At 34.7% G+C, this 127,883-nt stretch overlaps 4 protein-coding genes across 6 annotated transcripts in view; 2 read left to right on the top strand and 2 right to left on the bottom strand.

Annotated features, from left to right (window-relative positions):
- Window positions 1–6,549: 6,549 nt before the first annotated feature.
- On the bottom strand, window positions 6,550–38,131 carry LOC118200009 (uncharacterized). Of its 2 annotated transcripts, none has more exons than XM_085810947.1 (3): window positions 37,976–38,131; window positions 26,902–27,718; window positions 6,550–7,697 (listed from the first exon to the last, which is right to left on the bottom strand). In XM_085810947.1, exons 2-3 carry the CDS (start codon window positions 27,712–27,714, stop codon window positions 6,666–6,668), a joined length of 1,845 nt encoding a protein of 614 aa, XP_085667073.1. In that variant the 5' UTR covers window positions 27,715–27,718; window positions 37,976–38,131; the 3' UTR covers window positions 6,550–6,665. The 2 variants fall into 2 exon arrangements, with proteins under 2 accessions (XP_085667073.1, XP_085667074.1); XM_085810948.1 differs by having other exon boundaries at window positions 37,972–38,099.
- A 13,290-nt stretch (window positions 38,132–51,421) lies between these two features.
- Window positions 51,422–66,683, bottom strand: LOC118200007 (uncharacterized). Of its 2 annotated transcripts, XM_035371917.2 has the most exons (4): window positions 66,547–66,683; window positions 64,162–64,236; window positions 56,932–57,837; window positions 51,422–52,790 (listed from the first exon to the last, which is right to left on the bottom strand). In XM_035371917.2, exons 3-4 carry the CDS (start codon window positions 57,823–57,825, stop codon window positions 52,311–52,313), a joined length of 1,374 nt encoding a protein of 457 aa, XP_035227808.1. In that variant the 5' UTR covers window positions 57,826–57,837; window positions 64,162–64,236; window positions 66,547–66,683; the 3' UTR covers window positions 51,422–52,310. The 2 variants fall into 2 exon arrangements, with proteins under 2 accessions (XP_035227808.1, XP_035227807.1); XM_035371916.2 differs by lacking the exon at window positions 64,162–64,236 and having other exon boundaries at window positions 66,547–66,669.
- A 518-nt stretch (window positions 66,684–67,201) lies between these two features.
- On the top strand, window positions 67,202–96,255 carry LOC118200006 (uncharacterized). Its single transcript, XM_035371915.2, has 2 exons — window positions 67,202–67,309; window positions 94,766–96,255. Exon 2 carries the CDS (start codon window positions 94,789–94,791, stop codon window positions 95,908–95,910), a length of 1,122 nt encoding a protein of 373 aa, XP_035227806.1. The 5' UTR covers window positions 67,202–67,309; window positions 94,766–94,788; the 3' UTR covers window positions 95,911–96,255.
- A 17,536-nt stretch (window positions 96,256–113,791) lies between these two features.
- Window positions 113,792–127,883, top strand: part of LOC146998525 (uncharacterized) — a 14,469-nt gene continuing 377 nt past the window's right edge. The window contains exons 1-2 of the mRNA XM_085810946.1: window positions 113,792–114,244; window positions 123,207–127,883. The exon at window positions 123,207–127,883 is cut by the window's right edge and continues 377 nt beyond it. Coding sequence (XP_085667072.1) covers window positions 123,226–127,071 — 3,846 coding nt within the window. The 5' untranslated portion in view covers window positions 113,792–114,244; window positions 123,207–123,225 and the 3' untranslated portion in view covers window positions 127,072–127,883. The remainder of the gene's footprint in view (window positions 114,245–123,206) is intronic.

Genomic DNA, 127,883 nt, shown 5'->3' with positions numbered 1-127,883 from the left:
TAAGTTATCAGTACTTAGTAGGGTACCCTTTATTTTTGATTACAACTTCACATCGACGTTTCATTGAGCTGACAAGAGTTTTAAGCTCTTCTTTCGTTATTACATGATGCCAGGAAACAATTATAGCCTCAATTAGTTCACTTTTATTTAATGGGCGCCTCATTCGGACAAGAGTTTTCAAACGGTGCCCCAAATTTTCGATAGGATTGAGGTCAGGACTGTTTCCTGGCCATGACAACAATTTAATGTTCTTTGTACGAAACCATTCTTTCGATATTTTGGCCGTGTGGCAAGGAGCAGAATCCTGCTGAAAAATAAACGAAGCATTGTTGGGAAAGAAATCTCTGATGGAAGGTAGAAGTTTTGCTTCTAGAATAGTGTTAATGTATTTTCTGGCATTCAGTGTCCCATCGATGACATGAAGGCGACCAATACCATCTGCTGACATGCATTACCAAATCATAACACTAACTGAGTTCTTCACAGTTGCTTGAATGCAGTCAGGATGTAGCTCTTCTTTTATTCTACGTCTTACATATTTTCGCCCATCACTACCGAATAACGATAGCTTAGTTTCATCACTCCATATAACTTGTGAGCACTGATCATCTGTCCAATTAATGTGTTCCTTTGCCAACTGTAGTCTTTTTCTTCGTTGCTGAATATTAAGATAAGCCTTTTTTCGTGGAATTCTGCCTCTCAGTCCAACATCTGTTAATCTTCTGCTGACTGTTCTTGAACTGACAGAAACACCAGCATCATTCAGATCACTTCTGATGGCCGCTGATGACATTTTTCTATCTTGGAGACATAGTCTTTTTATTCTTCTGTCATCAATAGATGTGGTGCATCTTTTCGGCCTTTTCCTTCTTTGTTTTTTATTGAATTCGTCTCCCGACATCGTAAACAAAACTTTCGGACTGCAGGTGTAGTCACTGAACCACCCACCAGTCTTGCTATTTCAGCATAGGAAAGACCGCTTTCTCGTAACACAATAATATTACATCTCTTTCTAGGTGTCCAATCTACTCTTTTATTTGATGTCATTGCTTCTTGACTAAATATTAAATATGTTTACAAAAATTCCTACTTGTAATTGCAATGTATAAGAAACAGGTCCTCCTTCTACAGAAACAAAATAATGAATTGTTTCAAGTGTAAACATGATGTCAGGTTCTACTGGCAGTTACTAACATTTGATTGGTTCTCAGAACAAGAACAGTGATTGGCCAGGAAAGCTAGACATTACAAACCACTTCATAACTTGTTTTTTATTTATATTAAAGTACATATAACTTTTTGTATTGCAAATAATTGAATTTTGTGTTTTGTATTGAATTCAGTAATAAATTCTCTTTAAAATGATATATACAAGTTAGCATTTTGTGAAACGTAACATTTTCTATAAGCATAAAAAGTTCAAAAACATAAAAATTTCCAAAAGTGTCCACAATTTTGACCACCACTGTATGTTAATGTTTGGAAACTTTTCAAAATAAAGTCCTAGCATAAGTAACAAAACATTGAAATCAAAACAATGTGTAAAGTACAGTAGTAAAGTTAAGAGGAACGCTTATTAATAAATTATTTCTTGATAAGCGTGATTTTAAGATATTAAATTTCTTGATAAATAATCAGTTGTAGAGCAAATATTTTTAATTCTTAGAACCTGGTTGATAATGGTGTTAGCAATAATCTTGGAATTATTGGAATTCCAGAAGGTTCTTTTAAAACTTCCAGTATACTTAACATTTTATTTACTATTATTAATTAAATTAATTAATTTTAAATTTCTTTCTGAAGTTTTCATTTGAATAAATAATTTTTAGATATAAAATACTTCTCAATTTATTTAATAACACGAAATTAATTAAATTTAATTATTTAAATCTGTGGTGTTAAATTATTAATTTAACACCACATATTTAAATATCAATTTATTTTATTATACGAAATTTTAATGCACAGTTTTACATTGAATTTTCATTTTTCAGTTTTTCAACCCAAAAAATCTTTTGTACTCCAGTTCTTGCATATTTGTAATTGTTTCCATTTGTTTGGCTGCCTAGCTCAACTTGACTCATTTTTTGCGATAAATTCTCGAGATTTCGAAGGCAGCCACGTGTATTTTGTCTTCAGTCAAGTTTGGTTTTCTTTTTATTTTCTAACTCCATTCAAATTGTTTTTTTGAACTGATTAATTCAATTTTTCCCCCTACGTCACGCATTTTACGTTTAATATTTCTCGTTGTGTTTTTTTTATAAAAATTCCTCGTACAGATCCATAAAAAAATGTGTACGGTGATCTGGCCTATGGGTTCCATAAAACCGTACTCGTAGGCCAAATCACTATAAACACCAGTAGAGAAAAACCCGTAGATCTACAGGGATATCTACAGACCAAATTTCTGCAAAATCTGGTAGACAAAAACGATAAGATACGAGGATATCTGAGAATACAAGTATACATTGGTATTAAAAAGCTCTTCTCTATTAAATATTTATATGTAATTACATGATTTATTTCCACACTTTTCAAATATACGGAAGATACAAACTTTCTCATGTTAATCAGTATCCTATATAAAGTTTCCGTATTTCCCGTGGCCATCTCTATTGAAGATCTCTACTGATAAACCATATTAAACTTTAAATGTGCCCGTTTGAGCGACCGTTAAAATTTGAACCCTTTCAGATTTTAGCGAGAAGCATAAGCGCCACATGAAGATCGAATTTTACAAGAACTTCTTGAGTTTTCTCATTGTACAACCTGGGAGCATCTTTGAGAGATATAGAGGTTTAACGTCATCACAACAGCCCACACACCTTTCAGTGGAATCTGAAGAAAATTCCTGTGGATATACTAGCGTGTGACATTGAGCATTCGAAAGGATATACTAAAAGGTAAGAAATATCCCGAGGATATAGTAACTAAAATTTCAGATCCTAATAACATTCCGAATGTTGTTGATGGAACCTACATATGATGTCCTGAGGATATACTGAGATAGAATACAAAGCCCTCGACACAATCGTGGTTAGAGGGAACGTGAGATACACCGGGATGTTCTGAGGATGTAGCAAGTCCTAATGTTATCCCGTATGCTGCGATTGCATGTATTTAGGATGTTCTGACGATATACCGAGTTGTAACATTAAACACTCAAGAGAAATTAGTTTAGAGGTTCCAGGATGTCTTGAGGATGTACTCTTAATATCCGTGAGCAACATCCTCAGGATATTCTCCGAGGATGTTTTTGTACTATATGGTATGGCACTAGCTGCTTGCCCTCTCTTCCTCAGTTGCAACTTTCTAGAAATATTTGTCTGTTACTTCAATTATGACAAGCTTCTTTATCGTCATTTCCCTCTGTATATTACATATGTTAAACCTATTGTAAATATTAAGTAACACAAATGAGGTATGTTAAATACCTTGTTATTAAATTCATAATTAAGGTTATGAACGTATTGCACTATTGCGATACAAATACTATAAAGAACAGACTCTAACAGACCTTTCTTCCAAAACATACGGATTTTAAATTTGGAAAAGATAGAGCTACTTTGTTAAGAAGGGTGGAAGAAATTGAGATTTCTTTTGATGCAAGCAAACTTGAAATTTTTCCTTTGAATTGTGAAAACACTTAAGAAAATAGCTGAATTACTGAATTTAAAATAAAATCTACCGTTCGTAACATAATTTCGAAGTACCATAAGATGAACGGGCTTTACAACAAACCACTAACAAAGCGGAAGGAGATTCACTGAACGCGAGGAAAAGTGTAGGTTTAGAAGTATTATACGCCTAAAACCGTATATTCAGATTGACATTTTTTATTTATTTACGTACTCCGCCCTTAGGCACTATACAGAAAATGGGGACTGCCACACAACAGAGGAATTAAGGGAAACTGCTTGTTACATGTGAAAGCATCCATGTAGTCAACTCGTTCGCCGGGACTTGACCCTCTAACTGAACCCCCAATGTTCACCGTTGACACGATTTCACTTATTAGAATTACATTACGAGCAATATCATAAAGCGCATTAAGCAAACATATGCAGAAACTTTCAGAAATATTATAACGAAATGTAATTTTTGTGGCCGAATAGCTAGAAAAAACTACTTTTCAATAAAACGAAGGGAAAGGGCATGATTACAATTCACCAAGATCTGTATTGAAAAAACCTAAACAATTTTGGTACTCGGTTATATGTTAGAAGGTAATTAATATTTGGAAGTGATTAAAAGCGAATGGTATGAGAAAAACCAAATATTGAACTTAAAATGAAGAATCTCACTCCCTCAGTACAATACGATGCAGGTAGCAAAAAGGTCTCTGGCCATACGAGTACTTGAGACGTTTAAATTCTGAATTTTATTTCAGAACAACACGATTTAGTTGGCAAGGTCTTGAATCGGGAGTGCTTGAGGCGTTTAAATTCTACATTTTATTGATGGCAAAATTGACAACTTTTGGTATTTGAATTAAATCAATTTTGAAACATAGCACACAAATAAGCATACTGTCGCATTAAAACTTGATCAAGACTACGAATTCGAATCGAAGCAACAACGCTCATACTTCCAAAACTATGGACTGCTCATGCTTATTCGGATCTAATCAAAACACTTGTGTAGTCTAGATTTCCATTCTATTGAGCATGTGTAGGATTATTTCCAAAACAAAAAAAAAGAGAAAGAACTTCCAAAAGAAATGCACTTCAAAGAACTAATGGCTATGAAAAATAAAAGCAAATCTCGCTTAAATTTCATGGAAATCACGCCCAGAAGATTGTGATTTCATGGAAAGGCATAGCACATTAGTAGAGCAATGCAAAGTTTTTAATGCTTGCATGCATTCATACTTTTACCATTTCTTGCTTCTACACGAAAAGTAATATTATTTAATAATTAACTTTAAATTAATTTTAAGGTTTTCAGATTTCATTCAACTATAAAGTACAGCATGCAATAAAAGTTTTGTTTAAATATTTAATTGCTCTTTCAAGAAATGACCGAATTTGTGTTCTGCCTCAATACTTGGGCTCATCGTACTTTTGCATAATGAAAAATTATCTCTAAGTATTCATACACATAATGTCGTTAATAAAAAAGAATTTTCATATTCAGTGGGAATTTTTGCCGATACATTTCCCAGCAAGATTTCCAAAATGTTTTATTTCACTCCATTATTTTCAAGACTGAATTTCTACCAGTTCTGCGTAACGCTTCATTTTAAGTTAATGTATATTCACAGCAAAATATTTAGTTTACCTTTTTCTTCAATATTTTACATCTTCTCTGTCGAATCTATCAGCTTAGCAGCTTGCTAAAATTACAAAAGCAGATTTGGATTTTGACAGCGATTATAAAGCCAAACACATCATTTATAGCTTTTCGCCCAATTTCATCATTTTTTACAAATTCTACTTAATTTGTATAGAATATTAACTACATTTCTAGATATGATGCATTTTTAGATTAAAATATCCCCCCCCACCAGAATATAATTTGGAGATTGAGACCTTTGTTGTACGGGTGGGTTATTTGAGAAATTCGTAAAAAAATAGGAGTTTCAGTTTAGGCAGAACAGGTTTTGTGACTACAGATTCAAAAGAATTGGTCAGATGATTAATTATCACTAAACACAGTGTTTCAACGATTACTTATCACTAATCGAGTATTTTCGATTCTAGGTTACAAATTATTTCTCGAAGAGAACGCAAGCAATAAGGATTAGTGTAATTTCAGTTATTTGCTTGGAATGTAGATGGTACATTATGTGAATTCAACTAGAGTCCAAGGTTATTGTGCTTTTACATATTTCAATATGCTTCTAGGATTTAGATTGCTCTATTTCGTATTCTGCGCTTGAAAATAAGTTTTCTTTGTAGCTTCACTAGATTAATCAGTTTCCTGGCTCCAGTTTGAAGAACTTAATTATGCACAGCCTCAAAACCGCCTATACAAGATTAATTTCAAACATTTTCCTATCTACATTTCGCAACAACTGTTAATGTAGAGCGTGCTACACAAGGCAGCAGATATAGTTGGTTTCATACATCTGTTACCAGGTCAAATTTACAGATGCTAATTATAATTGCTTTAAAAAATTTCACTAGTCACCTTTAACTATTTAAAATACAGGTATGTACAAATTTGAGATATTACATATACTTTAGGCATTTTGAAAAATTTAACTTTAGGAATGCTATATGATTAACAAAACTAGTGAACCCTTTTCTTCGTTAAAACCCTTTTCTTCGTCGGAGTTAATTCTGTGAAAGTGTCTGTTGAAAATCAGAGTTGCTGTGAAAAGAAAAATTAGTACTACAGGTATATTTTGAAATTGAATTTTACACTTAAAATAACTACTGCCGGAAAGCAAGTTCTTTATGCAGGGGAAATACTAAATTTTCCTTCAATAAACGTTAATTTGAAGCTAACCGATTTTAATGAAATACTTTGATAAGGGGACTTACATTGAATAGTCTATCTAAATTGAGGATATTGTTTTAGTACTCAAAGTAATGAACTAAAACGTTATTTTAAAAACTTTTATTTTAAATCACCAAGTTTGTTATTTATATATAAAAAAGGAATTTAAAACATACACTAAACCTGACCTTTTCCCACCATCAAGGCAAAATCAACTAATTTTAGCGTTTCTTTTTCCGAGGGGAGGGTTCATCCAGTTCATCATCCGATTCATCTTTCTTAAGTTTTTTAGGAGTACTGTGGGCTTGGTATTCGGTGGATCTCGAAGTTCCTGGTTCAGGTGAGTCTTCCTTAGGTTCTTCGGTTTTCTCCTCAGGAATTTCTTCCGACTTCAAAGTTTCTTCCTCTGGTTTATGCGTTTTCTCAGCCATCTGTTCTTCATGAAGTGCTTTGCTCTCAACTTTAACCGCCAGGCTCTTCTTAGGAGGAGCTAGTTTTTCATCTTCAGGAGAATATTTACGTTCGGTAATGCTGCCCGATGGTCCCGCTGACGTGTTATCTTCACTTCGAGGTACAACGGTTGTTGAAGTCACAACTTCTTTACCAGGTGGAGCCTGCGCAGTTGCCGCATCTTGACGAGTGGGGCCCATTTTTGAACTTTTCGTAATTTCATCATTTGTTGATTGAGCACTTTCTGTTTTATGAACCATTTCAGAGCTTTTTGTACCTAATGAACAAGTTTGTCTCCCATTACGCTTTGCTGATTGGTCAATATCTTCGCATGAAGGTGTTGAACTCAGGCTAGACAATTCACTTTCAGTTGAATTTTCCGATTGTTGATCGGTGGATGAACTTTGTGATCGATCGGAATCTTGAGAACGGTCCGATTGTTGGTAGGTTGGTGGATTTATTACTGGCACCAAACCTCGAGAAAGTTCTCGTTCTCTACGTCGGATTATATCTTTTAGTTCTGCATCACTTCCTTTATTTGATATTTCTTGGAGTAACCGAGGATCTGGTGAGGGTAAAGGCATTCCGCTACCACCTGGATGAAGTGCTGATTGATCAGGTTCTGGACTTAAAGCAACGTCCGTTGCCACTTGTTGAGAGGTCATTCTTTCACCTACTAATTGAGCATCTTCCGTTGTCACTGTTTGAGAGGAGACATTCCACACAGAACGGGTAACCACCGGTTCTTGAATGTTTCTTTGAGACCCTTGGGGAGGGTCAATCAAAAGTCGTCTGGATCCTTGCTGTAATATAAATTCTTTAGTTACATACTTAGATTAGAATAAGCAACGCAGTTTACAATTAAAAAGTGCAAGAAAGGCGTTTAAAACATATGAACAACAATTTAGCAGAAGTCGCGTAATATTCAAACGTAACTGTACCAAGTTCCCAAAGTTTAATGCTCAAATTGAAATATATGTAACGAAACATTAATATATACTAAGAATTTACGAGTGCTGGTTTCCTATCACTTTTGGGTATCCATTACTAATTACTTTAATATAAACTTTTCTTTAAACATGACGTTCAGAAAACACCTCATTTAAACCTGCTTAATATGTTAGAATACTTAAATCGTTTCTATTATTTTTGTATTGAAAATAAGCATTTGAATTTTTCAAAGGTTACAAGATTAAAAATAATCTTAATAACTTTTTATCTGAAAAGACTCAAATTAGGTGAATTAGGTCAAATTAAGCAAGAGGTCATCTGATCTCAAGCAATAAATTTCTTATAAATACACTTACTCTCAAAAGAGAAAACTCAAATAATTTGAGGCAAAATTTGTCATTTTTAGCAGAGAAAATTAAAGTCTTCATCGATTTTAATTTGTATTGCTTTCATAAAGTTATTTACCTCGTATTGCACTAAATTTCATCATTAGTAACTTCTGAATAAATCAATTTTCAAATTACACGAATGAAGTAAATTATGCATTTCCTCAACATATCCCACAAGATTACTTATTTAATGGAAAACGTTTTAAAAAATGAATACTTATATTTTCTTTCACAACTGCACTCGTGAAATTTGGCTAATTACGCAAGCTACTTAAGATTTAGGAACAAAAGTACTTTAAAAACTTGTGAGAATTATATTTTAGTAAATTCTTCCAAAACGCTACAAGCCTTACATTTGCTGCAGTACACAATCACGTTGTGTATGTGCATCTGCATAACAGCGCCTTAAATTTCTCAACTAAGTGAGCTAAATCCAATATCCTCAGAAAACTGGTTTCTTTGCAACACGACTTTAACGGTAATAGGACAGGATTTTTTAACACTAGATTATTTTTAAATCCTCTGAAAAAATGTTAAAACATGCTTTCGAAATTTCTTTTGGTAAATGCGCCTGGATGTCTTAACGGTGTACGTAGGATAGTAAAATAAGATTAACTACGTATATGCAAGTTGTTGATAAACTTGGAATTTAACCGAAATCAGCTCTCTCCCAATATTTTTCGCGACCCAAGGGAAATGATCTTGCGCTCCTCAACCACATACTTGGGATTGCAATTTCTCCACTCATGCGTCGAGTCCTGAAATACAACGATTCATCGTTAAAATAACATGTCTCAAGATGGATAGAGTCCATAATAACAGATTTAAGCATCAAATCTACAACGTCTGGCTTTTGCGAGACAATTTGGATAAGAGACGCTTATCCTCGGTTTCTAGTATTAAAATCCAGATATTTTGTTGATGCCGTAAAAAGCAAAAGCTCTTTCGAAATACCTGGCAAATTGTAATGTGGTCTTGTATGCTCTCATTTTTCTTTCAATGATGTGCGGCACGGATTTCTCGAGTTCTACGCAAGTTAGTGCTCCCTCAGTCTTTATCATCTCCAAACAGTTGACTTCGACCAAAATCCCGGGTGATAAATTTGTTAAACAACGCGAAACAGGCATACGACAGATTTTAAATCCAGCATTTAATTATTGCACGGTCGAGAACTTCTAGCACTCAGTTTGAAGTGCCAATGCATGTAACCCTATTAAACAGCCCTGTAAGTGAGAGCATGCATCCTTTTAAAGATTTCACGAAACGTTCATTTAAATTGTATTGAAAACTTAACACTAAATTAAATTTTGTACCGACATAATCAAAACTTTCAAATGGCATTTCCAAATCCAAGATTTCCACACGTAGTTTAAGTTTACGGTTGCCTGTATTTTTGAAGCAGAACATTTTCCTGTTCAGATCATCATTAACTCCATTCGTTGCCCTGTAAAATACAGAGCTGGATAAAAATGATTAAAGTAAGTTTATGTTTAAGCGTCCTAATATGACTCTTAGATCAGACTAATAAAAAATATTCCAGTTTTAAGAAATACAAGTACATTAATGTATACACTGGTGTACAAAAGTTAACGATACAGTTTTATCAATGCAATATTGTGCAAATTTTCCCAAATCAAGACATGCCATAAGATCCCAAGATATAAGAACATATATAATGTAGGCAAAACTTATATATATAACGATAAAAGAAGTCAAAAGGATAAAAAAGGACTTTACAGTAAAAGAAGCATGAAGCACAATGCGACAGTAGGCCGAAACATCCATGTGACAAGCGTACAGAAAGAAACAACTAGACTTTAGGGAATAGAAACTCCCGACTACTGTGCAGGTTTCAGTCTTCGTCCCTGCCGAGTGAGATTGTCAGTACCTTGCTGAAACATTGCTTCCAGTTACTCTTATAGCGCCAATCGCAGCTCACAATTCTTACTTGCGTCAAGTTACGTGCTGCCACGCCTCGACCTAGAATGTCCTGTACATGCTGAATGGTATTTAGATGCGGAGACCTAACTGAAGACCAGTTCATGTTTTCAGTATTCTCAATCTCCAACAGCAATTGAGCATTGCTGTCTATGAAGTAGCACTGAGGACTCATGGCACCTCTGAAAAGAAGCACGTAATGAAGGAGAACCTCGCTACAATAGCGGACCCCGCTGACTGAAACATCTTAGAAAATGAAGGTAAGTACAGATATCAAGCATAATGCCTACCCAAACGACTACGCCGTGACATCTAAACAGGTGCCTTTTGATGTTGGTGGGTTTTTTACGCATTTCCTACGTCTGCTCTCATCCGTAAGGAATACTCAGTACCATTGATTATCTGACCATTTCTGCTCTTCCTTGCACCACAAATGCATTCTCCTATGGGCAGCTGTTGCTGAGAGACCATCGTAGAGCCTCCCGGCGGCTGAGAGACCATCGTAGAGCCTCCCGGCGGCTGAGAGACCATCGTAGAGCCTCCCGGCGGCTGAGAGACCATCGTAGAGCCTCCCGGCGGCTGAGAGACCATCGTAGAGCCTCCCGGCGGCTGAGAGACCATCGTAGAGCCTCCCGGCGGCTGAGAGACCATCGTAGAGCCTCCCGGCGGCTGAGAGACCATCGTAGAGCCTCCCGGCGGCTGAGAGACCATCGTAGAGCCTCCCGGCGGCTGAGAGACCATCGTAGAGCCTCCCGGCGGCTGAGAGACCATCGTAGAGCCTCCCGGCGGCTGAGAGACCATCGTAGAGCCTCCCGGCGGCTGAGAGACCATCGTAGAGCCTCCCGGCGGCTGAGAGACCATCGTAGAGCCTCCCGGCGGCTGAGAGACCATCGTAGAGCCTCCCGGCGGCTGAGAGACCATCGTAGAGCCTCCCGGCGGCTGAGAGACCATCGTAGAGCCTCCCGGCGGCTGAGAGACCATCGTAGAGCCTCCCGGCGGCTGAACTGAACTATTCGTGAACTATTCGAGGGAGACCCAATCCGCCTTGTCCCAGCGGGACCATATGATTAAAAATAGGTCAACCCTCGCCCAAACCACGCTGATAAAACATCACAGAAAACATAAAATAACCAACCAAAAATAAAGAAGGGTTAGTAGAAGAACTAAAGATAAGAAAATGACACAAAATACAAACACTTACGCAATCAAACAATCACAGAGAAAAACACTCACAGAGAGGCTGTTTCTGTCACATAATAAAACTCGCTTCAAACCATAAAACATAAATAACTAAGCACCTCAAAGGTTCATTGGGGAATTCCCAAAAGGAAAAGAATCTGCAGAAGGTCACACCAAGGTCGCACGGAGGAACATGGAGTTTCACATAGGATTTTTGAGATTTCTGCTAGGTGTCAGCAAGATATCCTTGAAGGGAATAGAGTTATGATTGGTTGGAAAGCATACCCTGTAAAATTATTCATTCAACTTAAGCGTTGCATGAACTGTCTTAGATTTGGGCACACCAAAAAGAATTGTAAGTTTGAAAGGGTTTGCTCTGCATGTAATGGTAGACATGAGAGGAAAAATTGTCATAGTGAAAAGAAAGAATGTATCAACTGTAAAGAAGCTTTAGATAGATATGGTATTAATGTGGAATATGACCACGATACCTTTTGGAGAGAGTGTCCCTCGATTATAAGAGAAAAAATTTATTCGGGAACATTTAGATCTAGAAACTTGAGGTGATTTAGCTTCTGCGGTGGGGAGATTTTGATTTTGATTTTAATTTTAAACTTTTTATTTATTCCTGTGGCTACGAATTAATAATTTACGGCTTTTACATTGTGTGAAATAAAGACTTTTGAACTATTGTGTAATTTATTTCTAAAAGAAGACTTCTAGGAAAGGATATAATTGAAAATCTTGGAAGAAACTATACCCTTGCCTCCCAGGTAAGTTCAGGATAATTATTGCTGATTTTAACTGTATATATCGTTTTTAAACTGTATATATTGGATTTTAAATTATAATTATTATATTGAATGGTTTTATTTTGGATCCTTTTAACTATGCACATTTTAAATTGTAATCTTAATCATTGTAATGCTGCGGCATGCCGGCTCTCTGCAATAGATAATATTTCTGAGGATATCCCTGATATTGTTACAGTTCAAGAACCTTATTATATTGGAAAGAAAATGGCTTATATTAAAAACAGTTGGAGGACCATCCATGCAGATACAGGAAGAGCTGCTATTGTTGTCGTAAACCCTGGGATTGAATTCATAGTTAAACACGCTTCTGATATTATCGTTGCCATTGAAATACAGAAAGAGGGAAGGAATTATGGTGTGATTTCAGTTTATTTTTCCCCTGTGGAATGTTTGAATACGTATCTTTTAAAATTAGAAGAAGTTATATCCGTTTTTAAAGACAGTTTTATTATTATTGGAGATTTTAACTCAAAGAATTTTATTTGGGGGGCTAAGAGTCTTGATGAAAGAGGGGTTTTAACTTCAGATTTTATCATTTTAAATGATTTGATTTTATTGAATAAAGAAAATTCTAGACCCACCTTCTCTTCTGCATGTGGAGATGGATATACGGATTTGGTGTTGTGTTCTCCAAATTCTCTTATTGAGAACTTTGACATGCAAATATTGGAGGAAAATTCCCTTAGCTATCATAACTATATTTTGATAAGTATAAAGGATGTTAGTATTAAAGATAAGAGGGATATTATTCTGTCAAATAATGTTAAAAGAATTGATAGATGTTGCGTTAAGATGAGAAGGTTTATTTTTGAGATTGAAGACCGTATTGTCAATACGAAGGATGCTGGGGAATTTAATGATTTAATTTTGTATATGGAGAAGCGAATTGAAGAAAGAATGAGAAGAGATTTAAAGTGTGAGATACGACAACGTAGTGGTACTGCTTGGTGGAATTATGAGCTGAATACTCTTAGAAGGAGAGTCAGGGCTATCCGCAAGAGTTGCCAGGTGAAAGACTTGGATGATGAAACTAGAATACGAAGAAAAATAGAATATAAAAAATGTTTGGCTTTTTATAAAAAGAAAATTAAAAAGGTGAAGGGTGATTTCAGAAATAGGGCTTTTATTCAAGACAAGGAATATTACGAAGGAAATTTTAAGGTTGCTACGAATAAAATTAAACAGATTATATTACGAGATAGTGATAATAGAGCGGCTACGGATGTAAAGGAAGAATATTTGAAAATTGTTAAAAAGACACTGAATATTGAAACTGATGAAATTGATGATCCTGATAATAATGATGATAACTTTGGTAATGACGACTTAGATGGTGAATTGGACTTTACCTACGAAGAAATTAGGGAAGTCATTTTAAGTCTTAGAGACAGAGCCGCTCCAGGATTGGATGGAATTCGGGCAAGAGTTGTAAAAAGATTGTTTGTGAACTATCCTTCGTTTTTTATTATTTTGTTTAATAAATGTTTGTCTTTGCATGTTTTTCCTATTGCCTGGAAGATTGGAAGATTAATTTTGTTGCCTAAAAATGAAGATAAATATCGCCCAATTTGTCTATTAAAGGTTTTTGCTAAGGTATTGGATAAGCTAATTGTAAATAGACTTTTATATGTCATAAATGATAAACAACATCTTGCGGAAAATCAATATGGATTTAGGAAAAGAAGATCTGCTAATCTGGCACTCTTTAGGGTAGTTGATAAAATACGTAGAATAAAAAGTATTGAACATGTCGCGGTTGTTTCTTTCGATGTCAAGGCTGCTTTTGACTCTGTTCGATGGTCCTCCGTATTAAATAAATTATTTGAGCTGAAGATTACAAAAGATCTTTATTTACTTATCAGGGATTATTTTAGTAATAGAAGAATTGTTTTTAAGGGATTTTCAGAAGATTTAGATATAAATTTGGATATGTTTAAAGGCTGTCCGCAGGGATCGTGTAGTGCTCCCCTGTTCTGGGCCCTAATAGTTAATACTCTTCTTGTGGATTTTGATGTTTCTAATGCAGAAATAATTTGTTATGCAGATGATATTCTGCTTATTATTAAGGGCTCCTCTCTGGAAAGAATACAACATACCTTTATAAAAGTTGAAGAGCAGATGTTGAAGTGGAGTAAATCTGAAAATATTTATTTTAATGTGGAAAAGACTTTTGGACTTTTCTTTCCTAGAGGGGGTGCTAGAACTAGAGCACCAAGATTGAAATTTGAGGGTAAGAATATCAGTTTTCAGAGAAATATAAAATATCTGGGTGTTATTATAGATGAAAAGCTAAATTTTATTGAACATTTTAAATCTATACATAGAGAAACTGATAGAATTTTACATTTTTATCGTAGTACTTTTAATACAGAAACTTTGCATAAAAAAGCGCCGATACTGAAGAGAATTTTTAACAGTGTTATCTTACCTAAGATTTTCTATGGAATAGGTGTTTGGGGTGCTAGGGCAGGGGAGTTGATCCGCTTGCGAGATAAATTGAATACTTTGCAGAGAAGCTGGATGCTGGCAGTTACGAGAGTCTTCAGGACAGTCTCTACAGAGGTGGTCTGCCTCCTTGCTGGTGTCCCACCCCTCTCATTCCAGTATAATTTTTATTATAAAAAATTTTTACTTTCGAATAATTTGGTTGATCATATAGATATAAATGAATGTGTTATTAAAAGTGAAGCGTTTCTAAATTTTGATGATGATTGTATTCATCCTAGTAATAAGATTTTGATTCCTTATGACTGTGCATTTCTCGAATGTCAGGAAATGAATATTTTCACAGATGGTTCAGGACTCGAGGGGGGGTATTGGAGGTGCGATCGTGGTATTCTTCTATGGAATTGAAATACAAAATTGGAAATTTCGTTTAAATTCTATGAATTCTGTCTATCAAGCAGAAATGTATGCTATTTTTGAAGCTCTCAATTGGATTAAAGGCACATTGAAAATTAGATATAATATAAATATTTATTCTGATGCATTGTCGGTGCTACAGACCCTCTCGGGTCCTGAAAGTAAAAACTCTCTTGTATTTGAAATAAAAAAGACATATGCACAATTGAAAGATATAATATTAAGCTTCACTGGATAAAAGCACATGCAGGATATGAAGGGAATGAGAGGGCGGACGAATTAGCTAAGTCTGCAGCTGTGGATGAAAATGTGATTATTAAAAATATCCCAGACTCTAGAAGAAGGGCCACCTCTACTCTATATAATTATGTATTGAACGAATGGAAAAATAATTGGGAACAATCTAATAGAAATTGTGGTTTACTGAAAAATATAAATATTGAAAAGAAAATGAAGTTATATAAAGATATAGATGCCAATCAAATGCTTACGGGACATGGACGCTTCCCTGCATATTTAAAACGTTTTGGATTGCAGGACAATGATAAATGTAATATTTGTAATGTCACTGGAGACTATGCATTTCTTTGAGAACTGTATTATTACTGGGAGTGCAAGGGATAGATATCAAAAATATTATAGAAGTGATTTCAAGAAAAATTATAAGAACTTTGTGGAATATTCTAGACAAATTATGAAGATTGTGAATAGCTCAAGAGAAGCCATAGGAATCTATGTGTGAATGGTGTTTTTGTATTGTATTTGCTTGGTTATGTGTTGTCTTATTCTTATTTTCTAACAGTTCTTTATTATTTTATTATGTTCTTTTGTGTGAATGTTTAAGGTCCAGTGATGACATGAAATTCACTGGTCGTATTTATGATTTTGTTTAGTTCTCTTTTTTCTAACTTTTTTGTTACTCGGTTCCTGGGGCTTTTGGTTTCCCGGGATTCATAGTTTAATATTTTATTTGTTTGTTTTTCTTTGTTAGTTTTTTGAGCACGGCCGGGTCTCTGGCCCCTCATTTGTTGTTAGATGGGCCGGCCCTTGTGATAAGTCATATGACCAAGTGTTCTTGGTTGGGTGGGCTGAGGGCTGCGCCCCCGTTAATTCACCAAGGTCGCACGTAATAAGGTGTTCTATAGTTAAAAATGCAATAGAAAATAATTATAATCTGACAGCAATATTAATTTTAACTTTGCCACTTAAAGCCCCGGTTAGAGCAGAACAAAATAACTACATCATCAAGTAAAATAAAATACAAGTACAATAAAATACAACTACTACAAGTAAAATAAAATCCTCGGCTCACAAATGATCATTGAATTGATAAAATTATCTTAAAAACATAAAATAATTTAAAAGCCTATAATTCAATTAAAATATTTAGACTATGGTCTATGATGTTATGTTATTTCAGAGTGACTAAACTGTATATATGTACTGTAAACATATGTTTAAATTTAAAAAAAAACAGACAATACACCATACAATACATACACATGAATAATACATAAAGGAAAAAATTAGACAAAATAATTGAAATATTTAAAGACATAATTTAAACTAATACACCAAATGTCACTACTATTGTTTATATAAGACATTGCATTTCTAGAGAATCTTTTTAAAGTTTCAATACCTAATGGTTTATCACTAAAGCATTCGATTCTCAAATCCTTTGACAAAGGACAGTGATTGAGAAAATGCTCTGCGTTCCCAACTACATGACAAACGCCACATAAATCTGAATTTTGCAAACCAAACCTAGAGAGGTACTCGGGGAAACGGCCATGTCCAGTCAAGAACTGATTGAGATCTATATCGCTAATCGGCTTCATTTCGTTTTTAATTTTAATATGCTGCAATAAACCCGCGCACCTCTCAGACTCTTTCCATTGTAATGTCCAGATATTCAAATAAAAATTTTTCATATTTCTAATAGCATAGCTTTTCCAACCGGACGTCTCAAAGAATTCAACTCGTTCATCATAAATGGCTTGTTTTGCCAACACGTCGGCTCTTTCATTTCCGGTAAAATCAACATGGGCCTTTACCCAATGTAAATAAACATCCATGCGTTGTTTCAACAATTTTAACAAGCACTTAATTTCAAAAATTAGAACATTGGCTGTACGGGCCCAGGACAGAGACTGCAGCATAGACATACAATCAGAGTAAATATGTACAGTATTTACACAGCTCAAATTACTCTTAATCCATTGCAAAGCCTTAAGGAGCGCACAACATTCCGCTTGAAAAACAGAATTGTAACTATTCAACCTGTACATTTTATTTACAATTTCAACACCAAAAAAGTAAATCACGAAAGCTGCACCAAATTGACCGTCCTGTCCCGACCCGTCAGTGTATACGTCTATTTCTCCTATTACAGGAAGAACACAATCAAAGCAAAAGGTACAATACTCTGAGGGATGTACAAAATCTGTAGAAAATCTAGCAAACATGTTTTGTAATTAAAACGTCATTATACAGTTTAAATTCCATTCTCTGAGTTTTAAATAAAAATTTCTCATAATAAAATTTATACATAATAGAAAGAGGCGACGTGCCGGCAAGAACACAGAGCACCTCAGTCGACACTGTGCGAAAGCATCTTGTGATTGCTAGGCACCAACTCCTTGAGTCGAGTTTGCTCCTTAGTCGAATCAGTTCCCCCGCTCTGGAACCCCATGCACCGATTCCATAAAGTATCTTTGGAACTATAACACAATTTAATATATCCTTTAACACTTGAGCCTTGTAAGAGAGGGTATCACCGGAGAACGATCGCTTATAATACATTAATATATCGTCAGAACGTTGGTGAACTGTTCGAAAGTGTTCTGCAAAAGTAAGTTTAGAGTCTATAATAATGCCTAGGTATTTGATGGCGTCGGTAAACTTGACTCTCTGACCATGGTACCTAAATCGCGGTGGCCGCACCTTACTTCCGCCACGCGGGAACAAAATCGCAGAAGTCTTGGCTATATTAAAATCCAGTCCCTCACCGATCCTCCAATCTTCCAGCGGTTTCATAACTGTTTCAAACAAACGCTCAAGTTTTTCCAAAGAATCTCCCTTCATTAAGATTGCCAAGTCATCTGCGTAACTAATAAACTTTACATCATCGGGAAATTCTAAAATTAGAACTTTGTTCAATATAATGTTCCAAAGCAGGGGAGCACTGCAGGAGCCCTGCGGACACCCCATATGAATATCTAATTCAATCTGCGCATCTTCACTTTTGAAGGCGTTATAAATGATTTTTCGATTACTGAAATAACTCATATAACTTTGCACTAAATTTTTTGGGGCCTTTAGCCCGATCAAAGTTTGTAAGATTGAAGTCCAGTGTATAGAGTCAAAGGCCGACGAAACGTCCAGAGACAGCAAAACCACATGTTGAGAATTTTTGTAGCGCTTAATGAATTCTAAGGTATCATAAAGAGCGTCCTCTGTTGAGCGTCCTGCAGAAAAACCATATTGCCGCTGACTAAGCAAATTCCGACTGTTTAAATAAAATCTCAGTCGCTCTATCAGTATCTTTTCATAAACTTTACCGAAGACACTGAGTAAGACAATTTGTCTATACTTATTTTGTTTGGGAATCAAAATGACACGTCCGAGTTTCCAATTTCTTGGGAATAAATGAAATTTTAAGCAGTGGTTAAAAAGTGAAGTAAAAACATCTAAAAAAGTATAAATTAAAGTCTGTACAAATATTGGATTAAAATGGTCAGGACCTGGAGCACTTCTGCGCCTCAATTGATCAGTAGCATTTTTAATCTCCACTTGCTTAGAAATTCGCTTAGAAACCGTTTCCAACATCCGGTTCGGTTTTATTCTGCTAAACGTAAAACGTGGGAACCTAATGAGTTAATTGGCATCCAAATTGCAATAGTAGAAGTCTCACTAATTTTTATTAAATAAAACTGATAATTTCTGCATAAATCAGTTTATGAATGAAGGTTAATATTTTGGAAATATTTAATTTTGTTCCCTTACTGAGAGTTAAGTTACCATTATATATGCTAGCACGTCATGCCTGCATTATGCATTTCTTTAAAACAATTGGCATGGAGACGCATACAACCTTCATCTCGATATGTATTATGCATTCTTAACTTTAAAAATCTCGACACTTTTATGTTAAAATAGGCACTAAAAGGCCATCTAAAAGGAAGGATACTTTTGTGGAGCACTTAAAGTTGCATTCACACAAGGAAAATGCCCATGCGGTCAACGCATCCACTCTTAACTCGAGTGGTATCTGGAACGATACAACAGAGAAATACTTGTGTCGTACACTTAACTGCTTATACCGTACACATAACTGCTGTGTCGTACACTTAACTGCTGATACCTTGGCCTTGTTACGAAAGGCAATTGACATTATTGATATATAATTAACTTTTGAAATGTTACAAAGTACCTACAAAACTAACTTTCTTTCCTAGCTGATCTAACACTTTTATGCTTCTATTAAAGGACCAATGCTTTGGTGCATCCTTTTCACCACAATTCGCAGCTGTGCGAGAGAGATCTCTCATAGTAATAAGTAGGAAAAAATTTCTTAGATATCAATTTCTAAACGTTTAAGGAGAAAAATTAAGAGTTGTTCTTAATTTCTATATTCTGCTTTCAGGTATAAAGATTCTCATGTTCCGCCAAATTTTATTTTTTTGAGGGCCTCTTATGACTTAAGACATTTTATAGTTGTGATTTCGGAATTAGGTGCAGCAGCTGGACCTGCAGCAGTAGTTTGCAGCAACGGTTCTTCGTTTCGGGTATTCCGTGCATGTGCTTTCACCTACCCTAGCAAAATTTTACTTTTGGTCGTTTCCATGAAGATCATTTCATGTACAGTTGGAGAAGGGACTTTGAAGACCGCGTAGAGAAACTGATTGGACAGTAAGCTGACTGCATTTATTATTAACTGCACTTCTGAGAGATATTTTCAAAGCTAAAATTTTACACGTTTTTCCTGAAATTAGCTTTTCAGGCTGTGATAAGACTTTTCTGGTAGTGTTTTATCAATTTTACATGCTATTGGATATATATTGACATCTTCAAGATCGTTGAAGTGGATTTCTCATGTTAAGGTGTTTGCAGGGTGACAGAAGTACGGGCAGATTAACTTCAAAATTATGGCAGTCTAAACAGGGATTGGATTATTGTAATTTGGCACAAAACCTGTCAAGGTTATCTGCGCCAGACAAATGTTAACAATGCAATTAGTCATTTGCAAAAACTTCCAGCTGAGGTAAAAAGAGACAGATTACAATCTATGATAAAAGCTGATATCTTTTCAAAAACAGGTTCAAGTCTATTATAAAAGCCAATATCTTTTAAAAACAAACAAATTACGATGTGTTTTTCCAATTAAATTTCCCAAGTCCAGTTCTGAACAATTAAAATTGTTTTTGGCAAACATAATTAAAATTCAGGCATTCCACCAAGATGTGATGGACTGTCAGATCTGCATTGCAGTTTGGGCAGCTGGGATTCTCTTCTCCCTTTAGAAGATGCTCATGGGTAAGGCGACAATTGCCAATTGTAAATAGAGTCAAGAGGACATCCTCCCTTCTATTAGCCATACATGGCCAGTAGCCAATGGTGGGTTTTACATTTCTCAGCTTGTTATATACTTTCTCATCCCATTGCTTTTGCCATTTGCTAAGAATTTTCCTTTTGACAAACCCTTTGATGTCTGCTAGGGGAATCTGAAGATTGTACATTGTGGTTGCAGTTTTAGCTGAAATATCCACAAATTCATTCCTCTTAATGGCAACGTGTCCAGGGATCCACGAATAAAGAATCTGGTATCGCCGAATTTTTAAAGAATGATTCAACTTCAGGATTCTGTTTCCAACTGGGTGAGTACATTGAGCGCGATTTTCCAATGACATCAAGGCACTCATGGAATCTGTAGAAATTAAACTTTATGTACTTTTGTTTTGAAAGGTAAGTCAAAGCCAGATGGATTGCAGTAAGCTCAGAAGTAAGCACAGAGCAAACTGTATGTAATGGAACCCCTACTACTGTTTTCTCTGTGACGAAAGCGACACCAACATGATCCTGAGATTTTGATCCGTCTGCATATAGAGGGATATATTTCCTATTTGTTTCTATTTTAAAAAAATCTGCTTGTACATAATTTCGTTAGTTTGATTTACTCCAGTGTCGAAAAGTATCCAGAGAATGGATTACCAATCCTCCCAAGAAGGAATTCCAAAAACATCCTCCACCTGTATATCTATATTAGAAAAATTATACTCCTCCGATAAAGCACTCATCCGAAAGCCGAAAGATGAGACACATGACGGTCGTGCCTGATATAAACGGGAGTATTGATCATTAAGCAATTTTGACCGCGTAGAATTTTCAGTTTGTGGTAAGACTGAAATAATGCTTAAAACAAAGATTTTCACGTCTTAACCGGAAGGAGCTCTCGTTACTTTCCACATATAAGCTTTCCACTGGAGAAGTTCTAAAGGCGCCAGTGCATATCCGAAGTGCTTGGTGATGTATCGGATCAAGTTTGGCTAATACTGAAGGCCTTGCCGATCCATAAATGATTTATCCATAATCTAGTTTCGAACGAATGAGAGCTTTATATATAAGAAGCATTGAGGCTCGATCAGCACCCCAAGAAGTATTTGACAGTACTTTCAGAATATTCATAGTTTTTAAAATTTCTTTTTTAGATAGGTAATATGGGGAAGGAATGTAAACTTATGGTCAAATATCATTCCTAGGAATTTTATTTGCTTTTCTACAGGAATCTACTACTATCCTTTTCTACAGGCACATCTTGCAGATAAAGTTCGGAGTCAGGGTGAGGAATTTTCTTTAGACAGAAATGTACACACAGTCTTTTGAGTAGAGAATCCAAAACCATTTTCCTGCGACCATTTAACAATTCTATTGAGAGATGTCTGCAGTTTACACTCAATGCCTTTCAGGTCTTCTCCCTGGCAACTGTCTTGCAGGTCATGGACGTAGAGCATACCCCGGACTGCTGGAGGCAGTCGTTTTAAAATAGCGTTAATTTTTATACTAAATAATGTAACACTTAATACACTTCCTTGCGGAACGCCCTCTTCTTGATGGAAGATGTCAGAAAGTGTGTCGTCCATCTTGACATGAAACTTCCGATCCTGTAGGAAATGTTTGATGAATATTGGCATGTTTTATCGTAAACCATTGCTATAGGTCACGAAGGATACCGTATCTCCAGGTGGTATCATAGGCTTTCTCTATATCAAAGAAAATGGAAACGATGATTTCTTCTAACGAACGCTCTACGGATACCTGTTTCTAAGAGTAGGATATTCTCGACAGTTGCTCTTCCTTTTCTAAAACCGTTCTGATAAGGGGAGGTACAATTATTTGTTTCTAAATAATAGACCAAACGAGTGTTGACCATCTTTTCAAAGAGTTTGTAGTGGCAGCTAGTTAGAGCGATGGGGCGGTAATTTAACGGAATAGTAGGTTCTTTTCCTGGTTTAACAACGGGGATGACAAAAGCTGTTTTCCAGGCATTTGGAAAGACTTGTTCCTTCCATACTCTATTAAAGAGAAAGAGGATGGCTGCCAATGACTTGGAAGGAAGATGTTTCAGCATAGGATAGGCAATATCATCTGGACCAGGACATGAATTTTTTGTCTACAATAGAGCTTTTCAGTTCAAGCACAGTAAAATCCTAATTATATAGTTCAGTATTTTGTAGATTTGAAATTAGTTGGTTTTCAATGCATTGTTTTGCGAAACGAAATTCAAGGGGGTAGTTACTACTGTGTGAGACGGCTGAGAAACTGTCCAATAGCGTTGGCAATTCCTTCCGTACTGGTAACTGCTTCACCACTTGTCTTTAAAATGGAAAGTGTGTGCTCTTTGTAGATACCGGACGCTTTCCGGACTCTCTCCCAGACCTTCTTACTTGAAGTTGAAAAGGTAATCGAAGATACATACGAGATCCAAGAATTCTTCTGACTTTTCCTTCGCACCTGACGAGCTTTTGCTTTAGCCCTTTTGAATATTATGAGATTTGATTCTGAAGGTTACGCCGAAAAATGCTCCAAACTTTCCTTTGTTTTCTGATGGCATTCAGGATTCCACCAGGGCTCTGGGTATTTAGGCTGTTTTACCGACGTTTTTGGTATACATATATCAACTGCTTGAATAATTTTATCTGTAATGATCTTCACAGCCTGATCAATGTGCACCTTCTTTACTATTTCTTCAGTAAAAGAGCATAATGTATGAAAGAGTCCCAGTCGGCTTTGAATGATATTCTGAACAGCATGCATAAAGCAGATGCGACCAGTGCGGTATGCACGAATGTAGGAAAGTACCTAATGAACGGTTGTTTTCGAAAAGATTTTATCGAGTAGTTTTTGCATTTCTGCAGTTTTCTACTAAGAAAAACCTAAACACTAAAAATACGGAATCATAATCCAAAGTTTTGCACAAGTTAGATTTTGTATTTTAAAATCTTATTTAAGTGTTCCGAACAATTTCGGTTAAGCCGCAAGAGATAAACATTTAAGTTTTCTATTATTGCTAGATTTTAGCACTTCAGAAACAAAGAAAATTGAATCAATGACGACTATATTAATTTAACATTAAGTTCTTACTTTTAGATTGTGATTAAGACACAACACGCCGAATAAATACTAATTCAGAAGTCAAACAACAAAAATCAGCGTTATATTTTCAAAATTTTCACAGGACTAGTTTCGATGGTTTTACGAACCACCATCCTCAGCTGCAAAACCGCATTTTTGCGGTTTTTCAGCTGAGGATGGTGGTTTGGTAAAACCATCGAAACTAGTCCTGTGAAAATTTTGAAAATATAACGCTGATTTGTTGTTTGACTTCTGAATTAGTTTTAGTTTGTGCTTCCTTCTGCTGTTCCTATGAAGAGGATTACCGTATGGAGTTATTCAGGATGAACCACTCCCGTTCACATTGTGAAAAATGTAGATTTTCTCCAAAATTCTTGAATTATTGTCGACCTAGTGTATATTTCTGTGGTCTTATTCACTTACCTTAAGAATTTTGCTTCGTTTCGGTTTTGTTTGATTATGGCAAAGCACTCGAGGGCTACCTGCCTAAGGCGAAAGATGCCTTCATGGAGAATTTTCTAAGGGAGAGTGGCTTGTATATACGTTACACATCACAAAACACGAGAAAATGCCCATGCAATCAATACGTTCTCAGAGATTCGAACCCCGCGCTGAACTATTAGTGTTTAACGATTTTGCTTAACCTACTGCGATTATCTTTGAATTAAATTTCCGAAATGTTTCTAAATGATATGACGATAGGCTACCGGACTGAACTAAAATGTCGAGGCTGGTTGATTACTTAATGGAAATATGCTTGTATTGTTAATAACGGACTACTCGTCTTTAATTCTTTCAGAGTACCTTCGAAATTAAACATGCTGGCATCCACATTACATATCGGTAAAACCGTGAAAACTCAGTTTAATCGATTCGCTAGTGAAGATTTAAAACAGTCGAACTGTTACGTTTTAGAAGCCTTATTTACCCTGCCTTTAGTAGTTCTAAGCCTTCAGCAGCAGGAGCTAAATTATTTCACCAATATTTGGTTTATAACAAAGCGATCCGAATGAAAAGGTTATGAAAATAAAGGTTAGTTAGAAAATGAGATAACCTAAATTCGGTGCGATTCCGAAATAGAGTATCTTTCAATAATAAAGTAATCGAATGATAAGGTAATTGAAATATAACGAAGTACATGCATTACTAATTATAGACTTCGAAGTGGATAACTATTTTATTATTCTAAGTAATCTGTCCATGAGGAAGGATGCCTGTGTAAGGTGTATTGACAAACTGTCCATGTCTGCCTTACATAAAGAAATATAGTCATAAGTAAAGGTGTATATAATTCCGGCAAAGCACACGAGTGCTATCTGCCTAAGGGGAGGGATGCCTTCGTGGAGGACTTTCTAAGGAAAACTGGCTCGTATACACGTTACACATGGGGAAAAAACCACGAAAACACCCATGCAACCAGCCCATTCGCGGGATTCGAACCTCGGACCGAACTACCAGTGTTCAGCGACTTAACCGCTCGGCCGCTGGTGGGCCATAAGTAAAGAACTTTTGAATATCTGAATACACAAAACACGAGGCTATCTGTTTATGATAGCCAAATATGAGAGATGCCATCGTTGAAAAAATTAAAGAAATCTGGCATGTTTCACGTCACGCTTGTAAAACAACCATGAAAATTAGTAGCCGGTTTGCCCAAGCTGGACATCAGGTTAAACTGTATTTAGCTGTTCTAACTACTCGGCCACAGATTGAGCCTGAGTGGAGGAAAGAAATGGAAATTTAAAGTTTACAATGAAGGCCTATCTTCGGGAAATTCATAGTAAAGGTGTCAATTCTATTGCCAATGTGGAAAATCTTAGTTCATTTAGCAAATAAAGTTGTCATAGAAATCAAAGTAAAATAATTCACCTCTACATGGGAAAGCTTCAAGTTCGTTTCCTAACTAGGAATTTCAAAAGCTCGAAAATATGCAACCAAAAATAAACCATTTGTGTATAAAACTAAGTATAAGCACTTAAGGCAGTTTACATTCTCGTCAGATTTGTTTTACGCCAACTTCCAAAATCTACCAAGCTTCCAAAAACAAAGAGCACATTCGTTTTTCAACGACGATTTAATATTGTGCATAAGGTCCAATCTCCGTGAATTCCAATTTATAAAGGATAATTTATTTAAAATAAAATTTAATACATTACAAAACTATTTAGCATTTACATATCCCGAAGGCAGACCCAAAGGTTGACAATCGCTAGTCGTTTCTATTGAATTCAAAAGAATTGAATTCGTTTCTATTGTCTTCCACAATTAGCGCTGAAACACCCTACGTGGCTGTTCGACGGGATAATATGCAAACACCAATTAGTTTAGCACAGCAGCTGTGATTTGCTTAAAAATATCAATAAACCTTGGTAAAACTTACGATTCACTATTGCACAATATTAATCATTTTATGTTCCTAAGCAGTATTTCAAACGTTTTGAATAGAAAACTGATGTGGACGCCACATGACTTCCTTTTACAGCCCATTTAAATTATACATATTTTTGCTGCATTTCATTTAAACTTATTTTTTATTAAATACAGTTCTGATTAAATCAATTCTGTTCTCACTTCGAGATAAGGCAAAATTACATAAAACTCAAAACATCTTAAATATCTCAAAATACAGAAAATCCTGAAACGCCAAATAAAGTTAAAACAATTTTTATAAATTAGAGCTCGTGCCCAAAAACAAGCAATTCGTCCGATGGACAACTCGACTTTTCGTGCGCAAAAGCGGAAGTTTTCTTTTGGTCCTAATGAGCCCAATGTGAAATTTTGTGCACCAACTGATCTAATTCACTATTCTATCAAGCATTTCAAATTTAAACAAATGACAGCCTTATTTGGCTTAGTACCATTTAAACAATTTTCGAATTGTTGATAATTCTATAAATATTGCACCAGGTTAAAGGCATAAAACCTTGACAAGAATATTAAGAACAAGGCAATTCAATCACTTAAAGCAAAAAATTAACAATTTACTAACTTAAGTATATAAATTTATCGTTTAGACTTGTTTTAATTCCGATCCACTTAAACCAAATGTCGAAATTTCTTGATTTTATATTCCAGGAATTTAAAAAAGGCAGCACTCAGTATAAACCTTTTGAATAATAAGAATTTTATTTAAAAAATTTAATTCCTAATCTGCTCATGTTCATACTTGTTTAATTCATTTAAAGTTTCTCTTAAAACAATTAAATTACTCCTTTTCTTGTATACAGTTTTTCACTTACCTTACGTGGAATCACATATCTACCACTTATTAACTTAAATTCGTTATCATCTTCTCTAGATCCGACAACATCTGTAGATCCGTTATTCGCAGAATCTTGTCCCGTTGCGGAATCGGTTCTAGGTGGGTCTGCGGGACTATCCTCAGGTTTCCCTTTGGTTGGTTCTGGTTGTACGTAAGTAACGAAGGCTGACGTTGGTTCGTTTTTTGAAGCTGAAGTCTGTCCGCGTCTTGATGAAAAGAGTGTAGAATCCTCGTGTGCTGAAGGCTGGCGACTAAGAGAGCCGACTTGAGCAGATTTTGTAGAATCTGTTAAGCCACTAGTAGACTGTAGATTGCTCAAAGTTGTGTTGCTGGCTATGGCTGCCTGTGGCAAATCTGGGTCTTTTGTTTCTTGGACAGGTATTTCAGGATGTACCATGTCACCAGCAGACAGTTGACCTGAACCTGTGGCCGCCATCCCAGTTTGCTCTTTGGTTTCTTGAACAGGTATTTCAGGATGTACTATGTCACTAGTAGACGGTTGACCTGATTCTCTGGCCCCCATCCCAGTTTGCTCTTCGGTTTGATGTATTTCAGGATGTACTATGTCACTAGTAGACTGTTGACCTGATTCTGTGGCTCCCATCCCAGTTTGCTCTTCGGTTTCTTGAACAGGTATTTCAGGATGTACTATGTCACTAGTAGACTGTCGACCTGATTCTGTGGCTCCCAACCCAGTTTGCTGTTCGGTATTTTGATCAGATGTTCCACCAGCAGAGGATTTATCGGAACCATCGGTGCCTCCAGCAACAGGCATTTGTGCTTTATCCATGACTCTAAAATTTCAAGATTAAGAAATTCCTTTAAATGTACGAAGTAATATATGTCAACATTAGTAATAAAACCGCTATTAATATTTATTGAAACTCAGATTATCTTATTAAAAATTATGCAGTTTACAAGACATCAAATACAAGAAAATATACACCACTGTATTCAAATCACAACCGACAATACACTGAATAGTAACCCAGTACAACTAACAAATATATTAGATTGTAATAAGGTAATGTGTAATGGAATCTAGTACACATCTGCTCTCAGTTGAGCAATAAGTGATAATCTTTCAAACGATTACTCAAACTATGAACAGGATCCGATTACCCCCTAGTCCCCAAGTTGTATGTACCAAATTATTCTGCAACTCGTAAAATTTGCTTCTGTCACCAAAACAAAGAACGTGGGCACTGGAGGTCACTGAAATTACAGCCTTAGACCGTCTTAGTCGAGCTGTGACATGTATTTCGTGCAACCTAGCTTGGGTAAAATTGCTTTTTCCGAATTTTCAGATCGTTCGTTTTGCAATAAAATATGTATCTATATTTTTTCTAACGTTAAATTTTACTTTGACGTAACTTTACATTTGGAGATAATTTTATCAAGATCTAATGCAGTCGCGTATTCCCGCATTATAAACTGAAATAATTTTACATGACTCTGAAGAATCTTATTTAAATTCGAAATTTACTGAATTACATTTTCAGTCTATTTATGATAATGTGATCATTCATTTGAAGTTAACTTTGACTTGAAAGTAAATTCCTTTTAATGGAATTTGTCTTAATAGCTTCATTAGTTTGCAGAAATAGACTGAAATTTTTAAGCATCTTAAAGCGTCATTAATGATGTTCACGTCTTTAAACCATACCAATTGAAATTAGTAAATGCATTTCTTAGCAGATCCGCTAGAAAAGCATATGAAAACTAAGTAAAATTAATGTGGTCTCTTTACAGAGGAAAGCTATGGAAATAGCATGCCGGTGCTTTTTCATTCCCAACGTAAATTTACTGTGCAAAGCCCAGTCATTAAACATACGAGATTTTGGTTATGACAAGGCAACATTATTCAGAGACAATGCTTTTCCACAATCAAGCAAATCGAAACCAAAGCAACCGGAGAATGACCTTGGGAATGGAAGCCTGAATCATCGATCATAGGCTGATTCCACATACTGAAAGATTTAATACCATCAGCGTATTCCAGATACAATTATAATTAAGTTGAAGTCTATTATATTGCAATGTATTTTATAATAATTTCGGAAATAAGCAACAAGATTCAAATTGCAGAAATCCAAGTTCGTAATAAATTACTTCATAAGTAGTCCATAAAAATTTATAAATATTTAAATTTCAAGACTTGGCTTGAACTTACAGCTAGATTATGTGCAAAACGTACTTTGGGATGTTCTCAATGCTGATAGTAAACTTTCAGGAAATAACAGGAGATTTTAATTTTCTCTGAAAGTATAAATTTCATACACTTGAAATATGTTTTTACAAAAAGTATGTACCAAGGTCCATTTCGTTAAGATAATTATTTGTATAAATTACTCCTTCACAACTTAATTTCCAGCTGAAAATAGTTTATAATTTTTGTGGCGTAATAACCTTTAATTCAAGGATTGGATTACTGTAATTTTGCACAAAACCTGTCAAGGTTATCTGCGCCAGACAAATGGTAACAATGCAATTAGTCACTTGTAAAAACTTCCAGCTTAGGTAAAAAGAGACAGATTACAATCTATGATAGAAGCTGATATCTTTTAAAAAACAGATTAAAGTCTATTAAAAAAGCCAATATCTTTTAAAAACAGAAACAAATTACGATGTGTTTTTCCAATTAAATTTCCCAACTCCAGTTCTGAACAATTAAAATTTTTTTGGCAAACATAATTAAAATTCAGGCATTCCACCAAGATGTGATGGACTGTCAGATCTGCATTGCAGTTTGGGCAGCTGGGATTCTCTTCTCCCTTTAGAAGATGCTCATGGGTAAGGCGACAATTGCCAATTGTAAATAGAGTCAAGAGGACATCCTCCCTTCTATTAGCCATACATGGCCAGTAGCCAATGGTGGGTTTTACATTTCTCAGCTTGTTATATACTTTCTCATCCCATTGCTTTTGCCATTTGCTAAGAATTTTCCTTTTGACAAACCCTTTGATGTCTGCTAGGGGAATCTGAAGATTGTACATTGTGGTTGCAGTTTTAGCTGAAATATCCACAAATTCATTCCTCTTAATGGCAACGTGTCCAGGGATCCACGAATAAAGAATCTGGTATCGCCGAATTTTTAAAGAATGATTCAACTTCAGGATTCTGTTTCCAACTGGGTGAGTACATTGAGCGCGATTTTCCAATGACATCAAGGCACTCATGGAATCTGTAGAAATTAAACTTTATGTACTTTTGTTTTGAAAGGTAAGCCAAAGCCATATGAATAGCAGTAAGCTCAGAAGTAAGCACAGAGCAAACTGTATGTAATCAAACCCCTAATATTGTTTTCTCTGTGACGTAAGCGGCACCAACATGATCATGGGATTTTGATCCGTCTGCATATAGAGGGATATATTTTCTATATTTCCTTCTATGTTCAAAAAATCTGCTTGTAGATTATTTCGTTAGTTTGTGATTTACTCCAATGTCGAAAGGTATCCAGAAAATGGATTCTCCAATCCTCCCAGGGAGGAATTCCAAAAAAATCCTCCACCTATATATCTATATTAGACAAATTATACTCCTCCACCAAAGCACTCATCCGCAAGCCGAAAGATGGAACACACGATGGTCGTGCCTGATATAAACGGAAGTATTGTTCATTAAGGAATTTTCACCGCGTAGGATTTTCGGTTTGTGATAAGACTGAAATAATGCTTAAAACAAAGATTTTCACGTCTTAACCGCAGGTAGGTCTCGTTACTTTCCACTGGGGACGTTCTAAAGGCGGCAGTGCATATCCGAAGTGCTTGGTGATGTATGATCAAGTTTGGCTAATACTGAAGGCCTTGCCGACCCATAAATGATTGATCCATAATCTAGTTTCGAACGAATGAGAGCTTTATATATAAGAAGCATTGAGGCTCGATCAGCACCCCAAGAAGTATTTGACAGTATTTTCAGAATATTCATAGTTTTTAAACATTTCTTTTTTTAGATAGGTAATATGGGGAAGGAACGTAAGCTTATGGTCAAATATCATTCCTCGAAATTTTATTTCCTTTTCTACAGGAGTCAGCACATCCTGCTAATAAAGTTCGGGGTCTGGGGGAGGAAATTCGACAGAAATGTACACACAGTCTTTTGAGTCGAGAATCTAAAAACATTTTCCTGCGACCATTTAACAATTCTATTGAGAGATGTCTGCAGTTTACACTCAATGTCTTTCAGGTCTTCTCCTTGGCAACTGACTTGCAGGTCATCGACGTAGAGCATACCCTGGACTGCTGAAGGCAGTCGTTTTAAAATAGAGTTCATTTTTATACTAAATAATGTAACACTTAATACACTTCCTTGCGGAACGCCCTCTTCTTGATGGAACATGTCAGAAAGTGTATCGCCCATCTTCACATGAAACTTCCGATCCTGTAGGAAATGTTTGATGAATATCGGCATGTTTCCTCGTAAACCATTGCTATATAGGTCACGAAGGATACCGTATCTCCAGGTGGTATCATAGACTTTTTCTATAACAAAGAAAATGGAAACAATGATTTCTTCTAACGAACGCTCTACGGATACCTGTTTCTAAGAGTAGGATATTATCGACAGTTGCTCTTCCTTTTCTAAAACCGTTCTGATAAGGGGAGGTACAACTATTTGTTTGTAAATAATAGACCAGACGAGTGTTGACCATCTTTTCAAAGAATTTGCAGAGGCAGCTAGTTAGAGCGATGGGGCGGTAATTTGACGGATTAGTAGGGTCTTTTCCCGGTTTAACAATGGGGATGACAAAAGCTGTTTTCCAGGCATTTGGAAAGATTTGTTCCTTCCATACTCTATTAAAGAGAAAGAGGATGGTTGCCAGTGACTTGGAAGGAAGATGTTTCAGCATAGGATAGGCAATATCATCTGGACCAGGACATTAACTTTTTGTCTGCAACAGAGCTCTTTTCAGTTCAAGCACAGTAAAATCCTGATTATATGGTTTAGTATTGGGAGATTTGAAATTAGTTGTTTTTCAATGCATTTTTTTAATTCAAGGAACTGAATATCTTCGAAATAAGTATTCATACATGTTTCCAACATTTGTTCTTTGAGAAAATGTTAAACGTAAATTATGTAGGTCCTAGATTTTAAAACTACGTGATCAGGGAAACTCAAAATATTTCATTTTGGCTTTCGTAATAAATACATCTTTAGAAAAGTAAATGCTGAAATATTGAAATTATTTTAATGTTGCTAAGCACTATGTGTAAACTAAAGTTATTTCATCGTAATTTTATTCACAAAGCCACTTCAGATTATGCGAGGTAAAATTAACAGGGATAAAACATTTTATGACCAATGAGCCCCAAGAATTTTACTTTGCTTTATGAAGAGATTACGAAAACTGGCTGAATTTACCAATGTGTGTATATCTTCATGCGTCTCGCCATCATAAGACTATTTTCCTAACAGTCTGTACGACTCGTGAATTACCCAGTATTTATTTTTCGAAGACGTTTCTAAATATTCGGTAAACATAACATGAAGTTTAATACGCAAACGAAATTGACCCTCGAGGGCACAAAATGTTTAAGTACTTTATATAATTTTTGTGGTCTACGTGCTACTTTGAGATTTGAATATTCATTTGAAGAACTAGTTGAAAAATTAGGTTTAGCCAGAATATAGATCAAATGACACTAATTAGGGTTTATTACATTTAATACTGAGATACATCTTTAAAAAATTTCTCGATACCTTGAGAATTTCGATATTTGATAAAAATTATTAATATTGTATTTCATCAAAATACGGCTTCATTAATTAGTAAACCTCAACTAAATGGTAATAATTCACTTTCATGATAACGTCAGTTGAGAAAATGCATGAAATTTCAATTATCGATAAAATTTTTACATTTTAAACAAAATTTTTTTAAACTAAACTTATGACTTGCATTTTTGGTTAGCGATCCATGCTATGAAATAGCATAAAAATAGACTTAATAAAAACAGCATAATTATTCACATGAAGTTCTTTTATCTGGTTTATGCGACTACGGCGAAGCCTCAAGAGCTATCTGCTTAAGGTGTTGGATGCCTTCCTGGAGGATCTCATAAGAGAAACTGTCTGGAAAATACGTTACACATGGGAAAACTACAAAAATGCCCATGCAGCCAGGCTAGTTCGCTGTATTTGAACCTCGAATCGAACTGCCAATGTTCAGCAACTTTACCGCTCGGTGTTAAGATTTTTAGACTTGAAACATTGTGGAAATGCTGTCTAATGAAACAGTGGATAACTTAAAATTTATTTAGTGTGTCAGAAGAAAATTTCAGGGAACCTAAAGACCTTCAATATCAAGAATTTGCGAATGATTTTTAATAAATGCCAATGTAAATTAGAAAATCGTACTTTTCACGTTTGTAATAAGCTTCCTATTTATAATTGGTTACGAAATCTGAAGTGGTTAGCAAATTGTAGAAATTTGTTTCTAATTTAAAAATTTTAAACTTTTGCTATAACAAAACTTAAAATTTCTATCCAATCAATTCATACATCTATAAAAAATGTCCCAGTACACTGAATATCTTTAGCCTGTGGAACTCGTTGGTAATTTTCGAGAGAAACGATTGCTCGGGTTTCCCTAACGTCCGTTTCAACGATGCGTCGAAGACCACTTTTTTTACTTCGTACTTTTTCCAGGGAAAAGGGATTTATTGAAATTAATTAAATTAGTTTGTAGTTTTATTTGAGGATAATTTTAACTCTTCATATCATTTCACTGATGCATGTTTCTTTCTCAAACATTAAATCGAAGAGTTGTCGTAAACTATAAATGCCACCTTAAACCATTCTCAGATTCGCGTTTAAACATTTTGCTTAAAATTTTTCATATTCCATTCCCATAACAGTAAACTGTTTAAGAAGTGCAACTTAAAATTAGAAAACTGAATTCTCGACTGCTGGACAAAATGCCATATTTCTGAAGAAATGCCAGTTAATAAAAGAGGATAGCACTTCAAAATTCGGACCCGTTAAAATATTTAAGATAAATTTATTGAATGCAATAATAAATACAACTCTGAAAACGACCGCTAAGCTTCACAAACTCAAACACACGTGAATGACTTTTTGTATTGCCTCATTAGTATTTCTTCAGAGGGTTTACGGTTAATCTGAAAGTTCTAGCAACAATTAAGGTTTAATTTTATTATACCAGGCTACCAAGAGCTTTCCGCCCAAGGGAAAGAGTGGTTCCTTACGCGACTTTATATAAAAACTGACTTAATCACATTATACAAAGCGAAATCTTCGAAAACACGCGTGTAGCAAACCCATTCAACAGGCTTTGAGTTTTTTTTCTCTCGGTGTATCTAATTATATGAAAGCTTACCACGGGTATTTTTCTAAGGGAATGGAGGCATTTGTGGAAACTTTCTGAAGAACAACTTGTATTCAGATTTCCCACACAGAAAGTTGCGATAACTCCCATGTAACCAGCCCATTCGTATAGAAACGAAGCCAGTCGAACTACCAGAGTTCAGAGGCCTTACCTCTCGGCATCTGTCCAGCCGAATTAGTACTCGGGTCGAACTACTAGTGTTCAGCGCTATTCGCTTATCCGTGACTTAAGTTAAGGAAGAATTTTGTTAATCAACATAAAAGGAATACTCAGCAACTATTTAAATTAAACCATACATTCAAGTTTTCTTCACATTTTCATTAATACGTTCGAAGGAAATTTACAAGATTTGCTCTTACACACCCTCAAGATATTTGTAATGCCATTTCAAATGTGTAATCAGTTTATCGCAGAAATGATTGTGCAATTTATATCAATATTTTACACCGCATTATCACTGTAAATGCGCCGAGAGGATTTAAGTATGTTTAATATAATTAATTTCTGGTCATAGCAAATAAAAGCAAAGGTAATTATGAATTGGGGGCTAAAGAAAGCCATATCAACGTTGATTTTGCATTAACTTATTCCTGTAACTAAAAAAATGTTAAAGAATTTTTATATTGCAAAATTTTATAGAATTACTTGGTAACTAATATTTGCGATTTTAAACTTGGCTTTGGATGAAGGTAAATTGTTGATTAAAATTTTCTCCCGAGAACTACACAGAATTGATAAAAACTGCAAATAATGCACACAAAGATCTTTTTGCATTTGATGTTTTGCGTAGAACATGTACGTAATTTGGATAACAAGAGCACGATTGGTTATTTACAAGATCTTGAAAATATTCAAAATTTGTCCTACTGTAACTGCTTTTAAAATTCGATCAGATTAAGTTTCTATACGAAATGAATACAATACATATATAAAATAAAAAATAGGTACATGAATTAGCAATAGCTTTTATATCTTCATTTTAATTACGGTATTTTTCCTTTCTGTTCTAAAAATAACAATTGCTTATAATAGCTTTTTCTGGACTACGTAATATCTAGAGTAATCCATATATACATATCTTTTTGCATAATGCTGGTGACTTAAATTTAAATAAAACTCAAACAGAACAATTTTAAATAGGAAGTTTTACCTCAGATGGACTCCCACAAAGACATCACACTTGGAAGTGTATAAAAAGTTTGCCATCACAAATAAAAATCAAGCGTGATGTATAGAGAACATACTTTAAATACAAAAATCAGTTTTTGCAACCAAATTCTGAATATATTTGCATCTTTCCAGCAATAATAACAAAATTTCCGAACATTGATGACTATCCGCAGGACACTCCTGAATTGTTAGTTGCCGATTAATTTGATTCTTGAATGATGTTGCCGATTAATTTGATTCTTGAATGAAAATGAAACTTCAGAACAAATAATTACCAATTTATAGACAATAGCATTAAAATGTTGAGTTTACCAAAATATTATATTTATAAAACAAACTCTTGTTGGTTCCCAACCTGTAGAATGCGCTGATTATGAAGTTAAAAAAAAGAGTTTAATTTATAAATTACGTGAAAGTTACATATTTAAAAACAAATTTGGTACAAATATCATTTAGCAAAATACGAGACTTAAAAAAGTTCCCGAAATATTTAATGCACACAAATATTACGTGAAAGTTACGGATTTAAGAGTTTTTTTTAAGAAGTAGTTTATGTATTCGACCCAAGTTTTTAAAAGTTTGGTTTAGAAACATGAAAGTTACGAATTTACGCATGCCGGCTCACGGAAAAGTAGCCCTTCTCGGGGGGATAATAAGACAAGATGTATACAATCTTTCTGACAGCGATGAACACCGAAGTCAACATGATGGGAAAATAAAGCTGGAAGCTTCACTTGGCGACATAAAAATCACCCAAGAATCAGCTTACAGCAAGAGTTTACCGCCGCATCGGTATTGAAAGCCTGCTGTGTTTTCATTTGTCACCCAGCAAATATTATAATTTCTAAAGTATTATATGGAAGTTAACTTATAGAATTCATAATTTTAAAAAACAAGGTTTTAGCTTTTGTTTAGGTTTTAGGGGAAAACCACGAAAGCGCCAATGCAGCTATCCCGCTTCACGGGATTTGAATCTCGAGCTTTATTTAATATAAACAAACATCTATATTAAACAGCATAATTATTCACATGAATACCAGTGTTCGGTGAAACAAAATAACGCTTGTAAAAGCTTTCAAAAACAAACTTTTAAAATGCTTAATTTATAAACTACTTCATGAAAGGGTACTATTCTGTTTAGAGGGCCGCAAAAAATCGCCAAACTATTGTTGATGCCAATGCTGCCAAAAATAATTGCGGCAACCCTAATAATTGCGGCAAGAAAGGAAGTATAATAGTAAATAACTATTGATATTTTAATTTAGATGAAAGGTTAATTTCATATAATATTTTTTTTATTATAATTTATATGAAAGGCTAAACATGACTGAATAGAAGCATAAGAGTAAATAACTATTTCAGATCATTATTATAATTTATATAAAAATTGCTAAACATAACTGAATGGATGCCTGCATCGCTATTTCGCTACTGACTTACCGCTAAAGCATAATTTCATCTCGTTGGTTGTTCAAACGCAATTTTCTCTAATGATCAATTACTATTAGATTACGGAAAAGCACTCGAGGGCTGTTTGCCTTAAGAGAGGGATGCCTTCGTGGAGGACTTTTTAAGGGAAACTGGCTCGTATACACGTTACACATAGGGAAAACCACGAAAACACCCCATGCAGCCAGCCCGTTCGCGGGTTCGAACCTCGAACCGAACTACCAGTGTTCAGCGACGTTACCGCTCGGCCGCTGGTGGGCTTTCTTTAATGAATGATGCCTTTTCTTCGAAAATATTCTCGGTAAAGTGCAGAATAGCTCACTTATTTGTTTGCCGCTTTTTACAAGGGTAAAAACAATTGGAATTTTGTCAATTTTCTTTTACTTTTTAAGTGAAAATAGGTCGATGTATACATAGATAAAGTAAAGGGCGTGCGCAGTGCCATTTTTGTGCAATTCTAATATTTTTTTAAAGTGAAAATAGTTTGATTTGCACATGGATACCTAGTATGTGCAATTCTTAAAAACGCGTCAAGCAGTGGGTGATTCTGCACTTTACTCAAAATTCTATTGCCGAGTTTTCGTCCCAAATTGTTAAATCTATAGGATATATATATATATATATATAAAAAAAAAAAAAAAAAAAAAAGGGATTTAAAAATTAAACTAGTATTTTAATGACGTTTTAAGAAATATAGAACTACATAAACTTACTCAGTCTGAAATCAGCGCGTACGCTAGATTTGGCGCTTTTGCGCGTACATTTCCGCTGCAGTTGTTTTACGGTCCTCGAAATCGAATAGTACCCATGAAAGTTACGCTGAACATATAGGAAGTTTCAGTTATCGAACAAGGTATGTATATAAATATATTTGGAACAAGTCTTCAAATTTTACAACTTAAAAATTTTTAAAATATTTATTGTAAAACGCAACGAATAGACGTTAGGTACGACTTCAACTATTTGGGCATCAAGCCATTTTTAACATTTTGATTAAATTCATTTTGATTATTCTTATGAAAATAAAGTTACTTATTATTATTATGATATCGTTAAGTTTAAAAAGCATACACATACTTACAATAGCAGAGTGTCTGAAGCAGAAAGCAAGTAATTAAAACCTAAAATACTTCAAAATCAAATGAAAGTTAAAAACAACACACACTAAAACTAGCCGGAAAAAAATCTCAGCTGCAAGTAAAGAGAGATCACCTTTGGTGTATTATATAAAATTTTCACACCTACTTCTGGTTGGTGGAATTCTCCTGCTTGTGTGATGGCTTCTTCTCATTCATTAACAACAGACTCCGCCCCCCTCAAGCGTCAAGTTTGAGGCACATTTGTTTACCGAATATTACTTAAATTGCTTAAAATTTTCAAGATTGATTATTTAATTTTAATTATCTTGAAATTTTTCAGATCACGCAGAATTTATTTACAAGATAGTTTCAGGCTTCATGTGAATATATTAGAAAAGAACTACGTAACGTAAAAGGAATGTTATGTCAGAGACTTATGTATTAAATTTTCATTTCGTTTTGCCTACCAAAGTCCGAGCTGTAATTTTGTTCAATGATGGTTCAATCCCGGGGAACGGATTGTTTGCATTGGAAATTTCGAGATGTTCCCCAGGCCTAACATGTTTTCCTAAAAAGAACTCCATGAAAGCATCCCTCCCGTAAGGGAAATACATTCCTCCTTGCAACAGACTCTCTCAGATAGCCCTCATGGGCTTTGCAATAATCCAAATAATGCAATTATTTCTGTCATAATATTTTTTTCATTGAAATTGGCGATGGTTGCATAACATAAAATTGTTCTTTGAGAAGTATAATTCTTTTAGAATTGTTATGAAAACTATCATGCCGACCACTGATATTTCAAAGGATGGCATTTTTAACAAAGGTAATTTCTTACCGTATATATTCAAAAGCACATAGTTAAACATGAAACACTGAGAGTAAAGAAAAGCCCCACCAGCGGCCGTATGGTTAAGCCCACTGACACTGGTAGATCGACATGGATTGGAAACCAAGCAAAGAGCTGACTACATGGTTAGTTTTCTCGGATTTCATCATATGCAATATACAGAGGTTTCCTAAAAACAGTCCTTTCCTAAAAATAGCAGTTTTCCTAAAAACGTTCTCCACGAAGGAATCTCTGCCCCCCTTAGGCAGTTAACCATTGTGTACTTTGCCGTATTTAAATAACCTCAACCTGAGGATGGAAACAGTGGTATAGTGATCTTCAAAACTAAAACAGTGAATTTTAAAGTAACTTTCAGTTTAAAATTGATACTAATGATTTATTTTTCATTTTAACTAAATAGCTGACAACAGACAATCAATTCTGTAATACAAGTTTTCCCCACACATAGCCAGATTCACAGCTGTCTTCTGCAAAAATTTTAAAACTTCAGTCCCATCCGCTGTGGAGTATATAGAACCTTTTAAGACAACTCGTTTGATCCGGATTCACGTCCCGTCGAAAGAGTTGGAAGTATGGGATATTTCGTTAATTTCTCCGTTAGTTAGTTTCCCATAGTAAGCGCTATCAACGAAGGAATTCGTACCCTTGAGAAAATAGCGTTTACATTTTTGGCCACAATCTAATTTATACAGTGCAAATTCAGTTAAATATTTTTCAGATATATTCTTGTAAAAAGCGACATTCGGTTAAACTAATATTAATGGAAAATTATTCTTTGGACATATTCATTGTGCTAACAAATGCATATGGATTCTTGCGGCATTTTTGCTTGAATTTTACTGATGAAATATTATTTAATTTACTTCTTTTCTTTCTGCCTGTTTTCGCCACGAGGTTCCCTCTTTTCAAAATTTATGTAGGTTTGAGGAGCCAGCAGTTTTACTATAAAAGTTAGAGATTTACTAATAAGAGTTTGAAAGTTTGGACTGCCGTCCACAGAGTTACCTCTGCCTATGTTGGTTATACTGATGCTAGTCTTGCTGCTGTGAGCATTGTAGATCGAGGTTACATTCTGGTTTGGTAAGTGTGTGTTGGAATTACTGTTGAGATCTAGGCAAGCCTGTAGTCTCTCGTTAAGTCAGATTTAAATTGTTAAATTCATATCCACTTTGAAAGGAAGCTTTGAATTTAAACCACGTCCAGACTGTCTGGGAAGTTTATATTTTTGTGTTTTAATTTAATTATTCACAAGTGATGAGACAGAATAAACTTTAAGAGATTTAATTCTGTGTTTGTTTGCTTAATGATTAGATATGCTTGTGGAAATAATTCACCTCACGGAGCATCAGCGATGCCTTATTGTTACTTTATTGGCCTAGCTAATTTATTTGGAATTTGCCGTAGGTGATTCTATTATCTAGAGGTCCATGTTTGCTGGTGTACCGTATGTTCAAAGCAGAAAACCTACCAAGTCGTATTTATGAGTGCCAGAAATAATCTGTTTCAATTAAATTTTACATTGCTTCAAGGTTAGAAAAATATTATCATATAGATAGTCTTTGGTGCCCAAGTATCTTACATGAACTAAATATCTCTTTTATAGTCACTGAATTCTCTAAGGGAAATTCAAAGAAAAATTAAAACTCCTTTATTTTGGCCCCAGTGAAATTCTGTTGTTTTCTGACTCTACACGGAGATGTTATGGAAACTCTATTTTTATGCTCCCTAATGCCATCTTGAAAATGAAAGTTTTCTTTTCTTCCTGAAGAAATCAACTAATTTCTGTTTGAAGAAATGCCCGAATATTTTGTAACAGTTTGTTGCATAAAGTCTGCAATAAATTTATTTTAAATGTTAATTTGTATGCAACTTCAGGTAATAACATATTTTAAAGAATTTTGCTTTGACACATTTTTCATCTACAGGCAGTTGCTTTTAATATTTTCAGGGAGAGGGTCAAAAACCTTCAGCTTCCTCTTAGTTTGATTGCTATATACACACTTTCCCAAACATCTACATACAATCACTGAGACACCTTTGCTGACATTTGTGCAAATACTAAAAGCAAATAAATAAATAAATGTGTTGTAATAAACTTTTAGCCCATACTTTAGGTCTAATGAAGGAAATAAACCATAGTTCGGTGGGTTTCAATGAAATTTTACAAAAACTTATAATTTGCTTGTCACAAAAATTTAAATACAGAAAGAGAAATACTTCATTTAAACAGGTCAAATTAATCAAAAATAAAGTAAATACGGTGTTATCCACTTTTTGCACATATGACTGCCGGTTAATCTGTTTAACATCTGTTATATCTTATTTGTTACCAGTTTTGTTCTAGTATAATTTCATACCATGCTTAGTTACTACCTTCAGAGTTTCTTTGTATATAATGGTATACAGACAGGTTTGCCTATCACATTCATCCCATATATGTTCTACAGAGTTTAAGTATAGCGACTGGGTTGGTGAAGACCGTTGACTAGGTTCTTTATAGAGGGATCGTTCCTTAACAATCCTAGCAAGAAGTTCTGGGCCATTATCTTGTTGAAAGACTCAGGTGCTTTATAGCCCTAATGTTTCAGTAGATAATGGTTGATTATGCAACAATGTTTTCAGATACACGAATCGATCAACAATGCAATCTTTGAAAACTAATTTACCTACTCCGGCTACTGTCACTGAGCCCCAAACCATTACACTCTCTCTCTTGTGCGTTTAACAGTTGGTATAAAATTTTCCAGTTTAATTTCTTCATGTTTACGTATCCAGATCTTTCCACGACCACGGAAGTTACTTTCATCAGTAAACACAACTTTTACCGAAAACTGAAGTCTGTATTTAGGTACTTATTTGCAAATCCTAGTCGTGTTTGTCGATTTTAAAGTGTGATCAGAGTTTCTTCTGGGAACTCTCCCATTAAATTCCGCTAGAGCTCTACGTGCAGTTTCTGATTTGACGTTTTTCCTTTTATCGTCACCATGCTGTTCAATTAGTTTTGGAGCACCTACTTTTGAATCATTTTTTTACATTTCTTGCATCGCGATGACTAGTTTTTCTTGTACTACTATTACGAGATTTATTATTTATTATGCACATTTCCTATTAACTTGCAATTTTTTAATTGGAGTCTGTACTGTTGCACTCTTTTTTCCAACAAGTTTAGCAATTTCACGTTAAAATTTCTTTGATGCCCTAATTTTACAATACGATTTTTTCACATCTAAAGAAATTTCTTTCCTTTGATTCATTTTTTTTCAACAGCAATCACCTTTGGAAAAGAGATGGAAGATTCTGACTTGAGGTAAATCCAAAAGGGAAGAAAACAGCTGGATATGCAAATTTAGTTAAGAGACTTTTGTAACGTGCTGGTTTCAACAAATCTGCATATGCGTTTTGCATTTACCTTGTTTAAGATGTTATTTTGGAGGAAATAGTTTTGTATGAGTATCCTGACAGTTAATATAATTTAATAATTTAAACTCAAATAGTGTTTGGTAAACCTCTATTTTAATGGGTGTATGTATAGTTTTGTGACGGTGTATAGCTTCAGATTTCAGAAACTTCTGCAGCAATTTTGATTCGTATCTTCTCCAAAAGTACATGAATCATCTGTAATATTTATTACACTTCTGAGAATAAACAAGAAAAAAAACTTCCGTTTTCTCTGGATTTCACCGCTGTTTCAGAACATTTTTCACCAATTTGAATTTGTGTGTTTTCGAACATTATATAAATTATTATCTTCATTTGTCACACTTCTGTAAAGACGAAATTATTAAATGATATTATGCAGAATTTCTTTATTTATTTTTTTCAAAGTAACTTTTTACATGCATTTAAGCATAAATGATTCCATTTTTTATTCGATAATACTTCTGCAATATTATTTTCACAAACAGCTTCTTGTTCAGTTAGTAATGAATGTGTTAGCCTGACAAAGAAATATTACTTTATATGGTTTTGGACTCAGTAACTTTACCTAAGTTTCGCAGAACTATAAAAGATCTTAAGCGAAAGAGTACAGTGTTTAGAAAGAAGCAAAAAATTCGATTTAAACTTTTAAGTAAATTTTGTTATAAATTATTTGAATTCAGGATACTTGTAAAAGCCTGCGTTGGTGGAGCAGTTAACACGAATGCTTTGCAGATGCAAAAATACGAGGTTCCGTTCATGTATTTTCGTTATTTTATTTTCAGAAGATAATTATTCATAAAAGGTATTTTTAAAGGACTAATGTGAAAGATCAGACTAATTATCTGCTTGCTGTATTTGAAATTTTGTGTCACTTCATCGCGTTTTCCCATTAAGAGTAAATGTTTGTGAACTATTTACTTTGCAAAATTAAAAAGAAAATTAATTAATGTAAGTAAAAGAATTATGCACCTCCAAAAAGAGAGAAAGTAATAACAGTTGTGAATAAGTCACTACGTAAACACCAATAAATAAAGATAAATAAATAAATGAAATAAATAATAAAATTTTATTTTATTAGAATGTTACCCTTATCGACGCTTGCATGCTAACCATTAATTATCAGAGCCTTTCTTATTCAGCCTGTCCCAGTAATAGACATACACCAAACCTTAAAAGAGTACTTCATTAAACAAAGCTATTGCTGCAAACTCAAGCGAATCAGCTTGTTGTGTTTTACGGAGTTAAATCATTCACTGTCAAAAGCAAATTTCAAAAGCATTATGGAAACACTGAAGGTGAAACAAAATAATCTAAAACGGGGAAATCTGTCACATCTCAAAGATATCACTTTGATAATTTAAAAAGAGAATTATCATAGGAAAGTAGGAAAAAGAACTCATAAAATCGGAAAATCTGAGTTCGAATTTGAAATCGTGCTAAATATGATCTTCAGCTTTGGTCAGTAGTCAGGGAAGCTGACTGCGATGCCAGAGGACCTGGGTTCGAATCCCGGAGAAGGCATGGTTGTAACTGTCCTCCTTTCACAGGAAAGGCGATGGTGGTCCACCTATGAGGTGTCTCCATAATAAGGAGACCACCACAACCGGCCTTGTATAGCTTAATGGACTGGGTTACATTTGTAATTGTTCACAATCTGCCATTTGGAAAACAAATGATCTTCAGCCTTTGTCAACGTTTCAAGCAACTGAGTTGTATTCCAGACTATCGTCGGAGGTTACTTATAACAGTACAATAATATTGACATTTAAAGGTAATATTTAAATGCATTCTCACAAACCAAAATTCTGAACTAAGCTATATATTGAGAGCACCATAGCTAGCAATTGCAATGGTTTCAGATCCAGTAAAATTGGTAGTGTAGGCAACCGATTAATGTCTTATTTTTGGACGAGAGATGCAGTGTTCAGTCTCGGTCAAATTCCAGTAGTCAGCACGTCTGACTGTATCAGAAGTCAGATGAAGAGCATAAAAAAGTGTATTGTTGGGATGTTTGGTGTGTAGTAGCACCACTTACAAGTGTTTCGCTAGCGTTTTTTATAATGTAACCGTATTGTGCAGCCCCTATTCTAAAGAAGAGGACACTACTTTCGCTTGCATTGTTTTACTACTGATGAAGCATTTCTTTTATAGATGAAAATTCCGCACATCAGCGAACCAGATCAATGATGTTCCTCGTAAAAATTGAGAATATCAATCTACTAAAATCTGCATGTTCCACAGATTTCGCTCTCGTTGAGTACGTATGAGACGTTGAACAAGTGTGAAAATAAAACAAGGCTATGCTTTAGGAGAAATGGAATAATTTTCGTGATGGATGTTTAAACCATTTGGTAATATGCATGCGATGACGTACGTGCTTATTGGCATCTTATTTCGAAGCGGTCATATTCTTTACAGAGGTACTCTTTAAGTCGAATGAAATTGGCTTTAATAAGTATATTTGTGTTCAAAATAGTGAAATAATTCTATTTTTCGAATTTTCAAAATTAACGGAGAAGATACGTAGGTCAATCAGGATGCTGGTTGCACCCTTTCGTAAAAATTTCTGTCGAAGGCTATTTTGATGAAACTCTCTGACAACACTTCAAACATTTAATTGTATTGTGTGATGCAGCGGCTTTCACGAGGCAATTTTAGTTTGTTTGATAATCAGTCATAAACATGTCTTGATAGTTGCAAGTGGCATCCAAATTTAAAATGCGTGCGATGATTCGTTTTTTTTTTTTTTTTTTTTTTTTTTTTTTTTTTTTATGGGCGAAAAGGCGTAGCTGCTGTGAAATTTATCTGCAGTTATATGAAGTTTATGTCACGGCAAGCTATCGCTAAGCGGTGCGACATGTTCGAGAACGGACGTACAGATATTGACGATGTTGAGCACAAGGGAGGGCCATAACTACCACAAATTCTGAAATAGCTCCTCGCGCAAATGAATGCATTCTTGCAAGCAGACGCATAACAATAGACGAAATATCTAATGAACTAGATATTTCTCATGGAAGTATGCATAAAATTATTGCCGATCAGTTATGACTCGGTGGGTGCCTCGTCTACTGACGGAGGGAAGTGCTTCGAAAGTGCGTTGAAATTTTTGTAACGTTACCGAAAGGAAGGAAATGAGTTTGGGGACAAACGTTTGACCGGACATGAGTCTGGATTCATCACTTCTCTCCTGAAACGAAACGCAGCTCCCTCGAGTGGAAACATTCCACTTCCCCGACTCGAAAAAGTGTCGAAATGTTCTATTTGCGGGGAACGTGATGCTGATGCTGACGCTGTTTTTCGATACAGAAAGTTTCGCGCATACATAGTTCATACCAAAAGGTGCCACAATTAATGCATGTTCTTATTGTGAAACATTAAAAGGATTGCGAGAACCACTTAAAAATCGACCGCCAGGTAAACTATCGAAAGGAATTGTGCTCTTGCGTGACAATGCAAGACCGCATGAAGCAAAACAAACGTGTGACCTTCTGAAAATGTTTAGGTGGGAGGTGTGGGATCATCCTCCTTATATCCCAGACCTTGCCACCGTGTGACTTCCATGTTTGGGGGCCCATGAAAGCAGAACTTTCAAAGAGACGATACCACTCGGATGACGAGGTGAAAGTTGCAACCCAAGAATGGTTATGGAGCATTGGACGTGATTTCTTTGCATAAGGAATCGAAAAACTTGTAGCGCTCCTCGACAAACGTTTAAATAGCGTAGTAATAAATTACATTGAAAAGCAGATTTTGAATGGAACTTTAAGATACAAATAAAGTTATTGTAAAATTTCTATCCTGTTTCGTTTTCTTAAGCAGTGTAACTAACTTTTTGACTGACCCTCGTATAATAAAATTTTGTATGAATGCAGAGAAATATAAGGCAATAATTTGTATCGTATAATAGTTAAATTCTCTTTTAATGATAAATAATAAAAGCAGAAATGCTCAAAATTTAAATTGCAAACTCGCTTCGAAACTGAGACAAAAGGAGGACAAGGTCTTCTCAACACATATATCGTATAACGATTCGTCCTGCCGCTAACGAGATAATTATTTGAAAACCTATGCCAATCGCATTCATTCTTGCGCAAAGCATTCTCAGCCGTTTCCAGAGACTGTTGCTGAATTCCAGTTGCCTGACCGAGCGGCGAATTGTTGAATGTTGATATTTTGTCCTTTTATGAGTATTTGCGTGGATTTTCCTTAGTGTATCGTGGATACAAATCAGCGGTGCTTTGTCATAATAAAATAAATCGAACTTAATTGAATTGTTTTCGTAGGTGCATACCAGATATCTGCAATCCCGTAAGTCCGAAGATCTCTCTTGTCAATACATTTGCTGAATACCCTCATTTTGAAAACATTCGCAGACTATTTATGTGAGCAAAGGCTTTAGTCCATAAAAAAGACTGAAATCCAACTTGCGCCCCTCAAAACATAGCACATAAGAATCTACTATCTCTTCTCTGTATCTCTGAATAAACCGAGCTTGAGTAAAACACATGGAGTGGTCTGTGAGCATTCAATATGATGCCTTCCCAAACTCTGACATTTTCCTTCCCATAATAATCTCTTTGCCTGATACTAGAGAGCTGAAGCAGATTTTAAACTCTATTCAGATGAGGGCTCACTAAATCAAAGCTAAGTGTAAATTCTTGTTGAAGAGAACTTCGGTCACCCGTAGTTGGCTTCAAGACTGATGTTCTCTGCCTGTACTCTTGTGTGAGGGAATGAAGAGACACAAAAAACGGGTCTTCTGGCAAAAGGTCCTCTTTCATGAGACGTTACGGAAAGAGTAATTTTTGAAATTAAGGCTGCAGTGGCAGCTGAAAGCTGACTAGTTATTTGAGTGGGTGTAGCAACCTTATGAAACCTGGTTCAAAATGGCAAATACTGCTCTTTGTTTAGTGTCATGGCTCTTAGAACCCTCGTCTAGGTCTCGTGGATGTGGGTTTGAAAAGAACGGGTAACAAAACAGTGTCCTTCCACAATTTCGTGTTGCCTACAATTTAAAATTCGACTACTATCTTTGTATTCTCAATATTTGTTCTGCCAAGAGGCTTTTATTTCATACACTGGAAATGACGTTATACAGGCCATGTTTTGGTTTGGATGCTCAATCTGTGTTATTAACTATGCTAAAAATTTCCTGAAACTGTGCCAAACATTGCGGATGACACTGTAGAAAATTGTTTTGACATCTTAACTAGGTAATTTCCTGCCTCCAATTTAGCCCCTAATCTACTTTATTTGTCATATACACATTAATGGTTGCTCTTTCTATAGCATTTTCATCCGGTTTTGTAAAATTTACAGCAAACAATGATTAACATCATCCTTTACGAAAGAAGTAAAAGCAAGAACAACAAATGGCAGCTTTTTTATACCTATAGCGGTCGCAACGACACCTAGATATATTAGTCCGACTATATTTTAAAAACAACAAATTTATTTTCTGAATTTTGAACATTAATGTATTTATCCCGTCGTCCACATATTTCCAGTTCCCGTGTATAATTCTGTGGAAAGAACTTGCTGTAAGTTTTAACCATTTTACCTCTCTTCAAAATGCATCCGCTACAGTCTCCTCAGTAGTGCTAGGGACAAAATGGAAACTAATTTTACATATATTGACTGATACATTAAGACTTATTTATATGCTATCATCTACATGAGATTTTTCCAGAATGCGTAGTGGTCTATTCCATGCATTCCTTTAGGTGAACAATATCTAATATTTTTCATTCAGAAGCGTGCTTTGATCTTCCAACAGTGAGGTGGCACATTGACAAATTCTGCAGACCGTCTCGTCATAGGATAAGCCTTGTCTATATATTTCAATTCCCCCTACGTTGTCGAAAGTGGCCATTAGGAATGTATCAGTGTTCTTTAGAAGAGATCATGCTATGTTTATATGTACTGCATTTACTTTCAATAGTGTAATTAGAAGATGTGATTTATATAAAAGTTATCAAGCACCAGTATTTGAGACTTTACCATAGTGCATTTTGTCCTAAATATGTTCCTTTACATGTTCCTTTCCTACATGATTGACGTCTCTAATATAACATAATGCACTAATTCAAGAATACAACGTGCTTAGGCTGACATATTTCACAGGTAATGTGTGGGGGTTAACCTTGGTCTCTCATTTAAAAATTCCTTTTAAAACGGTGTTTTGTCATTGATGCTTACTCAATAATTGGATTCATCATCTCAAGAAATATTACACAACCTATTAATAGTGCGGAAAACCTATACGTGTACATAAACATTGGAAGTAATCAGAAGCATTGCCAATCTTGGACGATATTCATTACACAAGGGGTGTGTAACATACTGAACATTTCATTTTCGTTTATTTGTTATCCGTTTCCCTCAAACGAACCTAGTTCGCCTCTCGTTTCGTTTTTCTTCATTATCTTCTCAAATTAGTTTCATTTCTTAAGCTTTAGCCAAAACTTGGTGAAAGAGGCCTTACCAGGTAGCACAATGTGTTCTTTAACACAGTGTGTTCGAAAAGTAACTATACACTTGTCATGCACTACTATCACAGTACGTAACAGCTACCTGCCAAGGTGTTACTAGAAGCGATTTTCATGAACATCCAAATATGTCTGCACTCACTTCTTCTCGTTCTCGAAGTCTTACGAATTGTTAATGTGGAATGTTCTTTGGTGAAATCATGAATCAGTTTGAAATTCCTTGAGCCTGTCGGAATTTCCTCAATATATACTATTTTTTCTCAATATTTATTATCTTAAATCTGAAGACCGTCACCACAAGTTCTTATATCTCCGATCTCTTATACAGCCAAGCAGTTTTATGAACTGCTTGGCTGTATGAGCGGTTGTATCATCGATTAGCTCTCTCGCGAAATGTTGAAATGATTTCACACTAACGATTTTATTTAGTTTTTTGCGATGAATATTAAGCTGAATATCATTAAGTTCGTTATTGCAATTTACACCTAAATCATCTAATCATATAAAGTGGGTGGTCTCAAACTCAACTTGAATGGGGGCTGAATGCACAGTCTAAAAACAGATAATCGATGAACTAAAATATTTTAACTAAATTTTAAATTTCTCGGAATTAAATATTTATCAATGTATATATGAATAATAATATTGGAAAAAATCCAAATTTACATCTATTTTTTTATCTGGGGTATAACGTTTAACGCCTGCAAGGCACTTTTATTGGTATCAAATATATTGATATTTAAATGTTAAATTTTCATCTTGACATTTATTTTCAAATTCTTTACGTTTAATATCTTTAAAGAATCATTAAATAACCTAAAGCAGCTACTCAATTTACGACGGAAGCTCTAGAGATAAAATCCATATCGGAGCACTTTGCATTCATGTAACAATGGAAAGGGCTCAAAGCCGCACGAGGAATGACCATTTACGCCAATAAAGTGTTTTTATTTACCACTCAACCATTTCCGCACACACATTCAATTATAAAATCTAATTTCGCTCATCTCTGCTTGACTTTATATTTTTGCCAGATAATCTTAAACATCCTGCTTGTCCAGATATTCTTAAACATCCAGTAAAATCGACTGTTGCCGAATGTTTTCATTGAAATTAAAATCCTCTAAAGGCCCACGAAATGAAAAACTGGATCGAAGTAATCACACTTATTACGATATTTACTCGTAAAATTATCAAGGACGGTTTGCATACCGTCTCAATAGTCTTCGCCATGAAACGTAGAAACTAAGCACAGTAGCAATACCTGTACTTTGCCATGATAAATATTGCATAAGTTCTACTTTATACGTGTGCACACATAGATACGAGTACTTACGTACCGACCGAATAAAGCCACCGCTATACGAGCCATTAGTTTCACATAAAATTTTCACCAGAAACGGACAAGACTTTCACAATTGAAATAAACATCCTTATATATATTATGTTTGTTGACCATGTAAAACCAGCTGATTTGCTCTCGGACTTTTATTTGCCTGAATCCAAACAAAGACTTAAAGACAGTTCGGAATAAATCTGCTACCAAACTGTCTAGGACATAAACTGCTAGAAAACCGAGCAGACATGTTCACTTCGCTAAGAAACTTGCTTCTTATATTTCAATTTAATAATTTTTTAATTTGCTTTGTAATAATATTTATTATATTTTTCATTTTTATACGTGTGTATTGCAACATTTCATATGGTGATCACATTTTTAATTACACAAAATTAGAAATTTTGCTACCGATTAATTAAACACAAAATTTTTATTGCGGGGGACATAACTAGGCAGCACGGATCTCCTGATGCAACACGTCTTTGCTTTCAGTTGCCATCATAGGAATTGGGGAGGGGGGTTAACTATTGTCATTGGTCAGGGAAGCGATAATGGAGCGCGGTTTATTCTCTGGGTAGTTTCCTTAAATAGGAGTTTGGAGTCTTAAAGAGAAGTTTGCTGTTAAAAAACTCCTGGAGTCCTTTAATGTCGGAAGGCAAGCATCTGAAGTTTACATAAAGATCAGATTTGTAAGGAATACAGAATGTAAAGTTCTTGATGAATGCTGTAAAAATATTATATATATCAAGAAAAATAATATCTACAGCAGTTAATGTTGGAAGGAATGTTCACGCTTGACTATTCGTAAAGGACCAATTCCGAATTCAAAATAAGTATCAAATATTGCTTTGTTTTAGACAGAACCACATACGGAAACTATAAAGATTTCTATTTCGAGTATGAATGTTTGTTTTCTTTATATATCTGATTTTATTAAAATATGTTCATGCCTTGACTATAGCTTACGTTTGATTAAAGTATTTACCTCAAAGAATCCAGAAGAATATAAAGTTAGCGACTAAATGTCAAAACATTGCATAATTCTAAAATTCAGAAGTTTTATTTAAAACTAATTTAAATAATTTATGCACATATATACAGATGAAAATAAGGATTATTTTTTTAATCGAGCTTTTTCAATAGCAATGTCCGATGTATACATTTTTCTCTTTCATCCAATTATGAAATGTAAACAGTTGCAATTTAGAATTCCTATCATCCGTATATTTTTTTATTAGAAATCTGCCTCCCGAAAAAAAGTCACTATTCTTTCTTTGTACTATGACGAAATTGATTCTTAACTTTATCGATTTCCGAATAAACACCTATGGTTTGTGCGTTGACTAAAGCCCTTCCTGAATTTTCGATAGATGATATATTATCTTGGCTTCTACCTTTAGCAATATCCGACTTGGGATTTGTAATTTCAAGATCAGATGAAGTCACTGCTGAAATGTTCCTATGCGTTAATGCATCCTGCTTCCTATCTTTTGCCATTTCTGATTTGTCTTCGGTTATTCCGTGTTCGAAGTCCATTCCTTGTTCCATCACTTGTGAACTTTCGCCATATCTCGCGTCACTGTGGTTTCTGCATTTTTTGGTTACTGAATGAGCGTCCCCAGTTCTATGGACGATATAAAATCGTTACTGAACGTTCAATATCTGCTCGATCATCTTCGCTGTTATCTTCTGCTATTACTAATTGCCCATATTCTGTTTCCTTTTCAAATGATGCTCTTGTTGAATCATTTGGGTTCCTAATTTCATTAGCTGTTATTTCATCTCCTGACTGTTTTTGGTCTTCAAGAAAATCTGATGGCATTTTTGGCTATGTGGAGGAGGAGCTGGGTCTTTCTAAAAACACAGGGCTGCAGAGCTTCACAGCTTGTAATCTGATAATACGTGGATTCGTCCCTGGTTGGATTTGGCGTTGCGAATTTGATGCAGTCGGAAGTTTAAGCACGGTATATGAATTTCCCAACTGATTTTTATCTGCTTGCGCTTCACTTTCTTCCCCATTTGTCCTATGTGTTGGGAAATCAACACTGGAGCTTTGATTTTGAGTGGGTGGAGAAAAGGTTATGGAAAGCCTCCTTTCCCATCTTTTCTGTCCCGAATGAGCTGAAAGACTTTCTGAAGAGAAACTTTTGATTTCTTCCACATCTTTTCTACGTAATGTTGGTGATTTTTTTATTGAAATTCGGCTTGGCGTACATGGAAGAGATATGCAAAGGAGGCTAATTTGCTTTTTTTTTAATATAAATAGGAGGAGTTGATGAAGCTTTCTGGGGAGGAAGAATTTTGCTTGATCTGTTTGAACCTTCCTCAGAAGAATGTTCAGATAATTTCGGCTTTTTTATACCTTCAGCTTCATATTTAGAGGGCGATTCAGCTTCTGGACCAGACAAAGATCTCTGATGACGAGAAGTGATTCGAGAAGACGTCGTTGACAAGGGGGTCTCAAATGAATCAGCCCCTTTTCTTTCAGACGTTTTAGGTGCAGTTTGGTCATTGGAAGCTTTCAGACAAGAAACCGCGCTCGAACTGCCAGATTTCATTACATGGACACAGCTTGTTGGACTTGAAGAAACTGTAGTTGATTTAATGGCTTTAGAATCTTCACTTTCATTTTCTTCTTCGGTTTCGAAATACGGCTTTCGTTTGCGTTTTTCAGATCTATTATTCGTCTCTTCAGAGCATCCAGCATTTCCCTTCACCTGCAAGTTAAAAAAAGGATGAAATAAATATTGATAGTTATTTTATACAATAATAAATTTATAAGAATGACAAGACGTTATTTTATGAGACACAAATTTGAGACCAATTATCAAAAGAATATTGAGTATAAAAAATTTTAATAAAATGACTTATGTTTAATTACGCTTTTCTGAGAGAGAAGGGAAAATTAAAATACTGAATTTGTACTCAAATCAGCCACAGATTAATGACCATATAGATATCCATTCAATGTTTTCTTATTTTCTATATCTTATCTTTAAATTCTGCATAAATTCTGCATATAATAAAACATAATTAGATGACGAGGAAGAATGCCAAGTCTCAAAAAATTAATTTTGCTTTAAATCTAGTCATGGAAAGGTCTAGACCCATATGCAGATTAATTATTACAGTACCATATATTGATTTTCCTGCTTTTCCATTGTTATATCATAGCCTGCCAGTAACCGAGTGACTAAGACCATTGAACAGTGGTAATTCAAGAAGAGTTTGAATTCAAGAAACGAACTGATTGTACGAGTACTTTGGTTTATATGTAGCATGAGCAGAAGTCTATTGCCTGCAACTTTTATGCAGACAATTCATCTTTGTCTTGTCCTCTTCAGTTCAGGAACGAAACGTCTTAAACCACAGGTATATTTTGAAATGGAACGAATTTCCGTGATCTAATTAGTTTTCTTCTATTAATGCATTTTTACGCACAAACTACATTTTTAGTATACTAAAATGAGAAATTGGCTGAAAATAAAAAATAAAGTTTAAATAAAGTATAATCATAATATCTTCGCTATATTTATTACCATTTCATGGAGAACAGAAACAAAAATTTAAATAAAAAACAGTTAAGAATATTCTTGTCTAACAGGCAAGTCAAATCAACCGGTAAATCAATGCCTATAACGGAGAAGAATGCGTGTAAGATACGAAATATTTTTTTTTAATTGATTACGATTAAGCACGCAAGAAAGTTTAACCATTTCACCATTTCCTTGGAGATAAACTCTTCAATTCCAAAAAAGTGTAAATTCAATTCTAAAAAAGTGTCGTCAGGCGTCAGCACAAATACTCAATCGACATGTTCAAAATACTCTATTGCAAAATATTCCCGGAATACGTAGAAATTATCCCCACTGGTCAAGTAAGTTGGTTAAAAACTGGCAGATGACGTCAATGGAACCAGCTGTTCACATTCCATCCTGTTCACATGGATTTGAAAAACATCCATGTGAACAGGCTGGTTGCATAGACATATTTTCTAGACTGGTATGAATACGAACCATGTTCCCTTAAAATATTCTACAAGAAAGCTCTAGTGTGCTTTGTCATAATCTAATGAATCCGAATTTTCTTTAAAACTATCTCTTCACACAGTTTCAGTGACTGTTTGTCTGGAGGCCATTACTGTTTCCTCACATTTAATCATTATCGGAGCTCAAAGTGATGTACACATACAACTTCTCTTTAGTATTCAATTAAACCATCAAGTTAAATTTCATTTTCAAGACCTCGACGGAAAATGTTGATTTGATTTAGTTGATTATAGCAAAGCACACTAGCACGCTATGTGCCTAAGGAGAGAAGACTGTCTGAGGGAAACTGGCTCGTATACAGGTGACACATGGGGAAAATCACAGGAGCATCCATGCAGCCAGATTGTTTGTCTAGAATTAAAGCCAGGTCGTAACTTCCAGTGTTCAACGATTTTATCGTTCAGCCTCTGGTTGGGCTTCGCTACAAAATGTGTGGTAAGCCAGTTTAAGAATGAAATTTGATTACATAAGCTTTCAAGATGCTACAATTTGGGTCTCTGGTATCTTTAAGTAAATTTTAATGGACTTTCGTATCTTTCTAGCCAGTTTCAAGGTAAGTGAATTTTGAAAATACCTTTTGCCTAAAAACGTATTGTAAATGGCTCATATAAGGAACTTTCCATACGTTTTTTGGAATGGGTAAAAAGGGAGACTAGAGAAATTAAAATATTTAATTCAGAAAATAATTTGGTAATCATATATACACTGTACAGATTAGATTTATGAAAATACCGTACTAAAGAATTTATTATAAAGAATGCATACTATATACTAGCTGGCTTGTGTTAGAAAATGAGTAAAAATTCATATTCTTTCATCCTGTGTGTTAATTATACTTTTGTGTAAAGTGATAGAAACAGAATGGAAAATTAAGTAAAATTTAGGTTTTATGATTTTTTCCCTTTATTCAAAAACGTTTAGACCATATGTTTTAATTGAATTGATAAGGCAAATTTAGAGCCCAGTCAAAAAGTAAACTTAGCTTCAACTTCATATAAATAATTGTCAAAATATGCAGCGTTTTGATACGGTATTGTAACTCTTATGCTTATTATTCTTTGAAATGCTTTTATATCATGACTTTAAATATTGAAGTAAGCCGTATAGATATGCTTTGCTTTTTTATTTATGAAGAGAAACTGCTTTGCACAAAAGTAAACAAAGAACTTCAGTGGCAGACAATTTAGTTTAAAGGCTGGTATTTTGCTTATGAAATCCTGAATTTGTTGATACTTCGGACAAAAGACCGTTTCCTGCTTTAAATAATGTATTTTTGATTAAAATAAAAACATGAAGTAGTATCATTATGCAGTATAATTACTATATGAAAGTTAATCGTCTAAAGAATCTGTGTGGGCAGGAAAGTAATACTGAAAATGAACAGATTTCTTGGCAATGTATCAAACGAAGCCTAGCAATAAATCTCAAGAAATATCTTTTATTTGCAATATAATTTAAAGGGGCTCCTTGAAACACTCCAAAAAACGTCATGCTCCATAATGAACGCAAATTTTCTGCATTGTCATTTTAAAAATATTTGAAAAATTCTGAACATTAAACTTCTATCTAAGTGTCATGTAATGAGCCTGAAATATGCGAAATGACTTCCATACGGAGTTTACAGGAGAGTCATCCGTAAGACAGCTTAGTTTCCTTGACACAAGGCCTTCAATGATCGAGCAGTTAAAACAGCCGGAGTCTGCTTCTTGGGCAACACACGCTGAAATCCCGACTTAGCCATATGGGTGGTTTTCGTGACTTCCTCCGCGAGTAGGCTAATATTAACAAGTTCGCTGTAGAAACATTGCACAAAAAAAAAAAAAAAAAAAAAAAAAATGCGGCAACCCTAATGCAAGAAAGGAAGTATAATAGTAAATAACTATCCAAGATTGATGTTTTAATTCAGATGAAAGGTTAATTTCATATCATACTTTTTATTATTATAGTTTATATAAAAAAAGGCTAAACATGACTGAATGGAAGCATAAGAGTAAATAACTATTTCAGATTATTATTATAATTTATATAAAAATTGCTAAACTAACTGAATGGATGCCTGCATTGCTATTTCGCTACCGAGTTATCGCTAAAGTATAATTTCATCTCTTTGTTTGTTCAAACATAATTTTCTATAATGAACGATACCTTTTCTTTGAAAAAATTCTCATTAAAGTGCAGAATCGCCCACTTATTTGTTTGCCGCTTTTTACAAGGATAAAAACAATTCGATTTTTGTCGATTTTCTTTTAATTTTTAAGTGAAAATAGGTCGATGTGTACATAGATAAAGTCAAGGGTGTGCGCAGTGCCATTTTTCTGAAATTCTGGGAATTTTTTAAGTGAAAATAGGTCGCTGTGTACATGGATACCGAGTATGTGCAATTCTTAGAAAAGCGTCAAGCAGTGGGTGATTCTGCACTTTATCCAAAATTCTATTGCAGACTTTTCGTCATGGGCAATTCCCAAATTGTTAAATCCATATCATATCAAAAAATGATTTAAAAATTAAACTAGTATTTTAATTGCGTCTTAAGAAATATAGAACTATATAAACTTACGCAATCTGAAATCAGTGCTTACGCTAGATTTGGCGCGCTGTTAAATGGGCGCGTTTGCTAGATTTGGCGCTTTTGCGCATACATTTTCGCTGTAATTTTTTTACGGTCCTTAAAACGGAATAGCACCATTTCTTTTTATAATATTTTAGGCGGCTGGCCGCATGTGCGGCTAATACTTAAAATGCTTCACATAATGCACTCAATTAAATACATCAAAGTACTACCCACCTATTATCAATTTTGTCCACTTACTTGAGATGAGTCTGCATCTGTACCAAGTCTTGAAATAAATTGTGAATTTGAAACGCGAATTTTATCAGAGGTGTTTGGGAAAACATCCCCTGTAGGCAGATGTAATGGATATTTGAGCTGTACAAAGCGGTTTGAACTTTCCGATGCTCGAGCATCTTCTCCTGCTACATGCATTTCATCATCTGAATTGTTGGGGGTTGGAGGAATAGCATATTTTTGCAATAACTTCCGTTTCGACATTAATTTCTTTATATCGATTTTAATTTCGTGGCTTTTGTCAGATTTCTTCCGAGGATCTGGGATACCTCTTAGCCAAAGGGAATCTGTCCCACGTTTTGCATCTTTCTCCGGTATTTTTACCATCCACGAACAAGATGCTTCTGAGCTATGAATGCTTGAATTGCCATCTAATGCAACTTCTGGTGACTTAGATTGGCCAGGCGGTTCTTCTGCCTTTGTTTCTCTATGAGGTTTGTAAGGTGAGAAGTGAAGTACTTCTGATCCAGAGGGATTTTGCAAAGTATTTTCTGTTGTTTTTGCAATAGGTTGTTTTATCAGAAGACTCTGGTCATTTGTAACACTTCTTCCTTCTGCTTTGTTGATGGATTGAACTTCTCCTAGAGGCAGGTCTAAGCTTTCCATTGATACCGGAAGAAAATTTTCACTGACAATGTTACTTTGGACTTCCTCAGGTAGTATGGTTGTACTATTTATCTGATTAGCATCAGCAGACCTAGCAGCTGTCATGGGAAACTCATCATCTTGTCTTGGGTTCAGTTTTGAAATTTCAGTTTCTTCTTTCACGTCCTTAGGAGATTGTTCTTCTGCCTGGGTTTCTTCTCTTACGGAACATTCTTCATTTTCTTCACTTTCAGTTGAACTCTTTTTGTCCATGGTTATCTATATCTTCAGAATTAAACAGACTGAGTTAAATATAAAAAATAATTTCCATCATAAATTTGTCATATTTTTCTAAACATTTAGTGAAATATTAAACAACGAAAATTAAATTTTAAAAAATATACCGCATTTTCTGGCCTATAAGACGCACTTTTCTTCTTTGAAAATAGGTCGGGAAAAAACGGGATGCGTCTTATACGTCGATACTCAGTTTATTCGGAGTTATGCGATTTTTTTCTTGTTTCCTTGCGGAGTGTGGATATTACAGTTACGTATAGCGAATGCACATGCGCTGTTATCGATGATTACGGCTGGGTTCGTTTAACTTTTCATTTTTTGTGAATGACTTTTAAGTGAGTGAAATTTCCACTGTTCAATTTTCATAAATTTGTTGGATTCCAACAAAAAAGGGGTAAAAAAAGGGATGCGTCTTATAGGCCGATTGCGTCTTATACGCCTGAAAATACGATAATTTACAATATATTCTAAATATCTAATCTCAAACATATGTTAGTATCTGATTATCATTTTTAAACAAAAATTCTTCCATCACAATTTTACGGAAGTAAAGAAAATATTACTTCAAGCAATAAATATAGCCAACTACCAGTTTAAGAAGTTAATATCAGGAATGACGTCCAATGGTTAGCTCAAAATCACGCTAAATCGAGGGCTGTTTAAAAAGCTACAGGAAAGTAGAATATTCCATATTATAACGGAAAATCTCATTGATAATTTATTTGCATTTCAAGAGTTTAGGTTGAAGAATAAGTATCTGGTTACATAAATAAAATCAGAATTTAAATTAAAAAAATGGATGTAAATAGAGGAAGAATAAACGCCATTAGAAGTAATTAAACTAAGTTACAAATGGCATTAAAGAACAATATTTTCAAGAAAACCTGAACAATGGCATCGAGTTCAAACTGCAGTTGAAAACATCGGTTTGGACATTTTGTTTTTCGGCAGGTTTTACCCGAAAATCTGCTTTAATTTACAGATAGTTTAATAATGTTCCGGGTTACTTAGTATTAAATTGTATACTGTTGTTGCATAAAAAATGCTCCCAAATATTATAACTTCTATGACTTATTACTTCATGCAATTTTCTTTTCCGTTTTATATTTTTCGTAGGTTTATCCCGATTTAGAATAATAATGCCAACAATATATTAGTGTAATATTAACTGACCATAAAAATAATAAAGCTCCAGATGCTTAGGGAAATTTTGTGTAAACGTAGCAAAGAAATTTATCTGGTAGGTATTATAAAATTATTTTTACACGAACCTGAAAAGTAACAAAGTGAAAGAGCTTATTAGAGAAAGGGTAAAAAGGTAACATATTTTAAAACTGTTTTTAATTAACTGGATTATGAAAGGCAGCATATTCATAAAATCTTATCAAAAGCAAATAACTGACTTTTGTTTATTATTTTCTCTGACAAATAAGTTCAAATATTCCTTTTGTCAACCAGTGTTTTATAACAACCTCCGCCAAGTGATGATCCCATTGTCCCACACAATTTTCAAGTGGCTTTGGAAAATGTTTCACTAGGCGTTAATTATCGCAGGCATTGGTGATGAAAATTCTGGTGAAGATACAGTATGTTTGGAAGCCTTACTGCTCGACCCGCATTAGGAAAAGGCGGGGCGAAGAAGCGCGCGTTGTATCAGAGGGCGTATGCAGCCAAGAGTTCACGTAATAAGGAGAAATTAATCTCATTAGAAATATCTGTCGCATATTCTACGCATATTATAGTTGCATGGGCCGCAAATACTTTTTTGGAATCACATGTGGTCCAATCTATGTAATACTTAAGTCAGGAAACGCGAAATCTTGCAGCATCGGTGGTTAGTTAGATTATTTGTGAGCATGGCAAAGATAGTACGGCTGTCTGTCAAAGTAAAGGGATGCCTTCGTGAAGGATTTTAAGTAAAACTATCTCGTATTCATTATACACATGAGAAAATTCATGAAACTCTACCATGTAGCTAGACCGTTCGCTTGGGTTAAAACCCAGGACGAATTACCAATATTCAGCAGTTTAAACGCTAGGCCATTTCTGAGCCCCGTAGTCGGGCCAACAGACTCGTCATTTGAAAGATTTAGAAGAAGCTAGATTTAAACACTGAGTGATAAATTCCATTAACTGTTATTTGACGAAGAATAATAAACAAAAATTGTTGCTCTCTTATAGTATGATTTTATTAAATAATATTCTATAAATTCTGCTCGATTAGGTATCTTATTCGTCTTGAATTACTTCTGTAGTTATCTACATCTTCTGTAGTTACTCATCTCCTGTAGTTCTGTACTTATCTGTAGTTATGTATTATGTTAGATAATCTGGGGCTTGCAAATGGCTCAATGTGCAACTGAACTCTGGTTATTCGACTAGAGTTGCAGTTGAATATTCCAGCGAACGGGCTAACTGCGTGACTATTTACGAAACGCTTTTCTGTGTGAGCGCTAGGTAGTTTCTTTTAAAGTGTTCCCCAAAGGCATACCTTTTCTTAAGCAGATAGACTTAACGTGCTTTGCTTTTATCAAATAATCCAACTCTTTGTTTTGTTTCAATACAGCAAAACACATGAAGAAATGTTCAAGAATCAGCTGGAACCTCCAGAAGTGATAACGGATCTTTCTGGAAAGATGCGATTTTTTGTTTTACTTTATTTATTTATTATTAACATTAGTTCAGCTATGAAAATCTGAAGATGAACCTTTTTTTAAAGAATTTCAAAGTCGACTTTGGACCGACTGGAAGAAGCGCATACAGTTACTGAAAAATGTATTGGAGCAAATGAAACTTTCATATCTTCAACGATAAAAATTCAGGTTAAAGTCTTGTTTATTTATTTTGTTACATTCTCATACTTCCGGTAGTAATCTTACGAGTTAAACACCAGCGGTTCTTTAAAATAGAAAGCATATTGAGTTTTTTTTTTTTTTTTTACTTTTTTGTTTGTAGATCTAAAAACAATGTTAAATTCTTTATGATAAATAAGATTAAATAAAACTAATAAATTAATCAAATATTTTACATATCTTGACTTTAAAGATGAAATTAAGATAAAAACGTATTGGGACAAACAAGATAAAGAGGCAATTCTGAAGGATTTTAAGCCTGGAGAAGGTAATATTTAATTACCTCCTCCAGTTGATGAGTTAATTTATTCAACATGGTTCGAAAAAGCTGGGAAATTTTTTATCGTGATAAAACACAATTTTTTTATTAGAATTGAAGAAACTGTGAGAGAAAGATCGATTAACTGTTGAATGTAAGCAAATCTATTATTCATAAGAAAATTTCTAAATACGACGAAGCAAATCACGAAGAGTGGATCCAAGGTGTTTCACTAAACGAGAAGAAATGTGAATAATTAAAAATATTAACCATACTTCCAAAACCAGTGCATTCAACTTAGAACAGAAGCCGAATAACATTTAACAATTCTGCTAATGGAAAACAGATTAAATAATTCTTTAAGAAAGTATAAAGTTCATGGCCAAGTAAATAGAAGAAAACTATTTCTTCCTGAAACTAATCCAATTCCTTAAAATATGTGTTTAAAAGCTTAAAGAAATTTATTTATTTGATTATTTGTAGAATGTAAATTCGATATTTCTTGAAGCGATTGCAGTAAAAATTTAGATGAAAACCATGTATTAAACTTCAAGTGAAACATGATGGGAAGTAACCATATTGTTTGAACCTGTAAGAGTGCTAGCGGCATTGAAAATCTATATTTATTAATACCAAATTGCCTAAACTTATGTATTTAAATATGCTAAAACTTTAAACACAGCGTTCAAAAAGGAGCAAATTGTCGGATACCGACTTTATCAGGACGATGATCCATGCAAAATGCTCATATTTGCAAATTATGCAATTTGTGTAACTGCCTATGCAATCAAAAAGCTTCCAAGGAGTCCAGACCTTAAATCTATAACACGCGCTTGAGATCAAGCTCAAGACACAATAAACTTAAAACTTCCAACAGAAATAAATTTAGAGTAAAAACTAATCACAATAAAAAAAAACTGTCAGAATCTTGAAACATTTATGCCTAGAAGACTTAGGGATGTCAAAAAAGAAAGAATACCCAATACAATATTAAAATTTTAGAATTTATTAAAAGTTTATTCGTGTGCCGCAATGCTTTTTTTTTTAACCTTACGCTCTCGTTTGCACACACAAACTGCATAACTTAATACCGTTCGTGACTTAGGATAGCAAAAGGACAGATTGCCTGCGGGTGGCGGCTAATATCCAAATACCCACAAGGGTATCGTCATTATTAAACACGTGTAGTAATGGGGCTCCAGGCTTTCTACTCCTGTGCACATACATAGTTGTACTGCTTACACTAAAATCAAGTGTGTAGGCGTTTTGAAGACTTCCATTGATGATTAAACCCCTGCCATCTATTAATACTTTAAGATTCCTCAAGGGCAGATGTCTTGAATGCTTTAAGTAAGATTTAAGTTAATACGATCTGATGTATGATCAAATCGTATTTCAAAATATAATAAGTATAATTGCATATAAAGAAACGCAACGCAGAATGCATGACGGAGACCAGCATCATAGAAGGACCAGCCGGTAGGAGAGAGGTGAGAACGCTGCACACTGTATAATGGATTCTGGATTCCTTGCTGAGTTGGTTCCCGCGGTGAGGAACAAATATGCCCAGTGATGGATGTTGCGCTAGAACATTAGTGCGACACTGCATAAATGGATTCTGGATTCCTTGCTAAGCTATTCCCGCGGTGAGGAGCAGTATGTTTAAAAACGGGTATTGTGCTAGAATATTAGTGCGACGGAGGAAAACCTGTAAATCCATAGACGAAGTTCTGGCCCGTTCACTTTTTCCTGTCCTTATGTGCCAAAATTATTTGGATGAATCCTTTTCAAATTTATATAGATATGTGAGAAAGTGCCGTGGAAAACTTAACATGGTTGTAAAGATCTACTTTAAGTAGCCAGCTCAGAAAGCACTTAAAGATTTAATTTTATGTCCAATGTTTTTACGAAATAAAACAGGTGAAAACTGAAAACGTACAAATCTCATAAGATTACAATGTAAACCAAGATGAAGGTAAAGTGATTTGATATTTCCCTTCATTGGATTTTCCAATATGAAACCGGTTACATAAGCCAATTTCCCCTAAAACCTCTTCCGTAAAAGCATATCCTTAAAAAGTTAGCCCTGGTATGCTTGTCAGTCATCTAAATAATCCTAATAATAATAGCCATGTTCTGAGAATAACTCAAATTGACAATTTATATCAGTTATTCAATGAAATCAATGTAAAGAATTTCTAAAATCTCAGAACAATATTATTCATTTCTGCTATGTCAATTTACTTGAAAATAAATCAGTTGGAAAATAAAAAATATCACTATTTGAAATTACGCAAACAAAATTTTAGTTCAAGAAGAAATACACACTCAGTGTTTGAATAAAAAGAACCATTGGTTCATGAATGATTAAATAGAAACCTAATATGTCGTTAGTTAACATGTCTACATGAATCATATATAACTCATATAAACATGTTTAACCGGGAATGATTATGGCAGCAGTTGTTGGTGTTACAACTCACTAATATAATTAGAAAACATTTTTATTAATTATTTTTTATTTTATTAATTTTATTTAAAGCTATTTTCTAATTATGTTAGTGTTATATATATATTTATATCGGATATCTTGGTTCAGCCACTCAAAAGGAATAGTTATTAGCGACGCTGACTGCTGCACCGAAGGTCCAGTGTTCGAATCCCAGAGAAGGCATGGATGTTTGTAAATGTATAGTGTCCGTGCAGATTGGGGACACTCTAAATATGCGGCGAGTCGAAAGCGAGATAAGTCACAACATGCTTATCTTGATTCATTATTCTTGTGTAAATTTATCAACACCGTATTTTTAGGTAAGTCACCTGAAATATGGAAATATTTGTATAATGGTCAGATTGACTAAAGCAAAGGAATTATATCATAAGGAGGGATATCTGCCTTTGGAGCAGGATGCGTTCTAAATGTTTTAAAAGAAACGGGCTCGCAGTCACTTTACAGATGGAGAAATCTAAGAAGCATTTCCATGAAGACAGACAATTCGCTAGAATCTGAACCCAGATTGGAATTTAGTATTCATTAAAGTTAATTATTTTCATATTTACTAGACGTAGTTGACGTAGATGTATTTTGTTTGCTTAAAATCGGATTTCCTCTACGTGTTAAATTAAGAAGTGCATTTTAGAATTGATAGGGACTTAGGACCGACTAGATTCATGAAATACATCAAAGTAAACTAGTACTACCTGCTTAAAGGAGGAATCCCTTCGTGGAGGATGTTTTAGGTGATCTCTGGATTAATGGTTTATATGGCGCACAATCTGGAAAGGTTATTAGCGCCAGACGCATTACTATTAAAAGTAGTACACAATTAAAACGCACAAAACACTTAAGCATAATCACATATTTAACACAACAGACATATAAAATCAAAAGAAGTAATACAATGATGAATACTGAAATGAAGTTACTGATTTATATAAAGCATATGACATGTGAAGCAAGTATAAAATCTTAAAACAGGAGATATTAAAGTAAATTACAATAAAATACAATGGTATTATCAAATTAAATAGTCAAATTAGATGATACCACCTGGGCTAATCTTTAGAATATGGTAACAGGTAGTTTGGTGACATTTTGGTAAGGCTTGATAAAGGTTACTAGCTAGGTCTTTAGCAATAATCTGAGAAGTACACAGTTCGAATCAGATTATTTTGTCTCAGAGAAATGAGAGGTAATGAGACATGTCATGTGACATTTTCCGGATAATTCTGATCCTGATTTTAGCTAATAAGCACTTAGAAACAATTTCGCTGCTAAAGTGCAGAATCGCCCACTTATTTGTTTGGCGCTTTTTAGAAGAGTAAGAAGAATTGGATTTTTGTCAATTTTCTTTGACTTTTTAAGTGAAATTAGGTCGATGTGTACATAGATAAAGTCAGGAGTGTGCGCAATGACATTTTTGTGCAATTCTGGGATTATTTTTAAGTAAAAATAAGTCGACGTGTACATGGATACCGTGTATGTGCAATTCTTAAAAACGCGGCAAGCAGTTTCCGATTCTGCACCTTCTCCCAATTTCTGCACCTAATCTTCGTCATGATTAAGCATTTTTGTTCCATAAAAGTTCTAGCATAAGCGTAATTCGGCTAGCAGATTGGTAGAAAAAATGTTGAGTTAAAAAAAAAATGCTTTTACTTCGTGAAAACAAAATGGCGTCCAAAACAAAACAATCCGGTTGCTGTAGCAGGGTTGGTCGCCAAATTTTCGCCAAAAAATCGCCAATTTACCATAATGTAAAGATTTACCAAAACCTGTTTCTTTCAAATACCGAAATACATTAATATTGACCTCTTTCCCAAGATTCGGGCAAGAGGCAAGTCAGAGTCATTAAAATACTTTAAACGAGGTATGTTAAAATATAAACAGTCAATTAAAAAGTGACGCACTGCCAAAACACTCCTACAGTAAGCATGATGTTTTAAAGCAAAACGATTCGTATTCACGTTACACATGCGAAAATGCGTAAAATCTCTCACCCAACTTAACAGTTCAGAGGAATATGAATCCGGGTAGAACTACCAATATTTAATATTCTTTTGCTTCGTCACTGGAAGACCTCAGAATTGAAGATGCAGTATTATTAAACTACTACACTTGGTTTATAATAAGTTTACGACTTGCAAAATGTTGTGTTGGTGTTTTTAAATCAAAGAAAAATTTAAGAAATACCGAAAATACATTTATGAGGAAGGTAATTTTACATGACCTAGAGAAAATAAGTTATTTTAATAACTGGAGAGATGAATACTTCGTTTCTTGATTACATGAGTTTTTCTACATTTGTAAATTTCAAAATATCTCTTTCTGAAACAATTTTCAACATTCTTATTTTTGTAGCTCCTCATTTCTTACATTTTTTTCAAGTAACAAATTGAACTTAAAGTCATGTTTTTAGGCTTGTTAAATAAGAAGCGAGTACAGTCAAACATGTGATAAACATGTTTTTACTAGTATTGTTATTAATTAAGTTATATTTTAATTAAACGTCATATATTCATGGTACAAAGTAAGTAATATAACACGAGGTTTGAATAAAGTCTTAGCGTTTGGAAAACGGGTTTCAGTAATAAATCATTACAATATAGCTATTAAACTTAGATATATAAACTGCCTATTTAATAGTTGAAATTTTAGTACTGTTCATTTAATTTTTAGAGTATAGTTTAACAGGTCATATGTTAAACGCTAGTCACAGTTTTTACACATAATACAGTCAAAGAAACTGCAAAAGGAAAATATCGAAAGAGCCTGAAAAATTTCAGTTAATTGTAAGTCGTTTTATCAAGAAAATTAATATTAATTGAGAGCTCCCCATTTCGGTATTTAACTCAATATATACAAATTCGAAATATTGTATATCCTTAAAAAAATTTCAAGTATTCGTATGACAGCATATCTTTAAAATGTTCAATTGCAAATCTAAAGTATTAACTATTAAACAATTTTCCAAGGCAAATGATTTTTATATATTTTAAACATATTTATTAAATTCATTTCCAAAATACTTTGAACTATGCAAAAGTGACTGCATACATAGTTACACTTAAAAGCTTGAAATTACTTACATGCGTATAGCTGACCAATGTTAAAATTAATATGCAGGTAAAGTAATAACAGACGTTACGAACTGCAGCACAAACAGAAACTGAACCTAAAAAGAAAAAAAATTTTAGCATAGATACAGATAAATACAATGATTATTTTTAAACTGAAGAAGTTGTGTTGCGCTGTGGCTTCTAATTATTTCTTGAGATTAGCGTTCTCACAAACGGTTAGCATTCAATTTTATTTGTCAAAGTTAGGAATCTACAAATTTTCCAATATTCTATGAAGATTTTAATAGAATTTACAATTCAATCTTATATTAATTTGCAACTTCATTATACTTACTTTATAGTTTACAAAAAGGAAATTTACGTCCGAGTATTGTATGATTTCTGCATTTGTTCCTACAACAGAATATCTATATCGAAATTAGTTAAAGCTGCAATAGAGTAATAATAAGAAACACACAAAAAATAAAAAATAAAAATTTGCAAATTTGTACATCAAATTAAAGAAAAGATTTGCCCAAAAAACTAAATATTTATTTATTTATATATTTTCCATAGTATTGACTAGGATGAGCAGAGCCTAAATGCTTGATTTGGCCGCACATAAGTGCCGCAAGGTTAATATCAAAGAAATTAATTTTCGTTAACAATTATACAACTAAAGAAGGAGAACCTTATGGCTGGACCCTTTTAGTTAGAGATTTAAGACGGTTGGAGAAAAGGTGCTAAACTGTCAGTATCGAGAAAATAAAGGCTTTTTGACACAGATTTTAAGGTAACTATCATATTTTATTTCTTAGAGCTAAGAAACTTCTTTTTTATTTTTTCTTATTATTTTATGAATTTAAAGTAATATTTTACATTTTTGTAATAATTTCTTATCTATATGTTTCTCGGGTTTATTGTATTGAAAAATTAATAATAATAAAGGACAAATTTAAAATTCTTTAATATACATGACTATAAAAGTAAAACTAATCATATTACAAGTTTTATAGCTAATGTTACGCTTCTCTCATCTGAAAACTAAGAAAAACCATTCGTTCTTAGTTTGTGATAGTTTAATTTTCTGTCAAAGCGTTTTAAATCTTTTACATTAAGATATTTAAAATCTCGTCTAGATAATGTTTTCAAGAAATATAAATATCTTATCCTATTACGAGATTCATACTTGTAGTGTATAAATATAATCATTAAAGTTTTTCTTGAGTTCTATGAAACTTTAAACTGTATAAAAACGTGTCACATTAAGGCGCAATATAAGACAATCTCTAGTGACAGACATTATGAGCTAATTGCACTGACATTATAGTTTATTATAATTTTCTTTGTATGTAAAGTGAATAGCAGTCGATTTTGCATAGAAAGTTCTGCACAGCTTTTGTGCTCTTTAATATAATACAAACTGACCCAAAATATTACCATTTGTAGGATTTGGCATAATACTGTAAAACAAAAATTGGTTTTTGAAGTTGAAGAAAAACTTGCACGTAGCACCCTTATGCATACATTAATATTTTGAAGTAACTCTACGAAAGGTATATTAGGTGATCTATGCATAGTAATTCGAAACATTGTGTCAAATAAATGTTTCATTTCAATGCAAAATTTCGGTGATAAGTGAAATTCCTGCACTCGCTGAGTATGCTCCTACTGTACTAAATAAGTTTGACTAAAGACTGTGCATTACGTTGAAGTGGTGAAGGTTGACCAAAAGTAATAAAGTGATTATTTTTAAAACTTTTCAAGTTTTCACATATTTTAACACTTCCTTTGTATTTGCATAGCCAAGGAATAGGACAGTCTTATTAGTCATTTTATATACATCGTTTTGTATCTAGTGTATATCTATTGATGAATATAGTTCGATTAAACCTTCATTTAATTCCAAGAACATCTTATTGTTTTATCATCCACCACGTCCTCCGCTCGACAATATAATTTCGAACTAATAGTAATGTCCTGTGCGAATAATTTTATATTTCCAGTAAACCGTATCGGGAAAACATGTCCGAAGATTTAAACAAAAATTGCAGGTGGTAATAGGCCTAAGCAAGTTTTGAGTTCGAAGATAACTAAAGATTTTTTAAAAATTAAGCAGCGCAAACAAAGCAGTGCAGTTGTTAGAAAGTGACTTAAGTTCTACGTCTCAGTATCTATTAGAGAAAATATTGCAATGATATAAAATTGTCTGAATATTACTTAAAATCTCCAGAGGAGGAAAAATTAAAACTATTGTTTCAAAACTGTTGTACATCTGAAAGAAGAGGCTAGGAGATATCGTGATTTGCTTGATGTGGAATGAAAACGCGAAGTACTTTTCTTTAGAAAATATTCACAAATGTACACGTATTAAAAAAGCTATCGCATGTTTTATAATTCAATAGCTAAAGTCTAATACAGGTATGGCCAAACTGTGCTTCGCAGCTATATGAGGCTCGTTAATTGTGGCTTATCTAAAGAGCATTAATTTTGCTGAAATATAATTTATAGCAGAAAACTTGGTACAATACAGTATGTACTATTTTCATGATTCAGTAGAATTGTTTTAATTGCGTTATGTAAGTGATAATTTTAAACAGTTTGGAACTGTATACTTAATCATCAACACAATAAGTAAATTATGAATATATATATTTGTAACATACAATGAAGAAACAAAGTGCATCTATTGATGTAGTCCAAATCCAGTAAATGAATTAATCTAAGGGTAGATTTTGATATCCATTAGTTATGTGAAGGCAGCCCGAAATTATGCAAAGAAATCGTTAGATTGGCATTTTCTATTAAATTAACAGTCATATCTCTAATTACTATTTCTCCATACGCATGTATACTGTTTCATATATTTCATCAAAAGGTACCCCTATAGATACAGGAGACCATCAATAAAGCAGCTACACCGTCATTTCGACTTCCAGAGCTTCTGTGTTCTATTGATGGAAACTATCTACCATCCGCTATCAGCGGCATTTATTTAAAATAAAATTTTACAAAGTTGCAATGGTTGTACGAATATATATAACTTGCAGAAACAGAATCTTGTAGTGTTTACATAGATACAGTCAAAAGCTAGTTATGTTTCTTAAATTACTGCATTATCCTTTTTATGCGACTCTAAAGACACGACACTATTTTTTGTATTTTCCACCTACTTAAAATAAATCGTTTGGAAGTGTCAACTGCCGTAAAGTTGAGCTGTAAAATCACAACACTGGTAGTTTGATTCGGTTTCAAATCTTGGTGAACGGGTTGGCTGCATGAATTTTACTTGTTTTCCTTGTGTGCAGCTTAAATAGAAGCTAGTTTACTTTGCATTCCTCCAAAGGCGTCTCTCTTTGAAGTCAAACAAACCTCATGTGCTTTGCTAAATCAAAATAAGCCAATCTTATTTAAAACTTATGAGTTATAATCAGGAGGTGGAAGGAATTGGAAAGTGCATGAAACGTTTTGACTTTTCTAACTACAATAATTTTCGGCACATCGAACAAAAGCTTAAAATTTGCCTCTCGCACAAATATTTCTTCCTGAATAGACAGCATGAACAGCATTTATCAAAACACTACATAATTAAAAAATAAGATCCTTCTTAATTGATTTTGATTTCTTTTTTTTTTGTGTGTGTGTTTGTTCAAAAATGTTCGCTCCTTTTAAAACCCAAGTATCAAACTACAATTCTTAGATCTGCTCTTGAATACTCTCAAATTTTAATTTTAGGCTCTTAGTGATCTCAAGCTTGGCTACCCATGGTCTATCAATTGCATACACCAGCCCACAGGATTATTGTGGAGTTCCAACTATTTGTGTAACTGAACAAGATAAAGCACAAGAGTTGAGTTATCTGATCTATACGAAAAGTTTTTTTATGGAAGACATTCTGAAAGAAACTAGCTCGTATTCATGTGACAGACGATAGCATGAATTTATGCACATAGCTCATCTGGTCTGTTTAGTTTGGTGTAATTGATTATGGAAACGCACACTAGGGCTATCGGCGTAAGGGGAGGTGTGCCTTCGCGAAAGAATTTCTAATGTAAACTTGCTCGTATACACATTAAACATGGGCAAAATCGCCCATGCAGCCAGCCCATTCACTAGGAATTGAACCCAGGTAGGAACTATCAGTGTTCAGCATATTACCACTCGACCGTTGGTGAACATTCCCCAATCTGATGATATTCGAGCTCTGTAGAAATATTTTTATTAGTTTTATCCATTTGGGCCTTGCTGGCCCATACAATTTCCAGCATGAATTGTTAGTTACTAAGTATTGTTATGCTGACGCAAAAAGTTTTAATTTCATTAGGATAAAGCAATTTGATTATCTAAATGCTGTTAGTGTTACTCTGAATCTCCATTTTGCTAACTTACTAACGAAACTTTAAAATATTGTGAATATGTTTCTTAAATAATTATCATAGAATAGTCCAGTCTATTTTGTATAACATTTTTGGCCTTCCCCTCCTCGTGAAATTCTCTGGTGATTTGCACATTGCAGCCAAATACTTCTGTATCAATATGTACCTCATCTGAAAAATACGTAACACACTATTTGCACTTTTCCTTAACAAATTTATATCAAACAAGATTTATAATAATGCTCAAAAAGCTTCATCTTTTTATATAGACAGCCTAACATCTAATGAATATAATTTCTTACTTTCTTTCGAGGTCTACGAGTCTAATAGACGGGATGATGCTTTGATGTTTTTACTGGCATTCAGCAAGATAATTCGTTCCTAGACGGATGCCTTTGTAAAGGACTTTTTAAGGGAAACTGCCTTGTATTCACTTTATTCATGGCTGGAAAACGCTAACACTCTCACCCAGCCTAGCCGCTCGCCGTGATTTTAAATTGGTTCGGACCGTCTCAGGTATTTAACCATTCGGGCGAGGATCGGATCCCTGTTATTTCTTTCTGTCACTTGAAAATGTTCAATTTATTAAAATTTCGTATTCTATGTCTTTGATTTCTCTGGGTATTGGTCTATTCGTAACCTAATAGACCAATAGCTTTTGGCCTAGCTTAAAACTGATTAGAGCGTTAAAATGAAATTGCATAACCTTGATCATATTTTAATATTTTGAATAGAATGATCTTTATATATTTAGGAATTTATTTTTCTGTTTGAAATTTTAATGGTGAATTCATTGAGGTACTCGAATGTAATCTGAATTTTCCGATTGCAGTTTTCAATTTTCCTTAGAGTTCAGCACCACGAAAACGTAATGCTGTTTAGCACATACCGTTTTAAAATATAAGTAAGACATTAGATTAGCTCACAGATAAGCAAATGTGTAACCTACAAATAAAGTAAAAGGAAAATAAGTCTGAAGCCGTTAATGAAGAACATCGGAGTATCGGACCAAGTATTACCTAAAACATAAGATTGAAAAAAAAAATAATTATTAATTTACGAAATTCATTGAAAATTAATGTTTTTACACTAGAATTAAATTAATTCTAATACAGTAATTTTAAAAGGCATAAATTATAGGAATACTTGTGTATGTTGTGTCGTAAATGTATGAAGATGTAATAGCATAGTAATAGCGTACTGTTTATATAATATAAAAGGTGCTAATGTTAGATTAGCTTTGGAAAATGCAAGATAATTTTCTGTGCAGGTTTAGTGTAAAATTTACTTTCAAATAAAATTCAAATAATTATTAAATTCATTTTAAGCACATGACTGAACTCTCATTTCATAAATTGTGAATAAGGATGTAAAACATAGCTTTTCGTTTATGTTTATTATCGCTACTAAAGATTCCTTCTGTTCTATTTTGTCTAAGAAAATGCGATACAATCCATAAAACTGTTATTATTAAGAGGACTTAAATGAAGTAAAAAAACTAGGTTTTCAACTCGTACGATCCAATTCCATGGACCCTTCAATAAAACTGTATATTTTATTAACATATTCTAAGTGCGTAAATTGCTGCTCAATGACTAATAATTTCCTTTTGATAAAGTTAGCTTTAACATTTTCACTAAAAATGGTAGAAATACCAAAGTGCACATAAACGTTGTAGGTGAAGCTATTATGAAACTATCTTTGCCGAGTCTTTGACTAATCAGTTATAGGTTAACTCGATACGATTTGCTTCACTATTTTTATGCAGAGAGTAGTTTGTCTATGGAAGTTTTTCACCATGTGTCAAGAAACTATGAATCCGTTCCCCATTGCAAATTTCTCTTCAGCCAGATAACCTTCAGATGCTTTGTCGTAATAACATAATTATCTTCTAAAATATTTACCATTTAGAAAATATCAAATAATTCTTGTTATTAATACGTTAAGCGCCAAGCCTATTTTGCGTTCTTTCCGTTTAGCTGCGATATCAGGTTTCGTTGGAATATGCTGGCGATGGGAAATCTATGTAGACTGTGATAGACAGATGAATGAATTTTTTTTAATTGTGTACCATCAATGATTGACGTGCCCTTAACGAAAAGTATACTGTCGGTCATCGGTGACTAACTCGGTTCGGAAGGGAAGTGTAGTGCCGGTAAACACGAGCGGCATTACCTTACATTAAGTCCTCCACTTAGTTTCAGATTGTGAGCGATAGAGTTGTTTATTAACGAAGTTTTTATTCTGTAACTGACTTACACGTATCCCAAGGACTAGAGTATCGCTTTTAATTTTATTTGTCCTCAGAATAGCAAAAGTACCTCAGTATCTTTTACTTTTAATGAGTATTTTAACCGAAAATAAAAACTTCCTAATAGTAACAAATTGCATATTTGAGGTATTGAAAAGTGTATGTTTGCTTCTTAGGATTGAATTACTTAGTATGGCAAAGCATACGAGAGCTGTCAGGTTAATGGAAGAGATGCCTTGACGGAGGACTTTTGAAGGAACATGGTTCGTATTCACGCTACACGAAAACCGCGGAAAATTTCATGCAACCAGCTCGTTCCTCGGTGTTAGAACTATGTCAGACTGCGAACGTTTGGTGATTTTTGCCGCTTCTTTATAAGTCAAAGGACACAATTCTAATTGTCTAGCACAATTTTTACCATACCAGATGGTAAAAACCGCTTCTTAATATTTAATTTTGGAAATCTGGTATTAAAATAGGATTTCAACATTTATTTAAGCAACTCGTATCTATTTAATTACTACAGTGTTTTTCATTGGCAAACGTTGGTTTAATTCCACAACCGACGCTAGTTAATTGTTAATCTTTCTCCTAGGAATCCCTTCTTACGCGGATTAAGTCAGCTTAAAATTACGAGTTCGTCCATCGTTATGTGTAAATCTAATCAGAATTTCAAAGTTATTATAAATGTTGTCAAGTTGAATAAAATATAGCAATTTTAATAGGAATTGTTGAAAATTCAATGTATCAACACACGCTGCATTAATTTTTTTTATATACTGCATTTTACATTTTCATGACGTATATTTCTAGCAGCCAGAAATATTTTTCCTATAGTCATAATTATTCAGTATTGCCTAAACGAAATACTCGTAAGCTTAAATGAAACTAGACACCGAAATTATAGTTCAATAAATTGTTTTTAATAATTGTAGACACCGGATTATTTTCTCAAAAATATAATTTTTCGAAAATTTAAACTTTCAAATACATTACCATACCTTTTTGCTAAAATTAATTTCTTACAAAATGATTCTGGAATAAATTACGGTATTCTAATGAATACGATTAATTAATTTCAATGTTTTACATAATTTTCAATAGAGAATTAAAATTAAGCCAAACACATCGATTTTCGTTTCTTTCTGCAAGATTTCGAAATACGGATTATAATTCTTATCGTTGTATATAGTGGTAGCCAAAATTGTGGACACTTTTGGAAATTTTCGTTTTTGAAATTTGTATGCTTATAGAAAACGTTACGTTTCACAAAATGCAAACTTGTATATATCATTTTAAAGAGAATTAATTACTGAATTCAATACAAAACACAAAATTCAATTATTTGCAATACAAAAGTTAAACGATAATACTTATCGATATACATTAGATAGTGATGATTGCAGTGAGTTATCAGTACTCAGTAGGGTACCCTTTATTTTTGATTACAGCTTCACATCGACGTTTCATTGAGCTGACAAGAGTTTTAAGCACTTCTTTCGTTATTACATGATGCCAGGAACAATTATAGCCTCAATTAGTTCCCTTTTATTTGATGGGCGCTTCATTCGGACGAGTTTTCAAACAGTGCCACAAATTTTCGATAGAATTGAGGTCAGGACTGTTTCCTGGCCATGACAACAATTTAATGCTCTTTGTACGAAACCACTCTTTCGATATTTTGGCCATGTGGCAAGGAGCAGAATCCTGCTGAAAAATAAACGAAGCATTGTTGGGAAAGAGATCTCTAATGGAAGGTAGAAGTTTTGCTTCTAGAATAGTGTTAATGTATTTTCTGGCATTCAGTGTCCCATCGATGACATGAAGGCGACCAATACCATCTGCTGACATGCATTACCAAATCATAACACTGAGTTCTTCACAGTTGCTTGAATGCAGTCAGGATGTAGCTCTTCTTTTATTCTACGTCTTACATATTTTCGCCCATCACTACCTAATAACGATAGCTTAGTTTCATCACTCCATATAACTTGTGACCACTGATCATCTGTCCAATTAATGTGTTCCTTTGCCCACTGTAGTCTTTTTTTTTCCTTGCTGGCTTTTTTCGTGGAATTCTACCTCTCAGTCCAACATCTGTTAATCTTCTCCTGATTGTTCTTAAGCTGACAGAAAGACCAGCATCATTCAGATCACTTCTGATGGCCGCTAATGACATTTTTCTATCTTGGAGACATAGTCTTTTTATTCTTCTGTCATCAATAGATGTGGTGCACCTTTTTCGGCCTTTTCCTTCTTTGATTTTTATTGAATTTGTCTCCTGATATCGTAAACAAAACTTTCGGACTCCAGATGTAGTCACTGAATTACCCACCTGTCTTGCAGCTTCAGCATAGGAAAGACCACTTTCTCGTAACACAATATTACATCTCGTTCTAGTTGTCCAATTTACTCTTTTATTTGATGTAATTGCTTCTTGACTAAATATTAAAATATTTTTACAAAACTTCCTACTTGTAATTGCAGTGTATAAGAAACAGGTCCTCCTTCTACAGAACAAAGCAAAATAATGAATTGTTTCAAGCTTAAGCATGATGTCAGCTTCTACTGGCAGTTACTAACATTTGATTGGTTCTCAGAACAAGAACAGTGATTGGCCAGAAAAGCTAGACATTACAAACCACTTCATAACTGCTTTTTATTTATATTAAAGTATATATAACTTTTTGTATTGTAAATAATTGAATTTTGTGTTTTGTATTGAATTCAGTAATAAATTCTCTTTAAAATGATATATACAAGTTTGCGTTTCGCGGAACGTAACATTTTTTATAAGCATACAAAGTTCAAAAACATAATTTCCAAAAGTGTCCGCAATTTTGGCCACCACTGTAAATGTTTAGTACCGAAATACCAAATTTTTCCGTTAGAAGGTCTTGCATGTAATTCAAGCCATGTGTATTCTGAGCTCTGATTTTTTTTTTCAATGGCGGCCTCTAGTCTTTTATAAGTATAGGCCACAACTAAGGCCGGAAGCTGTTATATAAACAACATAAATTCATACTTAATAATTACAAATGAACACCATATCTGTGAAACAACTAGAGCAAAAGTTCATTCTGAGCTATGCGGTAGGTAACTGTGTGTATAAGTCACTTAACTGAACATATCAATCAATATTGTAAAAATAACATACTAAGTATTGTGAACAGTCATAGTGAAACATAAATGCAAAATAAGTAAACAATTTTAAATTCCAAGAAGTTGCGTTGTGTTAAACAAAACCCATTCTATGTTTAAGGTCCAGTGTAAAAGGTAATTGCAATAAATAAAAACAGAAGAATAAAATGAACTTACGTTTATTTAAGGTAGGAATATATTATGATTACAAAACATACAACGAGAGTCATGACATTCACTATTGTGTTACAATTAAAACGTGGTGGCTGGTTATTGAACATAGCTGAAGAACACTAAATAAAACATACCTTTAAACAAACAGGGTTAGTGGGGCCCCAACACCATAAAGGAAATTTCACACAAAAATCTTGATACTTAGAAGGTAATGACTCGGGAAATCTTTACAGGCATTTCGGCGTAACTATGGGAAGGAAAAGATAGAAGTTAGCGTAACTGAAAGTAAACAAGATATTATATTAACATCGTCGCGGTCTGGCTCCGTTCTGCCGCTCAGACAGCAAATTCCGTCAAGAAGGTTCGTTGAGGTTACCATCTGTAGTCACTTCAGTTTCCCTTCACGGCTTAGCATATCAAGTATGATGTATATTTCCCGAACTTTCGGGGGTCTGCCAGGCAGAAGATAGAAGCTGTCTTCTTGTCGCTGCAGCTGCCTCAAGCCTCAGGAAAAAATGTCAGCGTCGATCCATTCCTCCTCTCCGTCTCTCTTCTGTCGTCTCCGTCTCTCCCTGTCTCCTCAAACCTCACGAAAAACACAGCGCAGCCGTTTTAGTAGCTGGCGCGTTTTTTGAAAACTTGGCGTAGATGGTGACTAGCAGGATGCCAAAAGAAGGCAACCCACACTCTGGATCTTCACGGGAAAGGGTTTCCCGACTACGAAAAGGAGCCGTTTCTCGCCATTCCATCGTTCAACTTCCAAGGCCACACCAATGTGTCATCACTACTGCCGGCGGAAACAAGGGGGGAGAAACTAGCCTCGCTCCAGGGTCCCAGTCGATAATGCAGATCTTCTGTCTCAACGTATATTTTCCCCCACCATAAGTATGCTGTAGAACATCACCCTGCTGGCCTTGTCCAGCAAAACAGGGTCCTCTTTTCGTGTAAACCACATGGTAAAACTATCAAACACTTTCGCCCCCCACACATGGTGAAACGCTTAGCCGAAAGGAATTTTGGGGTGCAGTACAACTGCTAATAAGAATTTCCGCTGAAGGAAAGAGGGCAAGGGGTGGAAATCTCTGAACTAAGTTAATACAAAATGACTTTGGTAAATTTAAAAAAAAATGAAGCTACTAATTACACAACATTATAATGCATAATAAAAATGTCAGCACTGTAATAATTATTTCCTCAGCCACCAATTGAGACTAAACACAATTTATCCAAAAGAAATACAAATAGAATCAAATTATTTTTCTTCTACCGCCAGTCAGAAAGTATGTATTCGTTTAACATTAAAAGAAAGAGGGATACCAATTAAATTACTCAAAGTTAAAAAAAAATTAACACAAAGGTGCAACAGCAAAGTTTTAAAATAAAAAAATTAAAGTTAAACAACCTTAAGGGTCAAAACAACTAGAACAAAACAAAAATCTTAAGTCCCTAAACTCAAATTAAAATTAAACCACTTCAACTCAGAACTTTTAAAAGCAACCTAACCAAGAACTTAAAGTTTACAAAAGTTACAATTTAAACTTACAACCAACTTTAAACAACAAAAAAAAAAAAAAATTAGAACTTCAATTACAAATCAAAACTGAAATAAGCAAAACAACTTAAGCTTAAAAAAAATATATATAACGATTAATACATAACAAATCCTCCCCCGTTCCGAAAAGAAAAATTTTGGTTTATCAAAATTTTTCGAAAGAATCATAGTCTCTGACTTTAGAATAGTCTGTGACTTTACAAACACTCATAATGCAGGATACAAGCTAAGTAGTGGTGACAGTGACAGAAATTAAGAATTAAATGAAAACCTAAGCCAGCTCTTAAACTGGGCAGAAATTACAAAACAATAGCAAAAGACTTAAGTGAAAACACAATTAACTAACTTACCAATTCTAATGAGAATCAGAAACACCCAACACTCACAGCAAAACAAACCACTCAAAGTAACAGCGAAACAAAGCCGAGCAAAAAAAAAAAAAAAAAATATTGAGACCAGAAGGTTGACAACCCTGACAAAACGTGAGCTGGATAAGGCTAAAACAACCCTAAAACAACTAACCAATCGCGCAGCCCACACAAAACAAAAACACTGGATCCAATAATCGTACACAAACAAAACTTGTGGTGAAGAATAAAATAACTTCCTAACCCTACCAATATGTACAAAAGTGTAAAGCTCAATTACTTCTTTACAAAACCATGAGTGTCCCTAGACCTTAAATTGTAAGGCACTTGTTTAGTAGTGTCACTAAGTTGACCAGCAGAACAACGATCTTGATCAGAGATCTCTAAAGTAGGAAATATAATTCTCTCTGGCACCTTGGTTAAACGATCAACATGTACTACCTGACGTGTATGTGGTTTAGAAACCAACTCTATCCTGAAGTTAACCTTTGATAACTTCTCTACTACTCGATAAGGTCCCTTGTTAAATTTACATAACTTCTTAGCCGTTCCTGGCTGTACCACAGGAGTATATAAATACACTGTATCACCTAACTCTACGTTCTTGTGATAAGCTTTACTCTCTCGTATTTTCTTGTTTCTCAGCTGCAGTAGTTAAATTTGTCTTTACTACTTGAAATGATTTTTGCAGTCTTATGAGCAAATCCTTTGAATACGTCTTAATATCAGCATACGTCCTAAATTTTGACTGTGTCAAAATGTCAACAGGTAACGTTAAATCTCGGCCATACAAAAGAAAAGCCGGACAATCATCCAAAGCCTGATGCTTCCCAGTTCTACGTGCTAACAAAGCAAATGGTAAATGCCTGTCCCAGTCTTCCTGTGTTTCAGACACCAAATGACTTAATTGATGAGTGTACCATTTAACCTTTCCACAACCCCATCTGATTGTGGGTGATAACTTGTAGTGGTGTGTTTACAAATTCCAAGTTTTTTTATAAACATCAGTAATAGCTTGTGAAATGAAATTTGTACCTCTGTCCGTAATTATATGCTGTGGCACACCATGAGAAACAATAAACATTTCCAATTTTTCAATTATTGTTTCAGACGAGCAATTTTGTAAAGCATAAGCCTCAGGCCATCTAGTGAAATAATCAGTAATGACCAAAATATATTTATGTCCAGAAACTGTCAAAGGGCCTACAATATCCATGGCAATACGTTCAATTGGCCTATTAGCTATTGGAACTCTCATTAACGAAGCTTTCTGTGAAGGTTTAAAACCACGCTTCTGTATACATGAATGACAAGACTTTATGTAATTTAGAATTTGCTTATGCATGTTCTTCCAAAAGAAAACTTTCTGAATTCTATGAAGTGTTCTATGAAAACCAGAATGAGCAGCTACAGGTGAATCATGATTCTGTTGTAAAATTTTAGGAACTAATGTTGGTGGTACAACAATTCTATTTAGTTTTTGCCAACGAGCTTTAGGATTTTTAAATTTACAATACAAGATATCATTTTCAATTGAAAAAATTTGTGAAAGAGGTTTTGGAGTTTTATTGTTTAATAATTCTTCTTTTATTTGTTTACAATAAGGATCTAGAACCTGTTGTTCTTTAATGGTGTGTATAAGATCAGGTGTAGTAGAAGTTTGTATTTGTTCAGCTACATTGACAGATCTGGATAAATAATCAGCAGTCGAATTCAATTTCCCTGGTTTATGAATAATTTTATAATCGTATTGAGACAACCCCATTATCCACCTGGCCATCCTAGATGTTGGATCTTTTAGTTTTAACACATGGGAAAGTGAAGCCTGATCACAATAAACAATAAAACTTTTACCTAAGAGATATTGTCTAAAATGGGCAGTCGCCTAAACTACAGCTAATGCCTCTTTCTCAACTGTGCTATAATTAATTTCAGTATCCTTCAGCTTTCTGCTAGCAAAGCAAATAGGGTGTAAAAATCCATTCTCATCCTCTTGACCTAAAATGGCTCCCAGAGCAAAATTCGAGGCATCTGTACACAAAGCAAAAGGTTTCTTGAAGTCAGGTAAAACCAAAATAGGCTGTGTTAAAAGTTCAGTCTTTAAGGTATCAAAAGCCTGTTGAGTTTCATCAGTCCAACTAAAAGATACTTTATCTTTAGTTAATTCAGTTAGTGGTAAAGCTTTGTCTGCAAAATTTTGAATAAATCTACGATAAAATCCTACAAGACCTAAAAATCTTCTCACTTCCTTCCTATTGTTGGGCACTTGAAAGCTATTAATAACCTTAAGGTTTTTATCATCAGGCTTAACTTTACCTTCAGAAACTTTAAAGCCTAAATAAGTAATCTCATTTCTCAGAAAATTGCATTTAGAGGGTTTCAAATTTGAGATTATGTGCATCAAGTCTATCAAATAAAATTTTTAATTTGTTTAAGTGTTCTTCAAATGTATTAGAAGCTATAACTATGTCATCAATATAAATACCTATCTGTAAAGGTGAAAGATTTGCCAACACAATTGACCTAAGTCTCTGAAAAGAACTAGGAGCGTTTCTCAAACCAAAAGGAACATGTGTCCAATGATAATGACCAGAAGGTGTTGTGAAACTACTTTTATAGGTGTCTTCAGGGTGTATTTTCATTTGAAAGAAACCTGAGGTTAAATCCAATGTAGAAAAATAAGTAGCATTTCCTAAACCCTCAATAAGTTAAAACATGTTTGGCAGAGGAAACAAATCTTCAACAGTCTTTTCATTCAATTTTCTAAAATCTGTAACCAAACGATAACTACCGTCTTGCTTCCTAACCAAAATAACAGGTGCAGAATAAGCACTATCACTTTCCTCTATAATTTTAGCCTCTAACAACTCAGCAATTTGTTTATCTAACTCTTGTCTTAAATGATAAGGAACACTGTAAGGTTTCTGTCTGACAGGAATATTGTCCTTTAAATTGATATTATGCAAAATAGTATCGCAACCAGTAAGTTCAGTAACTGAAGAAGCAAAAATATGCTTATACTTGTCTATGAGACTCATAAGTTCATGTTTCTGTTGTTCAGGTAAATGACTTAAGTCAAACTGACCTCTCCAGGGTTCAAACTGATCACCAGTCTCAAGACTCGTTGAAAATACTGGCTGAATATCAGGTGCACTGGCATTAACAGGAGCCAAAGTGGCTAATTTCATACCTTTGTTGATGTGTATGAAGTCAGGAGAAAAATTTGCAACCTTAATGAAAAATTCATTACTATCATGTTTACTATTGACTGAACGTGCTATACAAAATTTAGAGTGCTGATGGTGAGTGAGAGGTTCAATAAGAACAGAAGACTGAGAAAAGGGTAAAAGAGAAGATGAGACCTTGAGAATATTCTCAGAGAAAGGAGGAAGTTTATGTTTTGTCAGAGTAGCGAAAGATATCATTAGGAGGGTTAATAGGAGATGAAGCACAATTATTAGAAACATCAGCATTTGACGTAGACTTGTGAAGGTGCAAAGGCACTAAAATGTGTTGACCTAGCAAATTAGATGTATTAAAATCAATACACAGTTTGTTTAAACTTAAAAATGTAGTTCCTAACAGTGCAGCATACTGATCAGACAAACTATCAATAATGAGAAATTCAGTTTCAAAGATCTGATCTTGAAGTTTAACAGGCAAAGTGGCCTTCTTGTTAACTAACACCTTGTTGCTTGAAATCCCTTTTAAAAAAACTTCACGAGGTTGAACGTTTAGTTTCTTTCCAAAACACTGACAGTATTTAGCATTTAACAAGTTAACAGTAGCTCCTGAATCCAAAAGAAATTTAAGTTTATTTCCCAAAATCGAGCCATTCACTATTGGAAGAGGTGCTTCACCTAAAGAAACTGAATACACTGAAGGTACCTTCAAAAGGGCTTCTTGGGATGAACTGAAGGTTTTGCTCTCCCTACCCCTAACTAGTTTAAATTCTGGCTTAAAAACAGGAGCCTGAGGATTTAACTGAGTCGTGTTGCTTGTATTAGCCTGACCTGGAACCTGTTTTGTGTTAGGTGTTACTCTAGCATTACCTTGCTGGCTAGCAATGTTACGTGAAAACTGTCTCGCTCTGACATTGTTGTTAGGAACCTGAGATAAATTCACCATACAATTTCTAGCTATGTGACCTAACCTATTACATCTGTAACAACGAGGACCTACTTGTCTACTATTAACTGTAGACTTGGACATCAATGACTGTACTTGTGTTTGCAAATTTCCTAACATGTTAGTCAAAGTAACAATGTTCTCTTGCTGTGCCTTGATAGCTGCAGTTAGTTCGTCTTCTGAACTATTAATCTGTGCAGCCTTAACTGTGACACGAGGAGTGGAATCTGCATTAACTTCAACAGTGTGCACATTGTTAAGCTCATCTGCATGAGTCTTAACCCAAACCTCTTCTTCAGCTATAGCATGTCTTTTAGCTGCTGCATATGTTTTGTGGTTCTGAGGTAACAACAATCGCCTCAAATGTAAATGGAGACCTTCCAGAAACGAGAGTCATGACAAAAGTAAATCAAGTCTCTGACTCTCCACAGTTGGATCTTCCATTTTATCCAATGGCACAGTTTTACATGAAAGTGCCTCTATTCTAGCAGCAAACTGCCTAACTGTCCCTCTAGGCTTCTGAAAAGCCTGAATTAATGCTCTAATATGAGCATGCAAATTGTGCACTGTCGAGAATCTGTCCTTTAAGGCATCCACTACAGCAACCAAGTTGCTCTCATTCTTGAGACGAGGATTACTGCGAATAAAAGCAGCCGCCTCACCCTCCAATTTTACTCTAATGGCAGTCAACTTATCAGAATCAGTCCAGCCAACATGTGCTGCATTTAAATTAACTCTGTCAATAAAATCACTAAGCTGCGAAGAACCTTCACCTCCACTAAACGTGGGAATAGACACAAGGGGATCAGCCCCAAAAACTGATATTCTACTAGTAGTAGGCTGTGTAGTCTGATTTCCAGTAGAATTGTTATTTACCGCCATTCTGATAGGTGCTCTGGTATTCTTCCTTACTAATTTATGAATTATAGGCATTGTGAAAGTTAAATTGATAAACCATGTAAAGGTGTAACAGCAAAATAATATGAGTAAACTTAATTAAAAACAATTTTCATCACAAAGCGTAACAGTAATCAAAACAGTAAACGAAAGCAATTATGAAAATCAAAACTTAACTAATTAAGCATTTAATTAAATTTACTGCCACCACTACTAGCACAAAATTTTTAAATACATTTTACCAACTAAAAGCACGGCACCATTTTTATGTTATATAAACAACATAAATTCATACTTAATAAGTACAAATGAACACCATATCTGTGAAACAACTAGAGCAAAAGTTCATTCTGAGCTATGTGGTAGGTAACTGTGTGTATAAGTCACTTAACTGAACATATCAATCAATATTGTAACAATAACATACTAAGTATTGTGAACAGTCATAGTGAAACATAAATACAAAATAAGTAAACAATTTTAAATTCCAAGAAGTTGCGTTGTGTTAAACAAAACCCATTCTATGTTTAAGGTCCAGTGTAAAAGGTAATTACAATAAATACAAACAGGAGAATAAAATCAACTTACGTTTATTTAAGGTAGGAATATATTATGATTACAAAACATAAAACGAGAGTCATGACATTCACTATTGTGTTACAATTAAAACGTGGTGGCTGGTTATTGAACATAGCTGAAGAACACTTAATAAAACATACCTTTAAACAAACAAGGTTAGTGGGGCCCCAACACCATAAAGGATATTTCACACAAAAATCTTGATACTTAGAAGGTAATATGACTCGGGAAATCTTTACAGGCATTTCGGCATAACTATGGGAAGGAAAAGATAGAAGTTAGCGTAACTGAAAGTAAACAAGATATTATATTAACATCGTCGCGGTCTGGCTCCGTTCTGCCGCTCAGACAGCAAATTCCGTCAAGAAGGTTCGTTGAGGTTATCATCTGTAGTCACTTCAGTTTCCCTTCACGGCTTAGCATATCGAGTGTGATGTATATTTCCCGAACTTTCGGGGGTCTGCCAGGCAGAAGATAGAAGCTGTCTTGTCGCTGCAGCTGCCTCAAGCCTCAGGAGAAAATGTCAGCGTCGATCCATTCCTCCTCTCCGTCTCTGTGTCTCCTCAAGCCTCACGAAAAACACTGCGCAGCCGTTTTAGTAGCTGGCGCGTTTTTTGAAAACTTGGCGTAGATGTTGACTAGCAGGAAGCCCCAAAAAAGGCAACCCACACTCTAGATCTTCACGGGAAAGGGTTTCCCGACTACCAACAGGAGCCGTTTCTCGCCATTCCATCCATTCCATCGTTCAATTTCCAAGACCACACCAATGTGTCATCACTACTGCCGGCGGAAACAAGGGGGAAGAAACTGGCCTCGCTCCAGGGTCCCAGTCGATAATACAGATCTTCTGTCTCAACGTATACTTTCGCCTACCATAAGTATGCTGTAGAACATCACCCTGCTAGCCTTGTCCAGCAAAACAGGGTCCTCTTTTCGTGTAAACCACATTGTTGTGAAATGAACTGAAGTAATAACCGGCGCGAGGCGCTGCTGCTTGTGACGTCAGCCTGCGTGCTGAGTTTTTTCGAATGTTTTACGTGTGGACGAACGAAAGCTGAGCTCGGAAGAGTGATACTGTTTTGATGGAAATAAAGAATGATTTATTAAGAATTTTTTTGTCTTTATTCATAATGCACCCAGCCTCGGGTAGAGGCAGGCCCGCAACTGAACGAACTGTTTTAAATATATTTGATTTATATATTTTCTGTGTTCTTCGTAACATAGTGGTACCCTCGGCGGGACCGGGTGCTTTGAATTAGAATTTTCCGATTGAACTTTTGTTATTGAATTTCGATTTTGAATATACTTTGAAGATGGATTTGATCGCTTTAAAGGCTCAAAGAAAAGGACTTAGAATTGCGTTTTCGCAAACCTCAAGGAAAACCGAAAGTGAATTAACTAAAGAAGTAAGAGATTTGAAAATACTTTCGATTTTGAAGTGTCAACTTTGTGATAAATTCCAGAGACTTGACGTATGCCAGAGTGCTATATCGCAGCAAATTCTGCAGACTGAAGATGGAGAAAAATTATTTAGTGATGATTTTCAAGAAGCGGAGAATTATCGAGATAAGTTTCTAGAACAGTGTGCTCAAATAGATGCGGAAATACAAGCCTCTTCTCCTTCAAATAATTCCGAATCTAGGAAATTTAAATTGCCTAAAATTGAGCTTAAAAAATTCAGTGGTGAAGCTAAAGATTACCTGACTTTTTGGAGTCAGTTCCAGAAAATCCACGATGACAAAAGTATCGCCGATGAAGATAAAATGCAGTATTTATTGCAGGCCATGGAACCCAAATCGAAAGCAGAACGCCTAGTCCTTAGCTTCCCGGCAACGGCAGCTAATTATCCTAAAGCCATCGAACAACTAAAAGAGCGCTTTGGACGCGAAGATTTACTTGTGCAAATCTATGTGAGAGACTTGTTAAGCCTAGTGATGAAGAACGCTGTAACCGGAAGAGCAAAAACGGATCTACCCTCCCTGTATGATGAACTAGAAGGAAAATTGCGAGCGTTGGAAAGTTTGGGAAGAACCCAAGAAAAATATGGGGATTTTTTGACCCCCTTAGTGGAAAGTTGCTTACCAGAAGAAGTACTGATGGCATGGGAAAGAAGCAGAAATCACGACTCCATTGAAACTAAAGGGAATCGATCTTTGAAATATTTAATGAATTTCTTAAAACAGGAAGTTAAGGGGGAAGAGATGGTTCTCCTCGCAAGAACTGGTTTCGCTTCCCAACAGAACCATCGAAAGAAAGATTATAACCACGAACAGGTAAAGCAAAATGATCCCGTAACAGCATCTGCTCTAGTAAGTCTTGAGAATTCAGGTAAGAGTGTTCCGAACTGTAATTTTTGTGAAAAGAAACATTTTAGTGAAAAATGTTACTCTGCAAAAAAAATGACTTTAGCTGAAAAACAACAATTGTTGTTGAAAAAAGGTGCTTGTTTTTCTTGTCTGAAAAGAGCGAGTCATATTAGTAAATTTTGTCCTTTCAAAGGTAAGTTAAGTTGTTCTATTTGCAAAAGTTGTAATCATTTTGATGTAATGTGTAATCAAAAGCTGAAAAATAATGATCAGATAAATGTTTCAAAAGAGAGTTCTCTTTCTAACTGTAGCAGAAGCGAAACTGTATTTTTGCAAACGCTTTGCGTTCGAATTCGGTGTCAAGGTCGCGAGAAAATTATTCGCTGCATAATTGATAGTGGAAGCCAAAGTAGCTACGTTAGTGAAAATATGATGAGTCAGCTTAAAGCATCTCCACTTCGGGAGGAGACAGTTATACATGCACTGTTTGGGGGGGACGAAACGAAACCTAAACAACATGAAGTGTTTTCGGTCGAGGTCAGCAATTTAAAAGGAACATTCGCATGTAGTTTTGAGGCATTATCGGAAAAAAAGATTTGCGGTTTTATTCCTAAGGTTAAGGATAAAGAGATTTTGAATGAATTAAAAGAAAAAGAAATCGAATTTTCGGATCCATTGCGAAAGGAAATTGAAATTAACCTTTTAATCGGAGCAGATGTTATAGGAAAGTTATTGACGGGAAATTCTATTGAATTACAGTCCGGGGTAACGGCTGTCGAAACGAAACTTGGGTGGACGGTATTTGGCAAACGAAATTCGGGTGAAAAGGATAATATTTTGAAAACATTTTCAATGCATGTCAGGAGAATTCCTCTGAATGAGTTATGGGAACTTGAAAAAATAGGAATATGCGCTCCAAACGAAACTGTTAAAATGAATGAAAGTTTTAATTTATCTGAATTTGAGAACAAAATGAAAATTCTTCCAAATGGAAGATATGAAGTAGAACTTCCGTGGAAATGTGATACGACACATTTAACCGATAATAAAGAATTATCCTGGAAAAGGTATCAAAAGATGATCTATAAACTCAGATGTAGTAAATTTTTCGATGATTATCAAAATGTGTTCAAAGAATGGGAAAGGTTGAATATTATTGAACGCGTACCAGAAAACGAATTGAATAATGAATGTCATTATTTGCCGCATAGGCCTGTAATCAAATTAGGAAGTGAAACCACGAAAATTCGTCCTGTTTTTGACGCTTCTGCATCTGAGAAAGGGAGACTCTCTTTGAACGAATGTTTGTGTAAAGGAATAAATCTTATTGAATTAATACCTGATATTATAGATCGTTTTAGAATGTATCCGATTGGTATTAGTGCCGATATTGAAAAGGCTTTTTTAATGTTATCCGTCGCATCTAAAGATAGAGATTTTCTCAGATTTTTTTTCCCATGCAATGAAGAGAAATTAATTTATAGGCATTGCAGAGTTGTGTTTGGAGTTTCTTCGAGCCCCTACTTGTTGAACGCATCTATAATGCATCTATTAGAAAACTGTCCACGTCAATATAGTGAAGTTGCTCAAAAATTGAAATCGTCATTTTATGTGGATAATTGTTTATCTAGTGTTTTTAGTATTGATGAACAGTTTATGTTTATTGAACATTCCAAATTAATCATGTCAAATGGATGTTTTAACTTGCGCGGTTTTGAAAGCAATGTGGCTGGTACAAATGTTGACAAACATTCAGGGGATACTTCCGTTTTGGGGGTAATTTGGAATTTGGATAATGATACGCTGAGGTGCTGCACAGACACAGATACATTGACCTGTGATACAAAAATCACAAAGAGGACAATTTTGGCAATTGTGCAGACAATTTTTGATCCTATTGGTTTAATAACGCCAACTACATTGCTTCCAAAACTGTTGTTGCAAAAATTGTGGAAAGTGAAAATTGCATGGGATGATGAATTGTCTCCGAATGATGTAAATATATTTTTGAACTGGTTTAAAGAACTTAATGTTTTGAAAGATGTTACTTTGCCTCGATACTTGTTTATCAATGACACGTCTGAACTACATGTATTTGTGGATGCTTGCAAGGGGGCGTATGCAGCGTGCGTCTTTGTTCGATCAATATTTAATTCTGAAGTAAAAATAAATCTCGTACGGGCGAAGTCTAGAGTATCGCCTTTGAAATCTTTAAGCATTCCTCGCTTAGAATTAATGGCCTGTTGTATAGGTTCTAGACTTGCAAATTCTATTATCAAAGCTCTCAGTTTGCCCGATTTAAAAGTTACCTTCTGGTCTGATTCAACCACTGCCCTTTGGTGGATAACAGAGCAAGGAAATTGGTCCGTTTTCGTCGAAAATAGGGTTAAAGAGATTCGAGAGTTGACGCGAGGTCATTCATGGAGACATATCCCAGGGAAACTAAATATTTCCGACTTGTTGTCGCGCGGATGTTTTGCGAAGCAAATGCTTCGGTCTAGATGGTGGGAAGGCCCCTTGTGGTTACGAGAAAGCCCTGAAAACTGGCCCACTGGTGAGATTATTTATTTGCATGAAGAAGTAGAATTGGAGAGGAAAAAGATAAAAAGAGTGAATATTGATCTATCAAAAGACGCACCCCCTTGGCATCGAATCAGTGTATCCAATTATGATAAAATGATTAGAGTATTTGCATGGATATTTAGATTTGTAAATAATTGTAAAGGTGGTTCTGAAAAGAATGGAAAGATTGAACTTTCACAGTATGAAATTGAAAATTCTGAGAAAAATTTAATTCGTTTGGTTCAAAATTATTATCTGACTGATAAGAAATCTTATAATTTTATTGAAACGCTCATTGATGATGATGGTATTCTAAGAGTTAAAACGAGAATACTAAATAGAGATGACTATGAATCTTTTCTGTATCCAATACTGTTACCAGAAAAATGTGATTTTACTAAGTTATTAATCAGAAATGTGCATAATAAGAACTGTCATGCTGGTCTTCAGATGATGCAATGCATATTACGAGAAAGATTTTGGATAGTCAGAGCTAGAAAGGCCATTAAAAATGTCCTCTTTAACTGTATCGTTTGTAAAAGATTTAAAACTAAGGCCATGTCAAGCGAACCGACACCTCTGCCGCCAGACCGAGTTACGGATTGTGCGCCATTTGAAATCATAGGGATTGATTTGGCCGGACCGCTGTTTTTAAAAAATGGAGGAAAGGTGTGGATCGCGCTGTTCACCTGCGCTGTGTACCGTGCCATTCACCTTGAACTCGTAAATTCTCTTTCTACTGATGCGTTTCTCCTGGCGCTTCGACGATTTGTTGCTAGGCGCGGACGCCCTAGAATAATCTATAGTGATAACGGGACAAATTTTCGGGGTGCGTCTAATGATTTATCAAAACTAAATTGGACTAAAGTAGTAAAGGAAACGGGAACTGAAAGTATAATCTGGAAATTTATTCCACCTACTGCAGCTTGGTGGGGTGGCTGGTGGGAGAGGTTGGTTCGTACAGTAAAAGAATTGTTAAAACGTACTTTAGGTAAAACAGTGTTATCATCTGAAGAACTTTGTACTATTATTTGTGATTGTGAAACTATAATTAATTCTAGACCCTTAACTTATGTTTCTGAAGATCCGCAAGAATTAGTACCTCTGACACCCGCCATGTTTCTTATCGAGAACAGAAATTCCAATGTTGAAGATCTTGATGAATTAAATTCGTCAAGTCTTAATAAGAGATTAAAGTATAGAACTAAATTGTTAAATGATCTGAGACAACGATTTAGAAAAGAATACCTTAGTCAACTGGTTCAAAAGCATAATGAAAAGCGATCTCGGGAACCTGTTGTAGGAGAAATAGTACTGATGGGGGATGATAACAGAAAACGTTTATTTTGGCCTTTAGCCCGAATTACAGAATTGATCCCTGGACGTGATGGAAAGATTCGTACGGTTAAACTTAAGACCCGGCATGGAATAGTTATACGACCAATACAACGCATCTATCCTCTGGAGATACAGTCCAATGATAGAAACATAATTCCTGATAAGAAACTGGGTGCAGAGGAATCTAATTCTAGTGCTGGGTGTACGTTAAAAAAGAGTATTGCACCTGATAAAATGGTGATGCAACAATATTCCTCCTCTGGACGACTTGTAAAAGTTCCAAAAAGACTTGATCTTTTAAATAATGTTTGTTATGAGTTTGAGACTCAACCTGAGTCTCAAGGGGGGGGAGGATGTTGTGAAATGAACTGAAGTAATAACCGGCGCGAGGCGCTGCTGCTTGTGACGTCAGCCTGCGTGCTGAGTTTTTTCGAATGTTTTACGTGTGGACGAACGAAAGCTGAGCTCGGAAGAGTGATACTGTTTTGATGGAAATAAAGAATGATTTATTAAGAATTTTTTTGTCTTTATTCATAATGCACCCAGCCTCGGGTAGAGGCAGGCCCGCAACTGAACGAACTGTTTTAAATATATTTGATTTATATATTTTCTGTGTTCTTCGTAACACACATGGTAAAACTATCAAACACTTTCGCCCCCCCCACATGGTGGAACGCTTAGCCGAAAGGAATTTTGGGGTGCAGTACAACTGCTGAGCGGCAATAAATTTAGCCAGGATTTTTAGTGGCAAATCTTCTTACCCTATTGTGAAACTTCTTAATACCAGTGCAAGTGGAAAATTTGCTACCATTTACCCGCAAAATTTCGAATGAACAAATACGTCTGTTAAGTGTTTGAATGTATAATGTGGAGATAATTTAAAGTTGTTCATTGTTTTCTGAAATGTTTCAGTAACTGAGGGTTGTAATTCCTTTATGGTTATGTCTTATGTTCAAAATAGTTTAATAGTCTGCTTTAGACTCCTAAATATGGAGGAACTAACCAACCAATCAGAACTCCAGAACCATTAGCTTAGTAGTATCATAAAAGTAGCCATATTTTCATGATATTACGGTATTGACTTTCATATTTCAGTATATTTTGATATGAATACTGGCTTAACGCTGCCAGTAAGCTAACTCTTCTATTCTCTCATCTGTAATGCCTCCATTCTGTGGTTTCAAAGGGATGCAGTGTTTTTGGTATCAGCTTCCCGTTTTCCCCTACGAACTTAATTTTGTTACCTCAGCGAGATAAATGAACTGTCATTAAGAAATTAGTATGCCCTTTGTAATAGCTTTTGCTATCTAACCAGACTAGTAATCTCTTAGCGTGTCTAAATACGTTAACCAGAAGTACTACAACGTGCTAATAGTACAACAACGAGAGCTTTAGTCCCAGTTAAAACGATGCATACAAATTTTCGTGCCTTTCCTTATGTCCATCCTTAATGAGCATAGTCATTAAGGACATGCATGATGATCAAGAATTAACTCTTTTACTCAACCTTTTAATTTCAAATGCCAGAGGCAAACATTAGGGATTATTTTGCGTTTCTTTCGTTAAACTTTTTCATCTAAATTAAACACATTTTGTTATATTTCGGGTTATTCTAGTTGGTGGCCGGGCACTTACCCACTAAGTAGTTTTTGAGAATGTTTGGCAATCCTATCAATCAGCAATAATCTCCTTACCAAGCAAGATCCTAGAAATACGACAAAGGGTAGATCTTGCGAAGGAAGCATAACCGCTGAACACTTAAAGAATCTGGAGAACATGCTTTCGACTGGTAATCAATCTTCGTTATCATAATTAAGATTGCAATATGCTTTTATAAACAGTTTGACAAAAATTGCAGCAATTTAAATAGTGAATCATTTAGAAAATTACAGATGAAAACTCAACATTTTCTCACCTTCAAGTGACTAATTTATTTGGCATTTCATTTTACATATTAGTCATGTTTCATCTCCAGTACCGCAAATTTGAAGCAATTCACAATCAACTCGGAAAATTTACTTCAGTATTCCCCGGCATCCCCCGATATATCGTTAGATATATATCGGCCCTTTTTGGCAATGAAATACAGTCTGCAGATAAATAGAGCAGGGATTTTTTATTTCCAGTTATTTTCGACTGTATGCAAAACTGAATTAAACTGCTGTTCTTCGCTGCTTTTTCTGCTTCCGCGTGAACTCTGGTTAATAAGAATGCAAGTGACTTCTCTGAAAACAATTTTTGGTTCTTATTTTAGCATTCACATATTTGCATACCACGTCATCCGTTGTTAACATATTTCCATCGTACATTATTTTCCGCCATGTGTAATTTGGCTCGGGAAAACCGGAGAACTCGCGGTTTTTTACTGCATGGATTTCTTCATTTTTCGTCAACTCTACTAAGTGTATAGTGCAAATTTCACTAAAAATTAAAACTGTTATCGCGAGAACCTTCCTTTATAAATATTACAAAGTTTCTTAATACGGATTCTACTTCAAACCAGTTGGGTTAAGTGAAATTAAAGATATTCTTACCTTTGGCTTACCACCTTAAACCAAATTCAGCTTTTCGAGTTCCCGAACGCTCGTGGGAAAGAAATCGTGAGTGTATTTTTAGAATTCTATTAACGGATGCCTTTTAATGCCCAGATGCTTGAAAAGATTAAGGACAAGTTTTAAAATGTTTAGTTAGGCAATAAAGTCTGCGTACATCAAGAAAAGTAATATCAAACCCAAATTTTAAGGTGCGAAAAGGGTAGTTTCTTAGTTTTATTTTTTAAATACTTAGTTTCAATAACGGACTTTGAAATTATTTAACTGTAATATTTTCATATCTAATAATTTATGCACACTAATTTTTAAAAGATAAGTGACCAGAAATCAAAGCCAATAAAGTTTGCGTACAACGCGAAGGAGGCAGTGGATTTCTTATTTAACTTTTAAACTTCAAACTTGAGAATGCAAAGAAGGTTACACTTTCAAGGTCATTGACTTCCGAAGCAAATTTCACGTTGATTGGAAGTTGCTATTTCTATTTTCTGTGACGAAAATGACAACCAATAAAGAAATTCCTTTAGTTACGAGACAACTAATTATAAAATTGAGAGATGAAGGTAAAACTCTTCGTTATATTGGTAAAACCATTGGAAAACCATTTTCTAGTGTGTAAAGAGTTATTCAAAACTATCTTGATACTGGTAGTCTTGCTGTGAAACCAAGATGTGGGAGACCGAAAAAGCTAACGCAGAGAGAAGAAAGAAAAATTATTTTAAGAATTGAACAAAATCCTAAACTTTCTGCTACAAGCATTGCAAAAGACATTTTTTTAACTAGCAACAAGGAAATTTTTCCTGAAACTGTACGAAAAGTGCTGCGAAAGTCCGATTATCATGAACGCAAACCTAGGTCTAAGCCATACATTTCCGAGACAAATAGAAAGAAAAGAATTGATTTTGCCAAAACATATTTAAACTCTTCGCAGGACTTCTGGAACAATGTAATTTGGTCAGATGAAAGTAAATTTACAATATTTAAAGTTAATGGCCACCCTATTGTATGGAAAAAACCAGGAACAGAACTGAATCTGAGAAATTTAAATCCAACTGTCAAACATGGAGTTGGCGGTGTGATGGTATGGGGGTGTATGTCGTCGAAAGGAGTTGGAAATTTTCACATTATTGATAAAGTCATGGATAAGTATGTTTATCTGGATATTCTGAAGAAAAATCTACGAGACAGTGCACGAAATTTAAACCTTTCTAATACCTTTATTTTCCAACAAGACAACGACTCGAAATATACAGCTAAAATTGTGAAGGAATATCTCTATCACACTCCAAGACAGTTGTGTACTCCTCCACAGTCACCAGACCTCAATTCAATCGAACATTTGTGGGCAAAATTGGAGAAACGAATTCGAAAATACAATATTACTTCTCGAAATAAGCTAATTAGTAAATTGCAGGAAGAATGGGCGTAATTTACGTCGGATGACACTGAAAAACTAGTTCAGTCAATGCCCAGACGTCTGCAAGCTGTTTTGAAGGATAAAGGACATCCTACAAAGTATTGAAGTAATGTAAGAAACTTATATTTTGCTTTTTTTAAAGTGTACGCAGACTTATTGGAGTGAATTTCTGAGTTTTTTTGACAAAATATATTTTTGGAAAAATGTAAAGTATTACACTGATATTATTTACTTTTTATTTAAGCTTACAATTTTAGCTAATAGAAGAAAAAAATGCAATGATTAAAATACATTTTTCTATGCTTTAACTGTTTTTAATATAAAATTTAGTCTGTACGCAGACTTTTGTGACTATTTTACGCGCATAGATGAAAAGGATATTAGTTTCACTTTAACGCCTGTCTCAAATGCTTCTTTTCTCTTGCATTCCTGAAATTTAAGAAAAATTTGGGGATTATCTTAACTCATTAGATGAAGGATATGTATCGTTAACCAATATAGCGAAGAAAAGCATTAAACTTTATTCTCATAACTATTGTTCATTTCGACTGATTGTATATAATAAAATCTTAGTAAACTGAATTTTTTAATTTTGAAAACTTTCTTTTCAGATTTTATTATTGTGGACTTAACAATGCCTCACAAGTTGTGCCTTTTCTTGTTAAGTATCATCCCCGGTTGCAGTAAATGGAGCCTAATAAGAGATTGTACACGCGTCTTCATATTCTATGTATCATTGATAACCCTAATTGTATTCACTACCACGCTCCTATGTGTTGATTCAGAGCTTTGGAAAGTAGTATCTATTACGAATGTGTGCTTCTTTTCATTGGTGCTTCTCGCCCTGCTTTCAGAGGGATTGAGGCTCTATATTAGTGATAGGAAAAAGAAATCAAAGAACCGAAAATTAGTAACTGATGCTACGAAACGGGGATTGATAAGCAGAAGTGGCTTGGAATCAGTTGTTGATTATTCGAACTTGGATGATAGGAAAAAGAAATCAAAGAACCTGGAATTGGTAACTGATACTACGAAACAGGGATTGATAAGAAGAAACAGCTTGGAGTCAATTATTGATTATTCAAACTTGAATGAACTTGAAGAACCCTCATGTAGTACTAGTTCTCCAGTTCCAAACATAGATTTAAATACTGTCTATGAAAATTGGCCATATTACTTTCTAGCTAAAAAAATGGTAACAAAATATGGTGTATTAAAAGGAGTTTGGAAAGACGGGGCATTTAAAGGGAAACTGAAAAAGAAGCCAAAGAAACGACGTGTCTGCGCCGAGTATGTTAAAACACCTGATAAACATTTAAAGACTAAAACTGATTCGTCTCTTCCTTATATGTATGAGGCACCGGAATATAAAGGCGAAAGCACTGAAAGTGCTATTGAAATAGATGATTATTCCTCAGAAGCCATATGCATAGAATTATCCAGTGACAGTGGCTCAGATATGGACAAAAATGAATCGGTTCAGCCTGAAGGAGACATTTTCTTCGAAGATTTCGTAGAAGATGACAAATACAAAGGAGATAAAGGTAAAATGTCTACTTCTTCCAAGTTCTTATATAAGAAACGTGCTCACGCCGATACTGGTCCTTCAAGCAGGGACCAAGATGCTGATGCCGGTGCTTCAGGTGAAAACTGTACTGAAGTAAAGCCAGGTGCTGATCCTAGAAAAGAAAGTAATCCAAGTGAAGATGATTTAGATACCAGCTCTGTGAAGCAACAAAATCCTGAAAAGCTTTAAACAAGAATTTTAATGCATCCTAAAATATTGCAATACTGTGGTGATTTAAAATACAGATACCGAAGCAAAATCTTTAAATCGAAGAATATTTCTTAAATTTCTTCTGGATATAAACTTTTTTATATGATTTAGAAGGTTACGATTTTAACGTCTTTATCTCTTAAAGCAAAATGATTTTTGAATCTTTATCAAAGATATTTTAACGTCTTTATCTCTTAAAGCAAATTTTTTCAATCTTTATCAACGTTATTTTAAAGTGTTTTATACGTAATTGTATTTCGTAAGGTCTTGCATAATGTATTGTTTGAAGCATAACAATAAACTATATAATTTGATAATTTGCGTTAATACTCCTTTCTAGATTCTTTGAATCGCAATACTTTGGACTAAAAACTTAAATATTTGTTATTAAATACGTACTATTTGAAATCCAAACAAATAAGGCAGTACTATAGGAACTGTAGTTTCAACTTCATGTCTATGTGCCTATTAAAGGACACATCTTCATGTCCATTAAGAATCTTATCACAATAACTTTAATATATATGCCTTGAATTAAATACTTTTTTGATCTTGTATAAAGATAAGAAATGTGTATATTCATTAGTTTCCTAGATAAATATTTTTTAATATTTACTTGAAATATGTTTATAAAGAATACTGAAAGTTTTACAGAAATTAATCCATTCTGAGAAATTAAGATAATTCATTATTTAGAACTCTCTAATATTCAACGACATATTTTGAATTGCAAATTTTAAACTTAACTGTTCAGTTTGCTTTGCCGTCGTGTGTAGCTTGCAAAAGTGCAAGCTGTATACTGGCTATCTTCAGTTGGTTGCTTCATGTAGCGATACAGGGACAGAAATGCTGAAGTGAGTTCTGGCGACAAGATAGGAGTTGGAGAGGGGTGTAAGGAAGTGCAGCAAAGTCCATTTGGTTTGCATAAAATGAGTGATAAGGATGAAGTCAAAATCATGTTATATATACACAGATTGGACAGAAAAGATGTAGAAGCATATTTAAACATTATGTAGGAAAATTTTGGTTATCGCAAGGCATGAAAGCCGTAAATGGACGCAGATGGCTGTCCTCTTGAAGAATCTCGTAGCTGAAAATTTCAAAGTGGTTTATTATATTACATTCTTCTCCTTCCTGATAGGAGCGTTCATTGAGTTTTCTGAGAAACTTCGCCAATGGTTCGATCTTAAAGTGGTCGTGAAAACATTTGTTTGATTTAGAAATGGGCATTTGTAGTGATGCGAAGTTATCTGCTTTGCACCATTTGAAGCTTTTTAAGATTCTTATTGGAGACAGTTGTCCACGCCGGCGAAGCGTAAGTCAATACTGGTCTGATAACGGAGAGGTAAATAAGTTCCTTCAGCTCTAGTGAAGAATATTTCCCAATAATTGGGTATAAGCATTTGATGATTTTAAGGGCCCTGTCAAGCACATTATTAACATGACGTGTCCAAGTAAGGCGGTCATTAAATAAAACACCAAGATAAAACTTAACTGAGAGGGCTGATGGTTTTAGAATTGTAAACGTATTTGATGCCATATTATCTCGATCGGCCCAGTAGTGATAGCATTTGTGTCCAGGAAATTTAATATCAGTTATCTGGTTGGATTTCATGCGAGATGGGATTAGGATTATTCAGTTATGGCAAAGCACACGAAGGCTATCTGCCTAAAGGGAGGGATGCCTTCGTGGAGGACTTTCTAAAGAAAACTGGCTCATATACATGTTACACGTGGGGAAAACCACGAAAACGCCCATCCAGCCAGCCCGTTTGCGGGATTCGAACCTTGGACCGAACTACCAGTGTTCAGCGCCTTCACCGCTCGGCCGCTGGTGGGCCTCATGTGAGATGATGGCACTTGGCTGCTTTGGAACTTTGCGGTTATACTGGCTTTCAGCAGAAAATTAAAGTCCTGCTCTTGCCAGTTCATGATGTGATCCCATGTGGGGCCTGACAGAGTAGAAACCTGAAAGAAATTTTCTCTCGTGGAGGTAGAAGTGTGATACTTGGCTGCATCGCATTTCACTGATTTTTATGCTGATATCTGAATTGTATATAGTACAAACAAGGGCGGGGTATTCAAATCTTTTAATACTGAATTCCATAAATGCTGAGAGAATCGAATCTTGCATTTATCTCATCGGAAGCTTTTGCCATAAGTTGAAAATTTTTAGATTTTAAGAAAGTTCGACATTACACTTAACATTTTAGGAGCATTCAGTTTATTGATGTGCAATAGAAGCGAGTGTCCATCAAAAGATTTCAGTGGCACCGAACCACTACTATCGCATCGTGGCGTCTTTGAGTGATCTTTACGTTCCAGATAGAAATTAGCATTTCGTGTTTAGTTTCATCTATGTTAGCTCTCTGAATAATCCTCTTCTGTTTACACGACTTTGATTTAAATATTTTTGAAAACATCAAACATAATAACCGTTATTCCAATATTTTAAAATTAAATCGAAAAGGAAACTCCAGACTGAAATTATCTACTTTATTTTCTAAATTTTATTATTTTCTTAAACACCAGTGCTCTTACAAAATCGCACCGTTACGTTTTTTGGATTCGTCTTATCTGAAGTGAAAACTCTGTGTGCGTACGAGTGGGGAGATTTCCTCTTAAACTCTTAACATACTCAGAAACTTGTGTCGTGTAAAACGATATCCTTTCGATGCCTTTCCATAATTAGCTTACCAAATTCGTTTTATTTCAAATTTTACAAATACATATTTCAATTTTTGTCGTCCTTTTACAGTCCTTTTACAGACTTTCAGGAGCTGCAATTAAATGAAACATTTGACGAGCATTAATTATGTACGGGAACACTGGATTGTTGTTCAACTGGAAGTAATAACTACTACGTCCAAAGTTTTTATTTAATTCTTAATTTCGCATTTTTCTTTACTGTTTCTAAATAAAGTTTACCATAAACTGATTATTTGAATTTAAAACTTTGGAAAACAAGTAGTCATGAATATGCAAATATTCATTTTTGTTTTAATTGTTAGTATATATCAGACGCTCAAAATCTTTCACTATTTGCCTGCTTAAAGTAAATGACTCTAAACTAGTTTGCATATGAGAAAAGTAAAACATTTCTAAGCAATCTTGAAACGTGCCCCTAAATAAAGTCAATTCTTTTCCTGCTTTTAAATTTTCTCAGCTATGTAGATTTGCAACCAGCTCCTCAGAGCAACAAATCTTCATGGAATGCTGTAGATAAGCTTTATCTGCTTAGACGTAGATTTTTATTGCAATTATTTCTTTGTTCTCTTGGACTTTTTTTTTTTTCGTGGTAAGGGTGACAACCCAGCGAAAAATATTTTATGCTTAGGCAAGCAAGCAAAAATTTCTGGACACGAAAGAAGCTTGTATTTGTTTTTGTTTCACCATTTGTAGGGTATTTTACAAAATTGTATCACAATATATGACTTCAGCGCAAAACAACTGAATTACCAATGTCCGAAAAATATAAAAAAGCCCGCATTACATATTTTACTTACATATATCCATTTTAGTTATTTCGGACATGTGCATACAAATATTTATTTACTTAAAATGCTAATTGTGTATATGCTTAGACTGGAAAAATCTTTTCACGATTTTAGCATATTTTGCTAGAATAACTCTGAACAAATAGTAATCTGACAAATGTTCCATTTTCCTTTTCTAAAAACATTCTTCCAAGAAGTTTGTTTTAAATCTATTATTCATCGTCCTGCTGTAACTGCTTTCAGCTGCTTCTGATGGCTAAGAAACACGGGTTAAATTATGAAACATTTACTACAGGTCTTTCCGTTTCAAATATTCATAACAATCCGTCAACTGTTTACTTTATCAGTGTTGCTATAATCCTCGTTAGAGGTCGGTCTATATCCAGTTCTGAATAGCTATCATCTAAGGTTTCAACATAGCTAAACATTTCAGTGAGAGGCTTAAGAAGTTTGTTCGTTCAGAAATTTGATTAAAAATACTACATAGATCCAGTATTCTACCTTAAAGTGCCTAATGTTTCCTTTTAGAACTTCACTCTCATTTACGTTTATTTCAAGAGGCTTGGTGCTATTTCCAACATATAAAGTTTTTATAAAATATTTCATTCCATCTTTTCTACTGAAAAAGATGTACTCATTACCTTAGTAATCCAAATTTAGATTTATTTGTGATAGAGTAACTAATAGCGCATATGTCGATTTAAATCGAAGATTTTGTTTAGCACTTTAAAAGATCTGCTTTGTTCAATACCAAATTCTGCACTTAAGGATAGGTATACTACCAATAGCAGCCACTGATACTTCTGTTTGAGGTTCGAATCCCGCGAACGAACTGGTTGCATGAGTGTTTCCGTAGTTCCCCCCCATTTGTAACGCGTATACGAGCCAGTTTCCTTAGCAAGTCATCCACGAAGGCATCCCTCTCCTTAAGCAAGTATCCCTCGAGGACTTTGCTATCATCACATAAACGAAAACCAACCAACAGTACCCACACTTACGATCATTTCCACGTTCAAAATGATGTACATTTAAAATTAAAACTTGCAAGAGTGTTAAAGAATCAGTATGGCAGCGCAAAGGATGCTACCCTTCGCCCCGAGTTCAAAAAACTTTAAAAGGGTCTACTATAGTTTTTCCCCTCACTTTCGCTATCTCGTCACTTTTTATATTGCCGCTGTTATGCGTAATGTCGTTACAATGCACCAGTGTTTCTACTGGATTTCCTTGAACATGAATTGATACGTTATAACAAAATCTGAAATGTAATACCATATGACTTCTGTGTACGAAATATTAAATTATACGCATTTTTGCTGCATTTCATTTAAACTTATTTCCTCGGATTTTATTAGAGATATATTTCTCATTTAATTCCATTATCCGCTCGCGAGAAGGCAAAAATACATAAAACCTCAAAATATCTTCGTTAAAAATTGAAAAATTTATAAAAAAAATCACCAAATACAGTTAAAACAAAAACAAAAAAAAAAAAAAAAAAATTCTGCGCAAAAAAAAGCCATTCATTAGCACAACAGTCTTTAGAGAGTCATGTCCTGCATTGCCCTACGTTTTTGGCCGTGGGCCCCGAACTTATGAACATATGCCCTGAACAGGGGGTCAGCTTGTCGCAGGGCCCCTGGTGTTTAGTGCCCAAGTGAACTTAGTACTCATCTTATCGACCCACTCAAGGAATGAAAGGCTGAGTCAACTTCTCCCCGCCCGGGGATCGAACCCCGAACCTGTTGTGCGCGACGCGCTAGCTTCTGCGCCATCGGGTCTTCATCTCATAAAGTTACATAAAATGTATTTCAAATTTAAATGAAGTGAGATATAATGTCTTTTTAAAATTTTCTCGTTGCTAGAAGTGACAGAGAACTACAAACATTTGCATCAAAAAGAATTTGTTGAATTAAGCGATTTTTTCATTTTCTGGAGAATATGCAATCTATTAGTTACAACTGTTGTTGTTGTCTTGTCCACATTACATGGAACAATGGTTTTTACAACCTACTCCAAGGAGAGACTGGATTTCTATTTTCCACCCACCCTAATTTTGAGGGAGAGCACCTAAGGGGAATCCGTGGGTCCTCCCACCTCTTCCACCAACCCACACGAAAGGACTTTCGGCTCGCCGCATATTTAGAGTGCCGCCATGCTGCACCGAGAGTATACATTTACAAACCTCCATTTCTTCTCCGGGATTCGAACCCGGCCTAACCACTACACAGTCTGGGCGACATTAGTTACAACTGTCAGATGCAAATCAAATCCTTGAATGCATTTGATTCAACAAACACAAAATTATCTCTATATGATATTACATTTTTGTCATTTTTCACAAAGAAAATTATAGACTTTCGAGATTACAGTCACCTCGAAATTAAAAGGTTGATTAAGCATGTGTACAAAAGAGGAAAATATGACATCCAGCACAAGACGCCATATTAAGTGGCCATCGCACCTGCATTATATGAATCCATAGACTGGTAACATATTTATATATATCCATGAGGTTTGAGGCTTTATGTGCTCTAGTTCAAGCGCCCACCGAGACAATCACATCCTGACAGCCGGAAAACAACATGCGTTATGCATGTTAATCGCGGCAAATAGCGAAACTGGCATTATGTTGTAAACATGTTTCATGTATTGCGCTTACTATAATTCGAAGTCTTGGAGAATTTGGGCCCATTTATGTTCTATTGTACCAGTAGTCTCAAATTGTGACACTTTGACTCGCTTTAATCTGTGTTGGCTTGTATTTTAGAGAAATGCTGCTAAAGAATTTTGTTATTCCGACAGGATAAATTACACTTGCACAAAGCCTTTTGTAAATGCGCGTTGGAATCACGTTCGTCTGTTGAATACTTCTATGTCGCCTGCCTCATTACTACATTATCTTTTAATCCTCGCAACATGAGGATTGGCTCCATTGGCTAATCCTATAATATATTCGTTACTTCGATATACTACATTCTACGGGTCTATTATTCCTATGCTCTGTATCGTACACAAGCAACAATTACTGCTGTACAATGCGTATGCCGGAGCCCGCAGTGTTACACAGCAGTATTTAAACTCGAACACATTAAATTTGCCAATGTACGGATAAAAATATTGCCCACGCATATGCCACTTTACATGCCCCGTCCTGAAGTCTGGGGTGGGGCAATTTCGAAATGCCATACTTTGCAGGTGATGTTTTCATCAAATGTTTGATCACTTCTGAAAACCTGGTGGAAACTAAAGTCAGAAATTTCAATAACTTCACATTTAAGAGATACGTTTTGAATAGTATATTAACTTGATAGTATTACTGGCTACAAAGGGCAATACGATCAATCATTCTCAGAATTCCAAAACAAGAAAACATAAATTCCCAAGAACGAGTAGGTTGGAATATTTACCATGAATCACTCAAATGCTAATTGTATATAATAAGATCAGCAAATTATAAATTACCGAATTTAGTTTCTTTTATGTAAGTTTTTCAAGAATTCTAAATATTTCAAATCTCGCAAATACCTTTGGGGGGGAAAGGGGTTGTTCACAAATTGCAGTAAATGATACTTAATACACTTTTCCAACTTACATTTATTTAGAGTATATAGAAAATACGTTTCGATTACCAGTCTCTGAAATCCCATCCAGTATTCGTAAAGAAAATATGCTTTCAAAACTGATAATTTTAAGTGCAGATTAAATCATAAAATGACCATTTTAAGAATGTTTCGATTTATTGAAATTTTTTAGAAGTCACGATATCCAATTACCTTAATGGTCATCTTGGAAATCATTGGTATCTCAGGTTACTTTTTAAGAAATTTTGCAATGTTTATATACTAAGCATATTCGAACAGAATTTAAAACGGATATTTACATAAATTAGCACATATTCAACAAATGATCTTCATCATAAATTAGAAGTCTAACAAATAACTTGCATCTTTTATTAAATGAATGTTCCTGTACGTCAATTTGCTGTTAAATTGCCAAATAAATATATTGGCAATTTAAGATCCCAATTAAATATATTCACAATTTAATGACCAAAAATATCTGGAAATTAATTTGCATTTATTTTCAGGCATGAAGCTAATTTAGGAATTAATTTTTCGGAAAACTGTAGGGTCGACCAGTTACACTTTACTGTGCCAGTTCTTTCTCTATAAAATATTCATGCTGAATTTTTTAAAGTATTTGATATACTAAAGATTTCATTTTTTCCCACCCGCAATTGCTAATTTCAATTTTTATTGCGGGAGAGTCAAAAAATTCTGGCATGCAGGAAGAAAATTTCTGATTAAATCAATGCTTTAAAGCAAATGGCAAAACATACATTAAAGATGCAATTAAACGTTTTTAATACGCCAAGTAGATTACATAGATAAACTTAATATACATTTATTACACTTAACGTGGAACGCGTTTACAAAAGTACTTAAAATTACAGTATATTCTGAAGTTTTAAACATTTTTATTTTGTAATATAACTCATAAAAGAATATTTTTATTTACATTGTCAAAAATATTTATTATCTGTTTTATTTTCAGAATTTATATATAATAAATATTTTCACTTCGAACTAAAAGATTTGTTTTAAAACTTTTTAATGCATAAATGGATTTAAATATAGTAGGTTTCTCACGCTGATCATTTCTTAAAATGATTGTTCTGAGAACATAAGCATCAGAGTTGAACATAATATATGTAACAAGTAAAGTTCTTGGAATAACTGACAAAAATTAATTATCACGAAATTTTCAGAAGTGACAGAGCATGTGAACAAAAGGGGAAAATGCAATCTCTCGCAACCCACAGAATAGGAGGCCTGAAATGGCGCGCGTGTGATAAGGCGCATTCCTGGCAAGTGGTACATGTATATTAGTGTATATTATTCAAATAATATGATAGAGTGTACAGGAATATTCAACTGATAAGAATGAGTGTTGTAAAGTTATAAATAAATTGCGCGATTGGCCTAATGATTTTTAATCCTCATTTAATGGTGCAAATACTAGAAAGACAGAAATACTCGCAAGATAACACGCTTCTGACGTTATACTAGTAAGCGCTTTGTCTCTGAGCTGTTTACCCGTCGGAAAGACAAAAAGCATTCACAAAACTTCCTTAAAAATACAAGACACCAGACAGAAAAATAACGTAAATTGCCTCGGCTCTTGAAATCGGTACAAGAGCACAAAATGGCATGAATTTGCCACCATGTGGTACTAACTACACCAAATTCGGAAAGGCACCTGCCATGGAATTCGGAACTCACTATTGCCATTTTAAGTGGGCCAAAGCAGCAGCTATCCTAATTTTAAATTCAGGGCATATTTCCTCTCAAATGTCTCTTCCGAACATAAACTTTACTGATGGGTATGCGGTGTCCAATTCTTCTACATGTGAGTCTAGAGTCATCATTACAAAGTCGATGGCGAACGTATTAAATTTGGTCAACGTATTAAATTGGTCTCCGACTGCATTACCATGCCTTGGAATGACGTATGCGTGAAAAGCATAAGTGATGTTTAAGCGAGATACACGAGCTATGTTGATGATAACTTAAATTTCACAGATACTTTACGTTTACTGTTCTATAGCTGATTGCGGGGTACGTATTTCTTCCTACGTCCTGTTTAGGGAGTTGCGGACAATTGTCAACCCGATCGACTCCGCAGGGATTGACTCGCTACACGAGACACCAACTCGATACTAACTCGCACTCTAGAAGAGGCACACACACTGACTGCGGACTAGCAGGGTTTATATAGCTTTCGGCTTGTGTTCGAGAACATTCTGGGCTAAACCGGTAAGAATTCGTTCCAGAAGGTTCTCTATCCATCCATGGTATGTCGCCGATTTTGTAGCCAAATGGGCGATTTCTCGCCAAATGTGACAACAATGCCTTCCCTTGCCATTTTATAACAACCCTAAAACTGCTTTCCGGGGAAGCCATCTCACCGCGCCTGTACATTTCATAACAATTATATAATCCGAATACTGGGATAGCCATGATGGATAAGGCAATTTTCATATAACATCATTTAATACAAAATACAAGTACATTATCCACAGATTTATGCGGTATGCGGTATTTCATACAGGGTGTCTCAAAAGTTTCCAAACTTAACTTTACTTGTCTATCATACCATGACAAACAAGAGTTGCGTAGGAGCTTTTGTCCAAAAATACAGACGGTGACCACTAGAGGGCAAATTTCGCAGGCGCAGAGGAGGAAAAAGAGCGCAAGTCCAAAGAGGTGGTAATTATGATTTTTTTACCTCCGCTTCCACGACAGTGACGACGAGATCCATGTCTGATATCTCGTATAGTATAGAGCTCATGTATTCCCACAGGTAGAAATCCAAGGGAGTCAGGTCGGGGGATTGCGGTGTCCAAGTGACTGGTCGCTATATCATATAAGTAACGCATATCAGTCAGTTCTGAGTTAGTAAACTGGTTTATCCTTCTCCTGTAGCGGCCCTGCGGTAAAGTCACTGAGCACTGGTAGCTCGGCCGGAGGTTCGAATCCCGCGAACGGGCTGGCTGCATGGGTGTTTTCGTGGTTTTCCCCACGTGTAACGTGTATACGAGCCAGTTTTCCTTAGAAAGTCCTCCGCGAAGGCATCCCTTCCCTTAGGCAGATAGCCCTAGTGTGCTTTGACATAATTAAATGCACCACACCACCATCCTTCTCCTATAACGTCCTCGCCTGGAATGATCCCACTTCCCATTCTCCCACAAGCCTGCGAACATAACTCTCTACTTGTCGCCAATCTTGTTTGTTATGGTATTAAATCTTGTTTGTTATGGTATGACAGACCGGTATGTTAAGTTTAGCGAAGACCTTTTCAGACACCCTGTGCATTAAGTCAAAAAGCATTGCTCTATATTTAATATTTTGCAATTTAATTTTCATTGTGCAATTACATATATAATATTCTAACAAACCTAGTTACATTCATCTTACTTATCTAATTAATGCAAATTCATAACACTGATACAAATCCGTCTAACCAAAATTTGGTATAAGAGTCTACTTTATGTTTTTGCAATATGCAAACAGTATTCGATGGCTGTTTTAATAACCAGAAAATTTCACATCCATTTGTCAATTAAATACTGCTATAACGTAAGTATATATATGTATATATATATATAGTATATATATATATGTGTGTGTGTGTGTGTGTGTGTGTGTGAAAAATTGTACTCTTTTTTTCCCTCATTTTTACTGCTGTAAAATGTTTGGTTCATAAATTGTCTTAAGTATTTGCTTTTTACAAGGTATTTCTGGAAATAAAATAGGTTACTTTCAAACATTTAAACAGCTTTTGTTAGGTTTTAAATTTCTTTCCTATTAGAACTATTTTTTAAAAAGCTTTAACAGTTCAAGACGCTAATTTTAATCTAATTTGTTCTTTTCGTTAAAAAAAAAACACGTTTGACTACTCATTATAGCGTCTTGAAATATATATATAGGTATATGTGTGCGATATATGTCAAACATTTAACATTAAGCAATTACGTAAAATATATATTTAAACCGTTAGCAAATATTTACTCTATTTCATGCATTATAGTTAAGAATTACATAATTATATTCTTAAAAAATTAACTACTTTATCATAGCACAATTCTTTTCATGAATCATGTAATACAACATACAAATACATTATTCAATTATGCATGCGATGTAGTTAGTATCATTAATACATTAAATACCATATTATTCATTACATACTTTATATTTTAACGAATTATTGCAATTACATTATTTGCATATTAACATGCTTAATACTTTTCTTTGTGTTATTACTCAGCACTTTACGCATCAGACCTTTACATAATGTATATACTTACATTACTCTTAACATCGTATGGTTAGCAAAACCTTACACTTATTAGCACGCACAGTACGCATCAACATTACATTAAACGGAGCACTATTGTGATACTAAATACTATTTACAAGATACAAATTACAAATACTTTAAAACTTAATTACAAAATATTAATTATATCATGAAAATTTATCAATTAATTACTAGATAATGATGGATACGAGGAAATAAGAATCGAAGAAATTAGCTATTAGCATGACTTGAGCCTGCATAAGTTGTGCACAGAACTTTATCACTTCTGTTAGTTTTAGTTTTGCAGCTCTGTTCTGACAGAGGTTATTGACTCATTGCGATCTGAGGTTGTTACTGGGTTTCCTTAGGTGAGGTGTTTTCGTATTTGTGCAATGGAAAATGTAGGGATCTGGATCCCCTACCTCTCCGGATTCATATAAATCAGAATTACGAAAGTTAAATCCAATCAAAAAGGTAAGGAATGGCCCATGTCCAGTATAGAAATGTGTTTGGGTCTCATTGGTGACCCTTGCAACACATCCTGCCTTTGAGAAAAAGGAGTACGATGTTTTACCTGTTGTTTCTGAGTCCCAACTGTCTTTTTAGCACTCCAGCAGCTTTTCAAAAGCCATTCTTTTCAGATAAGATGGCGGCAGTTTTAGCGAGCATTCAAATAGATATTCGTCATTTACCACTGATTTTGTAACTTCATATTCTTTTCCACTGTCCAATATTTCTGCATAGGCTGGGACTCAGACTAAGTATCCATGGAACCGAATGGAGATTTCAGTAGTACTTGTAATAACTTTTCTACATACAAGCTTCTGCTCTTTGCAGACCATAACGGCCCAGATAGCCTTTCATTCAAACGAACACAACCGGCCGTAATTCCGATGTTGTTTTCTTCCCTCTCCGAAGGTATGCAGTAGCAGGGGCAGTTTCCTCAAATGCATTGTATCAGTTTATTGCAGACAGCTTTTCCTGAGCGGATTTATTTTCCGTTTATGTTAGAAGCAGAAAGGATGTCATGTGAAATCTTCACTTTTCTTTGTGCGTTAATGGATGGGATGGGGAGAAAATTCCTGTGACTGTCGAAAATCATTTCGGCCGGTTCGGTATTTTAACATACAGGTCAGAGAAAGCTTCGGTTTTCAAAGAGTTAACCCGTTGAATCGCCTCAAGACTTAATGCAGAATCACTAAAAATGGTCACTTTTCCCTTTGGCGTGTGTATTGCATATTTTATTACCATTTTGTGTGCTGCTATTTCTGTTTGAATGACTGATTTCCAAATATATAATATCCTTCTCCATGTCTTTATGGGTATACTTCCTTGTATCATGCAGAAGCCGTTTCCTGTTCCTTTTTTCTGTCTTTGAGCTGTCAGTAAATAGGCGGAGATTGCTTTTTGGAATGGGCATAGTCTAGTTGTATGCATTCTGATATATTACTCTCCGCTGGATGGGCAAACATAGCCAGATTTTGATTTTGATGCTCAGTGTGGAAATATTTCTGTTCCCAAAGTGTGGCATTTTAATTTGGACATAGCCCCTCTTGCTAAGAGTGTCTTTTATGGCTACTACGTCTATGGCAGACAGTCTGGCAAGTAGCTGTAATCCTGCTATAAAGGTCGTTCTATAACTTCTAGAGTGTAGCAGGAGCTCCATTCGTTGAATTAAAAGCAACTGTTGACATATGTATAACGAAATTGCTTTCTCCAGACCACTACACCATATAGGATAATCCTTTTAGATATTGCTTTATACCAGATTATAAGTATGCTAGTTACCGTTCTCCAATAGATTTCTGCCGTTCATTTTTTCTGTTTTATATCCTTCAAGTGTGGTATTCTGGACAGATAGACTATTATTAATGACTAGCACCAGATACAGAAGACTGACCACACATTTGAGAGGTTGAGTTTTACTGATGGGTTCCGTCTTCGCACACCCTTCTTGCATGTATAAAGTATTTCAGCCTTAGTCGCTGTGCTTTCTGTTCTAAGTTTTTGCCTGAGATGATCGCAGAACGTTGTTAGTGAATGTTTAGATTTTGACATACAATGTGAAGCGCGTCTCATACTTTGTGAAGGCTGTGTTAGCAATCAGGGTGCCAAGCAGGAACTTTAGAGTCATCCCCCTTCTAACTGCTACTGAATAACCCCGTGGTTTGCTGTTATTTTGACTCCTCTGTCCTGCAGACAGCTATGGAGAAGTTTTATGTCTTCATGTGGGACGTATGCTTTATCCAAGCATTCAATTATGTTTGGAAGGCATAGCAAACAATTTTATAATAAATAATTACTAATATGCATACATCTTAAACTTCCCTCCTGCTTGTACTTCTCTGAGACACCGTTTTTGTAAGACCCCGTCAGACTTTTTCCTTCTTTTTATTCCATAGAATTTTATCTGCAATAAAAAATATTTAAAAAAAAAAATATGGAAGGTCTGACATCTTAAATTACGTCCAATGGGGCGTTTTTTAACGTTTGTGTGTTACATTTATTTATTAAATATCATGTTCTTTGCACTTAAACCATAAAATTCAGTTCAATAGCAATGTCGCAAAATAATTTTGAAATGAGCATATCTTTAGAATTTCCGATACACAGTTCTGCGCGCTGGAGATAAAAAGGTCTTTTTTTCTCCGTAGAGTGTTGCTATTGCTCGCTCGTTCATTTGGTTACTCAAAAATTCGTTAAAGGTTTAGAAAATATGAAATCGATAATAAAACAAATTCCCAATTTCAAATTTGGTCTCCCACTTGCCCATATTTGTAGGAGGATTACATCATTCAAAATTCGATAGCTCTATGTACCGTTGTTTTGTTACAATGCGAAAAATATACATACATTTATGCAGATTTTTCATTATTTAATTTCTCCAAATATAATGCAGGACTCTAACATTTGGTGGCAACAGTTTGAAAAGTGAAACGGACATTTATAGTGATTCAACGTAAAATCGCAAGACTAAAACAATAGTCCTTCAGGGAGAAAGCTCCTTTGGACCTTCACCAAATGATATTATTAGAAAGTTAGAGTAAACCTGAATAGATTATAAATTTTTTGTCATTTCCATGCAACTAAACTTTCCTTTTCAATTTTATTGAATCAAAGATAGACATGTTATAATCAGAAAATGCTTTAAGATTTTTTCAGAGACGACTACTTAGTGATTCGTTAAATTTTCCGTCTAATGAAATAAAGAATGGTGCAAACATTTACATATACATAAACATTGTGTTTGACTTATTTCATATAAGAAATATATATTTGGAACTGAACGTTGGAGTTCTTATTTAGTATACGAGGACTAAACTGTATTATATTGGTTAGCGTTATACAATGCTTCATTCTAAAATTTCTGCCTTATCTAATTTATGCCCACGATATTTCAGCTTTCAGCGCGTAATTCGAACCTTCAAATTTCAACAACTTCAAGGTCACCTCTACGCTGATGATACAGAGATCATTATTTTTTCTGTCAACAAGAATCAAGCTTGAGTGAAAATTAAGTCTATAGAGGTTTTGTGCAACTGCTTTAGAATTTCGATCAAATAATGACAAATCCAGACTACTCAGCCATCCCGTAGCAAAGTAACTGCAACTTTAGAATGGTATTTAAGCTCAGTCATAAAAATATCCCCAAGGTTATCATCATCAGCAATGGCACGACACCACCTTTATGGCCAGTAGCCCTTTTCTATTCCACTCTCCCTCCAGCAACTGACCTCCAATTAATAATTTTGAAAATGGCGAATTCCTCATCTAAGTAGTCCCTCCATCTTTTCGTGGGTCTTTCTCTTGACTTTCCATAAACAAGAGTTGTATTAAATACTATAACGATCGTTCTCTCTGGCATTCCCAGGAGATGACCTGCCCATTTCATTCTACTTAATTTTATATATTTGATAATATCCTCATCTTTATAAGTTTTGTAGAGTTCAAAATTATATCATTTAAGCCATATATTATTCTCCAAAACAGCACCAAAAATAGTTTTTAGAGTCTTCCTTTCAGTAATTGCCAAGCAGATTTCTTCCCTCATAGTGAGAATTTACATTTCTGGAGGACAGATTAAGACAGATATTATTATCACCTTGTATAACAGAATTTTTGCCCTTCTCTTTATTATATGGGATTTTAGAAGAAATTTTAAACCAAAGAAGTAAAGAATTGCAGCAATAATCCTTTTCCTGATTTCAGGATTAATATCGTTTTGATAGTTAATTTTGAAGTACAAATAGATGAAATTTTTCGCAGATTCAAATTTCAATGGGCCAAGCGAAAATATTTTAGTTGGATTTTTGTACATTAATAATCTATAATGTTTAGTATAGTTTTTACCACGTTTTCTCTGAGCTTCATTTTCCTGCCTGAATTTTCTAGTGCCAAATAGGTCTCTCCCAGCACAGCTGTAGATCTTACAATTATACCTACATCATCAGCATAAGTCGGAATATGAACTAATTTTTTTTTCCTTCTTTCTAGGTATTTCTTTCTTCTGATGAGGAGGGACCTTTAGCTACCCTCGAAATCGATTGAGTGTTTCAATATACTTACGCTAAATACAAGGTTGTTTTTACGATTTTGATTGTCAAATTAGCGTGTTTCTCTTCTAGTTCTAGTCTATGAACTAATTTATTAAATATAGTACCTCTTGTATTAATACCAGCATGCTTATAACTTTTTCCAGAGCTAAAATAAAGAGGAGGCATGCTAACGCATCCCTCTACCTAACTCCAATGCAGTCCTTGAAGGATGTAGATGTTTCTTCTTGAACTCGTACCGCAGACATGGTTTCGATTAGAGTGAGCCTCACAAGCTTTATTAACTTTGTTGGAACTTTGAACTCAGATAGGTCTTTTAGTAACCATGCACTATTAGTGCTATCATAGGCTGCCATGACATTGGAAAACAAATGATGGGTTTCAATTCCCCAAGATTATAACTAGAGATTATCTTAGAATCAGAGTGAATTCCAGGATCGCTTGGAACGAATATATTCCCAACATCTGCAGCAAATCCATGGGGGACACCATTAAGCTTAAGCGAATTGTTATTGAAGTTTTGTTAGGTAAAGGTAAAGGTAAAAGTATGGGGGACACCAGCGATGTACCATAGGTCAACTGGTAATGCCTTCCCATACTAACTCTTTGAGAGAAAAAAAAGGGGGGGAGGTAATTGCAAGTTTTATAAGAATTTGCATAAACTGAAGCTTTTCAAAAGGTCTAAAGTTTGCCTATTATGGTATATCGTGCAATTCCACAGTACGCCCCGCATCCAGTATTTATTAAAAATAATGGTGTAGGGCATAAGTAGATTACAAAATAGTAGGAATACAATTTGAGATTCACAAGATAAATTGAACATCTGATTTGGTGCAACAAAAATAGGAGATAAACATAATTAATAAACAAATAAACATAATGAGATAATTATAATTAGTACTGGCAACACAATGTTAAATGAATTGTTATAATAATGCTGAAGAGGTAGGTGTTCATGGGTTATTTCAGATATATTGGTTTACTGCAGTTTATAAAGTTCACGAGAGGATCCATTTTGTCCATAATCACAGCATGTAAAAGTTCACTAAGTTTAAACAGTATGTGGACTTACACTTGACAGAGATCTAGGCCATAGAGTAGTTGCATAATTTTCTGAAACTTTGGATATTGATGTTTATCTTTAATTAAAAATCTTTGGAATGCCAGGAGGTCAGTTCTTGTGGATTTTATGTGAATATCCTCAGTTAAGGGGCATGAGAAAACGTAGTGATCAGGAGTTCCCTGTTCTCCACATATGTAGATGTCAGAATTTGCCAAATTTCTTGCGTAGAAATATGTGGGGAAGGGTCCATGTCCTGTTATAAAGTAATTTAAGGAAGGATTCGAGTTCAGAGATGCTAAGCTTACATTGGGCATCAAGTTATATGTGCGTCTTCCCTGTGGAGCATTGTTCCACAAATCTTGCAGAGATTTTGAAGCAAGTTGTTTTAGTTGGTATTTGAAATTTGAGCGAGGCCATGGAATGATTATTTCAGTACCATCTTGATTAATAGCTGTTTTTTGGCTAGTTCATCTGCCTGATCATTACCAAAATGGCCACTATGTCCTTTGCAGTTTACCCTGGATATTCCTAGTAGGTAAAGTAGATTAAGTCTGGCTGTGATTCGTCCCATATATACGTACGTTTCTCTGGCGCAATGTACTGTTTCTGTTAAAGACATCAAGAGCTTTCAGAGGCTCTCCAGAATGAAATCTCGAGTGTTATTTATAAAACTTAACGGTACCTTCGTAATAGTACCAACACTGAATCTGTGAGTCTTCTTTCGGAATTCTTAACCTTTCTGAGAACTTTGGATGGGAAAACCTTAGAGATGGATAATGCACTGAAGCCCTTCACAAACTACACCTCAGTTGTCAGCTTTTGACTAATTATTCATGTCTCTCCTCGTCGTTGGATTTTTCTCGTTTCCGCGGTAATGTCTTTTTCCTTCATATTTGCCACTCCCTTTCTTTAATGATATTACATAACGTCCCTATGCCATTTTTTTTTTTTTTGTTATTTTATGTATATAATTGCGTATCTGCGCACCTGCGAAGCTATGTGAACTGAGACAAAATTCTACAACTGTGGGGATAGGAATATCTAAATGAGTTCAGACCATGTGGCAACACGTTTAATTTCCTATCAGGAAACCAATTAAATATGAAGAAGCGTTTCGTGTTTGGGAGTTTAAAGTAGTTGTTTTGTTGGTTTTTAATCTTTCTTAAAATGTATTTTAAGTTTTCCGTAAGAATATTTATTGAAGTTCTTATAAACTTTTGATGGTCTATTTTATTCGTATTCTGGATGCGTTGTTAAGTATAGTTAGACACATTTTCGAAAATACGAGTTTCAGTTGTTGAACGACATTATTATTTTCCATCTAAGAAAGGTAGAAGGTAATGTTTTTATGTATTTCTTCTTTATTTTTCATTTTACCCGGCCTTTTCATTGAAAATATTTCATAGAGAATTTTCTGTTTTGAAAATTAAATCGACGGTGATGTATGCAAGGTCCACAGTATGTATTAATTTCATGATTTTTTCATTACCTAATTTTGACTTCAGGAATTCAATAACTTGAAATACAGTTAAATAGTTAAACTAGAAATATAACAAATATGTGTTTAAATATTTGCTTGTGCGCATAAATAGTTTTTATCTCTTCTTATAATACATATACTTCTTATAATACAGTATGTATACTTTATAATACATAGAGTGCCTTACATTCACGTAAAAACTATATATTTTTCAAGTTGAAATTACGATTCAAAGCAATTTGCTGAAATTCGGAAATGAAGGGAATTCATTATTAAGACTATATTTTTTGCTTGGAGAACGTAATTTAATCTAATTGTTATGGAAATGACTTTTGAATGTTTTTTGTCTGAATATACTTAAATTTATAACCACTATTATGAAATAAGAGAGCTATTTTCTGCATCCTGATGTGATTTATTTTTTTAATCACTATTATAATGTTATGCAATCACTGTTATAACAAAGCGTCCATTTTTGTAAAACGCTTTAGTGTATATAGATGAAGTATTAATATATTAAATTATAATTCAAGTGTTCATAATCTCGTTAAGCATTAATGTGTTGTATTACTGTTCTTTTCCAACATTAGTGTGTTTAGTTACTATTATCTTCAAGTGTTATTACGCTAAGTTGCTATATAATTACTTTAAAGTATGTTTTAAATACTTGCATAATATAGTTCTATAAATAAATGAAACTCATAAATTAATGTTTAAATTGTGCAAACATTTCCTCTGGATAATATTGCATGATTAGATGCATCAATTTTCGCCTGCTAGAAATATGGTTCCACAAAAAGGGAACTATTTTTTCCTCCCCATTATCTTAGTATACTTCGCTACATCACTGCGTACTACTCTGTTCATTGAAACATTTGTTCGTACATAAAAGTGTCATTTCATGAATTTGCATTTCAGGCTGTAAGAAAATTGCGCATTTTTCTTTTCAACTCAAGAAATTACTAAAAGATACAGACATCACTATTTTTGAGGTAAAGTGCAGAATTGCCCACTTATTTGTTTGGCGCTTTTTACAAGAGTAAGAAGAATTGGTTTTTGTCAATTTTCTTTGACTTGAAATAGGTGGATGTGTACATGGATACCGAGTATGTGGAATTTTTAAAAACGCGCCAAGCAGTGGGCGATTCTGCACTTTTCCCTATTTTTGTAGAGATTGATACTAAGGAAATTTTGTTTCAGCTGATTGTGCGTCAAAACCTCGATTCACTTGCACAAGGTTAAAAAATTGCCTGTTTTTTTGCTTGGTTAGCAACATGTTTATTTTCATAAATGTTTCACTCATTAACAAAACAAATTATTAGAACATTGCGAATTTTATAAAAAATAAAAGGTTAATCTTTGGATTATGGTAACTTGGCGATTTTTTGGCGAAAATTTGGCGACCAACCCTGCTACAGCAACCTGCTAGTTTTCGTTTGGACGCAATTTTGTTTTCACGAAGTAAAGGCATGTTTTTTATTTTACTCAACATTTCCAACATTTTTTTCCACCAATCTGTTAGCCGAATTACGCTTATGCTAGAACTTTTATGGAACAAACATGCTTAATCATGACGAAGATTAGGTGCGAAATTTTGACAAAGTGCAGAATCGCCTACTGCTTGCCGCGTTTTTACGAATTGCACATACACTGTATCATCCATGTACACGTCGACCTATTTTCACTTAAAAAAACATCCCAGAATTGCACAAAAATAGCATTGCGCACACTCTTGACTATATCCATGTACACAGCTAAAGTCCTAGCTAGTAACCTTTATCGCCTTAGCAAAATGTCGCCAAACTACCTGTTACCATATTCCAAAGATTAGCCAAATAAAAAATATAAATGTAATATAAATATCATATAAATGCATTTTATATTTAAATATAATTATATATTATTTCTACTTTTATTTTCATGTAGTTATATAATTTTATTATGTTACGTTTATTTTTATCATTATACATTAATTTTATTACTACTGTAAAAGTATATTAACGGGTATCCCTTGGCGAAAATTGGCGATTTTTGGGGATACATGGATACTGAGTTTGTGCAATTCTTTGACTTGTTAATTTGTCTTTGTGTAGCGGCGGTTTTTCGCTGAAATCGCCGCTACAAAAAGACAAAATAACAAGTCAAAAAATTGCAGAAACTCGGTATCCATGTACAAATTGACCTATTTTCACTTTAAAAAACAAATTACAGAATTGCCCAAACTTGGTATTGCGCCCTCCCTTGACTTTGTCCATGTACACATCGATATGTTTTCACTTAAAAAGTCAGAGAAGCACCTAATTCTAGGTAAAAGTATATTATATTTATGGAGCATTCAACTACTCAGATTACCATAAACGAAACAACAACTTGGCAATAAATAAAACAACTTCGGGATAATACAAAGGGTACCCTTCAGTCTAACCGCCATCTCATTGCGTCCGTCGTGCCCGCCCCACGATACCCACTGAAATACTAGTGAAAATGTCTGCCAACCCTTGATCTCAAGAGTTAAATACGTAGCTAAGCTTTAATTTCATGTTCTTAATCCCAGTTGCCTATTGTTACACTACTTGCTCACTGCAATAAGTTGTTAAGTAAATGTTTGTTTTAAAAGCATAGAAGTACTGTTTTAAATTTTGAAAAGTTATGGAAAAAAATAAGAACCAGTATAAATTTTAGGACAACCTTCAATTTTATCCTGCAAAGAAAGTCATTCCTACTGCAAATCAGAAAACAATATATAATCGGAGAATATATTGAATGATCTAATTAAGCAAACTACTATTAGCTAAAAAGGCATAAAAAGTTTAGCTGATTACTTTATCCATAAAACTATTTTACATGTAATATAGGATAAATTAAATGGCGTCCAAACTAATTTGTAACTAAGCAAAGAACATAAGATCTATATTTATAAACACACAGTTTGCACATTTCCGATGGCAAAAGTGGCGGAATGGCAAGACGGCTAAATATCTGAATGTCGATCCCAGGCGAACGGGCTGGCTGTATGGTTGGTATTTGTGATTTTTCTCTAGAGTAACGTGAATACGAGCCAATTCTCCTGAGAAATTCCTTCGAAATGGCATCCCTTTAGGCAGATAGTCCTTGTGTGCTTTATTGAATTTTATTAATCAGAACTGGAGTATGTCCTTCTATTTCTATTGAGCTAAAAAGGAATGTTTAAACTATATTTTTACAACCGTTTCATAAAAATTGTGTTACAAATATTTGAATATTTTTAAAACTGTATAAAATTAGTTAAGAATCACATGTCAATTGTTTTAAATATTCAATATTCACTTAGGTTATAATTTAAGCATTAAGAAAAATAACGAATTTTAATCCTTATAAATTCACTATTTAATAGTATTTAAATAAACTGATGTTTGATAAGAATAAATTTCATGTAATTTTTTAAACATAGCATATCGATCCAAAAGTGAAAAGCATTTGAATGAGTTAAAATGACCCATAAGTTCCATTTCCGCAAATTTTTCGCCCACTAGCGACCGAGCGGTAAAGTGGCTGAACACTGGTAGTTCACTGGTTGAACCCCGGTGAACAGGCTGACTGCCTGTATATTTTCGCTGTTTTCCCTATGTATAACTTGTATACGAGGCAGTTTCCCTTAGAATTCCTCTACGAAGACATTTTTCTTTTAAGTATTCAGTAGTTAATTCTAGCACTCTAAATTGACAAAGAGTTACAAATATACATTGTCCTTATTGATGCATCAATAAATTTGAACATGAAAAGTTTATTGAAAAATATTTTCTTCTCTGAATAATGGAACCCAAAACTTCACTTAAAGCATCGAATATAAAATTGGAATATCATTATCTTAGAGTATTGAATATCTTGCAATAGAAAAATTTCATTTTAGTCGCTGAGATTGTCGAGAAATTTCAGGACCTGAACCTTCTTAATGTAACCTCTTGGCTGAGAACTTGCTTTGATGTTGGTTGGTTGGTGATGGAGGACGGGGACGCCTGATGTCTAACAGAGGTCAACAGGCATGTGTCCCGCGCCCTCCACTAACCAGAAACAACTGCTTTAGGCCTCGGGAGCTTTTTAGGATGTTAACAAGAGCATTTACATGGCCGTACAAGCGCAGATTGCATTTGTTATACCGTTTTGACATTTGCTGTTACTATTGGCTGTAGTAATTATGCACATTCATAATAAAATTTAAATAAAAATACAAATTAAAGTTACAAATAGAAAAATACATTACAAAATAATAGAATTAAAATACAGGCTCATAGGTCCAAAACATTAAGTATTATGCATATACAGAAGAGGAAACGTTAAATACATGCTGGAAACAATTGATTGTACATTATTTGGTAAGTGTCTGTAATAGACTTATGTAAATTTTGTGAGTAGACTTTCGTCTGCTGATGTGGAACTACGTGCTCACTTAGTCAGCATGTAGACTATCGCAAGACTATCATGCCTTGCGAATTTTGGTTATTAAGGAGAGCATAAATCTTGGCCCATTCCCCTTGAGTGTGTTTGACAACTTTGTAGATTGTATTTACTGCCGGTTTGTGCTTTATAAGGAAGCGGTGATAAGTTTCTTTGTTGTTGATGGGACGAGAGAGGTGATTTCCTGCTCTCAGATGGCATTCAAAAACATAGTGGTCTAGAGAGCCTTCTTCTCCGCAGACGCATATGTCCGTGGTTGTTATGCCATGTCTATTGAAGTAGATCGGAAATGGGACGTGTCCCGTAATATAAGCCGTGAGAGGAGCTATTGCAATGTTGCGTTTGGTGGTGGCTTTCGAGAGGTAGCTGTATGTACGTCTTCCAGTTGTGCAGTGCATCCAGTCTTCCTGCCAAAGTTTTAGGCCTTGTACTCGTAATAGCCCTTTAGGGTAGGCAGCAGGAGCTAAGATTGTGATTTGTTCAGCTTCTGGATCAGTGGCCGCTTGCTTGGCCAAGCTATCAGCTGCTTCATTCCCCTCATTTGCTGCATGTGCCTTGATCCATGTGAAGGAGAGATGTTTCTGCGAGTTGCGCTGTAACAGTTGTTGTAATTCGATGACGAGGGGCGAGGTGTAGCTGTGATTTTCTAGAACTGTTGACATACTGTCTGTGAAAATTCTGTCCCCTTTCTATATTATTGTTGAAGATTTAATGTACCGCTGTTGTAATTGCTTGTACCTCCGCCTGGAATACGCTGTTGTTTAAATCAAAGCGTCCTTTCCATACATGGATGATTCTTCCTTTTTCATAGTGTGTAAAGGCGCTGCCTACACAGTTTTCCTGTTTAGAGCCGTCTGTGTATATTTGGGTATCCCTCGAAACTGTTATGAGATGTTAATGCTTATTCCTGTGCCTTTACATGCGGGAGGAGTGTGATAAGGGTTACCTGGGCTTTGAAACTGCAGAGAGCTGTATGTTATGTTGCATCTCTGCGGAGTTATACGAGGTTCAGAAACTGCCAAATACGAAGTGAGTATACCAATAACTATCACATATTTAAGTAAATATTAAATCTAAAGCTTTACTTCTGTAAGCAGTATTTTTATTTTAGATTATGGCCACGCATACGTGAGTGTCCGCTAAGGAACGGTGTCGTGGAAAACTTTTAAAGGGAATTTGACTCGTATTCACCTTACGCATGAAAAAAACTACGACATCTCCCATGAAAACAGCAAGTTCGACAATATTTGAACTTTGGTGGAACTAGCAGTGCTGAGTAATTTTATCGTTTCGTCCTGATGGGCCCTTCTAAATGCCATTGACATTGTTTCTACCAAAAGAATGTCTTGCATATGCAAAGAGAATATCAGCTTCTTAAATTTTAAAAAGCAGAATGTAATGGGAAGAAGCGTTTTACCTAAATTTTAAACTGATAAGTTCCTTTCCTTTAATTAAACTACTATACAATTATGAAATTCACGTTTAAATTTATACACTTGTGGATATCTAATCTACAAGTTAAGCAATGTACCTATTGCGTTATGAGAATGCGTGTAAATATTTAATCGAACAATTAAACAACGTGCGCCAAAGTTGCTTTTTGGCCAAGTATACTATTATTTACTTGATCATCTTAAAAACTTGTATTTCATAGAAATATAAAGCAACAAGATTTCCTTGCAGAAAATACTTATTTCCTTTTCTAGTTCATAGCAGTTATGCCCATATAACCAGAACATGCATCAACAATTTTGACTCAAATTTCCTGAAGAATAATAAACGAATAAGTTACGTTTAATTTAGAAACAGATTTTAAATGAAATAGTGGCCCACCAGCGGCCGAGCGGTAAAAGCCGCTAAGCACTGGCTGTTCGGTCCAGGGTTCGAGTCCCACCGAGCGGGATAGCTGCTAGGACGTTTTCGTGTTTCTCGCCATGAGTAACGTGGATCCGAGCCAGTTTACTTAAAAAAGACCTCCGCGGCGAATCCCTCCTTTTCTGTGTAGTGCCTAAGGTAGGAGCGCGTAATAAGTTAAAAGAACACAGTGGCCGGGTGAATAAAGCTGCGGTATACTTAGTTGCATCCGGGTGAGGTTCGCTGTATCCTTAAAGTCATTGTCCTGTTGAAACACGAATGCTGTTCCTAAGCCAAGTTTTTGGGCACTGAAATTCAAGTTATAGCGCAATATTTCATGTTTCACAAGTCGGATTTCCAGCCCGGTGTTTGGCTTTCACCACATATTGTCCGTCACTCCCGATGATGCTAAACTTTGATTCGTTGGAGAAAATAATCGTGTTCCAAAACTCGTCTGATAAATTAAAATGAGATTCTGCAAATTCTAATCTTTCTCTCTTGTTTATTTCTGAAATGAAAGGTTTCTTTCTAGCTGCTCTTCCATAATAACTCCCTTCAGGTATAACATTCCTTACGGTCTGTATACTGAAAGTTTTATCGGAAGTATTAGCAAAATCTTTGGCTAACTGGGGTGCACTTACTTTAGGGTTTTTCCTGACCTCTTTTCCCTTGCAGAAAATATTCGAGGCTGTCCACTTCTAATCTTATTTTCTTTTCTGTCGATCCTGTCTGGTTGAACATTTTTACAACACTGCTAACAGTAAACAAACTCATGTTCAATTGTATTCCTAAAGCACGATAAGTTAAACCCTCATTTATAAGCTGAATAATCACGTTTTTAACGTTAACATCCAACCTCTTTCGACTTCGAAGGCATTTTATTATGGTATTAGCAAAATAACGTTTTAAAAGTTTTGAAGTAGCACTGCAGACTTTATACTAACAGGGTGTATTATCAGTTTAAACACGTGACCTCAACATAAGAAAATTTGCATAGCAGTTAGAACTTTGCCAAAACTTTTTGACATGCAAATTTATGTTTTTGTTGAATATTTTGTGTAAAAGACAAAATGAAAGTTTCATTTGATTTGTGTTTTATTACCTCCTGTTTTAATGACCAGCTAAAATTCTAAAATTATCAAGCATTTCCTTTTCTAGCTAATATGATCAATTATAGGAAATTGTCAATACTTTTTTATCCACTGTACTTCCACGTAATACGTATATATTACTGTGTTCAGCTTCCAAATTATTAAAGAAATAATGAAATTGCTTGCGACTTAGTTCTTTGGACCGGATGAAATTAACCACTTTTACAACAAACGTGGCATGCTGAAAAGTCTGTGAAGAACTTCTTGTACAAATTTTCTTGGTAGCTGATACAGTGGAAAGCCGTCACAGTATTTCCACATACTTTTTCGTTAGATTTGAGTACTGTTATATTTTCTTTCATCCACCCCCCCCGATGTGTGACTCAGGAGAATTCCTGGGAAGTACTGGCTAGGATTTGTACTTAGGCTGTCTCAACCACGGTGGTATATAATTTGTCTTCACAAGACTAGAGCCCGAGTTTATACTCAGGTTGGTTCAGGCTTGGCAGGGGCCATACTGGTAGTGTCGTGTCTGTTCCTCTGGCTGTGTTGGAGTTATATCGTATGTAGATTTGACCTAATCGACGGGGGTTTGGCCCAGTGACGGGGACTGACAGAGTAAGGCAAAGCACTGAAACGAATTTATTTGATACTGAGGGAGTGGTGCCCCCAAGGCAAAGATGTCTGAGACCAATTTTTGTATTACGTTCCAACGTTTTCGTCCTTGCTGAGGCTATGTATAAAGCCGAGCAGGAACTGTGAGGTCTGCGCCGCCATTGAGGGGTCTCTGGAATTTGGATATCTCAACCCCGATAAGATCTCAACCCGATAAGATACCTTCTCTAGCGTCATGTCCTGTCTTTCATCCAGTCACAGAAGAGGCACCATTTGTGCTTATGGCAGATATATTGCTCAAATCGGTATTAGACCGTTTTTATCACACTTGAGCACGAATCTGATCCCCGTGTTGCACATTTAAGTGCAACAATATTGAGCAATTCCCCTACAATCATTAAGTTTCTATCAATGCCACGAATAAAAATGACTGCTTATGCAGTATCTGTTGCATCCGCAACTCATCCACTCTACAGAACAAAAACAAGTCCTTGGATTTGGATTTCAATTTATAGAATATAACTGCTGCCAGATCTCCTCTCGTCTCGCTACTGTCGTATAAGGCAAACTAATGTTCAAAATAGCTTGAGCATGTGATGAATAAAGCATATCAACTGCACGCTGAAGACTTTCTTTTACGAATCTCCATCGCGAAAGATTTTCAATGTTTAGCGGTTTTTCTGCTATTATGCAGCAAATATGAACGCCATAATCTTTATTTGCTCTGAAAGAAAGCTGCTGACAATTTAAATTTTACTTTAATTTGCTGACTTTATTATTTATGTCTTTTTACATTAAAACTTACTGATATTATTCTATTTTCAGATTTTGCTTTGTCTTTCATATGTTTATGGCTTACATGCAACAGCTTATCGAAATATTTAGCTCCATCATTTGGGAAAGTGTATACCAGTGCTTAGAACTTCTTGGTTTACATACTGATATAGACGATGACTTGTTTCAAAATATGACAACTACGAATGATTCAAAAATACTTTTTCGAATATATTTATTAGTACCTTTCGAGACACAATGGAGATTTTTAAAGGAAAATAGAGTCTGCATATTTTTCAGACTAAGCTGTTTCAAAGATGATGGGAAACGTTTTAAAACTTTTGAACATGGAGAGACTGAAATTTTACCTTACAGTAACTTCAAAACTATTTCAAACTGTTTTTCTAAACAACTCCCTGACAGCTTTCCAAAAAAGTGTTCTAGGTTGAATTTTATGAGTATGCAAAATAATCACATGATATATTACGTTGAAACACGCATTACGTTTCCTGAAAGAAGTCATGGCGATGCTACTCATGAGGAAAATGAAAGCTATTCAGAATCACAGCCAGAAGCTAACATGAATACAAATTCATTAGAAGTAGCTGAAATGAATATGATGAAAGATATTTCTGAAGATACTAGTAGTATTCTCCACTCTTCTAACTTTGTCAAAGCGAAAGAAAATCAGAATACATCTTATCAACAAGATGAAATATCTTCTAGTGCTAAATCTTTTCAATGCAGCTTGGAAAGGAAGATGAACACCAATGTAGCTGTCAAACCTTCTACGCCAAAACGCATAAGTAAAAGTCCTGAAAACAAAACATTAGAAATATCCTCTAAGACGGTAAGTGATAATTTTCTTTCAAAAGATTACCAAATTGGATGCGATTCTCTTCTTGAAAGCAGAGTATCTGCAGTTGTAAATCAGCTCCTAAACTTTTATCATTTGTGCACATGCCCGGAGATTAGAAATTTAACTTCAAGACTTAACAATTTTCAATCGCATCTGAAGGAAGTAAAATACACCGAATTAATATCAATGCATTTGGAAGTTATTGAAGAATGCTTAAAGAATTGTACATCAGTTTCTTCAGATACAAATCAAAGTGAAAAAACAATTCAACATATTCATCCGCTCAGTTTCTATAATTCCTCAAAATCACATGAGATGCTAGATGAAAAAGCCAGTCATACTTCAGTTAGTGACCCTCAGTTTACATTTACACAAATTCTTGAAGATATCATAAAAGAAATACAAAATCCCATGCCTCCTGCAAAAGATAAAGTGTTTAAAGAATCAAAAGTAGAGCGGGCAGTTAATGCTGATTCAGTTGAAATGAATACTCTGAACGAAGACATTTTGAATGGAAATGTTGTAGACCACGTTATTTTGCCAATTTTTACAGACAGAAGTCAAATTACGCCTAATAAGCAAGATGGAATATCTTTTAGTGGCAAGCGATCCTTTCAAAGCAATTTTAAACGGAAGCGAGACTGCGAGTTATCTCCAATAAAAAGGCATCTGTCTTTTGAATCCTCAGAGCTTTTAGAAATGAAATCAACCAGCACACAAATGCCAGAATCCCTCGCTGTGGGAGCACAAACTGGCATACACTTAGAAACGATTATGACAAAGGATTCTTCTTCAGAAGGAAATCCGATCCCACGGAATTTTCTGGAAACTCATATTTCAGTGATTTTAGATGAAATTTTGAATATTTCTCATTGTCATTCCATTTGCCCACCTGGTCAAATCCAAGACATAGTTTCCACACTTGTTGAGATTCAGAATATCATTCCCAGGTTTCTCAAATTTCATCATGAGAATAACAAGCTTACTGAAGCAATACTTGCAATGTTTGAAAATATAGAACAATATTTAAAGGAATTGTCAAACATTATTTTACGAATAGGGCAAATGGATAAAACAGAACAACAAAGACTGTTTCTCATTTCTTATTCTAAAAATCAACGTATAGCATTAACTCAAACAAGTTATTATTATGATCCAAAGGATGATCCTCGAATTACGCTTGTACGAATTCTCAACACTACTTCAGAATATGTAATGATATTCAAATCTCGAGGTGAATATTTGTTGGAAACTTTAACATCATTAAGCATCAGTGAATCTCAAAATTCTGTTGTAAATTGTGTAACTGAAGCTGAGCCATTAAATGCAGATGATAACACTGAATATATCGGAAAAAAGTTTGAATTTTTGTGGCAAGAGGAATTTACTAACATTACATATTTATCAGAGAAAAAAGAAAACGATTCAACCACACAAGAATGTGACAGCACTTCTGATCCAAATGCCGAAGAATGTCATTCATTCTATCCCAGAGGAAAGGAAATTATTTTATCTGATGACAAATGCGAATCTTCATCAGACCCTACCAACGTTAATGATAGTGCCCTTCCAGTTACGCAGCTGCCGTCTTCACAGTATAATAAGAGTATGGTAGATTATACCCACGCAGATAGAATGCAGCCATCCTCGAAGCCTGCCAATTATGGAAATATCAGAAGCTATTGTAAAAAACTATACTCAGATTCATCTGTTTCTTCAAAGATAGATTCACCTTGCGCTTCTAGTTCTGAAATGCATTTTAGAGATTATAGTTACAGATTATATCCAGGTCCGATTATAGATCCTAAAAAAGTAAAAAAAGATAATAGATTTCAAAAAAAGTTCTATAAACAAAGCAGTGAATCGAAAAAAAATATAGGAAAGAAAATAATAAAAGAAAAACAGAATGACCAACCAGAATTTTCATCTCGAACATTGCCACTGGGTGAGCATTTTGAAAATATCAGAAGTCCTGATAAAGAATGTAATCCAAATCCTTCTAATTTCTCGATGTTCAACGTACAGTATGCTTCTAGTTCCAAAGACTGTAGCTACACATTATATCCAGGCCCGATTATAGATTCTGAAAAAGTAAAAAAAGATAATAGATTTCAAAAAAAGTTCTATAAACAAAGCCGTGAATCAAAAGAAAATATAGGTAAGAAAATAATAGAAGGAAAACAGAATGACCAACCAGAATTTGTATCTCAGACGTTGGCCCTGCGTGAACATTTTGAAAGTATTAAAAGTCCTGACAAAGAATGTGATCGAAACCCTTCTAAATTCACAACGTTCCACATACAGTGTCTTTCTAGTTCCAAAGAGACTTTTAGTCATTTAGATTATAAACAAGAACTTACGAAAGTGATAAAATATCATAGATGGCAAAAACAAAAGTTAGAAAATGAAAATTTTGATGCTAGCAACTGTAGTGAATTTTCAGATTTGCCGAACAGCACTTTAGTTCCAGAACTACCGATCGCTTCAAACTCTGATAACTTGGCGAGTTCTACAAATTTGTTCTCATCAAGTGCAGCTTGTTCAAAAACCGAGTATAATTTAGATAATTCAACACCAGACTCGTACAAAATCAGTTCTAAAACAGAAACCTCACCCAAGAATGAATCCTATACTGCAGATGAATGTATCACCTTGCAGACACAATCTGTCGACGAAAGTTCTGCTATCAGCCTGCAAACTTATTACTTAGCAACTGTATATCCCTTATCACATGAACACCGAACTCAAAATCTCAATGTGCTATTTTGCAGGAATTCTCCTGGTGATAATTTAGGAATTAGCTATAATAATAGAATTCCCTTGAGACCGGCTTTAAAAGTAATAAATTACGATAAGAAAATGGTTCAAGAGGAGATATCAGCAGAAGAATTTTTAGCCACATCTCGTAACCTCGTCGAAGACTGTAAAGGAATGACTGATGAAGATAGATTTTTGTATACATTAAAAGTGCCAGTGATACCAATTAAACTTGAAAGTAACTGCATTCCAAAAAGGACAATTAATACTGATGATACAGCAGATAATGCAGAAAATTAGAAGAAATGCTAATCCAATATATATATTTCATTTTGTTTAACAATAGTCCACGTTCTATATATCTTTGTTTTTCCCTGAAATGGAAAAGGTATTTAAGCATTTTCTGAACAGAATAGAGTTCTTGCGCAAATCTTAACTCGATCATTAGTTTCAGCCTCTATTATAATAATAGTTAATTATTTAAAAATTTATACATCAGTCTATAAGACATTAGAAACCTTATACCTATTCAGATCATCAGGCAGTTATTAAAGAAATATTTCAGTCGAAAATAATGAGTTCTAATTAATAATTTTAAAACAGAAGGAATAATGATGATCAACTTCTTTCACCTAACATCCTTAACTTGACGACAAAAATCACAACGTAATGATTTCCATGTGATTATCTTGACATCCAGCTTTAATTTAAACTTCTTGCCCTCAAAATTATATCGAAGAATTAGGAAAATTATTGTTATCTAAGTCTTTAATGTTAAACAGAAATGGAAAATTTACTTCTATTACCTTAATCACTCCCACGCTGTAAGTTGTCATTAATTATGACGAAAATATCTATCAAGTATCGGCAGTGAACCTACCATTATACACATGATGCAAATAATATATTAGAAGAAAATTTAATTTAGAAAATACGAAAATCTCAAACTCAAATACTTTATTGGAATGCTCGTAACTATAATAATTTATATAATCTGGGGAAAAAACGAAATATTTAGAAATTATTTTCCATAGACTAGCTTGAAGAATGTGGCTTTACCTTTCCTTTTGAAGATATGAAAACAAGTAACCCAGTTTTCCCTTCTCACGAAT

Source organism: Stegodyphus dumicola, chromosome 2 (genome assembly GCF_044657685.1).
Source record: "Stegodyphus dumicola isolate Sdum_Otavi_A_Nest chromosome 2, ASM4465768v1".
Classification (NCBI taxonomy): domain Eukaryota; kingdom Metazoa; phylum Arthropoda; class Arachnida; order Araneae; family Eresidae; genus Stegodyphus; species Stegodyphus dumicola.
This window is presented reverse-complemented; position numbering and strand designations above follow the sequence as displayed.

Coding starts and splice junctions, on each gene's coding strand:
- LOC118200006 (XM_035371915.2), top strand. CDS start 94,789: ATGCCTCACAAGTTGTGCCTTTTCTTGTTAAGTATCATCCCCGGTTGC.
- LOC118200009 (XM_085810947.1), bottom strand. CDS start 27,714: ATGGATAAAGCACAAATGCCTGTTGCTGGAGGCACCGATGGTTCCGAT. Junction 7,698..26,901: donor GATATGTGATTCCACGTAAG/GTAAGTGAAAAA, acceptor TTTATATTACAG/CAAGGATCCAGACGACTTTT.
- LOC118200007 (XM_035371917.2), bottom strand. CDS start 57,825: ATGGACAAAAAGAGTTCAACTGAAAGTGAAGAAAATGAAGAATGTTCC. Junction 52,791..56,931: donor CAGATGCAGACTCATCTCAA/GTAAGTGGACAA, acceptor TTTAACTTGCAG/GTGAAGGGAAATGCTGGATG.